The sequence below is a fragment of the Dryobates pubescens genome, chromosome 4 (genome assembly GCF_014839835.1).
Source record: "Dryobates pubescens isolate bDryPub1 chromosome 4, bDryPub1.pri, whole genome shotgun sequence".
NCBI lineage: Eukaryota > Metazoa > Chordata > Aves > Piciformes > Picidae > Dryobates > Dryobates pubescens.
In genome coordinates, this window is record NC_071615.1 from 37,481,894 (window position 1) to 37,626,072 (window position 144,179).

General features: G+C 42.3%; 2 protein-coding genes across 2 annotated transcripts; both read left to right on the top strand.

Annotated features, from left to right (window-relative positions):
- The first annotated feature begins 24,211 nt into the window (after positions 1-24,211).
- On the top strand, positions 24,212-76,176 carry SCIN (scinderin). Its single transcript, XM_009898919.2, has 16 exons — positions 24,212-24,410; positions 28,576-28,730; positions 29,126-29,287; positions 42,571-42,720; positions 59,055-59,147; positions 62,544-62,676; positions 64,399-64,487; positions 64,684-64,899; positions 66,822-66,943; positions 67,127-67,217; positions 70,153-70,323; positions 70,856-71,033; positions 71,477-71,598; positions 73,308-73,385; positions 74,725-74,785; positions 75,828-76,176. Exons 1-16 carry the CDS (start codon positions 24,212-24,214, stop codon positions 75,959-75,961), a joined length of 2,154 nt encoding a protein of 717 aa, XP_009897221.2. The 3' UTR covers positions 75,962-76,176.
- An 18,657-nt stretch (positions 76,177-94,833) lies between these two features.
- Positions 94,834-96,077, top strand: ARL4A (ADP ribosylation factor like GTPase 4A). Its single transcript, XM_054161130.1, has 2 exons — positions 94,834-94,968; positions 95,217-96,077. The coding sequence occupies exon 2, from the start codon at positions 95,301-95,303 to the stop codon at positions 95,901-95,903; it is 603 nt and encodes a 200-aa protein (XP_054017105.1). The 5' UTR covers positions 94,834-94,968; positions 95,217-95,300; the 3' UTR covers positions 95,904-96,077.
- Positions 96,078-144,179: the final 48,102 nt, after the last annotated feature.

Here is a 144,179-nt window from a genome sequence, read left to right on the forward strand (position 1 = left end):
ATAACCAGACTAAGAGGAGGAATTTATAAGGATTTGGATATGACAAGTGTGGGAGCTAATTTTCAGATCTTGGGTTGTTTTGTTTTTCTAGGTATCTGTGATTTACATTCAGGAGAGGATTCCTACAGTATTTCAAATAATTTTCTTACCTGTTGTGTTTTTAAGAAATAGAAATTCCCTGTACCTAGCCTTTGAGACTGTTCTCTTTTTCCTACATTTCTATGGAAGGAGTGATGGCAAGGAATTATCCTCACAATTCTTTATGTAGTCCAGAGAACCCTAAAATATCTCTGAGCTGCCTTGCATTTAACTCCATCACTTGAATGCATTAGAGTTATGTTTGCATCATGCTGAACACAAAGGCAAATTAGCAGAGATGAATGTGTTACCTTGACCTGGACTTGTAGACATTGATTCTGGAGGCACTGGACATGCCTCTAATTCTGGGCTTGATGAACAATTGCTCAGAATAAGATGAATGAAATGGTTATTGTAGTGTAAACTAGGATTTATTCTACTCAGTCTCTAATAAGATTTCAGAAGTGAGAAGTGGATTTATGAAATCTGTAGGCTTGTTCCTTCCTTACATGAGTTAGAGCAAGCCACCACTTAAGCCACCATTTAAGCCACCATTTGCCCTCAAGCGCCAGTCTATATCCTAGTTGAGGGAAAATGACATACCACCCTGTAATCACAAACTGATTTTACACAGTAATGCAAACCTCTGTAATGTAATCTCTTTCCATTGCTCCAGCAGTGGTTTCAAATAGTTAATCCAGATTCACACTGCTTATACACTGACTTCAGTGGACATACTCAGCTACTGCATAAATGCAAAAACTACATCAGAATTACAAACACCTAGTGACATCTTCCTGGTTTTCTTGACTTATCAGTGGAGCATTGCTATGGCATTACCCATACAATGCCCCTGAGTGTATTTGGCTTAGCTGCCATAGAAATTCAGGAAAAGAGCAGGTCACTATCCCTGAAAGCTGAGATCCCAAGGAAAGGATAGAGTCTATTTCTAAGATAGGCTGGAATCTGGTCATAAGAATTATTTGGCTGTTTTCAAAATCTGGAGTAAATTCATTTTTTTAAAAAAATACTCTTTGGAGTCAATGCAGCATAGAACAATTAAAGCTAAAAGCCACTGAAGAACACACAACCTGCTCAAGTCATGGTAATGGTCCTGCCAAGTGCTGTGTTCTGCTTACAGTCTGGGTTTTGACTCAGAATGCTTCCAAATGATATGATGATTGAATAAAATAATGTTTTCATCCCATTTTCTTTTACAGTTTATAGATAGTGAATGGGTAGGGTTTCTTTTTCTTCTTCTTTTTTTTTTTTTTTCTTTCCTGATATCTCCTCTCTTGAGGTAGAAAGTGTAGATACTGTTGGTTACGGTTTTCAAGGTTAAATCTGGGTATAATATTCCATCTGTGCTTGCTTTTCCCTAAGAAGATTCTGCAGCTCAGACTAAGATCCTGACTAGCTTTACTGCTTTTTCCAGCTTGTACTCTTAAGGTCTCCTTAATCTTATTTAAGTCTTCAAAGAGCTTATATTTAGCTGAATACATGAGGTGGGTTTGTGTAGGAAAATTTCAAGCCCCCTTGCTATGCTGTGGTAGAGCAGAAAGATTTACTCCTTAGCTTTCCTGGGTTTTAAAACTCCTTTACATGTAAAATCAGTTACAGGCTGCCATCTACTGGCAATGCCTCGTGGTTTTATGTCTTCAAGGGATTCTAAGGAAGTTTGGTGGCTGTTTTCTCTTCAGTATAACTGTAGGTATCTCAGCAGCATAAATTTGCAGAAGCTCATCCAATTATCCCTTTCTATTTACTTTAGGATTGCTGTGAGATCTTCCTATATTCGAACTAATACAAGGTCTTATCACAAATCTCAGCTACAGTCTCCAACTTTTCAGCTGAAAGCCTGAAAAATGTTAATTTGCTTAAAAATATATTGAATCTCTGTATAGGAACCTGTGCCAAAGGCTTCTGAATGTCATTCAAAACAAAAAAAAAAAAAAAGCAAAAGTCTTTTCCCACTTACCCTTTTGGCCTTGGCTGAGGAATTCCAGCAATATAAATATTGAAGGAACTGCATGGATGTGGTAGTTTTAGGCTATGCTTTTGAAATGTAGCTGCAGATTTTGAGCAGAAAAGGAGAAAAATATAAATCAATCACTATTGGGTGTAAAAAGGAAAACAAAAGATTATTCTAAACAAATTCATTGGATAAGAGAAGCTGTATTGTAACAATTCTTCACATTTCATTTCCATTCCCATTCCTTTCTTCTTCTCTTCCGATCTTGGCTGTTATTGCTTCGCCTTGGGAGATAACAGTGCTTCTGGCTGACCCTGAGATAAGCCTAACCCACTGCTTTCTCTCTCAAATCTTCTTTCTCTCTGGTACAGAGGGGCCTGGGAGGTTTAGTGGGGGTAGGGGTGGGGGGGAGCAGTGGAAGAGCTTCCCTGGTTTTTTTGACCAGGGGGGTTTCATGTTGTTTGCTAATTGTAAATATCCATATAATATTGTAAATACTGTACATTTTGTACATATTCATTGCATGCCATAGTAGAGTGTAGATTTTGCTTGTAAATACAGCTTCATTTGCTTCTAACTGAGTTAGTCTGGCTAAAAGTTAATGCTGGGGGAAACTTCAACCCACCACAATGGAAGTGCTGCAAACTTAGAAACATTTAAGAAAGACAAGTTTGGGATTCTGGGTTGTTTGGGGTTGGTTTGTTTGTTTGTTTGTTTGCTTGGTTTGGTTTTGGTTTTTTTTGTTTCTTTGGCTGGGATTTTTGTTCTGTTTCACTTTGGGTTTTAATTATAATATACTTACAGGAAAGAAATCAAGGAAAAACAAGTGTGAAAACTGTTCATGTGGGTCTTGGTGATTTGTCATCCATGAATTCTGCTTCCTCCTTTCCCTCCAGTTAACTTCACTTTGTACACAGTCATATCACATAGCTGAAAAATAGCCTTTTATGATTTTATGATGAAACATCAGGGATAAAAAACCCAACCAACAAACAAACTGAGCCCTGTTTAATTCAGCAGAGAACTTTAACTCAGTTCAAGTTTGTCCTGGTCTGCTGGAGTGCTGGCCAAAGTTTCAGCTGTGTAGTAAAAGTCTTTTCACTGAAAGGTTTACCAAACACTGGAACAGGCTCTTAGGCAGGTGGTCGAATCTCCATCCCTGGAGATACATAGAATACATAGAATAAACCAGGTTGGAAGAGACCTTCAAGATCATCGCGTCCAACCCATCAACCAATCCACCACCGCCCAAACAACTAACCCACAGCACCAAGCACCCCGTCAAGTCTTCTCCTAAAAACCTCCAGTGATGGCGACTCCACCACCTCCCCAGGCAGCCCATTCCAATGGGCAATCACTCTTTCTGTTTCAAAGAGGCAGAGATGTGGTGCTGAGGGACAGGGTTTAGCACCAGACTTGGTAGAGTTAGAGAATGGTTGGACTCAATGATCTTAAAGATCTTTTCCAACCATAACAATTCTACGATTCTATGAAGTTCTACAACCAGAGAAAACAGATTTTACAATGAAATAGCTGATTGAACTAGTGAAATTTGCAACAGCACATAACAACCGCTCCTTAAAAGGTAGAAGAGTGCAACAATGTATTCCTAATTTTGTCTGTGTGCTCTATTCTTATTTATGTTTGCATGTAAGCTAATACAGAAAGCAGTCTGTGTGGATGCAGTTAAGACATGCTCCCAGTTATACAATCCATGCCATTTTAAGAGTGAACATTTCAAGGTGTGTTTAGCAACTCTTAAATTCTTGTGTTGGCAGAGTAAACCAAAAACTGAAATACAAACTGGAAATTAATTCTGCTACCCTTGGCTTTGTGTTGTCACAGGGTAGACTGTACAGAGCTGAATATTCAGGAAATACTGGTGTAAATACTGATGCTGCTTTGTGTTCACTCCTTATGGTAAATAAGAACCTGCTCAACGCACAGGATAGCAAAGCATAAGACCTCACAGGTCATAAAAGTATGTTTAGTAAAAGATAGCTCCATCCCTTAGGATAATTGGTGGTACATCAGCCCTGGTTTGTTTTCAAATTAATGTTTTCTTTTCCTCAGTCATATTTTCCTTTTAATACCATTGTTTTCTAACATGTAAGAGAATCACATTGAACTTGTGGCCTTGTTGCTAGGTTTCAAGCTGCATTTATGCAGTCTGCTGAGACACTATTTTCGTTTTTGAATTCTGAATCAAGTCCCAAGGCAACAGCGCCCTGTTTCTTAGCAACACAGATGGGTAGACTGTATTTCCCAGCTCTTTTGTACAATGGAAGAATAAACAATCCCCTGAATAGGGGTGTGCTGCAAGTTCATCCCTTTACTTATATTCCCCTAGAAGAGAGGAAAGAGGAGCCTTCTGTGATGCAGCATATAGAGTTTGTCAGGAAGGCACTGTTCTTGCAGACAGGTGAGTGTTATCTCTGTGTTTTCGCTGTGTTTTCTTATATATCACTGTGCATATGGATCTGTAGGTACCTTGGATCAGTGAGTTTCAGTTTCTAGGATACTAACTTATGCATGGAAAAACAGTAGGAATAAAGCTGGTAAAGGTGAGATGTGTAAAAATACACAGTTTTTTCCTTTGGTGGAATTAAAGGATAATCATAGAACTGCATCTCTTTAGAATTTTCCTCTAGCTGCAAAGCCTTGCTTTTAGGGGAAAAAAACACACAACAAAACCTAGGCTGAAGAAAATAAGTGGAGGACTGAGAGGTAAAGAGGAAGTAGGGATTGATGTGAGTGGTAAATTAGTGGTGTGCCCCACAGTAACATGAATGGAGCAGAGTTTCTCTTTCAACAAACTCTCTGCTTGCACAGCTTTGAGACTTCTTGGCAAAATAGGCAAATTCTGAATTCTGCTGCCCTCAGATTGTGGGACTGACATTGCCATGAAGAGGGAGTGGTGCTAGGAAGGGGCGGGGGGGGAGGAGGGGGGTGGCAGGGGGACGGGCAGAAAACGACATGCAACTCTTTAAGGTTGAACATTTCTGCTCCGGACACCTGTGGAGGCACAAGTGCATACAAACTGTTTTAATATTGGCAGCAGCAGCAATGCAAAGACTAAATTATTACAGCCGTGGCAAGGAGCACAAGAGCAGACATGCCTTTGCTGTTCATTCTGCTAACCATGGCATCTCTGTATTTTACCTATACCTGAATCTGGCCTGATGAGTCTGCCAGTATCTCTGTTTAGTGGCACAAGAAGAAGAGGCTGCTTCACATGTATCAATTATCAGCTGGTTTTTTTTCCTCCAGATAAAGACAACAGCTGGGTGCAGTGGGACACCAGGTTGCCTGTAGACTGGCCCACGCACACTTCATGGGAAGTCTAGGACACCTTAGAGGACAAAAGCAGAATGCCCACCCATACCTTCTCACCTCTTCCCAGGTAGGAGCTAGGCCAAGCTGTGCTTCAGTATTTGGATAGTCTGACAATAATTTGAAAAGTAGGGACTGTGAGTTTTGGCCTCTTCCTGGAGCTTGTCCTCAATAGGGCCCTGCTGCAGAGGGGAGTGCTCCAGCCAGTGAGGTCCTGGATTGAAAGGAGGCCTGACTTGACAGCACAGAGCATATCTTCTGAAAAGCACAGAAATGTGACCTTTCAAAAGCAGTTTGTGGAAACTCACTTTATCTCCAGTAAGCTGCCTACCCAAATCCTTTTGAGAAGCACAATTTTATTGGAAAGGACACATTTCCATTTGCCTTTGTCCTTCAACACACTACCATCTTCACTTACACAAAAAAAGATTCATTCTGTCCTCTGAATGAATAAGCACAAAGAAGTTGTGCTTCTCTTCAGATTTCCTAAGCATTGAATATTAAAGGAAGTAGAAAAAACTGGTTTGTGTTTCTTCTAGATTTTACAGGTGCCTTTTAATGCTGCTGGTGCAGATAGAGTGTAAGAAAGGTAACACACTCTGGGTGTGTCTTTAAGATAGTGAGTTACAGAACAGTAATATCTAGTTTGTACACAGAAGTAAACGCTTTACTGCCTATTACGGTCTCAATGCTGTTCCAGTGGTCTTTCACCCTGCCCAGAGGCACTGTAGGGTATATGAAAGGGTGTCCCTCTCTCTCTGGGCAAAAACATGAAGCTGGAGCTGCACTGGTGATGAGACAGCCCAGGGCAGCACATAACACCTGGGCACATACTAGGATAGTAATCGGGCAGCTATAATTTGTGCTGTGGCCTGGGTGGGCCCAGGAATGTGGAGAAACATGAAAATGCATCAAGGACAGAAACTGGGGTTTCAGCATAGCCCTGATCTCACTCCTACTTGTGCAAAGCAAGGCAAAGGTGCATCCAATACTGCCAGCTAACACAAAATCCCCACTGCGCTGCACTTGCACAGGTTTAGTCTTCCCTCAAGGATGGGCTGTTTAATGATGTGAAAAAGATGTATTTGTGTTCCTACCTAGTATTTCAGGCTAAATAAAAACCAAAGTCCTGTTCCTACAGGCTGGTATGAACATGTAGAATCATGAACATCCATGCTTTTGGCTTCAGATGGCCTTTCTCTGGAGTTAGGAATTTGCTTCTTCAGGATACTTTGAAGAACTGAGAGAGAGAGGAATCAAGAAGCAATAATTCTTCATCAAAGTGTAGGTACAAAATAATACTGAAGTACAAGTGCATATTTATCTTCAGTAAATGCACCAAGTTATAGAGTTAGGGCCAGCCACACTGCAAGTAACAAGCAATAAAAAAAGTTCTGTGTTTATGTGACTGTTTTTTTTCCCCCTCTTTGTTTTTGCCAGGGATTGCAGTATATGAGAAGGCAAAATCCATCATCAGGCCCTTGTGTTCACATTCCACCAAGATCAGAGACAATTTTTGTTTGATAGTCAAACATAATTTTCTGCAAGCCTCGACTGGCCTTTTTCCCAGCAACACGCTGCAGTGCAGCAACCCAAAGCCCATACAGATGTATAGCTAATCTAACCTCCTGATTTCAGTTACCAGCTTTAGAGATCATTCATAGAATCATAGAATGGTCTAGGTTGGAGGGGACCTCCAAAGGTCACCTAGTCCAACTCCCTCTACAGTAAGCAGGGGCATCCTCGACTAGATCAGGCTGCCCAGAGCCATGTTGAGCCTCACCCTAGAGAGGTCCAGGTTTAGGTCCAGGCTCCTGCCCCTTTCAGAAAAGGGACTTGCCTCAGCTTGTTGCTTGCTTTCCACAGGTCAGCTCTGATGAGCCCAAAATACTGTCTGTGGAGAATGGCAAATATAAAACTGGTGTGTGTGTGAAGACCCCAAACCATAGGATTATAGGTGGGTAAATAGTCTGGCTCCCACACTTTCATAAACCAAAGAGGCTGCAAGAGAGGATGCTTGGGCATCAGTAGCGACACCACTAGAAGTCAGCCTCACTAGCCAGGAAAAAAAAAAAGAGGGGAAAAAAATGAAACCCCAGCACTTAGCACTGCAGTTGGGATCCAAGTTTGATAGATAACACTGCTGTAGTCAGGAATTATATGCCAAAAGACTTCCATAAGGAAACCTGGTTAATCCAGGCTTGGAGCTCTATGTGCTAATTTGCTTTTTAGCTGACAAGACAGTTTTCATTTTGGCAGAGCAGACTGAAATACAGACGTCAGGGCTAATCAGTTCATCTTGCTCTCAGTGACAAGTCTGCCCATACTCCCTTGCCTTCCCCAGATTAATAGGTAGCAGATGAATTGCTTGACATGCTGGAAGGAAATATTTTATAATAATGTTTCCATTCAGCAGCCCTAACTGTGACCAGTGGTTCTAGCTGTAGTTCATAAGTTATGAACAACAGAAGTTCATAAGAAAAAACACCCATTTTATCTACAGAAGTTGAAGATCAAATTATGCACAAAAAAAGTTGTAAGGAAAAATAAAAAGCCAAGATAAAATGATAGCATAAGGGAATGTCTTTAAGCTGGATAAGTCTGGATTTAGACTGCATTTTAGGAAAATACTCTTTGCGGTGAGGGTGGTGAGACACTGGAACAGGTTGCTCTGGGAAGTTGTGAGTGCCACCTCCCTAGAAGTGTTCAAGGCCAGGTTGGATGACGCCTTGAGCAATCTGCTCTAGTTGAAGGTGTCCCTGCCATGAGGTTGAACCTAGGTGATCTTTAAGGTCCCTTCCAACCCAAATGATTCTATGATTCTGTGGAAACTTGGATCAAAACAACACACAGATATTCTTCAGGGGTTTGTGGTTTTGGTGAGGTGTTTTTGGGGATGTGTGGTTCTGTGTATGTAGTTTTTTAATTTGTTTGTTGTTGTTTTTCAGTTGGTGTTTTGGGGTTTTTGCAATATATTTTACAATCAGATGCTATAAAAACAGACAAGAAGAATATTTCATTAAGATTCAGCATTATAACCATATGTAATTTACTTTCATTCACAACTCTTCCTATAGGATATTCCCCAAAGAACAATGCAGCAATCTTACTGTTTCTAAAATAAGAAACAAAACTGAGACAGTAAGTAAGTCCCCTTCTGTTCTCCAAGGCAAGTATTTATACCTGGACATGGAGTTTGTTGAAGAATCACATAAATAGCATATAGCCAATGCTACTTTTCTACAAGAAACAGTATGATTTTCCTTTCTGCCTTCGTGAGAGTACAAAGCATGTGTTTGTTTATTTGCCAAGCTTCTATAGCAGTAGTTTAACTTCTCTGCTTCTGAGTTTGCCTAAGGTAATTAAAAATAAACTTCTAGTTAGCTATTATAGCCAAAGGAAATTTGGCCAGTAATATTCTGTCTCAAGGAAATTTGCTTTATTTCAAGATGATCATGTTTCCATTGTGATGATTAGAGGCTGATTTCTCTTAAAACCTGCTAAACAAACCTTCATCTTTAGATGTGTGTCTCATTTGTAATAAGTGTTTTCTTATTTTTAATTCTGATTTTTCTTCCTATTAAGGTTTTTGTGTGTGTGTTTATATTTTTAATGTATGTGTTTAATAAATATGTCTTTTCTTTTTTTTTTTTTTTCTCTCAAGACTTTAACAGTAACAAAACAAGTGGAATGGGGGAGAAAAAAAAAGGTTAGTGTCACAACATTCATGTTGTGCTTTAACTTTTTAGCCAACTGAAACTTCAGGCTGCTTAGTTCTTCCAGGTTGTAGCCTACAGACTGTGAAGTGACTCAAATTCAGTAGAACTAAGGACTTGCCTCTACAAGAATTTCTACTGGTTTTTTTTCTCCACTAAAATGTTCCCTGGGAAGAACCCTTAATGATATGTTGTCAGGAGTTTAAAAGGAAATGAGCAAGCTCAGTGCAAGGTCTGTAAGTAAAACTGTACCTAAAATTGTACCTAAGGACTAGCTGCACTGGTCCGAAATTTTATTAGTATAGACTTGATTTTACACACACACAAAAGGGCAATTTCTGTGTTCATATAGATGTGGAGTCCCTTTTTCACCATGAAGACCAATGAGAAATACTTCCTTAAATGGAAATAAGAACTCAGCCAGGAAAAAAATCAGAAAAGTGGGCCTGTTAAGAGAAAGAAAACAAGTTACATGAATTGTTAACACAGAGTGTTTTCTTTCTCCTATGAACTTCTGGTGTGTATCACACCCAGCAATCCACAGTTAAACATTGATTACCATCAAGTTTCCAGTATGTAACTTCACATGCTATTTGTGTTCCCTCCCTGGTTTCACAGGGTTCTCATGCTGCTGCTTTACCCCACCATTTTGATATTATCATGTTCAGTTAATCTATGAAACATATCTTGCTATTCATGCAGATGCTACTGATACCACCAGAACACCATAGTTATTGATTTTCTATCTTGTAACTCAGAAATCAACTGGCTTATGAAATCCATTTCAACCTGTGAAGTACCAGAACAAGAGGACACAGTCTCAGGCTGCGCCAGGGGAGGTTTAGGCTGGAGGTTAGGAGGAAGTTTTACACAGAGAGAGTGATTGCCCATTGGAATGGGCTGCCCGAGGAGGTGGTGGAGTCACCATCATCGGAGGTGTTCAGGAGGAGACTTGACAGGGTGCTTGGTTGCATGGTTTAGTTGGTTGGGTGATGTTGGATGATAGGTTGGATACGATGATCTTGAAGGTCTCTTCCAACCTGGTTTATTCTATTCTATTCTGTGAAGACCAGGGAAAATTATCAGTCAAATGTATGTACCTAGCAGTGTAGTCTGCTGTAAGTGATCTACATAACGATGTGAACTGCTTGTCAAAAATGGGCTGATGGAGCAACCTCACCCTTCTAAGGCTGTCTCAGAAAGGTTTTAAGACCAAAGTGCTGATATCATATCTTGTCCTACACTTATCTGACTCTTCAAAATGTGGTTTGGTGACCAGCAGCCAAACTCATAATTCCTCTTGCAGCTGTCAGAAAACATTGCCCACTTTTAAAACTGTATCCACTTTGAATGCACGGATCATTTTTGCTTCCAAGCAACCAGAATGCATTACTAAAATTTATATGTCATTAAGTTTAAATGACCCCTTTGTTTCAGTCTTCCTTTTAGCCCTCTCCTAAGTTCTCCAGCAACAGAAAGCTCTTGTGTAGGGCGGACAGCCGTGGGGTATGTTAATGATTAAGTAAATTCACTGGAAAGGTTTGAAAAAGAATGCAAATAACTAACTCTATGGAAATAGCTCCAATGCATGCAATATATTTATTCCAAGAAACTATATCCCCTGTGTTTTTAGTATCACAGCTGCTATCTCCAGAAGGGTGCTCTCTTTCTGTTCATCTTCCTCATCTGTATTGCAAAAGGAAGCCACTGGACTCATTTTGAGACCAGGAGATAGGAATTGTGTAATTAAAGAACTTCAGGGTAATGGAAAAGCTCAATTCCTGTCAACTCAAAAGCTTGACATGTTAACAAGTTAATTAACAGTTAATTAGATCTCCTAAATCTTGCATTTTTTAAACAGAAATTTTACCAGTGTATTTTTTACCTTGCCCAAGCCCAACATGTGAGGTTTACTCTGCAGTTCACTTCAGTGTTCTTGGTTCTAGGCATGATGGCTTATCTGATGTTCCAATAATATATTCTGGTTCAAGTACATTATGAAGCTCATTTACCAAATCTTATAACAAGTTACTCCAGAGATCCTTTAAATCCAAAGTTAAAATCACAGCATCTAAACATAGGTAAGTCTTTGACAACAGGAACGCTCATCGAGTTAAAGCAATTGAGAGTCAGTATGTGAACAGCAGGAGGAAGAGGTAAAACCCCTCTACTGCCTGAAGTATCCTTGGATGAAGCTTAAAGCCTGAACAGCAGTGTTTTTCCCAAGTTTCAATATCAGACAAAGTGTGGATCCTAGTTCTAAATAACAGACGCAGATCAGGGAAGATACACCAGTTCACTCATCCAATGACTCATTAGCTCAGAGACCTGCTTGGCAGTGTAGGTTTGTTGATAAGACTGCAGTTTCAAACTTGTAATCCTGGTTTACTCCCAGGCAACGGAATCAAGTCCAATATCTGCTCTCTTCATTGTACATGCTGTGCAACACAGTTCATATCTGCATGCCTGCTATGGTGGATACTCCATAAAGGGATGCCTGCCCATTAGTGTAGTTTCTGTAGCTTCACCTTTTCATAAGGATAGGTTATTTGGAAATAATTAACTACGCATTAGTTAAAGCACACACATAAACCACTGCTTTCTTTGTACATTCACGACAAGATGGGGGCAGGGGGGAGAATACTTTTTTGGCATGTCATCTTTATCATAAATGTCTGGGTGCCCCCTTTTTTTGTTGTTGAATCCTATCTGATTAACGAAAAACATAGCTTAACAAATCCTAGAGTCTAGACAGTTTGTCCTCATAAATGCTGTTTGCTTAACATTTTCAGATCCTGGACTTGAAGCACTGAAAAGAAAGAAAGAAGGACTCTGGTAGCAGATTTCTTACACACAAGCCTTCTGAAAGCTAATGGAATCCACAGCTGCTACTACCAAAGAATCCTTAGCTGCCTAAACCTGCTTCATTTACGGTTAGTCACATTAAAAGACAACTTACTGCTTTTCTCTGCATCAAAAGATTTACAAAATTATTTTGTATCATTGTTACTGTGATAAGTATTATTACTTCTGATTTACATTGGGTTTAGAGTGTTTTGGATCACTCAGTAGCTGAACCTGAGGGTACAAGTGGCATGTCCCAGGGGAATTCTCACTTTCCTTTAGATTTTAGAATAGAATAGAATAGAATAGAATAGAATAGAATAGAATAGAATAGAATAGAATTGAATAGAATAGAATTAACCAGGCTGAAAGAGACCTTTGAGATCATTGAGTCCAACTATCATCCAACACCATCTAATCAACTAAACCATGGCACCAAGAACCCCATCCAGTCTCTTCCTAAACACCTCCAGTGATGGTGACTCCACTACCTCCCTGGGCAGCCCATTCCAATGGCCAATCTCTCTTTCCATGAAGAACTTCTTCCTAACATCCAGCTTAAACCTCCCCTGGCACAGCTTGAGACTGTGTCCTCTTGTTCTGTTGGTGGTTGCCTGGGAGAAGACACCAGCCCCCACCTGGCTACCACCTCCCTTCAGGTAGTTGTAGACAGCAAGAAGGTCTGCCCTGAGCCTCCTCTTCTCCAGACTAAGCAACCCCAGCTCCCTCAGCCTCTCCTCACAGGGCTTGTGCTCCAAACCCCTCCCCAGCTTTGTTGCCCTTCTCTGGACAGAGTATAATTCTGTTTCTACCTCCTGTTGACTTTGATGGAGTCTGGAAGGATAATTTCTTGAGGAACATGTCATTATTTCAGCCTTTAGAAGAAAATTATACAGCACTGCCCAAGGCAATTCATCGGTATGTCCACATTAGAATGTTCACATTTTGGAAACTCCCTGCCCTCTCCATGCAAAAGCTGATGATCAGCAGTGTGTGCCAAACCAAATCCTTTCCACACTTCCTCCTCACAGGATAGGAACAGTTGCTTTGCTCTTGACTCAAATTACTACAGGAGTGATTGCTGAAAGGTAGTTTCAATTCCTTTTGCAAACACCATGTAGGGATGCTGAATGTGGAAGGGGGAAGCACTTTTCAATCATGGTCTGCGTTATTGAGAGATTTGGAGGCATATCCAAAGCTAGAGTTGGCCTCAGATCTCTAGATCTGCACAGTAAATGCACCCAAGATAGTGATTTAGCATAGGAAAACTGCATCTGAAGGGGGCTACAAGAAAGCTGGGGAGGGACTTCTCAGGATATCAGGTAGTGATAGGACTGGGGGGAATGGAATGAAGCTGGAGGTAGGGAGATTTGGGCTGGATGTGAGGAGGAAGTTCTTCACCATGAGAGTGGTGAAGCCCTGGAGTGGGCTGTCCAGGGAAGTGCTTGAGGCCTCATCCCTGGAGGTGTTTAAGACCAGGCTGGATGAGGCTCTGGCCAGCCTGATCTAGTGTGGGATGTCCCTGCCCATGGCAGGGGGGTTGGAACTAGATGATCCTTGTGGTCCCTTCCAGCCCTGACTGATACTATGATACTATGAAATTGAATTGTTTTGTCATTTCCAAAAGCCAGTGAGCTGCACACCAGTGTGGAAGGCTTACTACACTTGTAAAAAACAATGATCTCATAGCACTCTGTACACTGTTGTAGAGTTGAGCACTTCTCCAGAATTTCCCTGTTGCAACCCTTAATGGGAAAAGAAAAATGTGTAAGTTTTTCACTTTAAAAAAGGGCTTATTTTTTTGTTAGAGAGAGCTTCCTTCTAGCCAGGGAGAAATTGCATTGCATCTACAGACACTTGTTTGAAATTTGGAGTTCCCCAAATTTGGGTTTGGAAATAATAAAGTCTTCAGTCTGCCTGGAAAATCCCTGTTTTCTGAATGCCAGGCTCTGAATTTCCAGTGTTCCTGAGGAAAAGAGGAACAAGCTTGTGTTTCACCTCTGTGCCCAACACCTCATCTTCAAAAATGTTGATAGCAGAGGTATATCTTTGTTTTGACTCCAGAATGGGGGTAGCCCCTTGCACTTGCTTACAGTGAGGAGTGAGACACAGAGGCATGTTACAGACACTCATTTCCTGGCTTAGGCAACTTCACTTTTTCATCAGAGGAGCCAGGAAAAAGCCACAATGCAAGTTGCTGGAGCCTCTGGGGTACAAAGGTCTTAAGGAAATGAAGGTGCCACATATATAATAAGAGATATCTTAAGAATCTAAACTGAGACTTGTGAACCTAAGAGTTCCTTGAAAATACTGACCCAGTTTGTTCACCTGCTTTGATGTAATTATGACATATACTATACGACATATGCTATATGACATATACTGCATACAGCTCAGAAAGCATTATTTCTACTGAGAGGACAGATATCTTGGTTCCAAACTCCCACACCCCGGGCATGTCATTGCCCATTGCAATGGTTCATAGTTGCACAGGTTAGAAGCACAGCACCTGAGCAGAGTGCTGTGGCAGCTATCCATGCTGGCCCCACCTTAATATCCTCTTGTCCCTCTGTTGCACATCCAAATTCTTCCAGAGCCCCAAAGGGGCCTGGGATTCTCCCTCAGATCTATTTGCCATTCACATTGGTCTCCATCTCCCTTGACATGCTTCACAAAGCTCTTAAGCCTCAGAGAAAGTGGAGTGTAATCTTTGTTTCAAGGAGTGTCTGAAGTGGTGTTCTTATGCCTCAGCAGTTGGAGACACATGAAAAATCTCTTCATCCTTTCTACTTCTGTGTTCTCATTGTGGGTGCGTGACTGCAGTGTGGCTGATTTTGCTGATGATGATGTCAGTCATTGGGCATACAGTCAGCTGCAGAGTGGACATCTATTAGGTCAGCATATGAGAAGTTTCTACTTCCATTACCAAAAATGTTGCTGATCTAGAATCTATTCCAGTCAGTTGGTATTTTTCCATTGACTGTGATGTACTTTGGCACAGGCTTATGGAAGCAAGTTATTCTGTTTTAGGCAGCACAATTGGATTGGTCCTCTCAAATTGCTTTATCAAAATGTCTAAGTTTATATTAATGCAGAGACTCCATGTGGATACTTTCTGAAATACTAAAAGGAGGAAGCAGGGTTAGAGGTTAACTATAAATACGCTGATCTCATCAATGACCAGAAGCAGCAAGCGGTACACACAAGCATGTTCAGAGCTACCACCCATACATACTGATTTGATAAAGACAAATCAGTAGCCTTGCTAAGTATTATCCTGTAATATTTTGTATATGTATAGAACTTATCCTACATAAATTCTGTATGAAACAGAAATATCTCCAAGTCTCTGTTCAGGACAACCTCACTCACGTACTTCAAATTCAGTGTTTCTCTAAAGCTGTTGCACTTTAGGCTAGAGTTAGCCATGTGTCCCGTGATTTCTTGAACTGAGATCCTGATGATTGCCATGCAGATTAAAATCTGTATCCGAATTATACACAGGACTCCTAATTCTGATCTAATATCTGCCAGCATTTCTATAACCTTCTTTACATTTCATTTGCCACAAATTAATGCCCAAATTAGAACCATAGAACCATAAAATTATTTAGGTTGGAAAAGACTCTTCAAGATCATCAAGTCCAACTTAGTTCAGCTAAGTCACTTCTGTATATCCACCCTGCACCACAAACCCATACATTTGAAAAATTAGGCACATACACACAGAATACTCAGATGGTCAGCAAATTGTAGGTACTGAAATGGTCCCAGGATCATACTGGTTGGGCTGAAAGTGTTAATATCTTTGTCACACTAAGCCTTTGAAATAACAGATTTTTGTGCCTTTCCTGTGGAACAGAATCATAAAAAGACACAAAACAGTCAATCTGACTAACAATAGACTGGCAGGCTGAAGCTTAAAGAATTATTAGTAATTTATTAAGATCTTTCTGAGCCCTGATTTAAAAAAAAATGGTTAAGGTAGCAGGTTTGTTTGCAATAAAATCTCTCATCTTGACCACAATTAAAATTAACAGACTGGGGAAAAAAAATGTAAGGAATAATTTTGTGCCAGATAATTCTCTGCTCCATTAAACATTGCTTTTGATGCTAGCAGTATGGTAATTTTGTTACCTTAATAACACCACTGCAGTTTGCTTTAACGCTGTGCTGCTTGGTTCAAATAAGGAAGAAAAATATTCATTTGTTGTAAAAGAGCCTGTTTTTAAAAGGCACTAATTGCATCTCAAAAGGCACATAGGAGAGCTGTGTAATGCTGAATAAAGGAGTGGAGCCTAAATGAGAACTGTTGCGGGATGCCTCTTCTCAATTAGATAAGACTAGTATCTTCTTTCACTGTGCCACGAACTACTGGAACAGCTCAGGAAGTGCTGGGAATATTCTGGCTGAATTTTGTGCACACCATATTGAAGGCACAAGTTCAACTGTGACAAGAAGCAAAGAGGAGACTGGAGAGGAGGAGGGTGGCTAGCTGTGGAGAGAGGGGCTTGGAGAAGGCAGTGGGAGGCATGGAGCTGGAAAGGCTGCTGTTGCTTCAGGATGCCTGCACATGGTTCCTTTCATAAAGGGCCACGTTAGTTTTAGTACCATGGGATTTCCTCAAGTTACAAACCAACAGGCAGCGTGTGAAACACACAAGGTCTACTCTGTAACTGTTTAAAACATAAAGCTTTATAAACATTGAAGTGCACTTTTCCTCCACAGAGGCCTTTTCTTAGTTGGAAAAATAAAACAAGGAAGTGCCTGTGATGTAGGTTGTACTAAAATTATACTTAGCAGAATAAACTAATGTGTAATAGTGTGCTCCTCAGATGATGCTTTACCTATCATCTTCTGCTTTGTAAAGAGGAACAGTTTATTTTCACTTGCTTCCTACATGGCTGAAGAAGGTATTAACTAAGTATGGTGGTACTCCTTCAATGTTCATCTCAAGAGATGGACAGGAAAAGAGCAATCACCTGGCAGCCAGTGGAAAGTCAAAACATGGAGCCATAAACAGTTGCATTCCTGTACGTGTTTTCCTGAGAGGATAATTGTCCTTGATTATAGTTATGTACCTTTGAAAGTAAATAACAAACAGCATTACTAGGGAAAATAACTAGAAACAGAGACATTCCAAGGACACCAAAGAGATTTTTCTTTTCCCAGCAGAGGAAACTTTCTGGCCTTGTGGAAAGGGCAAAGAAGGAAAGGGAATATAATGGCCTGGTGTACTTCAAAATAATGTGTACATATGCTCCTCTCCTTCTTATCGTGTCTGAAAGCTGGCTGGCATGCCCTGTGTGAAACATGAGCCCAAATACACAGAGTCTGTGTAATCACATGATGTTTGCAACCTTACATTGAATGAGGAAAAAGTTTCTCTTGAATCTAGGAAGAGTTGGACTATCCAATGCAATGTCAAGCACACAGTCCATGTTCGTAGCATTATTGATAGAGGGGAAGTAAGGGGATGATAAATGCTGGAGACATAACTCCATTTTTTTCCAGTTAGAGGATTTACTCTGGGAATCAATCCTAATCCTAACTAGAATTGAGTCTGTAAATGAGATATGCGTTTCACTGTCTCATATCAATTATGCATTTTATCTCACAGTATTTTATCAGCTATCTGCCCTTTTTCAGTGGACTAACAAATTGGAATAGGACTCAGGAGAACAGGCTCTGCAGTGGTGATACACTTGTGTCCCTGAGGATACGTCTTCTCTAGAATAACAGGCTCCCTAAAACAAGAAAATGTATTGATTCTCACAAGATTATATTTTTCCCTTGGAGTCTGGGGCTGAGGTAGTTGCAGGATTTGCTAATCAGACCTGAGCTGATAGGAAATGTGGGTTCTTCAGACTTTATCATGACAAAAATTTGTTCCTAATTAGTGGCAAAAAACCTAACATACTAACCTAAAATACTGCTCCGTGCTTTCCCTTGTCAGTTAGATTTATGAAATCAACATTGAAATGAATGTTGTGTTGACAGTACACATTTAATGTCAAGGCACCTTCATGCTTTCTATGCACACAGCTAACCAGAAAAGGGAGAGGTCAACGTCTTTTCCCGTAGCTACATCTCAGACTCTTGAAAGAGGAATCAGTCCCATGCTTTGATTTAAAATAGATCTTTCAACAGACCTCTTGAGCAACATCAAGACCTCATCTTGAGCATACATTACCAAAAGGTAACTATTATAGAAGCTGCCTCCAGCAGATTTGCAGATCTCAGCTGCTTTTTTGTGAATGAGTATACTTTCTATATTGGCGAGAAAAGGAAGAAGTTAATTTCATAAATCTGGTGACTCTGATGGAGAAACAAAGTTATGGATGCCTTTGATCTCCTTCAGAAAGTGTTGAGATCTGCTAAACCCCTCACTTAATCTGGAAGGGCTGATCAAGGAAGACCCAATCAATCAATCAGGGTTTAACTCCCTACTTCTTTCCATCCTCTGTAAGATAAAGTGATGTCACTTCATCTTTCATAATGGAAAACCATCATGATCTGATACACTCACTGCCCCTTGAGCAAAGCAAAAGGTTGATCTGGAGCAATCAGCTGATACTGACTTTTGTGTTATGACAGGGTATAACATTCAGAGTACCACGTGCATGACATGAATGGAACCAACCATTTTTCATGAGGCATTTTGTTTCACAAAGCAGGGTGCAGCTGAAACCCAGCAGTACTGGGGAAACTCACAAAAAGACAGTGAAAGAAGTTTTGTAGCAATAACCAAAGTTTCAACTGATGTGAAGTGTCTTTGTGTTAATGTGACTTTCTGAGTAATAATTGTGGCCAATACCTCTGAATCTTTCTTAATCAAGAAAGGCCTTTCCATTTATTTTTTTTTCCAACCAAGATTCAATGATTCATTGGAAACTTGGACTCTGCAAAGAGCTGGAGATTTTCCTCACCAAACCATATCTAAATATAAGGAAGCAAACTTAAGGATCAGTGGGATGATTTTGGTGAGACTTACTGAGTCGTGTATCTATAGGGAACAGCAGGATTTGTTCCCATAGCAGACAGGTTCTGGCTTTGCTAAGGCTTCTGCTGTTGAAGCTGGGCTACTGAGCAGAAGGGTTTCAGAGATGTTGAGAGAATGGAGAAAATTAGCAAGAGGTAACATCATTTTATACTCTGGGCCTGATAATTTGGCTTTTAAATCTGTATTGCCTAATTCTCCTCCTGTTCAGCATTCAGTGATTTAAAAATATTTTTTAATTTCTTTTTTTGTTAGAAATACATTAGAGATAAAAAATTAGCTTAGCTCTGTGAACTGACTTGCTGCACGTGAGGTAAATCTGAAATAACTATTGATTTGTAATTCAGCAACAGAACAGATGAGAACAGGGGCTGCCCACTCCACCTGTTTGGACAAGGCAGTTCTTTTGACACATGTACTGTGTACAGAAAACTGCAATATGAAACTGGAGGAAAAACCAAACATCTGTAATCCCATTGTTGAAGCAGGGTCATAGAGTTGAAGAGGGTGTTTGGCTTGTGTGGTGAAGAAAAAATAAGCTTTGTAGAAGGAGACACTTGTGACACATGAAAATATTCTCTCCTCACATTTCTTTTTCATGACTTCCATTGTTAGTTCCTGGAACTGTAATGCAGCACACAGCATCAGCCTTGTAGAAGGACTTAAACCTTGCATGATCCACACTTGTTTTGGTTTGAGGCTGGATGCCTTTAAGAACAACAGAGTTCCTTCAGATCCTCCAGAAGGGACTAGATGGACCCAGGAAATTGTAACTTTGTTATCAGATCCCATAATTCTGCAATGTCTATATAAACTGGCTGCAGAGTCAGTTTCTCCCCCTTTCCCCTCTCTCTCTGCTCCTGGGAACATGCGGTGGGTTATTGCCTTGCGGAAGAGGTTTGAGGCCTGGCAAAGCTGCCAATTCTGGCCTAGCTTGGGGGGGCAGTGGGGCATGGGGAAGGGGGGCATTTGTGGTGTTGGGTTTTGGCCTGGTTTGATGGAGGTTTGGAGAAAGCTTTGGCCTATGGAGATTTTTGGATAACCATGGCCGAGGTGGACTATGGATTTTGTGTATTTTACATGCTATGTAAGGTTGTATTTAGTTACAAATAGTATTTGCATTTAGTAGTTCTCTCTAATCCGGTGTGGAGTATTTTTCTTTAACTCCTTTGATAAGGGTTAAAGAGCACCTGTCTTGCTCCTTAAATGTAGACAATACTGAAAGTTATTCCTGCTGGGAGAGATGCTGGAGCTCAGCTTCTGAGCTCCTTGTGTGCATCACCTGGAAACATCACCTTGTTTTCACAGAATCACAGAATCACCAAGGTTGGAAGAGACCTCAAAGATCATCAAGTCCAACCTGTCACCACAGACCTCATGACTAAACCATGGTACCAAGTACCATGTCCAATCCCCTCTTGAACACCTCCAGGGATGGTGACTCCACCACCTCCCTGGGCGGCATATTCCAATGGCTAACAACTCTCTCAGTGAAGAACTTCCTCCTCACCTCAAGCCTAAACTTCCCCTGGCACGGCTTGAGATTGTGTCCTCTTGGTCTGGTGCTGGTTGCCTGGGAGAAGAGACCAACCCCCTCCTGGCTACAACCTCCCTTCAGGTAGTTGTAGAGAGCAGTAAGGTCTCCCCTGAGCCTCCTCTTCTCCAGGCTAAACAATCCCAACTCCCTCAGCCTCTCCTCATAGGGCTTGTGCTTGAGGCCTCTCACCAGCCTCGTGTAAAATCAGAACTCAGTACATTGCATTCTGTTTTTTCACATGCACATACCCATACCCTGCACATACACAGTGTAAGACAGCAATATTTTAAGTGAAAAAGATCTCTTCATCAATATAAGAAAAAGGCTTTGGAAGTAATTTAGTAAAATTAAATGGCAAAGGTTTTCAAAAGTCTTTGAATTCTCATACCAAAGCTTTAAACTCAATGCAAGTTTGAATCTCTGCTGGTTTTAATGACTTAGTGAGGAGCAGAAACATCTTCTGATATTCCTGTGTAACTTGTTAGATAATTGCACTCAGGACTTGGAAAAATGCAGGCATTTAAAGATGGCCATATCTCAAAAGGTACAGTCAGGCAGGTAGGATTCCATGGATTTTCACTCTGCGACTGTCCTCCTGGTCTGAAGCAGCACCCCATTGCCATATCCCCTTTCTCACTGGGGAAAAGGAGTGAGGCAAAATTATTTCCCTTTGTTACCCCAAGCTAAAACAGCACCATGGCCTTTGCTATACTTCTGAGAAGGCCATAGTTCATCAGCAAAATACGATCATGGGACAATAGAACAGAATTCTTTGAAATGTTAAGGTACTCTGAAATTCCATTACAGCACAATATCTAATGAGTGCAGTAATTACAGTTTGACCCAGGACATCCAAGTAACAAAAATTATGTTGCTTTGTAGTACCCTCCACTTCAATTACTACTCCAAACAACATGCAAAAGCACATTAAAACAATAATATTATTTATGAATGTACAATTCCTAGGATACTTCCCTCTCTCTTTTTTTTCCCCCTCTCCAAAATTTCACTTTCAAATAACTGCATCTTAGAAACCTCTTGATTATTTAAAATGTTCTGGGAGGCTGTATAATGTTACAAATGTCAGTGCCTATTTTTACTACAAAATATATATATATATATATATATATATATATATATATGGAAATGGATTAAGGCAAAAGACAGGACAGATTTCAAAAGTGAGATTTCAAAAGCAAGATTTGTCAACAGATAAATGTAATGTTGAAGAGTACTAACAAATATCTTGGCACATTGGATACAAACTTCAACCCATGGGGTTTTTTGCTAGCAGCCAGTAAGTCATCACATAAGTATGTCATCCTAGGAAGACAAACCTGAGCATGAGAAAACTTTGCTGTCAGTGCTAACATTGTTGTGTCTGAGTAGTATCACAGACCCCAAGACAAAAACAGTTGAACTTGTGCCTTGAACCATTGTCTGTAGGTGTGTGATACTGGGCACAGACAATGCTGGACAAACAGCATTAGTGTGCATCTTATGACAAGCAAGGAGGACAATGAGAATTGTATTTGGTCTGTTGGTTGAAAATGTAAAGGTGGAACAAAGAGATATCAGTTTGACTCAGCTGCCTCCCTGCAGTGTGTGCACAAGCACTCTTAGCTTGGCACGAGGGGCAGAACAGGTAGTAAACACGACGCTGCATAATGCCAGGCTGGTTTGGCTCAAGTATGGGCAAAACCTGGCACACTTCCAAAGTGAGTGCCACTTGCCAACTTCAGCAAAACTTGGGAGTGTGTGTGGTAAGTTCTATCTGCACTGTCTAAAGCTAACTAACACAAAGAATGTAAAAACTCATAGAAAGAGAAAAACTGTTTGGCGTAATTAAGTGAGTAAAAGTGAAAAGAACAACTGGCATAAATGGAAGGATAAATCTGAGAAACCACATATGAACATTTCAACTCATCTGGTACCAACCATATTGAAACTGGAACTACTGGAATTTTTTGGCTGTTCTTCCTATTTATTTTTTTTCCCTTCTTCACGTGGTGAACAGTCTGGAGAAAAGCATGGTATTGTGGAGGTGTAGTGCTTTATCAAGTAGGCTCAGCCTCACCAAGCCCTCAGGCCTGGCAGAATGAGGGATAACATGTGTGGCTTTGAACTGGTGGTGGTGAACTGTAACATGCCCAGCTGGACCTTGGACAAAGCAGAACACCCACAGGTTCCTTTTTTAAACAGTGGTGACACTTGCCTCTGTCTGGCAAGCTGGTGACAGGATGCTCACCAAAACAGGAGGTAGTAGTGGCATTGTGTAATGGCATCATTTCCCTCAATAGCTAATCTCTACACCAGACAGTATGAAAGGAAGGCAGGGATGATTTCTTAGATGTGCTTTTTAATCTTTTTGCCAGGGCAGATGCTCGCCAGCTGCTCTGTTACATTCAGCAGTGCCTGTCCCTCTGCACTGAGGTAGCCTTGATTTGCCCATGGATGGATAACGGCACCCTGCTTGTACTAACGTGCTAAACCAAACTGTCAGGGAAATCACAAGCCTCAAAATTAATCCAGGTGGATTAATTAAGGTAATGGACCTAAACATAACCTTTTCTGAAATGTATCCTTTGATATATCAACAGCTTGAGGTGTACCTATCTCTATCCCATCCAGACTAATCTGCCTCCTACGCATCTCAGATAAAAGCAGTGATTTGGCCTAATTTTTGTGTTGCAATGACCTGCCAGGATGACATACCATCCATTCATAAAGGACAGGTAGAAAGTGGGTTTAATCCTTTTGGATTGTTGTTGTTTGGATTTGGCAAAACACCAGCACAATACTTTCCATGTTCTGAGGAAGGGAAATGTTCACAAATTCTGGGCTTCATCTAGAGTCTTAAAAACAAAGAACTCAACCACTCAACCAACCAAAACCCAACCCCAAACGAAACAAAAAATCCCAACAACCTCACAAGAATTTCCCCCCAAGTAAACAAGATTCCTGGCAATATTGGACAAACAGAACAAAATCACTGGATGGAGGATGAGAGTTGTGCTCTGCCATTCCGATCTGGGGTAGAAAAGGAACCCAAGAGTGAGGGCAAGCTAGGAAAATGTGTTCTGATACAAGCAGCTTGCAAACCCAAGGCAGATGTTATAATTGTATGAGCAACAGGCACAGCAGGGTAACACCAGTATGTATTGGGATAGTACACGCTATCAGGCATTGGAATAGGTTGACCAGGGAGGGGGTGCAGTCACCATCCCTGGAGTTGTTCAAGAAGTGTGTGGACATGGCACGTTGGGACATGGCTTAATGGGCATGGTGGTGTTAGGCTGATGGTTGGACTCGATGATCTTAAAAATCTTTTTCAACTGAAACAGTTCTGCGATTCTGTAGGCCATCTGTGCGTTGCTTTCTTCTGATTTTTCTTTCTCGCTTTAGAAACGTGAGAAATGGCCCATTTGCAGGCAAGGAGGCTGATTTTTGTAGCCCCCTCTACAAGAGCTTTTGTGGCACAGCAAGACAAGGCGTGCCGGTGAGCTTTGTAGACGTGTTCGAACCCAGCCGACAAACGGAGGCTCACCCAGCCCGCCCCGGGCCCGCCCACAGCAGCCGAGGAGCGGCGGCGCATCCTCTCCCGGGGCTCCCCACCCGGGGCGGCTGCCGGGCAGGGCCAGCCCCGCTCCGCCCGAGGGGCCGGACCGAGCGCTATAAAGGCGGTGCTGAGGGACCTACCGGCGCTGGCGCTTTTCGCCTCTCTCTTTAGCATGGCTCCCGACCGGCTCTCGTCGGTGTTTGCCGATGCCGGGCGGCAGAGCGGGCTGCAGGTGTGGCGGGTCGAGCAGCTGGAGCTGGTGCCGGTGCCGCCCAGCCGCCACGGAGACTTCTTCGTGGGGGACGCGTACCTGGTGCTGCGCACCGTCCGCCGCGGCGCCGACGCCGCTTACCGCCTGCACTACTGGCTCGGTAGGCAGCGGAGCGATGCGGGTACTGCGCTGGCTGAAGTTTCTCGGGGCTGCGCTGGCCCCGAGAAAGGTGGACATGGGCTTGCTTTGCGATACTAGTTTGGAAGAGTGGTGAAGGGTTGAAGTCGAATCTTGGCTGCATTCAATCGAGGCTACCAAGTGAAATCCTGCTTTCCTTCAGATGAGTTTTCTTTCTTTTCTTTCCGCTAGCACCAAAACTTCATCTCTGCCATCTCCCTGTGGCATTGTTGCGCTGCTTTGTGTCCCGATGTTGCCCTTTTTCCAGCTGTATTAATTTGCCTTCTGATGATACAGAGACTGGAGGCAAAATTGCTAGGTTCCTGTAAAAGCTCTTCAGTCGTACAGCTGTGTAAAAGCAACTGGGAACAGTGGAATTGGGCTGATGTCTCTTGCTTTCAACCTCAACTAGCACAGTGTTTGCAGTAAACTACAAGTCTGGCATAAGGATGCACTTTAGGTGGCTTCCTCATCTTTTGGAAGTTTCTTGAGACTTCCTGTCTGGTCACCAAATCATCTGACCATAGTGGTTGCTGCATAGCTGCCTGAAGTTCCACCACCAAAAATGTTGTGTTTGTAGACAATTATATCAGTGAATGGACATAAAGACAGGTCAATGTGTGTTAACATTAATGTGTTTGAGTTGCTGTGGTTCTTGTGCTTTTGGATGCATTGGAAAAGGACAGCAGGTAAAGCTGGGATTGTTTCTGCGTATATATTTGAAGCTTGTGTAGTTCTGCATGTGTTATGAGTTATCCAGCTGGCATGTGGGACAATTTCTGTCTCTGACAAGAGAATAATCATAGATTTAATTTCTAGCAGATGTTTTCTTGTCAACAGTACTGCTAAATAATAGCAGAGTTTGACTCTTTAGACCTTGGATAAGAAGTTTATGTAGTAGTTCAGGTAGAGTAAATGCTTCCCAGGGAAAGATGTGAGGGCTCTTGGCAACTGGAAATGAAATCCAAACAGTGACTGATGTTTGCACTAATTAAAACCTCCTTGTTGTTGGATAAAGAGCTTTAGTTGTACATGCTAATGCACATCCCATGCTGATGTGATGTCCATATATTGTAAATGGCTGCAGGTAATTGCACGTGTTGCTCTTGCACAGCTGGCAGGGTGGCAGCAGGGTGGCTAACTGCTGGGGAATCCCTTCCTGCTTGCAAGGGACTCCAGCAGTGGGGAAGAGATTCTCAAATACTGCTGCAAGCTTAATAGCAACAGGAGACCAGAACTTCATACAAAGTGTATGCAGAAGGGCAGAAATGCAGTCACACCTGGGGCAAGACTGACTAATTTTGGAGGTTTTGCTGACTGATTTGCACCACTGTCAGGTACATCAGACTTTACTCTCATAAACAAAGGTTGTATAACCTGTGGGCCAGAAAAGCTTCAGCAGGGTCTTTCTGAAGACTTCCCATAAGCTTTCTCTAAACAGTTAGTAGTTATCAGTCAGACTCTGGGATGGAAAGAATTCTTGTGAAAAGTCCTGCTGACTTTGGCCTTTGATACTTAAAATGGCCTTGCCATTTGTTGACACAGTCCTGCTTGTCATCTGTGGCATGCCATATTGTGTGGGCCTCATTTGATGGGCTCTGGGTCTGAGCACATTTCATCAAAAATGACCCCAAATTCAGAATAAAAGCAGAGCATTGAGTTTTCATATTATAGAGTGGCAGACGTCCTCCTAATAATCAAGAGATTAGAAGGAGGTCTAGACCATGGGAGGATACTTTGGGACCTTCATGTGCTGCCAGTCTTGTGCTGTGACTAGCATTCTAGGGTTAAATCAGTTATTCCATTGGTCCAAAGTTTCTTATGTGAAAGCCAATGTTATACCAAGTATCTCACATGTGGTGATTTGCTGCCCAGGTCAGATAATTTCTGAATGAGCAACTCCGATGTGGTAGCTGTATCCATTTTTAATTTTGAGAGACCTTGGCTTGGGTGTCTGCACTGGCACTTGAGGGAGGTCTCAGTAGCTAACCTACTAATGCAGAAGGAGTTGTCTCAACTCGAAACTTACTAGTGGAAACAGCAGGCACCATGCCATTATGAGGCTACTTGTGGGAGTAAGGTTGGCTATACCTCACTTAGAATCTTTAATAAAACTATGCATGGTGTTTTTAAAGTAGAGATTAAGTGATATGATCTAGTGTGTGAACCAAGACCTAGACTGGTAATTAATTTGTTTCCCCTTTTCTTATATTTCTGGCTTATTTATAGCTTTTTGTGCCTTAGATTATGAGGTACATCTGTTTTTGCCACAAACCTGAATAACCTATACTTGGATTGATGCTTGATTTTTTCATTTAACAATGTTCCACTGAGTGTTTTATTGCATAGCAGCTATAAGACTGAGACCAGTAGTGGTTCTTATCTTTAATGCTGTTCCAAAACCATTTTTCTTTGACTCTGAACCCTGTTGTGTAATTGCAAGCAATAAATCTGAGGGATCAGGTCCTAATTGACATAAATAACCCTTTTTATAAAACAACCCTCCAAACAAACAATAAAACCTCCAACAACAAAACAAACAAATCCCACAAACAAACCCCCAGAAAACTTTACTACCAATTTTAAGGGTGGTGTCCTGGTCTGAGAGAGCATATTGCCATGTAGCAAGTTCTGCTGTCACTGAGTGATGGGGGCATTATGATCTCTTCTGGAAATGCATTACATTAATCAGTTGTTATGGAACCTTAGTAATGAATGCTTGCCATATGTCACAAAACCCTGACGTTCTCAGAAGCTCTTGTGTTGTATCCTTCTTTTAGTAGTTTTGCATAGGCCTTGTGCTATTCTCTTCCCCATACCTCCGCTGTTCTTTAGATCCTTTCCCTGTGTTATCCTTGCTGCTTTCTGTAGGCTTCCCTTGCACCAGTGCAAAAGCCATGATGGTGGCAGTGGTGACACTGCTGTGGAGAGAAGCACAGTTGTTGGTGGGCAGAGGGGGGTAATCTTGTGGTATTTGCACAGTTGGGCCATGAGTAGAAGACTCATTCTCCCTAAGAGAGGAGCTAGGTTAGTAATACCCTTAGGCATCCCTATTCTCCTTCTCCTATGCTTTATTCTTTCCTGTTACCTTACCAACAAGCTTCTAGTGACACCAGTGACTCACTACACTGTGAGGTGACATTAACACCTCTCTACATACTCTCCCTTCTCCCACAGCCTGAGAGAGGTACCCCTGCCCAGACTGCCTGCAGCTCTATACTGTTTTTCCACTCAATCACCTAGAAGCAAAGAAATGGTGAGAAGCTGCCCTTGAGAGCTGTTGCTTGTGTACCAGCAAATTTCTCCTCTTCAGAAAGAGAAAATAAAAACTAACTGAAAAAAACTCATTTTTGCTTACTATTCAGGAGTTCTTGAGAAACCTCTGTTTTGAGACTCAATCTTAATTGTGCTCTTCCTGAAACAATCACACTGCTGAAAATGATCATTAAAAATGTATGGGTCCATGCTAAATGTTTGGTTTCAGCATGCAGCCTACTTTGCAGTGCGGTTAGGCTATTAAAACACTACGTAAGGGAGCCCATTTTGCCACAGTCCTGGGAAGAGGCTAATCTCTGGAAGGTACAAAACAAAGTATGACCTCATGAAGCAAATACCTGAGCCCAAAAGCTGCTTTTCTTTCTCCCGGCTGTACCAGGCAATCTAATAAAAGATACCTAAGCAAAATACCCTTGCTTGCATTATGTCAAGAGGACTGCTTTTGAATTATTTTAACTTGACAGCTGGGTGAGCTGATTTTAGCATAAATACATGCTTTACCATCTAATTAGTCCTCTCACATGACCTTCCTTTGTCTTTGCACTTCAACTCAAAGTCCAAAAATCATTACTGCAGACTGCCGTGCTGATTCCTCTTAATTAAAATAGTCTCTTGCTCAAAGAGGCTGAGAGGAGACCAACTTGGCTACTTTTCACTCTTTTTGCTTATGAAGGCAGTTCTACGAGTAGCTAAGAAATGGTCTGGGTAGGCATGCATTTGGTGATGAACAAGATTATGATCTTTGCTTTGCTGCAACACACAGGCTGTACAACCTGCTGACGGCATTGCCTGGTTGTCACAAAAACAACTTCTCCAACAGAATTCAAGGTTGTGTCAGTACTTTATAGGCATAATATTTCATCTTATTTCAGGGAAAGAATGTACCCAGGATGAAAGCACAGCTGCAGCTATCTTTGCTGTTCAAATGGATGACTACTTAGGAGGAAAGCCTGTCCAGAGTAGAGAAATTCAAGGATATGAGTCTACTGAATTTGTGGGCTACTTCAAAGGAGGAATCAAATACAAGGTAAAGAGCCAGCTGTCAAAATGTATTCTAAAAAGATATGTGTCATTGTCCCCCCTGTAAAACCAAACTGTCCAAACTGCAGTTCAGTATTACCTCATCTTCTGCATGATGACAAAGTGTGCTGTATATGATGTCTTCCATTTCCCCATTCATCTGAAAATCTTTTGAGGCAAAGTGATATCTGCTCCCTCAAATAAAAGGTCACACCTGAGAGTTCAGCAGCAGCAGTGTTCCCCAGTGCTGCTTTTAGTATGTTACTTTGTCTCACCTCTCCATGTGTAAAGTGTTGGGTTTGTTTTTTATTTAGTCTTACTAGCTCCTCATCTGTATCAAAATGGTAAGTGTGCACCAATCAAGCAGAAATAAACCCTGCTGCTTTGTTTTGTTTTATTCAGGCAGGTGGTGTTGCCTCTGGATTTAATCATGTTGTTACTAATGATCTGAGTGCCCAGAGGCTTCTGCATATCAAGGGACGGAGAGTTGTAAGAGCCACAGAAGTCCCCCTGGCTTGGACCAGCTTCAACAAAGGAGATTGTTTCATTATTGACCTGGGAACTGTAAGTCTTTTGTAGAGCAAAGCACTCTGAAAAATAAGAGACATAGCACCCTTTATAAGGTTTGCATCATCCTCTAGAATACACAACTAACTTTGTCATTCACTCAAACCAACAGAAATAATCTGCTTTGGAAAAGTTTTAGTGTCACAATACTCTGAAGGTTCAAAGCTACCCTAAGTGTTTTCTGAAGCATGCACAGATTATCCTTCAGAAAACAGTTTTCTTTCCCACCCAAGGCACTGGGATTTTATTTTTTTACTACTGATGTTTGAACCTTAAGCTATTCACAGTAAACCCTGACACTGTACTGACTGAATGGGATTAGTGCTAGGCTTCAGAGCAGAACACAGATTGGACCTTTCTCCTAAGAGCATTTCTGCATATTCATAAAACTTTGATTGTGGCAATTCACCCTAAGGAAACAGCTGCAAAAGAAGTCATCATAACAAACTTGTTATACAATGTGTTATGAAACTACTTGAGTATTTCAATATATTACTTAAGAAGCAATCCCATAGTTTCTGATGAAAGCAAGTAGATTTGGCACAGAAGCACATGGACAGGTAAGAGGATAATTTTGCTTGCTTCAGATGACTTAGAGTACTGTCATCTTAGTGTCAAAAAAGTCTTACAATGAATTCTGAAAGTAGTATCTGGAATGTAGATCATGCTAGCAAGATTCTAGTTACCAGTTTGAAATGATTCTTATGCCTGGCATGATGGCACATGGAAAATTAGGATCATGTGAAAGAAAATAGTTTATCTGCAAGGCACCTGCAGTTGGTCTCAACCACAGCTTCACAAGGAAGTGGTCAGTTACTTCAAGATTTCAGAGAAGAGTTCTGACCTATAGATAAAGGAGCTCTTCAGAACTCATGTTAAAAATGTGACTGTTCCTTCTGAAAAGCATGCTCTGGCATGATAATTGAATCTTATTGGTATCAAGTAGCTGTAGTGATGGTCTGTTAGAGTTTTATGATATTTAGCAGCCTCAGATAGAACGACAAGCAGTGTTTTCCTTAACATCCTATTGCTTGTATGGCACTGTAGGCTAATCAGCTGAAGTAGCCAAGTGATCAGTATGCAAACATGTCTCAATGCCACTTTGTATTAAGGATGCATAGAAGACTCAAGTCATCCATTTCACAGTTAACCTGTGAGAGATGAGAAAGTTGGAATTGAACATTGATAGAAAATGCTGAGTTTGCAGTCAAGCTGCCACACAGCTTCAATTTTCTGATTTGGAGTTAACCTCCCATATGGAGGGGTTCTACCCTGTGGAACTGGGTGTACTCCATGAATTTGACTTGTTCTGAAACTTACTGTGCCACAATGACTCAGTTCAACTAAAGTAATCACTTGGCTCACACTGCAGACGTGACAGTGATGAAACCAACTATGGGTATCCAGTGATGTTATATGTATAGCTTGGGATTCATTCCTTTTGTGAGACTTCCTTAGAGGAGAGCACTAGCATTAGGCAGTTTCAATGTGGTACAGCTTTAGAGTTGTGATTTCTAACACTGAACATACATCGTGAAGCTTTTTTTTAGTATAATATCAGTCTGGTTTCAGGTTTCCTGTTTGACAGGAGAGAGGTCAAGCAGCAATGCAACCCTGTGCCTTTGTAGGAAGAAAGATTAGATGTGAGCAACATCTAGATCTCTTCTTCACCATGCTATGGGAAGTGTCAAACTGCATGACTAAGAACAGTTCTTGATCTTGCTGTGTTAGTGGTATTTGAGGGATGGGTTTTCTTCAATGCATTAACAAGCTAAGCACTCAAATTTATAGTAATTTCATCATAGATTATTCTGTAAAGCAGGCCTTTTTTCAGGAGATGAAAAAGCCATGTCTGAAAAAAAGAAGGATTTAGTAAGGCCAGTGAAGTGCCTACAGACAAATAGGTGTGGTAGAAAATGCACTGCCACGCTGGAAATCTTGAGCAAGTTCTATAGGAACTCTATCTCAAGCTGAAATAACTGCATTTCAGATGGATATTTTCTGTTAGTGGTCCATTGTAAATAGGTGAGCCTTTACAGGAGCTCTTAATTGAATTTAGGCAATTTGGCTCAAGTAATTAATTTTATTTAATTGAAATAAAATGAACCTTAAATAAAGTTGCTCGTGAGTCATGGGATGCATTGCAAGGCAATTCTGAATCATTGTCTGAGAATAATGGCTTGTAATTGCATAAAATAATGAGCTTATGGTCAGTGCTTTTTCAATAGCAAATTATTGTAGCATGTCAAGTAAGATGAATTTCCAAGGCTTACTTTCCCCACTCTCTTAACTAATGAGAATGATGGTCTCCATGGCACTGCAAAACCACTTGTGCAGTCCATTTCCAGTTACATTTTATCAGGCCACTCATCTAATAGAATGAAAAAATATTTTCAGTTTTCCCATTAACCTTAATTACTGCAGTATTGTAAACCTATGGTTTGAGCCAAAAAAAGGAAAATTAAGAGGGGTAATAATGATCAAGAAAATTCATTATTGATCACTAAGGTTCCCCTCCTGGTGATAATGCCTCAAGTAGAAAGCTCTTGTGTGCATTTCTGGCTAGCTTCATGTGGTCTTTTCCAGCCTGGTTAATTCTGTATTCTGTATTTGCTCTTCAGGTTCTGATGGTAACTTTATATCTAGATACAAAGCCACATTTGCAACACTTCAAATACTCTGCTTAGGTCTTATGTTGCTTCTTTTGAACTATCTAGGCAGAGCAAACAGTGTCTTTAATAGGAGAGAAGTCATTAGCCGTGGTTAATGCACTGAGACCTTTCAGTTCCCTCTTCTGCAAGACCATGACCTAAGCATTGTGATCACCACATTGATGTTCCAGTGGAATGAGTGATCCAGGAAGGTGTCTGGGGTGCCAGACCCTCATTTTTGCTTACTTTCTACAAGGGATTTCCATGCCACCTGTAAGATGAACCTGAGAATTCAGGGAGCCTTTAGGGCAGGGCAGGTGAGACAAGTGCAGGGCAGTTGCTGAGAAGGCTTTGTATAGGCCTGGAGTAAAATGAGCTTTACCTTACAAGGTGCTGCTTTAGGGCATCCTGTCCTGGCATAGCTGTGCTTAAGCCCTCCTGGAAGCCATGGTTTCACACACTTCCCACCCTTTTGTTTTGGCTGGAAGGTGTTGAGGTCTTCATGGTGTCTGACCTGAGAGGCACAAGGACAGGTTTGGCAGTTCTTGGTGGCCATAAACTGTCTGGTGGTCTTCTGTTCCCTTTACCTCCAGATGCATCACCCTATCCTGCAGACATCTCCCCCTAGCCACATCCTTCTTTCTTTCTCTATCACCAAGACAAATTCTCAAAACAGAGCATGAGAGGATGTGGAAAATGACCATGAAAGGGAAGGAAAAAGATTAATCATTGTGGCATTCTGTGAACAGCAGACATACTGGTTTCCAGGCTATTTTAGTATTAGCCAAGTACATATGTTAATATAGATTCATAGAATGGTTTAGGTTGGAAGGGACCTCAAAGGTCATCTAGGTCCAGCTTTCCTGCCATGAGCAGGGACACTTTCCACTAGACTAGATTGCTTAAGGCCTCATCCAGCCCGACCTTTTGAATTCTTTCATGGAGGTTGCATCTACAACCTTCCTGGGCAACCTATTCCAGTGTGTCACCACCCTCATTGGAAAGAATTTCTTCTTAATATCCAGTCTAAACCTGTCTTTCTTAAGCTTCAATCCATTCCCTTTCATTCTATCACAACAAGTCCTTGTAAAAAGTCCCTTCACCTGCTTTCTTGTTGGTTTCCTTCAGGTGCTTTAAAGTCTTTCCATATCCTTCTTTTGTCCAGGCTGAACAGCCCCAACTCTCTTAGCCTGTCCCCTTAGGGGAAGTTCTTCAACCCTCTGATCATCTTTGTGGCCCTCCTCTGAACCCATTCTAGCAGCTCCATGTCCTCCTTATGCTGTGGACACCAGAACTGGATGCAGTGCTCCAGATGGAGTCTCATGAGAGCAGAGCAGAGGGGCAGAATCACTTTTCTTTTGATGCAGCCCAGGATATGGTTATACATGTAGCTTATACATATGAATTTCCAAGACAATGTGCTGAAGCCTTTCGTCTTTCTTGTCTGTTTTCTGAGTGATTGGCTTAAAGTGGAAAGGAAACTTACCAGTATTGTAAAGCTTAACCTACTTACACTGGTGTACAGTGGTGATATACACAATGTGAATGTTGTGATTTGCTCATAATTTGACTAGTTATCAAAACATGGAGCAGAAGTAATGGGGAGTGGCAATACAATAAAAGAACATGAAGTGATCAGCTTTTATTGTAAGCTGCTCAGCTCAGTTTGAGAAGCTGTGCTGTATGGACCCCATCTGATGTTGTATCCTTAGTGAGCAGCAAAAATATTCTCTACACATTTGTTCAGACAGAGCTTTGTAAAAATGTAAGACATTATTCCCTCTGGCTGACTTCTCTCTTCATAGGAGGCATCAACAGTTTTGTCATTCCATCGAAGGTCTGCTCGTGAAATTCTACCCTTCTACCCAAGGGAAGAATGCAGATGGTGAGGTGGTAACTATCTCAAGCTAAATGAAGACTGAAGGTAGACTGCACTCAGTTGTCCATACTTCCCATTCCTATAGTGGTGCTTATAAACTGATTTATAATCAGCCAAGAGGCTGCTGGCTTGACATTTAAGAGCCTGCTGTGTGCTTAAACACAGTATCTTGTGCCATTCAGCAATGTCTGTGCTTCTCAAGGGCTCCATGAATCACAAGTGCAAATTATGATATTAGAACTCAAAAGTATGGGAATGAATAAAGCTGCTGTGATCATGTAGCTGTCAGTATGCTCCTACTTGAGCTCCTAGCTTGTCAAAAGGAAAAAGATTGCTGTCTTGCACTAAAACACTAGAAAAAACACATCAAGCAAAACAGGTGTTTTATGACAGCTGCCTTTCATATAAACTGTTAATTTGCTGTAAATTAAATTATGTTTACTGTTAAAAAGCAGAAGTTAATTTTCTTTTTGTAAAAGACCAAGAGAGACTAGCTTTATGACTGTGGGGTATGATTCAGCATCACACTGCAGCCCTAGGCACCACAGTAGTTTTTCTCACTTCTGTAATCTCCCTGCTTTCTTGCCTGCACTATCTTGTCTAGGTGGCTTTCCTTCAGAGAAACCAGTTCACAAGCAGCATATTAATCACTTTGTTAAAGTCACTGTTTGGGTATAAACAGCACTAGAAGAGTAGCTAATTGCATATTGTTCATCACTCTAAGCTCCTCTTTCTAGCTGCTATCCCTGGCACTAAAAACTGACTAGTCTTGTCCTTTTTCCATGCTTTTCATTCACACGTTTCTCCTATAGCTAAGCTCTTCCGGTTTCCCCCAGCTGAGAATTAAATTATCACTCATGCTGTAGTAGGAAGTTGCTAAACAAGTAGTAGATCTTGAAGAACTGAGCTGCTTTTGTTCTTTATTAACTTAATGAACTTGCTTATAGCTTCAAACCATGGCTATATGTATGGACAGTGTATCTTAGTAAGCCAGCATCTCAGTTTCCCATAAATCTATAAACCAACTATTTTTACAGCTGCAGAAGTGCAAACTCCAGCATTCTGGAGTCGTCAGCTTGAGGGGAGGGCAGGGAGGACGCTAAGTTTGTTTTTTGTTGTGTTGGGTTTTCTCTTTGTGTGTGTGTGGTGTTGTTTGTTTTGTTTCTTTGTTGTTTGGGGGGGGGGGGTATTGTCTTTTGTTTGCTTGTGTTGGTATTTTTGTTGTTTGGGGTAGGTTTTTCTTCTCTCTCAGTGGCTGAAATAGAGACCATCATGAAAGCTTCGGGCAGATAGGACATAGATGTATGCACAAGGATTCAGTTAGTTTTCCCCCATAGTGTAGGAAATCCAGATGTTTTGCTGCTTGAACTGCTGCTGTTTAGAATGAATATCCTCCTGGTACTCAACCTTTAATACACTCTGGTATAGCAACAGCTATTCCTAAAATACACCAGCAAAACAGGAGTGAGAGGGAAAATGAATGCAGTAAGCGTGTGACTGTGGTACATCTGACTTATTTTTGTTCTGACAATTTGTTCCACTTGAATCAAGTGGAAGACATCAAGACTGGTTACAAAGACACCATTGTAATGACACCAGGACCAGGCTCAGCAGCATTCTGGCTGAAGGAACTCAGAGTTTGTTTTGGATTATCAAAACTCCACAGCTTTCAATGGTTCACTGTATTGCAGTTTCAACAAGTGTAAAAGGCAGATTTGATGAATATAGGAAATTATTTTTTATCTTCCCTGCCTCTATGAAAAATTCAACAGTCAAGACAGGAAAAAACACTGAATAATTTAAGCAGAAAAATATTTCCAGAAGCCTATATGAACATGGTTCCATCCAAATGTTGTTCTTAACATATATGTCAGTTCCTAAAAAAAAAACCCTCTGAATATCAGTGAAGTGACAAAATGTGCTGTAGTCTAATCACTTTTCAGTTTTATTGCTTAGTTACCTTTCCTACCTTTTGAACTTTTTCTTGATTTAGCACTCTTTTAAAAAACACACAAAAAAACCCCCACCAAACTTAACAAAACCCAAAGACTCCACACTCTTGCTTTAGGGCTTCTGTTTTATTTCCCAAAACTTGATGCTTCAATTACAAACACCAACCTAATGCCTTTTTGCTTTACAAATACTGTTGTGGAGAACTGAAGCCATGGAAGCATTTCTCTTGTTTGCAGTTAGCATAAGACCTCTTTTTTTTTTCCACATCTGTTTGTATTTTGTATTGGTATTTTTTCTTTATTTTAAGAGGCTAGACTTCAACAAGGAACTGTTTCAGCCAAAAATTAACTTCTGCCTTATCAGAGCAGCTCTTTATTAAAGGTCATGAAGAGAATGGAGTCTCAGCTGAGTGCATGCCAATTATTTTGATAGCAGCATGATAAGCTATGTATAAAAGCTTTGCCAGTATTCATGCCTGTTCAATCTGCCCCTGGCTTTGCTATTTTTTTTCCCTACTTCCCAAGTACAAAAGATACCAAGTTACCCAGAAGTGGTATCCTTAGGTTGCTCATGTGAGCATTTGGAATGCAGGCTTCTTTGGGCACTCCTCAAGCACACCTCCTCTCCTCCTGACCCTCCTTTCTGCACTGACCTCATGAGCCTTTCTTCTACCTACCCACTGAAAGGCCACTACACTGGCTGTCTGTGATGTGGTTGTTTGCCCAGGCTGTGATCTGCTTCTATGTAATAAACAGGTAGCAGATAAACCTAAAACAGTAAATAAGGAGGTAATAACTCTACAAGACTTCTCTTGCTTTTTAGCCCTTCTCTATGAGTTGGGGGGGTTAAGGAGAACACAACAGTGTTTCACATGACTGAGGAGATTAATGTGAAGGGGTTTTGGTGTTGTGTGTGTTTTAGTTTTGGGGTGGTTTTTTTAATGTGCTAAACCCCTCTGCTTCATAACCATGCCTCTCTACCCAGTGTTGTGGTTTAGAGGAACGGAAGACAGATCCTGACTGACACACATTAAATCAGAGCAAGTTACATCATGTTGACCTGACAGGATCCGCATTATAGATTTAGCTGACTCTCAATTAAGAGTGGTAATTACTTATTTTTTTAATTGAGGTGCAATTACATTCTAGGAGCATGTTCTGGTGTAGATGTGGGCAAAGGTGGATAGGTTTAGAGTGCCTCAGGGCATGCTATCACAGAACAGAGGTACACCAGCTTGTGGTACTTGGCTTAAACACTTTCATTAATGAAAGCTTAAATTTTTATTTTAATATTTTAAAATGAGTGAGATTTAATCTCTTAAACATTTCACTCTTATTTTCTAATAAAAGTATCACAACAAATATGCTTCAACTATGAGGAGTCTTGAAACCTTTTAAATGCTTATTCAGTGCAAATCAGCAATTACAGCACATGCCTAGAAATAACTAGGTATTGCAGCAAAGATATGGATTTAAAACACTTGTATGTTCTGGACATGTTTGAAACTAGAACAAAACTGTGGGTTTTTCACAGATTTAAACTTGGCTTTTGCTTTCATTGTCCTGGCTAAGAGTTACAGAAAAAACCAAGATGCAGAATGTGTTTTTATTTGTCTCTGAGCTGAGCAGGCTGCCAGTTGAACACAGAGGTGGCTATGAGTAAGAGAGGAAAAGTTGTTCTGAAATAAACAATTTTTTTTGTTTGCTTTTGCTTCTCTCACTTTACATGTACTTTCACAATCTCCCTCCATAAAGGGGAAAAGTGCCAAGATGCTCTTACTCAGAGTTACAAAAGCCATGCATAATCATCCTGCCACACATTTCTGTACACAAGCTGAATGTTGGGTCATTTTTCCCGAGCTGTAGTCATCTCATGTGACTTACCCAAGGTCACTCTTCAGGCCAGAAGCCATCAGGAATAAAAGCAGTGAATCCTGCTATGCTATTACTAGGAGACTAGGCTTGTGTTCCCAGAACATGCAGATGAGGAGAGACCTTGCTATGATCATAGAGCACATAGAACAGACTTGTTTTGCCTTCCTGATCCCTCAGGAGTTCTGGGGTGCTCATTGTGTCATTGGAATGGGCTGCCTGAGGAGGTGGTAGCATCACCATCATTGGAGGTGTTCAGGAGGAGACTTGATGGGGTGCTTGGTGCCATGGTTTAATTGATTAGGGGGGTTGAATTGGTTGATAGGTTGGATGCTATGATCTTGAAGGTCTCTTCCAACCTGGTTTATTCTATTCTATTTTTGACAGCAGCTGAGCATAAGAAAATGTTAATTGTCCCACTGTATCCCAACAGGTATACTGACATCAACAGCTATTAAAATCAGGTAGCAGAATAGCTCTCTCCCATAGCATCTCTCTCAAACTCTGTTAAAGAGATTTAAAAAAAAACCCAAACAAACAAAAAAGACCCAAAAACCCAACCACCAACCAAAGAATCTAACCCTCCACATAAATACTATTAGTACAAACTTCTGAAAATAAACTGGGCTTGGGCATAGGAATTACTAATGAATGGAGTTTTTTGGTTTGGTTTTCTTTGGTGGTGTGTTGGGTTTTTTTCTGAGAGGAGTGAACACTTGAAGTCTGTTTTCTATTTAATGGGGAAAAAATTGTCAGCCTGCCAATTCAAAATAAAGCTAGCAAAACAAGCCTAAAAATAGTGAAGGTGTAGCACAGCTAAGAAATTGTGAAAGCCCTGAGTGAGCTAAAGCTAAAAACCATATTATGGCCCTAGTTAAGCACTATATATATATATTTACCTCTAAAAATAAACACATGAATAATAAGGTACATGCCAAAAGCTCAGTGGTCTGCTGGATGTGGTTAGATAACTAGCTGACTATGTCAGGTAGATGCAGTTTTAAATGTTAGCTTTGTCAAAAAGAGGCTTTAATTTTTAAAAGTCTCTTTTCTTGCTTTAAATTGTTAAAAAAACCCCAGTCTACCTAGAGACTGAAATGGGTAAGTTGTATCAGGAAGGTGAACTTGTAGATGTCTGGCTGAACTTCTACCATGAGGCCTCAAAATCAGGCATATTTAAAAACAGAGGAGAGGATTTTACTTCAGAAGAGAACATTAATTACATCTAAGCCCCTGAAAGCTTGCAGCACTGAATGTTGAAGATATTTGTGTAGTGCTCAGAATATAGTAAAATATTATGGACTTTGGGACACTTTTATAACTTGTGGCTGCTCACTTCTGTTATGCAACATGTGCAGTTTAGTTTTCAAGGTTTTAATAAAGAATACTGTCTTTATTCTGTAGTGCTGAAAAGAATCAGATACTTGTTTTTCTAGCTTTTAAAAATCAAGTTTTCCTTTTTAATACCTAGGGGAGCTGGAGCTTGTAGGGATAGTATGGCTCATCTATGCGAACTCCAGAGCAAAGATGTTTTCAGACACTGATTGTTGATTCAAGGTTTGGGGTTTTTTTCACGTGGCAGGAGCAAATCTTACCACACAAGATTTTTCAAGGCTACAGCTAACAGCATTTCATATTTATTTACTTCAAAGGACGAAAATATTTAGGCCGCATTATTTTGCGTGACTATTTCTGCAGTTGAAGAATGTGGACTCCATAAAGAAAATAATGAAGTCTGCAAATTAAAACCAAACCAAACAAATTCTGAAATCCATTACTGTAGATTTTAAATGGGTTTTCTTGTTCTTCAGGCTGCTTGGAAGCCTAGAGGTGGTGGATTGAAGGAGAGCTCAGTTTAGTCACTGAGAATGTGGGATAGCCAGGGTAAACTGCTCAGTGGGACCTTTGGGAGATGCTAAGAAAAGAGAGTGTGAATTTATTGTCTGAGACGTAAAGGTCTTTGTAAATTGCAGTGTCATTTTAAGTCTCACAGTATCCTTTGTGGTCAGTACAGTAAATACTGTTCATTTTGTAGATGAGAATAGTTGTTTGAGGTTCCATGGCCAGCTACCAAAAGACCCAGAGAAGGCTAACACATAGAACTGACACTGAACTTTTAACCTTTCCAGACAAGTAGTCTCCATGAATTGCAGCATACATAGAGAGATAAGGCAATAGCTGCCTAACCCCTTCAACTAACTCTCTGTATTTCTCTTCTTCCTCTTCCTTATTGCTTCTACAGGCTATGGGAAATAAAGAATTCCTACTGCTGCTATATCTCTAGTGACTTCTGCTCTCTCACAAAATTGTAAATAAGATCAATTAATAGGAGGCAGGCCAAGAGAATGAGTAACTTCAAATGCTGAGAGTCTCAGAAACTAAAGCAGTGATTTGAGGTAGTCTCCCAAACTTTGGGAGAAGATGGCTGAAGCAGTGCATTGCTATAATAACTATGTTTTTTTGGAAAATCTACCCAAATTTAAGCTTTTGACTTTATGCACACTCAAGGCAGTCTTTCTTTAATTCTTTAGCCATTTCTGTTTCCTCTAGCATGCATGGGTGTTTTCCTGAGGAAATATCAAAAGTCACATTTAAGATAAGCTTCAGACCTGAAGCCAAGTATGTGTCCAGATTCTGGATGCTTGGTAAGCCACCAGTATTTAAACCAGAACTTGGAAGCAGACTTCCTGCCCCCCTTGTCTGAAGCCTCCAGTCAAGCTGGTAAAGGCAAGCTGAAAACCTCACAGCTTTCATTCCAGTTCTGGGAATCTGTGTGATCCTGATGTAAGATTAAAACTTTGCTTTTGAAGGGAAGGGAACTTGGCTGTGTGATCACTGGATCTGGTTTTGGGTGGGGTTTTTGTATGTGTATTGAAGCAGATGAAAAGTAAATATCAGAAGTCACTACCCGTGTTTGTGTGCATCAGTGTTAGCTGTCTTCTAAAAGTGTGCATTTGCTAGTGCTGAGAAGCTGCACTTCATGTGTAAAAAAATATATAGACATGGCACTTCAGGACGTGCACAGTGGACATGGTGGTATTGGGTTGATGGTTGGACTTGATGATCTTGAAGGTCTTTTCAAGCCAAAATGATCCTATGATTCTCTTGCATGTCTCAAGCCACCATTTCAAGTACTATTAAATAATGATAGTGACCACCAGAAATAGCTTATAGTTTTGGTGTTTTGTTTTGGTTTTTATGTGGGTTTTTTTTGTTGTTGTTTTGTTGTTTGCTTTTTTAATGAAGCAGGTTTTCATCCAAAATCTAAGTTTTATACATCTGTATGCACGTCATAAAGCTAAAAGCACTCAGTGAGAGCTGATTAAATCCTTATTTGCATTGTAGATGAACACAAACCAGTTCAGCAGTTTTTAAAGTTAAAAATTACTGTGTACCCTTATTGCTGTACTGTTTGGGCTATTTGGTAGAATTGTGAAGAATAATCAAATTTCTTTCTTCCAGAAAGGAGGGGGGAGAGAAAGCACTCAGCCAAGCTGATTAATTTCTGTTGACTAGCTCCTTCCCACTCAGCCTCTAGCACTCTGCAGCTTATGTTGTGCCTCCTCTTAGCTATTTCCATCAAGACTGAAATCTAAAATCTCTATTCTGAAATGTGTTGCATTTGGGGTGAATAATGGGACTTGCCAGAACTGGAGGTCCTTGGTCTGTGATGTGACTGGATTAGGTTACCTATCTTAAGATGATTCTGGTGGTGCTCCCTCCTGAGAGGTGCCTTGGGAATGTGCTCCATTTTGGTTGAGTTGTGCTTTCCCTGTCATGTGCAGGGCACAGCCATTCACTACCTATTCAGCCAGATGAGAGGAAGCCATGCTGCTTCAGTGTCTGAAGAGCTTCTTGTAAAGGTGGCAATCATGACAGGGTGGATTGCCCCTGCGACAGCAGTTTACTCTTTTCCTGTATACAAGTATTTTTTGCAGATGTGTCTGCTGTCTTTATTTGCTGAGGAAGGGAGGGGACCAGTTATATGGCAGTTTTCTGCTGGAGAGGAACTTGGTGATTTAACCAAACAGAAACCTGCATTTGTGATCTGTGAATCTTTAGAAAAAATTTGTAAAGATGTTTGTGATGGCACCATTTGGGAGGGCTTGCATTAATCTGAGGGTAATAAAATTTCATGACCAATAGATCTGCTGTACACTGAAGAACCTTCCAGTGCGGAAGACTTTCTGTTGAAAACATGTCATCTGCTTGTGGTGTGATGCAGCAGAGTGTGATAAATATTCTACAGAAAAAAAAGGCACCAAAATAAAAAGTGGATTGGAAGATCTATGAGGGCAGTGGAGCACTAGTATGGGTTGCCCAGGGAAGTGATGGAGGCCCCATGGATACATTCAAGGTCAGGCTTGATGGGGCTCTGAGCAATCTGGTCTAGTTGGGGATATCCCTGTTTACCACAGAGGGGATTGGATTAGGTGACCTTTAAAGGTCTTTTCCAACCCAATGCATCCTGTGATTCTATTATCTAACTTTACTTTTGAGTAGCACATGCAATCAAGATTTCCCTTGAGGTTTTGATATTACTTTGTTTCTTGCCACAGATGAGCCCCAGCACTGCTGAAGCAGCACAGAAGAGGAACTGCCAGATATAAAATAAAACTAATGTGCAGAAATACATTTAGGAACTTCAGGTTCTTTAGATCGCTGAAGATACCTCTGTATGTGGGATAAAACTCAGACAAATCAAAACTAACCATTCTGAAATCAAATATCTTGCATATTACAAATATCTGAAGTGACTTAGTGAATGTCTTCTGGAAAGTATTTCTGAAAGGTGTCATTTCACTGATATTCTGATGGCTTAGATCCAGCAAGATAATTGTATTAATAAAACATTCATTTCAGAATTTTGCTTAGTGTTGTATCATGTTGCTAATGTGTGTGTCTGTGTGCTTTGAATTATTTTAGGAGATCTATCAGTGGTGTGGCTCATCGTGCAACAAATACGAGAGGCTGAAGGCTACTCAGGTTGCCATTGGCATTCGGGACAACGAGCGAAATGGAAGGTCTAAATTAATTACTGTGGAAGAAGGGAGTGAACCAGACCAGCTCATAGAGGTACTGTAAATGTGTACCAGTTACTGACATAGCTGTGAATAAAGTGTTTTTACATTTCAGGAAGTAAACGGAATTGGGCTCGAACCTTATCTTCTCCAAGGATGCCAGGAAGTCAGATTTAGGTTATGGGTAGGCCAGTTTGTACTTCTTTTCTGTCTTTATCCATAGATTCATGGAATGGTTTGAGTTGGAGGGGACCTTAATGACTTGCTGGAGCGTGTCCAGAAAAGGGCAACAAGGTTGGTGAGGGGCTTGGAGCACAAGCCCTGTGAGGAAAGATTGAGGGAGCTGGGGTTGCATAGTCTGGAGAAGAGGAGACTCAGGGGTGACCTTATTGCTCTCTACAACTACCTTAAGGGAGGTTGCAGACAGGCAGAAGTTGGTCACATCTCCCAGGCAACCAGTACCAGAACAAGAGGACACAGTCTCAGGCTGCGTCAGGGGAGGTTTAGGCTGGAGGTTAGGAAGAAGTTCTTCACAGAAAGAGTGCTTGCCCACTGGAATGGGCTGCCTGAGGAGGTGGTGGGGTCGCCGTCGCTGGGGGTGTTCAGGGCGAGGCTTGACAGGATGCTTGGTTGTATGGTTTAGTTGATTAGGTGGTGTCGGATGATAGGTTGGACATGATGATCTCGAAGGTCTCTTCCAACCTGGTTAATTCTATTCTATTCTATTCTATCTAGTTCCAGCCTTCCTGCCATGGGCAGGGACATTTTCCACTAGACCAGGTTGCTCAAGGCATCATCCAACCTGGCCTTGAACACCTCCAGGGAAGGGGCATCCACAACCTCCCTGGGCAACCTGCTCCAGTCTCACCACTCTCACTGCACAGAATTTCTTCCAGTCTAAATCTAACCTCCTCAAGCTTCAATCCATTCCCTCTCATCCTATCACTACAAGCCCTTGTAAAAAGTCCCTTCCTGGCTTTTTTTGTAGGTTTCCTTCAGGTACTGGAAGGCTGCTCTAAGGTCTCCCCATAGCCTTCTTTTCTGCACACTGATCAGCCCCAACTGTTGTAGCCTGGCCCTCCTCTGGACCTGTGGCAGCAGCTCCATGTCACTCTTATGCCAGGTGCACCAGAACTGGACACAGTACTCCAGATGGGGTCTCATGAGAGCAGAGTAGAGGGGCAGAATCACCTCTGTTGTCTTCCTGTTACATTTCTTTTGATACAGCCCAGGACATGGTTGCCTTCTGGGCTTCAAGCACACATTGCTGGCTCATGTTGAGGTTTTCATCAACTAACACCCCCAAGTCCCTTTCCTCAAGAGTGCTCTCCAGCCACTCCTTGCCCAGCCCATGTTTGTGCTTGGGATTGCCACAACCCAAGCACAGGACCTCGCACTTGCACTTATCCAAGCAGTGTTAAATTTAGTGGGCAGTAGAGTCTGAGTTCATCATCTGAGAATACTTTTTCAATAACTAAATGCTTGGGGTTTTTTAATTATCTGTAGGGTGACTGAATTAACAACAGAGCTGTCTATCTCCTGCTCTGTATGGGGAAGGAGCAGCGTCAAGGTGGAACAAACGTGTAATTATCATGTCTAGGATGTCAACAAAAGTAGCAAAGTTCATGGAGGTGCATGGATCTGAGCATACTGCTTGTGCATCACCACTTCTTCTACAACTCTAGTTGAAGACCCTTCCTCATGTTTAGAAAGTTTAACAATTTATTCAAAAAACATAATTTACTTTTCAGAACTGAGCTGCAAAGAAAGAAATATTTCCAATGTATGGAGTTTCCAGGTCTTGAAGAAAATATTGAGCACTGAGTTGTTGGAGAATATCTACTAATGTTCTCCTGTGGCACGTTTGCTAAATAAAGCTTTTTCCATTCACCTCCTAAAAGAGGGAAGAGGGAGGCAGGGTTATAAAGCAGTGCTTCAATAAAACTGAAAAAGTGCAACTCAAATATTAATTTGTACTTCAGGTTAACTTCAGGAAGTAATGCTAATGGTGCATGAAGGTATGCCACTGTTTTTCACAGTGCTTACGTTTGGTTTTGTCACATGGAGTGTAGCTAATTATTGGCTAATCAGCAAAACGTGCCAGCTGCTGAGCCATCAGCCCTTGGCTGTGCTAGCTGTGGTGACACCTTGGCATGATCTGCTCATCTGCTTGCAAAAACTTTTTGTCTGTGAGTGTGAGCATTGATGAGACTGTGCTTATAAGTAGGTCAAGTGGCACCCAGTGCACCTGAGAGTTTTGAAAGGAAAAAAAACTCAGTCGTCTTGTCTGGCTTTTTAGTTCCTTGCACAGACTTTGCACACCAGCTCTGGCATGGCATGTGTTTTACACCTAACTTTTATGGAAAGATCACAAACTGACAATTAGAGCCCAACCTACTGCTCTTTATTTCAATCACGGTGTTGGGTTGCAGTCCGCTGCAGGCCATGGCTGGGTGGTACCGAGGGAACCTCCTGGCATGGTTCCCTGGCAGCAGCCTCCTACTACCAAACCCATCCTGGTATCACTTCTCGAGGCGCTGCATGTGGTTTATGATAACTCACACGTGAGCTGGGAGTACTGATCAGAACAGCTGCACTTTGCACCTCTTATCTCACTAAGGTGCAGATGCAATATTGGACTTCTGTGCCACTGCAGCAAGGACATATGCCCCTGGCAGGTTGTGAATGGCAGGGATGTGCTGGCCTTGCTCCTGTTTCTGCTGGCCAGATTTTTTCAGCTGTGTGCAACTGTTGTTTTGTAGCAACCTTGGCAGGAAGAGCAGGAAGAACGCCAAGGTTGCATTTTGATTCTGTAGTGCACTGTTACTGTATCAGGGAACAAATCTTTTGTCACTTGTTGAGCAGCGCATGAAGAAGTTTCTGCTTTTCTTTTTGGATTGTGAATATGAGGGGGGAGAAATATGGGTGGTTTGATGCAAGTAGGTTCATGGCTTTTATCATCACTGCTATAATGAGCCTGATTAGAGTGAGTTTGTCAGCAGCCAGGATTTACCTTCTAGCCTTCATCATGCTAGATGGCATTGCTTTTGGAAGTGCTGCTCACACAACAGGGTTTGCAGCTCAGCTGTGGCCCAAGCTCTAAAATGTGCTTCTAATAAGCCAGGAGTGTAGTTAATCTCACAAACATAGAGAACTATTACTCCATATTCCTACTCAAATTTTATTCAGTTCCTGGTGCTCTTTTTTATTTCTCCTTACTTCCACTAAGCTGTCTCTTAACTTTCTGCAGCATTTTCATAGGCTGACTGCTCTGAAACTTGTGTTCCTTTCTTCTCTGCATACCAGGAAGGACAGATTTTTGCCATCTCTCCCTTTCAGACAGAAAGGTGGATTTCTTTCAGGGGAAAAGAATTGTGTACTTTAAATATTAGTTTTGTCATCCAGTAGGCCACTGAAATCAGACTTCCAAAAATTATCTCCTCTGATAAATCTTAGGAATGATTCCCTCTGCTGCGTGCTGGAAATCTGCTCTGTATCAGTTGCTGAATGGGCTTGTGCAGGGCTGCTAAAAATGTGTTCACCAGCCATAGGCTGACAAACCCACATGAGTGCCAACCTAAAGAGCCCATAGTAATCTTATCCCTGCTCCCTAAAAGACTGAACTGTCATGACTACGTGGACTTTACTACGTTTTAAGTATTTTGGGCAGCTGTGACTGTCTGCAGGATATAAAAGCCAATGAAAAAGTAGGCTGAGTTTTAACTAAAGTATTAAGCCTACATCTGTCCTACCTAATCATGAAGTGTTCAGATAAACACTTCTCAGGATGGTTCTGTTTTCCCTGCAGTCCAAACTGTCTGATTCTTAGAACTGATTTGTCATTCCCCTGAAACTGCAGCTCGAGGTAGCATGTGATTGCTGCAGTTTTTACTGCTGAGGCTTTTGGCTTTTGTTTCATTTCTGTAAAGGTTTTTGATGTTCATGGATGAAATAATGAAACCTGAGAGATGTGACTGCTGAGGTTTAAAACCATAACAAAATGTTAGCATACATCTTTGAAATGGCTCTTCTGCCTTGAAACAAAAAATGCCAGGGCTTCTGTTTGCTCAGCATTTGCAGTCGTCGTGCGCCTGGTTTTATTAGAGTTCTAGTGGCCTTAGAACAGGTGAGTGCAAACTCACATCATAAAATATTTGTGTAAATATTCACCTAGCTTACACATTGAGCAACAGAGGGAACCTCTTCCTCCTTTCTGATAACACAGCCTTTCTCTTCCCTCCTTTTTCTTTAAAGCTCCTAAGCAGTGCTTAATCCTGAGAATTCCTGAATGCCACTGTGTTCAGTGATCATTGGTTTTGCTGATGGGGTAAATAAATATTATGTGCAGAGTTATGGGAATGGTTTGATCATATTACAGCCAGCCACACCCTCCCACCTCTTTCTAGAAAGGGACTAATAGCACTGAACAGTGCTGACTTGATCATGTGGATAAAATCTGAAGAGCATAGAAAAGAAGATCCCATCCCAACTTACAGAGTTTGCTTCTCTAGAGACCCAAGTAGTGCAAACCTGACCACAACATCAAGCTCCAGTAACTCTTAAATTAGCTGGGTAGGTGTCTGTGCATATGAACAGATGAGCAGGACCACCTCCTCCCTCCTTCCTGATTGAATTCAGGCCCCTAAAAATTATTTGCAGAACAAAGCTAATTTCCAAGGGCAGCATAGAGCACAGTGAAGTAGCTGGGGAAAAAAACTAAGGCTTGCTGTGACTTGTGACTAGCATAAGCATCTTTGACAGTGCAAGTTCTGAAGGAGCTAGACAGGTTCCTGCAGTCTCTGGTCCTGTCAGAGAGATCATTGCATAAGGCTGAATGAGTGGTGTGCATCCTGCTAGTTTGGTGCATACTCCTTTGCCAGAGCCAGCAAGGGTAGGATCTTCCATCACAATTCTGCAGAAGCAGCAATTGCTGTTCTCAGAACATTGACATTCTTTCTTGTTCCTTTGCTTTTCATTGTATTATGAGGTCAAGTCTTGCTAGGGAGGGGTTTGTTTGCTTTGTATACAGAGGAGTGAAGGAGCAGTGGGAGTGAGGGTGACACAAGAGGAAGAGGAGGCAGAAGAAGGGTAACTTCTTTTGTGAGATACAAACTCCAGGCATTTTTAAAGGATTAAACAATTAATTGTGTAGGTTGTACACAGTTTTACTCAAATGCTGTAAGTTCATAAGCAGTGAAGCCTGGCCAGTTCACTAGCAAGAAAATACCCAGTTTGAAAAAAACCTTAATGAAGTCATATCAGGCCAAATTATCCATGGCCTTGGGAACTTGTAAGCCAAAGCAGTATCTTTTTTTATTAGCTAAATTGAGACAGTTGGAAAAATAGACAAGCTTCCAGGGAATTTTGTGAAATAAATACTGGAAGTGAATTTCAGTCCCAGGGCAGAGGCAGTACTGAGCAGTCATGTAGAAAGGAATATGAATGCATTGAGGAATGAGGGCAACACCAAAGAAAGATAAATGAGCAGAAAATATCAGAGCTACCTAGCTATAGTTACTATATGTAGTTGCACTGGCTGCTCAAATGAGCAGACAGTTTTCTCAGGCCAACTTGAACCTATGGGCCAAGTTGAGCCATCATGAAGACCAAAATGCTTTTTCACTGGAATGGTTTTGGATATGTGCAGGTGTCAGGAAGAATGCAATTTGGGTCTTGCTGTTTTGAACAGTAAGAGTTTGTAAGCGGCAAACTGGTGGTTTGAGCCTTAACTGGCATTTAAGAGCTCAGATGGGGGACAAAGCTGAGAATCCCTCCCCTGCTCCTCCCTCCTCTTTCCCAATCAAGAGAAAAAAGAAAGGGAAAGAGCAAATCTACTGAGAAATAATTTGGAGTTGGTTTGGAAGCAGAGAGGTAAAAAATTTTCTTTAAACTATATATATATATATATATAAAAAAACAATAACAGGAAGGGTTCACAAGGGTAAGGAACAAGGATGGATGGGGAAAATATGTATACAAAACCAGTCCTTTGAAGAAGCATGGATGTAGCAGGGAGGAGGAGGACCATGCCTGACCACATGGAACCAGGAAGCCAGCAGCAACTCTCTTTCGTCCCCATGAGGCAGAAGTAAAAGAGAGCAAATGGCTGCAGTGTCTTCCTTTTTATAGGCTTGCTGGACAGGGAGGGGGAGTGGAACAGATTCAGTTCCCCAGGGGGAAAATGCCCTCCAGGGAGAGTAAGGCTCTCACAAGCCTTCCCCCCCTCCTTTCAGGATGGGTGTAACCCATCACACCAACTCAAAATAGTCCAGGGGAAGAAAAATACTGCACATGCCCATGCACCTTTCAGAGCAACGCCTGCTGTGTCTGAGGAGTGGCAGTTTATTAATCATTACACTGTTTAATTAAAGGTTATGATGGACTATGAATGCGAATATGAAGTACAAATCCATTGCCTTGCAGGGAGCCAGTTTCAAGCTGTCAAAATCAGACCTCCTGTTTTCTTTCTAATTACTGAGTGTATCTCCTTCATTAAGGACAGTACTCTTCCTAGATGAAAATTTCCATTTAAAGGACTTAATTATCCAACCTGTACTCACAAAACACATGTATGGCTTGGATTTCAGCGTAGATAGCTTCCTTCCACCAGCTGAGCTTTTGGCCTGGCATTTTCTCCAGGCCCAGGCAGAAAATTAACAGGGGTTTTCCCAAGCATGGCAGAGGCTTCAGCAATGTAGTGAGTTGTCCACAACGTCCTTCATGCTGCAGCTTTCAGCCTTGGCTGCCTGAAGCCAGGTACTTAAATGACAGGGAACTGAATAGGAGCTACAGGCAGCAAGTACATCTAAAAGTCAGGCTTTTAATTAAGTCTCTAAATACGAATTTCAGTGTCTGCCTTAGAAATTTTGCTTCAGAAAATGTTCAGGCATCATTTGTGAACAGCTCTAAAAGATGTTTGGAAACGTAATTTCTTGAGCTAGGAAAGATGCTTCTATGCTAGGTGAATTTTAGTGAATTTCCAAAATCATCATGAATTTCTGGAAGTGCTTGCAAATGAATTATAATGTGGCTCGTTTGCGTTCTTCTGGGTGAAAAAGCCACTCATCTTTGTTATGTTTTCTTCTCCATCAGCTGTAGCACTTGCAGGGTTACCACATTACTCAATTATAATCTTATAATTACATGTTAGGCTATTAATGGAGTTTGTAATGGCTTTTTTTCCTTTCTGTGTTAGACTATCAAGAAATCTATTGATGAAAAACCACTATCATTTTCAGTTATTAAATGAACATAATTAAGAAGACAAAGAGTTCTTAGCAGTTATCTCCCCGTGGAGTAGTTCACAGTTATTTCTATGTACATTGCAGTAACAAGGGCATTTCATGGAGAAGAATCACAGGATGTTAGGGGTTGGAAGGGACCTCCAGAGATCGAGTCCAACCTCCCTGCCAAAGCAGGATCACCTAGGGCAGGCTGCACAGGAATGTATCCAGATGGGTTCTGAAAGTCTCTAGAGCATGGTGGGTTGAGATTTCCCCCCAACATTAACTCCACAGGGAGACTCCACAAGCTCTCTGAAAAAACTGGAAGGGCAGAGTTTCCTTGCTGTATAGAAAGCTCAGAGATATGCTGTCCTGCATCTCTGCAAGACAAATGCACCGTGAAAGGACTTCTGTTTGCTTTTTCTGCAGGTGTGCCTCACCCCAGCCCCTGGGCAAGGCAACTCTCAAGGGATCTCTGCTCAAGGTTGCCTTTGAATTTCCTGTATTGAAAGTTCTGCAGTGCAGGAAGGGCTCAGGGTGGAAAATTTTGTAGGTTTTTTTCTTCAGAGGAGCCTGCACGTGCACAGATTGCTGTTCTCTATCCAGACCATGTAATGCTGGAGTAAAAGTCCTCACATCTGAGCAAGGGAGAGCAGCAGGTGTAGAGAAGATAAGTGTCCTGTCTGCCATGGGATCAGTATTGCTACCACCACCAGTGGGGGTGTAATGCTGAAGACATATGTAAATGTAATAATTGTATTTACTGCAAAGCAGGTTATTAGAGCCAAGTCTTTTTCTTACATAACTGCCTATGACTTGGATACTACCTGACTTTGCCTGGAAAAATAAGATGTAGATTAAATTGCATAAAGGGGATTTAAATATCAGAGTAATCAGTTCTGCAGCTACCAAGAACATCTTCCTCACTCAAAATGGGAAAGTCAAATTGGGAGATTTTGGATCTGCATGCCTTCTGGCACATACAGCACCCTATGCTTGCACGTATGTTGGAACTCCTTATTACGTGCCTCCAGAGATATGGGAAAGCATGCCATACAACAACAAAAGTGATATATGGTCTCTGAGATGTATTCTGTATGACCTGTGCACTCTTAAACATTAGAGCTGCCAAACAGAAAGAGACCTGGGAGTGCTGATTGACAGCCAAGTAAACATGAGCCAGCAGTGTGCCCAGGTGGCCAAGAAGGCCAATGGCATCCTGGCCTCCATCAAGAATAGTGTGGCCAGCAGGAGCAGGGAAGTCATTCTGCCCCTGTACTCTGCACTGGTTAGGCCACACCTTGAGTACTGTGTCCAGTTCTGGGCACCTCAGTCTAGGAAGGACATCGAGACACTTGAACGTGTCCAGAGAAGGGCAGTGAGGCTGGTGAGAGGCCTTGAGCACAAGCTCTATGAGGAGAGGCTGAGGGAGTTGGGATTGTTTAACCTGGAGAAGAGGAGGCTCAGGGGAGATGTTATTGCTGTCTACAGCTACCTGAAGGGTGGCTGTAGCCAGGAAGGGGTTGGTCTGTTCTCTCAAGCAACCAGCACCAGAACAAGAGAATAGAATAGAATAGAATTAACCAGGTTGGAAGAGACCTTCGAGATCATCGTGTCCAACCTATCATCCAACACCACCTAATCAACTAAACCATACAACCAAGCATCCTGTCAAGCCTCGCCCTGAACACCCCCAGCGACGGCGACCCCACCACCTCCTCAGGCAGCCCATTCCAGTGGGCACACTGGAATGTGGCACACTGTGTGAGGACACAGTCTCAAGCTGCACCAGGGGAAGTTTAGGCTCAAGGTGAGGAGAAAGTTCTTAACTGAGAGAGTCGTTCGTCATTGGAATGTGCTGCCCAGGAGGTGGTGGAGTCACCATCCCTGGAGGTATTTAAGAGAGGATTGGACGTGGCACTTGGTGCCGCGGTCTAGTCATGGGGTCTGTGGTGACAGGTTGGACTTGATGATCTTTGAGGTCTCTTCCAACCTTGGTGATTCTGCAATTCTAATTTTTAAGAGATCTAACTCTGCCCTTGGAACATATTGCCTCCTTTAAACAAATGTTGAGGAGCTATAGGGACTTAAAACCAAAAATCAGGTAGTGGAGGGCACTAGAACTATCTGGAGAAACAATTTTCTGAGAGCTAAGCAGGATGTATCTCCTATAGAGCCAGCTGAAAGAAACATTCTTGCTCTTTCTCTTTTTCTATCCTAATAAATATTTAACTTATTTCAAGCTTCCTGAGAAAGCACTAGAGAAAGATCTATCAAAATACTCTGTTTTACTTTCTTAAACATTAGGATCCAAATCTGTGCTCTGTCTTGCATGCAAGAGTTTGAATGTCATAGCAGAGAGGATTCTCTGGTCTGTTGGGCTGTACAGGACTGAAAATGCTCAGCTTCTGAATGCAGACAGTGGTGCACTAGGAAAGTATTTCAGTGCTTTGAGTGGCTTTTTCACCTTGTCATCTAAAGGACTGAGCAGAAACACCTTGCTACATCTTCCTCTGCTCACCCTGTATGTTGTAACTAGCTGCTTCTCTCTCCAGCACATCCCCTGGGAACACGCGCTTCCTAGCAGGGCCACTGTCTGCCAGTCACCTGCAGCTGCTCCCTGCCTCCTTCAGGCTTCACAGGCTGTTTGCCGTACTCCTCTTTTTACTCCAATATTAATATGGTCCAGCCTCTCACAGCTGTGGGGTCAGCCTGAATGGTGGCACTGCAAATGCCCTGCTTGAAAATTAGGGGCACTTAGAGTACAAAACACCTGAGCATTTTGTGGATTTTAGCAATGTCTGAGGCTGCCTGTTGACATCAGTTACTGATTTATTCCCATCATTTTCCAGTGCTTAAGGATGCACTGTCATACAGCACTTCATTTTGCATTTATTTATTTACTTATTTTAATCCACAGGACTTTAAAACCAAGTTCTGCAAAGCTACAATACTTTCAGTGTGTGTCTCATTGTCCCAGAAAAAAAACCAGGCATCTCAAGCACCTTTACCATGGGAGTAGTGGAACACTGGAACTGATTGCCCAGGGATATAGTTAAGGCCCCATCCCTGGAGATATTCAAGGTCAGGCTCTGGGCAGCCTGATCTAGTTGAGGATGTCCCTGCTTACTGCAGAGGGGGGTGGTCTTGATGACCTGTGGCGGTCCCTTCCAGCCCAGACCGTTCTCTGATTCTATGATTTTTAATTATGCTGTGGGTAGTCAGGTCACTTGAACAGCTCAACTCTCAATGTTTGGCAGCAGTCATGGTTACAAAAAGTGTTAAATGCTCCCCATTTCTTTACTGTGGCATCACTGTTCATCTTGGAGGCATCTCAAAAGCCAGGCAGTTGAAGATAACACAGGCTGGGGATTCTCTCAACTCATTTCATGCACATCTGGTCTCAGTGTAAATAGCTACCTTAGACACTGCCAGCTGTGCACTCCCAGCAGGACAGAAGAGAGCTTGTTTTACCTTGGGGGCAAACTACTGAAAAAACATTGAATTTGTGCTCCCAAGACTTATCTAAACAGTTTCTTTGCAAACATGTTATCTGTGGCCTGTCCACAGAGTGGAAAATGAATGTTAGAATATCCTTATCATACTGGTAAAGGCTTTGTATTCAAATTAGCCCAGACAGATATGCAAAGTTGCAAGTATTGCATGAAAAGCTGCCAAAGCCTAATGCCCCAGTTTTAGGAAGTTAAGCATAGAGCTATGAATAAAATTATCATTTGAAATTCCTGAGACAACAGAAACTGGCTAAAAATGTAGGCCATAAGCATGGCCAAAAGCCATGAAGACAGTAAGTCAAAAGGAGACAGTTCCCATTTAGACCTTACCACCAGAAGGTCATTTTGAGAGATTGCCTGCTCAGTCCCCCAAAATAACATTAGCATAAAGCATCCATGAGCCAGCAATGTGCCCTTGTGGCAAAGAAGGCCAATGGCATCCTGGAGTGTATTAGAAGGGTTGTGCCCCTGGTGAGGCTGCATCTGGAATATTGTGGCCAGTTCTGGGCCCCTCAGTTCAAGGAGGACTTCAGGGAGCTGCTTGAAAGTGTCCAGCACAGAGCCTCAAAGATGATGGAGTGGAACATGTCCATTATGAGGAAAGGCTGAAGGAGTCAGGTCTCTTTATCCTGGGGATGAGGAGACTGAGGGGTGACCTTATTTGCATTTATAAGTATGTGAAGGCTGAGTGCCAGGGGGGTGGTGTCAGGTTCTGCTCAGTGATGTCCAGCAATAGGACAGGGGGCAATGGGTGCAAGCTGGAGCAGAGGAGGTTTCACTTGAACATAAGGAAAAACTTTTTCCCTGTGAGGGTGACAGAAGACTGGAACAGGCTGCCCAGAGAGGTTGTGGAGTCTCCTTCACTGGAGTCATTCAAGACCTGCCTGGATGTGTTCCTGTGTGACCTACTCTGGGTGATCCTGCTCGGGCAGGGGGGTTGGACTAGATAATCTTTTGCAGTCCCTTCCAACCCCTAACATCCTGTGACTCTGTGATCCATGTGTCTGTTCTTCAATACATTATGGCTGTTTCCATCTTATTTTCAGTCTCTTTTTAGGTTCAATTTGAGTGTGCATTGACATCTGTTGTTGGAGGAATTGGTAGTGGGGGGCAGTTTCAGCAGAAATCCTCCTAGCTACCTAGGGGCAGTTTAGAGGAGGAACTTTTTTTTCCTGATGTAATTTTTTTTAAGACTATGAAAGTTTGCTTAGATTGCTGGAAAGAGCTCCAAATTGCAGTAACCCAAGACATAAGCATATTTGGCTGTTCATAATCTGACCAATGTTAAAAGTCTTTTTTTGTTTGGACCAGAGTATCTTCTGCAGTGGCTGTGATCATGCAGAAGAGCTAGTAAGTCAAAACTATTCAAAATGGAACTATGCCCAATTACTTAAGTGGTGAAACCCTGAAACCTCCTTTGCTGGGTGAGTCTCAAGGTGCATGTCTGTACTGGTGCCCAGGGTCAGCATGCTGGTTACTAGCCTACATGATAGAGTCTATGGTAGTGGAACACTGGAACAGGCTGCCCAGGGAGGTGGTTGAGGCCTCATCCCTGGAGATATTCTAAGTGAGGCTTGACAGGGCTCTGGGCAGCCTGCTCTAGTTGAGGGTGCTCTAGTTGAGTGGCCCTGCTCACTGAGGAGGGGGTTGGACTAAATGACCTTTGGAGGTCCCTTCCAACCCAGACCATTCTATGGTCATACAATGGTTTCAGTTGGAAAGACCTCTAAGATCTTTGAGTCTAATGGTTGATCTAAGACCACCATGGCCATTAAACTGTGTCTTGAAGCACCATGCCTACACATTTTTTGAACCATCCTTTCCTCTCTCTGCTTGATTTTTTTTTTCTGTTATAGGCTACTAGAGTAGATATTTAAGGCAATACTTATTTCAGGGAGATACTCCTTGTAACATTCTTCTCTGGTTTGAAGGTTAGTAAAAATCTAAGCCTTTATCTTCCAGTGAGTTCATGCTGTGCCTGTAGTTCAGACCTATTTTCCTGCACAGAGGATTCATTCTCTGTCCCAGACAACATAGGTACCTTGAGTTTTTGGGAGCAGGTTATACTTGCTTATGTCAGATCACGTAAGAAAGTAAATGATGAGCTACTATTCCTGATTGTTTGGCAAATATATTAAGTAAAAAACTGTCAAGTCCACGAGACATCTTGAAGCTATGTAAATATCTAGCTTTTTTCTTTCTGTTGCTCTCAGCATATAAAGAGAGGAATTCGGGTGGTGTTTGTTTTGTTTTGTTTTGTTTTGAGATCTGGCACTTGGGATCACAGCCACAACAAACAGTTCAGTTTCAGACCCATAAACCTGACCCAAACTGTGTATAGTAAGAAGAAACACAAACACAGTCCTGGTGTACACAGGCTATACTGTACTAAACTGGTTTTCTGCCTTAATTAACCTTTACCTGATATGGTCTTTAAGTATTGTTTTTCTAGCTGGATTTTCAGCCTCACTGAACTTCTTACTCCTATTAAGTCAATATCAAGTGTTTATACAGAGCTGGCTTCTTCTGTTATGAAGACAATATTTGCCACTTTTCTTCTTTTGATGTGTTTATTTTAAATTGTTTACCTTGTCACATTCCTACCAATTAGAAACCTTTTGTCTGTGATTTCTTCTGCTCTTTTTCAAGGGCAACAGAGTGGAATGTATTGTTAGTAAAAGCTTTGGCTCTGTATTTTGCACTTGTTGGGGTCAGGGGGGTGCAGCTATTTAGACAGAAGAGCTCATGCATGTGAGAATATGAAAGGGGATTATAGTTTTGCAGGCAGCTGCAAGAGTGAACTTGGGCAGTTGTAGAGGAGCTGATGTTCTGTTGGTTTCCACTATGACATTCTTGCAGGAAACAAAGAGCATCAACATAAAGATTTAACAGAACTTAACCCCCCAAAACTTCTAAAAACAATGCATATTGACTTCCTGTTATACCTTCTGTAGTCAGGATCTGAAGGTGTGGAGTTAATGAATCCCTTTGGTAAGACAGTAGTAACTCTGCACTCTGATGCTCTCTTTGGGAAGCAAGCTGGCATTAGACTATAGCCATGTAAAGCAAGGTAGGCTCTGCCATAGCCAGCTGTGGGCAAGTCTTATTCTGAAGGAGCTGTGAAGCAGGTTAAGCCTTGAGTGGTTAAACAACCTCATGTACTCTGTGAGGTCAGAGTGTGCACACTGGTGGCCACTGTGGAATAGCAGCACCACCCCTGTGTGCACCATTGCTGAGGCCAGAGTTGCTCATGCTTTTTCTTAGGACTGTTTTCTTGCACACAACAAGCAATAGTGGGGAAAGGATAAGCATCATTCTGTGGCAGAGCAACAGAGAGTGAAGGAAGGGTGGTTTGACACCTTAATCTGTCCATGATGAAGTGATATGGAAGAGTCTCTGTGGTTTGACAATCATCAGCTGCAAAGAAAGATGCTAAGCCCAAAGAACAAGGAAGCCAGGGCTTGGTTATGCTTTCGGGATTCCTAATTATTCTTTAGATGATTTCTGTTGCAGTAGTTGTTAATAATGATGATGATGTGGTTACAAAACCTGTGTGTGCACATGTGTATTTGTGAGTGACATGGTTTGGAACTGTCAGTGTGGTTGGACATCCAGGGTAAAATGTGACTCTCTTCTTCTTTGTCCCTGAGAGGGTATTGCTATTTTCAGATGTGTAGGGTGGATCTGTTGGTCTGAATTCTTGGCAGGCTTGTGAGTCAGGGTTACAAACTGCTCAGGAGAGCCAGCCAAGGGTACACTGTGTCATAAGACATGAAGGCCCAGTGAAGCAGCTGGAGTGTCTGCACTGGGAGAATTATACAAATAAGAGGATGGCACTGCCCTTGTACTTGATGTTAATATTGAGTATTCAGATGTATCAATTCCTGCTCCATAAAATTCTGTATGTAACAGTTAGATCTGGTCATATATGAGTCGATAAGGAAAGATGATTAACAACAAGTAATGAGGGTTTAATAATGACTGCCTGGCCACAACATATTCTTGATGAAGCTTTGCAAATTTCTTGTAGTGGTAGTTGTTATAAGGTTACCTATGGTGTAAAATCACTCTGCTGTAAAACTGCCATGGTGGCAAAACTGACACAGAGCAAGAAAATGTTTTTCTCGCTCCATTTTTTTCCCCAAGGCTTTAAATAGTTTTTCCTTCTTAAAATGGGATTAAGAATCTGTCATTTTTAAGATTTCTTGCACTCACAGTCTGATGGTTTGTATTGGCACCTGAAGCAGTTTTGAAGGTAATTTCAGCTCATTTATTTCACTTTGCATGCTTTCATGTTTATGATTGTCAAACTTTATAAAAATATCACAGAATCACCAAGGTTGGAAGAGACCTCAAAGATAATCAAGTCCAACCTGTCACCACAGACCTCATGACTAGACCATGGCACCAAGTGCCACATCCAAACCCCTCTTGAACACCTCCAGGGATGGTGACTCCACCACCTCCCTGGGCAGCACATTCCAATGACGAACGACTCTCAGTGAAGAACTTTTTCCTCACCTCGAGCCTAAACTTCCCCTGGCACAGCTTGAGACTGTGTCCTCTTGTTCTGGTGCTGGTTGCTTGAGAGAACAGACCAACCCCTTCCTGGCTACAGCCACCCTTCAGGTAGCTGTAGACAGCAATAAGGTCTTCCCTGAGCCTCCTCTTCTCCAGGCTAAACAATCCCAGCTCCCTCAGCCTCTCCTCATAGGGCTTCTGCTCAAATCCTCTCCCCAGCCTTGTTGCCCTTCTCTGGACACGTTCAAGTGTCTCGATGTCCTTCCTAGACTGAGGTGCCCAGAACTGGACACAGTACTCAAGGTGTGGCCTAACCAATGCAGAGTACAGGGGCACGATGACTTCCCTGCTCCTGCTGGCCACACTATTCTTGATGGAGGCCAGGATGCCATTGGCCTTCTTGGCCACCTGGGCACACTGCTGGCTCATGTTTAGGTGGCTGTCAATCAGCACTCCCAGGTCCCTTTCTGTTTGGCAGCTCTCCAGCCACTCTGACCCCAGCCTGTAACTCTGCATGGGGTTGTTGTGGCCAAAGTGCAGCACCCGGCACTTGGACTTGTTGAATGCCATCCTGCTGAACTCTGCCCATCTGTCCAGTTGGTCGAGGTCCCTCTACAGAGCCCTTCTGCCCTCTACCAGATCAACATCTGCTCTCCACTTGGTGTCATCTGCAACCTTGCTGATGACTGACTCGATCTCCTCATCCAGATCATCATTCCAAAAATTGTAAGACTTGTTTTCCAACAGTTTAGAATTTTTCTGGGAGGAGAAGGGGAAGACAGGTATATAAACACATACACAGAGCAGGAGCATGCAATCCTCCCTACACTCTGTGTGCCTATGTATCCTTTAGAAGCTTTGTTGTTTGTTCTCTCTATATGATTTCCTGTCCTAGTTTAGAGATGAAGTTTGCAGGAAAGGGAGCATGTAGATCTAAAGCTAGTGGAGATTTCACACAGTTCTTTAAAGTTACCCATCAGTTTGTGAGCAAGTCACCCACGAGTTTGGATTTAGATTGGATTATATGTAAAGATGATGCCAATGAGTTGATTACTGGGACAACGCATTACAGTGTAGGTACCACAGAACCTACTCTTTCTTTGCACTGAATTTCTTATTCTCTTGTCATACAGGTTTTAGGGAGCAAGCCAGAGCTTCCTGAGTGTGATGACAATGATGATGAACTGGCTGATGTTACAAACAGGAGAAGTGCTAAACTATATATGGTAAGTCAACGGTATTCATGCAAGTAGTGCCCTCAAAAGTGGAGTTCTGGCTTCAGCTGATCGACAAATAGTCGATTTGCAGCCAACAGGCAAGTTTCTGAAAGGATGTCAATCAAGGCAGCTCAGGTAAGATGAGGAAAAAGTATTGATTACAGCCCTGTTGAGCAAGGAAACAAATTAAACGTGGCTTGTGAACCACTCGGTGCAGGTCCAAGAAGAATTAGGTGGTCTTAAATTAAACTGTTGGACAGGAAATATTTCCTATCCTCTTGATTATAGCAGAGTTTTAGTATTCATACATAATTTTGTTAGCAGAGTTTGAGACGTGCACAGTTATCTTTTATTTTATATATAGAAACCCAAGGAATTCGAATGCAAGACTCCTTTCCTTTGCCACGCCCTTTTCCTTCTTCTCCACCTGCAGTAGCTTAACACTGACCAGGACACAGCCAGAAAAACTACCTGTAAACAAAATGTAATAAAAACATTCTCTGTTTAAATCAGTAGGAGTTTTATGATCACATTCAGTGAAGTTGTTGTTTTTCCTCATGTGATGCTCTTTCCCAGACTAGGCATGGAATTTATCCCTCTCATTATCTTACAAGGCCACATCAACTGTTTCTTTTCCTGCGAAAAAAAGCCCACAATTTCCAAGCCTGTTTTTTCCCTTTTCCCACCCCCATGCTACCCCAGCTCCACTTTCTTTCTTATTGTCCCAGTTGAGAAAAGAAGACAGACAGTATTTGGAAAAGGGTGATGTTTGCAGTGAAATCTGTAAAATTATTAGTATTAGTATTAGTAGTATTAGTAGTATTATTAATAATAATAATAGTATTAGTAGTTAATAATAACAATAATAACAATAACAACAACAACAACAATAATAATAATAATAATTTTTTTTAACATATTTTCTCCTGAAGAGTGCAAGAAGGGTTTTTGTGGATTTTATTCACAAGCTCTCCTGAGCATTGAGGTCTGGACCTTTCTTTTAAGTGCCCTGTGCTCTGGCAATGAGGTTGCTTCTCATGAGGGAAATACCATGTACTGTCTTCCCTTCACCATAGTCACTTAACAAGAAAGGTCTGGTCAACAAGTGGCAACACTCTGACAACACTAAGTGCTACTGGATCCCCATGAGTGCACCCTTCTGCGTGTCACCTACAGTAGATTTGAAGCTGCAGTGTAGTGTGAGAGAACATGAGTCCCTGCCTTTGCAGCCCCTGCATAGAATCATAGAACCATTAGGCTTGGAAAAGACCTCTAAGATCATTGGCCTAACACCACCATGACCATTAAGCAGCGTCATGAAGTGCCATGTCTACACATTTTTTTAACACTTCTAGGGATGATGACTCCACCACCCCCCAGGCAACCTATTCCAATGCCTGACCACTATTTTAATAAAGAGAATTTCCTAACATCCAATCTAAACCTCCCCTGACCACAATTTTAGGCTATTTGCTCTCATTCTATCACTTGATAGTAGGGAGAAGAGACTGACCTCCATTTCACTCCCACCTCCTTTTGGGTAGTTGTAGAGATCAATGAGGTCTCCCCTTAGTCTTCTCTCCAGAGCAAACAAACCAGCTACCCTAGCTGCTCCTCACAAGATCTGCTCTCCAGGCCATTCATTGCCTTTACTGTCCTTCTCTGGACACTCTCCAGCACCTCAATCTCCTTCTTATAGTGAGAGATTCAACACTGAACACAGTATTTGAGGTGTGGCCTCACCAGTGCTGAGTACGGGGGCTCGATCACTTCACTTCTCCTGCTGGCCACACTGTTCCTGATTAAGGCTGTTGCTGTAAGACAATACTAGAGACAAGGGCTTGCAGTGAATTTTGGAGTCCTAAGGACACTCAGAAAATTATGTGGCTACCTAATAAATAGTTCTAAGTACACAGGTCGTGCTAACTGAGCTCTGATAGCTAAATGTAAATGTGCTGCAACATAGCAGTAAGTGCTGGGGGACAGCTGTAGCCTGAACCCTCACAGTAGGAAAAATAGTTGATTTTTATTTGTTGTATGCAGTGGTAATTTCCACCTTGTGCTTCCATAATATACAAGATATAATGGTGTATTTAAAATTAATATCTAGTTATGAAAGGAAAGAAAGACTGCTAGAAAATTAGAAGCCACAATAGTAATAACTTCTTTTCAGTGGTAATAATTGGTCTTTTCAGACATGCAGAAGGGAATTTTAAATGGTTAGAAAGATATACATGGAATTACAGTGGTGGTGGAGGTTACAAAGCAGATTCTGCAACAGGTCTTGTATGACACTTTCCAGTTAAAGAATTGTAAGTTATAAATGTAGATATTTCACTGTTAATATCAGTGTAGAACTATCTAATTATACTGTTAAATGCTCTGTTCAGCATGCAAATCATCCAATGGCTTAGATTGGAAGGGACCTTGTAGATCATCTACTCCAACCTCCCTGCAATGGGCAGGGACACCTCTCAACTAGATTCAGCTGCTCAAGGCCTCATCCAGATTGGCTTTGAACACCCCCAGGGAGGAGGCATCCACAACCTCCCTGGCTAGCCTGTTCCAGAGTCCCACCACTGTTGTACTGAAGAATGTCTTCCTAAGATCCAGTCTAAACCTATTCTGTGTCAGCTTAAAACCATTCCCCCTTGTTCTGTATCTAAACATGCTTACGAAAGGTCCCTTTCCAGCCTTCCTGTAGGATCCCTTCAGGTATTGGAAGGCAGCTCTAAGGTCCCCCAGAGTCTAGGCTCTAGGCTGAACAGCTCCAGCTCCCTTAGTCTGTCCTCCAGCCCTTGGATCACCTTTGTAGCCCTCCTCTAGACTCGCTCCATTTGTTGTGGGTTTTCTGCTTTTCAGCAGCTGAGTTGGCAGAATTTCTCCAAGGTCTTCCTTATTGTATCCCACTAGTTGTGGTGTCCTTGCCCCTCCAAAAGCACTGGTTTACTCACAGAAGAGGAAAGGTCTACACTCATTGGGTGGATGTAAGCATCCCTTTGGCTTCAGCAATAGTCATCTGGTAGCAGAAGATGAAACCTAAGGACTGCACCAGCTCAGCTGCATGGAAAGGGTGGCCTGAAGAAGATACAGATCTTTAATTGTGAGGTGTTCAGCAAATGAGCAGTTGAATTGAAAGCCAGAGAAATGGATTTATTTTAAGAAGCAGTGAGACAGCGACCCGGCAAGCTCACAAAATTAACACTGTGTCTCCCTCTGTTGGTTGTAAAATGGAATGAAACAAAACGAAAAACCATGAGCCTACCTTCTTCTCCAGCAGCACACACTTCTCATATAGCTATTTATACAGCAATGGCAACTGATTTTGAGAGTCATTGTGGGAGAAGACATTCATTTGCTTATAAAGCCAGAGTCAATCTAACTTTGAAATGATTGCTTTCTTAGGTGTCAGATGCCAGTGGATCCATGAAGGTGTCCATGGTAGCAGAGGAAAACCCCTTCTCCATGGCTATGCTTCTGTCTGAGGAGTGCTTCATTTTGGACAATGGTGCTGCAAGGAAGATCTTTGTTTGGAAAGGTAAGAGATCACTCCTGTTGCAAATGTAGAAGCTACAGACATAGCTAAGGATTCATCACAACATAGCTGGGACACTAGCAAGAATTTAATCCCGGCTGGGCACAGAACCCTGCACACAGTTCTTGGTGCAGACAACAGGCAAGGATTGCTCATATTGAGTAAAGGCCTCAAGACTAATTCCCTTCCTTGAATCCTGGCTGTTTTGAGGTATCTGTAAGCTTAGATGTTTATCTAATTGCAATTATAGAGCAAACATAAAGAATCCTACAAGTTTTGTATGTTGCCATCAAATCCCTAACTTGTGGGACAAAATTTGGACGCTGATTCTGGGTAGATATTATACTTCCATACATTGCTCCATGGGGATGTGAAATTGAAAGGTGAGTGTCCCAGGCATCAACTGAAAGCATAAATTTGCACTGACGCTTCTTTTTTTCTTGTGAGTGTTTTTCTGTGGTGCCATCATGTATCTGCAATTACTTTGAACATTTCCCAGGCGGGTATTACTACTGGGAATTAGGTCTGGATACCTTGTAGCTGGATTGTTGTGGTGTTGCCATGGCATCCAGTGCTGAGTATCTCCCCTTTTTTGTCTGAGGCAGTGTATTAGTGACTATGTGGTGCTTGCGTTTCTTTTCAACATGTGCAATAGCAATTAATCAATGCTGTTGTCAAATTGCTGAGGTCAGCCCAGGAAGCATTGTAAGCATTTCGTTTGGAAGCCTCATTTGCAGGTAGGGAAACGTCCTTTCAAAGGAGCATTTTGGGAGCACTGTGCTCAGGTAGTGTATAGGATCAGGTATAAAACAAATAAAATACAATTTAGGCCCTCTGCCTCTGGCCCTGTGTGCTCCTCTGTGTGCCCTCACTTTGCTGCTGTTGGTAACAATAATGTGTGGAAGAACCTCATTAGTATGAGAGCCTCACCTTTGCACTGGCAGGCTGCAGTTATCACTCTGCTGGAAATCTTCAGCCCACTAAGCTGAGGAGTGTGAATTATCTTGCTAATAGTCTCATTCAAAATGGAATACAATGAATAGCTTATTGAAGCATCTTATTAGCCTGGGAGTATAGTTACTGACAACCAGCTGGGACACAGACCTGATACACAATATCATCCTACAGAGACTGCTGGAGATGTCTAAGGCCTAACAAGGAGGAATGGACAGGGAAGAGTGGTGGTAAATTCCCTTTACTGGCATAGTGGTGCTTCCTGAAGAAGTGAAGGCAGTTCTGGGTGGCAACTTTATTTAACACATGGCAGTCCAGCAGGGGAGGATTCAGAGAAAAGGGGCAGGATGTTCTTGTACCTTGAAGGAAGGAGACATTATGGACGGTATTTTTTAATAGAAATGCACATGCTAAACAACAAACCAAACAAAAAACAACCACCCACCCACCCCCCCAAACAACAAAACACCACAACCAACAAACAAACAAACAAAACCCCAACCAAACCAAAAACCATGAACAAACCCCACAACCTTGCCCTTCTGGCCCCTCTGTTTTTGTCTCTATTTTCACTGGTTTCAGAGCTGCTGGAGTACTGCCTTGGCCATTCAGTTTTGTATGAGTCTTCTGACTCCCTTTATAACCAGCATTTGTTCAAGTCTGAGGCAAGAGCAATGTCGAAGAGAACCTGGCTCAAGGACATGTAGTTTTTGCAGGATCTGTGAGCTCATTGCCCTTTCCCATGCATTGTTTTCCTTCTCTCTTAACCAGGCAAAGACGCTAACCCACAAGAGAGAAAGGCTGCCATGAAGAATGCTGAACAATTCATACAGCAGATGAATTACCCTGCCAACACACAGGTGTGATCTAGCTATGAGATGATACCAGGAGAGCATGAGCTCTGTAAAAGACTGGTTTTAAATCATCAAGACCTATGTTAAAGTGCTCAGAAGACAAGAGAAATACTTCACTAACAGATAATTCACAAAAGTTTCTGTTTGAGTAACTGTGTCAGTTTTGTTTCCCTTCCACTTGATGTTACTTGCTTCATTTCAGATTCAAGTCCTTCCTGAAGGAGGCGAAACACCCATTTTCAAACAATTTTTCAAGGACTGGAAGGATAAAGATCAAAGTGATGGCTTTGGCAAGGTGTACGTCACTGAGAGAGTGGCTAAAATTGAGCAGATTGAATTCGATGCTACCAAGTTACACGAGTCTCCACAAATGGCTGCCCAGCATAACATGGTAGATGATGGTTCAGGGAAAGTAGAGGTAATTTTTGTGTTGTATTAAATTGTATTCCACTCACCTAATGCACTGTGTTACTTGCCATGGGATAAGCTGCTGCTCTGTTTAGGGCTCCCCTCAGTTTAGGAAAGATGTTGAGTTGCTGGAATGTGTCCAGAGAAGGGCAGCAAAGCTGGGGAGGGGTTTGGACCACAAGCCCTATGAGGAGAGGCTGAGGGAGCTGGGGTTGCTTAGCGTGGAGGAGGTTCAGGGGAGACCTTATTGCTGTCTACAACTCCCTGAAGGGAGGTTGTAGCCAGGTGGGGCTTGGTCTCTTCTCCCAGGCAACCAGCACCAGAACAAGAGAACACAGTCTCAAGCTGCAGCAGTCGAGGTTTAGGCTGGATGTTAGGAAGAAGTTCTTCATAGAAAGAGTGATTGGCCATTGGAATGGGCTGCCTGGGGAGGTGGTGGAGTCACCATCACTGGATGTGTTTAGGAAGAGACTGGATAGGGTGCTTGGTGCCATGGTTTAGTTGATTAGATAGTGTTGGGTGATAAGTTGGACTCAATGATCTCAAAGGTCTTTTCCAACCTGGTCTGGTCTGGTCTGGTCTGGTCTATTCCATTCCATTCCATTCCATTCCATTCCATTCCATTCCATTCCATTCCATTCCATTCCATTCCATTCCATTCCATTCCATTCCATTCCATTCCATTCCAATGTTTTACCATTTAAACTGTTGAGTACCACTACATCAGTGTCACTGTTAATTCTACCATCAGAAAAGGTACTTCAAAGTAGAAGCTGACTCTCTTCATCAGCTGTATGATGAGTCATGCTTTTTGGTGCTTCTGAAAGATGTTGTACCAGTCATCAGTAGAAATCAAACAACAGAAATATCTGCCCTTCTTCACAATGCCTTTTAAAGAGATACTTTAAATGTGATCCTTAGCCTAAAGAAACATTTCTAGCTCACATCAGCTGGAAATCTGAAATGAAAAAACTTACCCTTGGAGTCAAAAAACATTCTGTCTCTATGTATGTATCCAATCCTCTTTCTAGAGAAACCTTCTTTCACAGATTGCATTGGGTTGGAAGGGATCCTCAAAAGTAATCTTGTCCAACACCCCTGCAGTAAGCAGAGACACCTCCAACTAGATCAGGCTGCCCAGGGCCGCATAGGTCTGATTTGAATGCCTCCATTCTCCCCAGTGTCTCTAGTCCCTCAAGTAGCCTAGATGTGGGAGAAAAATAGGACTGTGCAGTCTTTCTAGATCTATCCATATCACTCTGCAGGAGTATCTTCAGACAACACAGGGCAGGTTTGGAATTGTACCAACACAGCCTGTTGAATATAGGTTTGTATGTTAGGATTCTGGAAGAAAAAGAAGGGATAAATACCTGCAGTCTCATTGATTCATTCTCTAGGTTTCTAATTTCATGCTTGGAATGGTTTGTAGGCTTGAGCCAAAACAGCTTAGAGCTGAAACATTTTGTACTTTATACTTTTATCACCATGGTATTGGAGAGCAGCAGTTAACTGAACTGAACTCTAGTGAATCAACCTGGAGGAAATCTGCCTGCCTGTTACCTGACTACAGTGTGCTCCTCTCAAAGGAAATGATAGTTCTGTGATGAATCAAAAAGTTGTGCCATTCATGTCATATTATCATCTTAAGATGTTAAGAAAATAAGTTCATCATAGCATGATGAGGTGAGCATGTGGGATTAGGCCATCAAGACAAAGAAAAATGTTCAGAGATGGCCTGTTGGTGATCATTATTCAGTCAGTCAGCGGGTGCAGAGTCTATGTGTCTACTTCATGAAGAATCCTTCCTGGGTTTATTCCACTACATTTGGGAGCAGAAGCAAAGGCCCCTCAAGGGGTGACACAATATATTGCTTCTTGGATGACTCTCGAGATGAAGTTCATCATTTCCCAGCGATTTCTCTGTTTCCCCAGATCTGGCGTGTAGAAAGCAGTGGCAGAGTTCCTGTGGGACCTGAGACATATGGACAGTTCTATGGTGGAGACTGCTACATTATCCTCTACACTTACCCTAAGGGGAAGATCATTTACACATGGTATGTTTGGTCAGCTTTGCACAGACCTCCAGTGTGTGGATACTATTTTCTGCTAACTTTATGTCCTTTTGAAAAGAACCACATGTAAATGCAGGGTTGTTTAGGGGGCATTTGTCATGCAGCGTAAGATCTGGATTGTTCTGAAACTGGACTTAGCTATTCTCTTTCTCCTTGTTTCCTCAGGCAAGGAGCTCATACTACAAAAGATGAACTCACTGCGTCTGCATTTCTGACTGTTCAGCTGGATCGGCTATTGAACGGTCAGGCTGTGCAGGTTGGTGTCCTTTGGATCCCATTCAGCAGAGCGTGCAATATCTGCACATTTCAGTGAGAAATGCAAGGAGGAGGTAGTGTGTGAAGCCTTGGAATAACAACTGGCCGTGTTCTTGTGGAGCCAAACACCAGGGCTCCTTTTAAAGTGGCCAGAGATTTCCCATTGGAGTCATCCTTTCTGAATGCAGATGGCCTAAAGAACACAGATGTAACACAGCCTAAACCTGCCTCTTCTTTCCATTGTCTTTTACTGTCTAAAAAGTAGGGTTTGGTCCTTCCTAGCCTTATAAACTTTGTACATGGTCAGTGGAGACTGAATGATAAGATCCTCCCAGAGCAACTCCCTCTGGAGGAGGTGTCTGGCAGGGTGATCACTGCCCTCTCTTTTTTGTTATGCAGGGTGATAGCTGCCCTCTCTTTTTTGTTATGCAGGAAGCTGTGATGTTGAGCCCAGACAAGACAACTGACTTTTAGACGGCCAAACCTGGGAGATATGAAAACCACATGATAGCTAGAACAGGCAAACCTGCCAGAACTGTGCCATAAGGTCTGGCTTGTCCTTGTCTTAGTGAGGAATGTAGCTTGGGTTTTCCCATCCCACAGTGCTTGCATCTCTGTGAAAGCAGGATACACATCCTGCCTTGCAGAAATGGTATGTGCACAGCCAGGTGCAGGACACTGGTAGCTAAAAGGTGTGATGAGATAAACTAGTCCCGGCATGGCTAGGGTGTGCGCTCTCCTTTCGTCACCAGTGAGGAGCACTGGGTGGGTGGAGAGGTGTTAGGTCTTCCCTTCACAGAAATGCTAGAGCTGGAAGATGACTAGGGACAGGCAGAGATTTTCTAGGCAGCAGGAGGTACACCTAATTCAGATGGCAGGCTATACTTTTTAGCTATTAATCAGTTATGATTGAAATTCTATTAAGGAAATATTAGAACACTTCTAGGTAATCATTCTTTGAAATACATGCTCTACATGTGGGCAGAGTTCAGCACAGTATGGCCCTGCCTCGTACCTAAGGCAAATACTAGCACTAAATAATCATAATATCACCATTAACAGCTGCAGTAATAATGTGCTTCAAAATCCTTTTTGTTAAAGCTGAAGGAGATCCATCTCACTGCAGTGGACATGATACTTGCAAGTACTTTCAAGCTGCAGTGAATTTAGGAGTACATATACATATACACGCATGTATAGACACACACCTGTATAAAGGCATGTAAGTATCTCTACATGGCAATCTAGAGCACATGACCCGCGCTGAACGTCTGCATTACCATGATTTGAAAGGTCTGAAAGTTCTGGGTTTGGTCACCAGATGGCACCACAGTACAGATGATGCTTAAAAAGGGCTTCCCCAGTTTGTTTCGCAGGAACGTAGAATCATAGAAACACCGGGGCTGGAAAGGACCTCTAAAGGTCATCAAGTCCAACTCCCCTGCAATGCTCAGATGCATCCTCATTAGATCAGGTCGCCCAGAGGTCGAACCTTACCTTGAACATCTCCAGGGATGAAGCCTCAACCACCTTTCTGGGCAACCTGTTCCAGTGCTCAACCACCCTCATTGGAAAGAACTCCTTCCTTACATCCAATCTAAATCTACTGTTCCCTAATTTGAAACCATTGCCCCTTGTCCTACCATTGCAGGCCTTTATAAACAGTCCCTCTGCAGCCTTCTTGCAGGTCCCCTTCAGGTACTGGAAGGTCTCCCCAGAGCCTTCTTTACTCCAGGCTGAACAGCCCCAGTTCCCTCAGCCTGTTTTCACAGCAGATGTGTTCCAGCCCTCTGATCACTTTCATGGCCCTCCTCTGGACCCGCTCCATCAGGTCCATGTCCTTCCTGTGTTGAGGGCTCCAGAGGTGGACACAGTAGTCCAGGCGTGGTCTTACCAGCTATGTTTCCCTCAGTAGTTAGGTGGTTTTGGTGTTTGGGTTTTTCTTCTGGTTTGTGGGTTTGTTTTTGTTGGGGTTTTTTTTGGTGTGTGGTGGTTGAGTCTGGGTTTAGTTTGTTGGTTGTTTTTTTGTTTTGTTTTGGTTTTTTTGCACTTGTAAAATCCTGCTGTAGCTTGGCACCTACAAGCATACATGTCCTAGGCAACTGTTCTGGTCTCTCCAGTGGTGAGATATGCAAAAGCACCTACTCCATGACCACTACCAGCCTGGCTGCAGCTGCAGCCACTCCTCTCTGCACCCTGCTGCCCCAGGACTCACCAGACAGGTCTAAAGGGCTGAGGTTCTCCACTTCTCCTCTGCTGGCTATGCAGCATGCCCCATGCCCTGTATTTCCCTTTCTTTCCAGGAGTGAAAGGCAGGGAGTAGCAGCCCTCCACCTTGGCAGGAAGAACAAATGGTTGTGCACAAATAACTCTAATCATATGTTAACCTGAACCCAGTTGTTCTTCATAGCTGAATGAGGGTTTTGAGATTGCAACAGTACCTACCTTTTGCATCTGCAGTGGAAGTTCATTTTTGCTCTCCACGCCATCCTCTGCAAGATACATTTATGCCCATCTTTTCCATTCTCTTCCAGGTAAAATTCCACATAGAAGTAATTAACAGGATGGGCAACTATTCTCTTTTGCTTAAATACAGGGCACCTGTAGTTCCAAGATAGTTTTTCAGAGGAATGAAGTCACTGTATAAAACTCTGTGAAATGACAGTTCCTTTGGCAATTTTCTGAGTACAGTAGATAGCAGCCATTTTAATCAGCTAAACATTATGTTAGAAATTTGAATCTTGTCTTTGTGTTAGCATGATTGACAAAAAATCTCAGGAATGCTCCAGCTTTAATGTGTCTGAAACTGTATTCATAATCTTCTCAGCTTGCCACTTCTCATTCTGGCTAACACGCGTAGCACGATTGGCTAAGGACCCAAAATAACTGCCTGTGTCCTTTGGTTTCTTTTACTGCCTTTCTATACATATGTATAGATCCGAGTCAGCCAAGGCAAAGAGCCTGCACATTTGCTGAGCCTGTTCAAAAACAAACCACTGATTATCTACAAGGATGGGACGTCCAAGAAAGAAGGTCAGAAACCTGCTCAACCCACACGACTCTTCCAGATCCGCAGGAACCTGGCAGCCATTACTAGGATTGCAGAGGTAAGGTCACCTGCTAAGTAAACCATGGGAAATACTACAGCTGCCACCAGCCTCTCTGACTAATCTTGTTGGATAGCCACACCTGGTAGGAACACACAAGTCCAGATCAAATCCACTGCTCCATGAGACCAACCCATTTAATAAATTAAAGAGAATACGCTGTAACTGGCTGCAACCAATCTACATCTCTCAGAAGAATCTGTAAGAAAATGTGTAGCCAACAGTCAGCTGACAAAGAATGGACCAAAAATCAGCAATATTTATGAGGCAGTCTTTTCTAATCCATGAAACAGTCTTTCCTGCTTCATGAGATAGGCTTTCCTACTACCAAACACCTAAGTTTTGCCCTTCAAGTCAGTTCCTTCTCTCAAATTAGGTTCTTCTCTAATTTGTATCAGTATAAATCTTGAGAAAAAATGGAGAAAAAAGCATAGCTGATTAGCATCTATCTACACATTTTATATAAACATGCAAAATAGTGATCATGTCATTTGAAAACACAAAGAATAGAACAATTTCTCTTTTGATCTAGGTTGATGTTGACTCAACATCTCTGAACTCCAATGATGTCTTTGTTCTGAAACTGCCAAACAACTCTGGCTACACCTGGGTAGGAAAAGGAGCAAACAAAGAAGAGGAACAAGGGGCTCAGTACATTGCCAGTGTTCTTAAATGCCAGACTGCTAAGATTAATGAGGGCCAGGAACCAGGTTAGTATGAAGCCATGTGGTTGCTAATAGGCAACTGACAATTCACAGCACTGCATGGAAACACAGCCAAAGTGGGTTTTGAGATCGTGTATTTTATAGGAGGAAACATATACTGACCCTATCCCTATGAAAATCCAACCAGACCATGGAGATCTATCCAGGATTGCTGCCATGCCCTGGAAGTCTGTAGAAGGAGACAGTAGAAGGAGCTGCAGAGGAATGTGGTCCTTTCTTTACCCTGAGTGAAGGGAGGGTAGAAGGACATAGTGCATTGCTCCTTCTAGGTCTGCATGTGGTACCTTGTTAACTGCAGGAAGAGTTGTAAGAAAATGCACCCATCTCTGAGACAGAAAAGAAGAGACTGGGGATTCTAGAAACACTAACAAGCTAAAACATCAAATGTTAAATCCACTGCTGAATAAATTATGTATGGTGTGTTTCAGAGGAATTCTGGAAAGCACTTGGAGGTAAAAAAAGATACCAGACTTCATCACAACTCTTGACAAAGGCTGAAGACCACCCCCCTCGCCTGTATGGTTGTTCTAATAAGACTGGCAGATTTGTTGTGAGTATGAGGGATTCTTTCCTCTCTGTTTCAATCACACATTTTCTCATATATTTTGTCTTGGGAATCAGCAGGCATTAAGTTAATTTGGGGACCTGGCTTAGTTAGCCGTGCTTGGCAAGAACTAGAGAGTTGAGGTTTGCTGCTTTAAATGAATCCAAATGCAATGGATGGACAGAAGAGTTAATACTGCAGATGTTTGCACGCGGCAGCCTGGGACTAGAGGCTGGAAGATAAAAAGATAAGGTATTTGCCTAGTCAAAAGCAATTGTGTTCTTGCAGAACATTGCCAGACTGCTATCATTCCACTGAGAAAGTGCAGGTCAGTGCCTTGCCCCTTACATGTTAGATAGCGGTGGTGAGGGAAAGACATGTCCCCTTGCCAAAAATCCCTAGCAGCCTGAAATTTTCCATGGAGATTTAAGACATGTAATTATGCCTCTAAGGTATTGGCCTGTGCCCAGGGAGGCAGGAAGAATTATTTCCTTAGCAGAAATACCCAGAGCTGTGCACTGGGTATCAGGCCTGTGATTCAGGCTTAATTACTTACCATATTCTGGGAGGGCAACTGTGTGTCAATGCTTGGCAAGAATGCAGTATTTTTTTAGGCAGGGGACTTAGTTGGCTACTATCTCTGCAGTTTCCTTAAGGCACAGCCCATTCATTTGGAGAGGGATAAAACAAACAGGATCCTTTAATAAGGGCTTTAAAATCTTATGAGAGTAGTAAAATGTATTCTAGCAAACTTCTAAAACACTCACGTCAAATACAGTAACAGGAACCAACCCCTAATAGTCTACTGGGACCTATGCACTCATTTGGCTTTTGTTTTAAATACCCTCCAAATTCTGAGAAATCCCCTCTTTCTCTAGCATTTCTCTAGTAACAGAGTCAGCATCATTATTGCTCACCAGAAGAGGTAGGTCAGATCACTCCTGACATTCTGGCCACCATAAAGGGAAAGGAAAGTTTTTTGCACCAGTTAGCATGACCAAGCATAGCCAGACACTTGTTAGTCCTTTAAAAGTAGAGGAGCTAGGCTCTTGTCAGTCATTTAAAAGTAGAGGGCTGACCACTACTTGCATTATTACCTCTTCTTCCTGTACGTGACATTAAACTGCTTTCCCATCTGTCTGCACAGCCATGGGAGAAGCAAGCAGCCTGCCTTTAGGGACTAATCCTTGGTAGTTTAGTCAACTGTAATGCCCCATTCTCAAGTGACTGGAAACCTTGCTTGGGTGTGTATTTCACCACTGAGCTCACCAGTACAAATCAAAGCAGTTTCTTTTCCTTATTAATGAATGTAAGCTGCAGGAATATAGCAGCTGATGTCAGCTGATTGATTTGGTTTGCCTCACATAAAGGACTATGGAAAATCCCCTGTCCACTTCTTCTGGCAGACCTCAGTTCCAACTTAACAATAATCACAACTAAAACATAAACCTCTGCCTCTCCTGGGGATATCCTATCAATTCTGACAACCTGAGAGCTGGTTTTATAGGACATGTGATTTGTTTTCTTTCAGTGAAATACCTTTGACACATTCATCAAATCGGTTTAGGGCCTGTCTCTTTAGGAAGAAAAAGAATTGCACACCAGCTTCTGGGCTTAGCCTGTTAAAAAGTATCTTTGGTCTGTGCAACATCAGAATATCTACGTAAATAGTCAAATACAAACAAACAAAATCCAAACCATAATATCTATTTTAGATTGAGGAGGTCCCAGGAGAATTCACTCAAGATGATCTGGCTGAGGATGATGTCATGTTGCTGGATGCTTGGGATCAGGTAAGCTGTGTACTTGATCACTGCTTTCTGTGGTAAAAAGGATAATTAATTGTTAACCACTTAGATCATAAGATGGGAGGGAAAATCATCTTTGTGAGAAGGGAAGAAGTTTTATTTTCCTTAAATTATACCAGGGGGAGCAATATTTTTGAGCTATGTGATGTGCTGGTGTGAATATTCATGGATGAATTTCCAAGCATAATGTGAGATCATGGTAAGCACTTCCCTTTAAAACTAAGGGAGGCTACAAGAGTATAAACTCTGGCAGTGTCCTGAAAGGCTGTCAGTAATGTTCTTAACTTTATCATTAACATTTATTAATTAAAAAAATAATAAGTTATTGCATAGACTGTCTTCCACAGCACCAAATTCATGTAGTAGCAGCAACTAGGGAAAAAACCTCACTAAAGAATGGGGTAAACACCAGCACCTTACACAGTTTGCTTCAGAACTGGGTGGAGGATGACAGAAAGAGTCTCTATCAGTTTCCTGGGTTCACTGAAAGCTGGAAATGTTGAGAGCTTTATGGATGACACACTCATAGCTTACTGTGAGTGTAAAGGACACATCTGTTTCTCAACAGTATTTTCTCTCTACCCTTGCTGTCCTTGGGAGGGCAAGAGGGAGGAGGCCACAGATCCCATGCTTCATTTGTCCTCTTCAGTCTAACCCTTAATGAAAAAAAGGCTGAGGTTTTTGGAAATGAGAAGGAAGGTGCAGGGCCCATGTGGGAAGGAGTGATATTGGAAGGTGGGTGGAAGAGCTGGACTGAGAGTAGTTGGGACATACTGGCTCAGGTAAGAAGGAAAGAAGTCTGGGACACGTAGCTGGTTTCCAAAAGGATCCTTGACAGGAAAAAAAGACAAATGTGGGGACTGCAGATTGAGGCTCTGGTAGCTGGGTCATTCACTGGGTTATAACTAGCAGTTACCTGGGGCAACACTGAGCACAGGGCACACACAAGGATTGATGCACACACGGGAACTCAAACCAGAGACAGCTCCTGTTCAGTGTTTTCATGTGCACCTAAAGACTGATTTCCATGGCAAATTGTAGAAGATATCTATGGAAAAGGTAATCAGAGTTCTTTTCATCAGACCTTGCATAAAGGTCTGGTCTTCTGGTGTCAACAGAGCAATGAGATTTCAGAGGACAGAACTGTAGTTACTCATAAGGGAACAAAAAGTCATCAGTTGTGGTTTGTGAGAGCACTGGATCTCTGAGGTCTTCTCACAGTGTATATTATTTCTTCTAGTGGAATCAACTAGTTTGTGTTTTACCTGCTGTACACAACTTCCTTATAACAATGTGGGAGCTGTATCTTTTCTCTCCTCTGCAGGTTTTTGTCTGGATTGGGAAGGATGCTAATGAAACTGAGCGAGAGGAATCCATTAAATCTGGTAAATCAAATCAATTTGGCAGAACTTTGAGTGAAGTAGCATCTGTATTACTTAAAGAAGTGGGGAAAAAAAGATGATGTGGAAGAAATCTAATTATGTTTGCAGTGTTTAAATGGGTTACTAATATTATTAGGTAGGAGGAGATTATTTTCTCCTTTAAATGTGCTTTAAAATTCATTTTTCTCTTACCTGTAAATTTATGAAGGATAGAATTAATCAAGGTAGTGTTATGAGACTGCAGTACTTTTTAAAGAACATATGGGAGAGCTTCATGGAAAGAAACTGCACTGTAAAGAGGAATAATTTTACAGGAGATACCTAGTGAGCTGCATGCCACACTAGTGTATATAGTCACAGGAAGGATGCTGACAATCCTCAAGTCCCTACATTGTAAAGAGGAATAATTTTAAAGGAGATACCTAGTGAGCTGCACCCCACACCAGTGAGCTGCATGCCACACTAGTGTATATAGTCACAGGAATGATGCTGACAATCCTCAAGTCTCTACACTGTCCTTCACTTAGTTAAAGCTGGAGGAGGAAGTTCCAACTGCAGAACAAATGAAGTCAGCTCATGTGGCGTACAGTCTCCTCTCTGGTGTAGTTTCACACAGATGAGCTGTTCTGACAGAGTTTGAGCTAGCAATGCTTGCAGATATTTCCCTGGAGCAGCTGGGGTTACCTGGCTGTGTTTCTGATAAGGACTGATGTCACGTTGTGATATCAAGGGAAACTATCAGCTGGGAAAATGGGACTGAATCTTATGCCATCTGCACAGCACCAGCAAATTCATTCTTCTGTTCAAGAGCCCAAACCCATCTGTTTGGCAACAAACTGATCAGAGCAATCCCTCTGTTTAAACCTTGTGCAAAGTTCCTTCACTGGCAGCTGGGAGAAACCTGATCATTTTGTGCCACTGAAATAATTTATTTGAACCCTGTATTATAGCAGCCCTGGGTTCTTTCAGTATGCCTTTGAATGTATTTTTTATTCCAGAGGAATGAACTAATGTGTTTCATATTTTATTCCCTCTCTGTCTTTAGCCAAACGCTATATTGAAACAGATCCTTCTGGCAGAGACAAGGGGACCCCCATTGTAATCGTGAAGCAGGGGCATGAACCCCCCACATTCACAGGCTGGTTCCTGGCTTGGGACTCCAACAAATGGAAGAACTGATCTCTCCAAAGAAGCTGCAGCTTCAGGCCAAAGATTGATCAGAGCCAAACTACTTCCTAGTATTTTTAAGCATAAGCTTCTGCAACAATGATGCACCCATTGTTACACCTTCCTGAGCTTTGATATATTTCTGTGAATAACTTACAAATTCTTAGCCCTGGAAAGGATAAATAACAATTGTAAATTGGTCAAAGGGGGGGAATAGGGGTTTTTTTTGTGTAGTAAATATGGAAAGTGCTACCAATACTTTGTTTAAACTATTGGTTCTTCACAGAGAAGCTGTGGATCAGTTTATTTTAATGTGCTAAAATGGACCAAATTTTGCCTTCACTTAAAAATCCAAACTAATGCCACAGAAATTCCTTTAGATTAAGGTTAGCATAATCTTGTGCAGAATTTGGCCTGGTAAAGGGCTAATTCTACATCTATTGCAAGGGTAGGACTGAACATGATAATCTCTGATGCAGAATGTGAGCTGTATCTAGCAGGGGGCAAATAAGGGATGGATGTTTTGATAAAGCTGTGCTTATATGTTTGTTTTTCTTCTTAGGACCTACATTTGCAGCTTCAGACCAAATGGCTGTGAGAATATGAAGCTGTTAAAGAGTTTTTTATGGGACTGTCTAGCTCATTGCCATAAACTTCTTCAGACTTACCTCTGTGAGCCTCCTCCAGCTCCATCAGATCTTTTTAACCAAAGCTTGAAAGCACACCGTAGTGCACTAGTGTTATTAAGTGGAAGCAGAGGAAGCAACAGCTTCAAAAATATACTCTGCCTTAACCAGACTGCACATAAGCCATACTTTGCCTCATTTGCCTTAGTCAGCAGTCCTTAGCTCTTTTCCAGCATGCAGACCTCTCATCTTGTCAGGTGCAGGATGTATTTCTACTCATTTTCTATGCAGATCTCACTCAAATAGCAAGTAACCAAGCATAGGGAACCCCCTTCTTTCAGTAGCATTCCACATCCTGGGAATTTGCAGTGAGTATGCACCCTAAAACATGGCCTTCTCTTTCCTCTCAGACACAGTCAGTAGAGCTTTTTTATTATTATTATTATTATTCTGGTGAATTTATGGGTACATTTTCCAAGTGTTTTTTATTGTAATTTAGCCAGAAAAGTCTAGTAAAGGCAGTAGGAAAAACAGTCTGCTTCAAAACCATAGCGCTGCTTTGATCACTTATCCTGTAATAAGTGTTTTAAACAACAGTTTGTACAGCTGTAAATCATGTCAATGTGGCTTTTTAATGAAAGCATGGCAGTGGTGTTAATTGCTCTTAGAAGTTAGGTTGGAAAATGCCATTTTAGACTTTTTTGTGTTTTGGTGGGGGTTTTTTAACGTGATTGCAGTTTTGGATCTAGGGAATGCAAAAGCGTGAGTCTAATCTCAGCTCATAATTGATACCCATGACAAAAGGATTGTGAAAGTAGGAGATTCATTAAAGGAGTTTGTTACCTTTAAATGTTTCTTTAAACCTCTGCTAATAGAACTGGGATGTACCAGAATGCAAATTTGTTTAAAATAAAATCACAAAAACCAGTGTTCTGTTTGCTGAGCTGATCTCCCTCTCTCTGACCAATTGTTGCTTGGTGCTTCCTCTGATACCTAGCAAAACTTTCTAGGAAACCCAGTAGGTACCTTCCTTTTTCACATGGAAGTTGTTTGGGTTTATTTTGATGCCATTTTAAAAGGAGAAGTTGTTTGGTTTGATGCCATTTTACAACGAGAAGTTGGGTTTACTTTGGTGCCATTTTACCCACTGGAGGGTTAACTCTTCCCAACAACTTGGAAGTGGCAAAGCAAAGGGAAAATGAAAGACCTGGGTGCTCATTAGCTTGTGATTTCATCTTTAGGAAAGATTGCCATTATGTTGTTATGAGACTCTTTGGGTTGGTTTGGTCTGCTTGCAAAAATGACTGCCTGCAGAAATGACTCTTAATAAAACAGGAGGAAAGAGCTGCATGCTGTTTTTAAAGCACAGGTCTTGCTTTTTGTTTGTGAGAGCAGATAAGATGTCTTTCTCCAGCTGGAAGGTGCAAAAAGACCTTTTCCATTCCTCAGACTATGCACTGCATGCAGCCACTGAGCAGCCTGTAATTACCTGGTAGCTGCCTTCAGCACGGACATAAGATTCTTCTCATTTTGATAAAATAACAGCTACAGTAGTTTCTGAAGCAAGCATTAGACAAGAATTGCCCTTCTTGCACATAACCATCTTCCACAACACTGAGGCCTGTGAACTGGCACGGCCTGCCAGCATATTCTGCAGCACTGTGAAGCCTATTTTCAGTTCCCTCACACAACACAGAGGAGCTTTTGTGGTCTCCTGGCCTGGCCATTTGGGTTTACAGTACATTGTCCTGGCACACTGATTACTGATTGAGCATTGAGAGCTCATAACAGAGCAGTGTTCTCAACTGGGCTTGAAGCACAACAGCTGCTAGCAACATTGTTCTTGGGTTTACTTGCTAGGGAGGAAGTTTATTTTTCATAGATGTATGTGCAGTACACACAAAGATGTCTTTCTTCCTTGCCCTCTCTAAAAGAGAGAGGGAAGGAGGACAAACAGGATGGACTATGAGTGAGCTTGAGCTTGGAAATATTAAAGGTGAGGGAACTGGGGTTGTTCAGCCTAGAGAAAAGAAGGCTCTGGGGAGACCTATTACTGGCCTTCCAGTACCTGAAGGGAGCCTATAAGAAGGCTGGAGAGGGACTGTTTCCAAAGGCCTGCAGTGATAGGATGAGGGACAATGGTTTCAAATTAGGGAAGAGTAGATTTAGATTGGATGCTAGGAACAAATTTTTTACCATGAGGGTGGTGGAACACTGGAACAGGTTGCTCAGGGGGGTAGTTGAGGCCCCATCCCTGGTGATATTCAAGGCCAGGCTCATGAAGGCTCTGAGCAACCTAATCTAGTTGGGGATGTCCCTGCTTACTGTAGAAGGGGTTGGACTAGATGACCTTTGGAGGTCATTTCCAACCTAAACCATTCTATGGTTAAGCTGTTTTCAATAAAATATTGATACATACAACTTTATGAATGCACATAACCTGTCAGTCTTGTTTCCAGAACAAATAGGTGCATACAGTACAGTCAAGCTCAGTCAAGAATAAACTGTATCACTGTATCACTGTGTCACACAGTAATAGCATGTTTCCACTATTCGTAATGGCAAAATCAGACCCTGAGTTAATAGTTTCATTGTGCTACTAAAGAGCAATCATCATCTTTTCATCTCTGTTTTATAGAGCTTAATCATAATTGAAAGATGTGAGGAATCCTTACAGCCAACAGGACATCATAACATGAGATAGCATTGGCAGTTTGCATAAAAAAGCATATTAGACTGGAACTACAGACTGTTCACAGAAGAGAAGCCAGCCACTGGAATCACTGCTCGAGATGCCCATTTTGACCACAGCATGTGGTGCTCTATAGCATCAGACCTGCTGTAAATAATGATGGTAAATATCAGTGAATTCAGTTGATGGTTTTATCTCTTGCCAATGCAGACTCACCCAGGCTTCACCTACAACAAGAAGGAAATGATGAAGATGGTAGACAGTGGGATTGTGGCACTGTCCCTCCCAGGAGAGCTAAGGAACAGTACAGAAAATAGTTTGCTCACTAGACTATAGAAGGAGTCTGTGGAAACACTTCTGGTTATAAACTTTGTGATCTGCTTCTTGTCATCTTCATTTTTACTGCATCTAAAGAGGCTAAAAGGAAAAAAAAAAACACCACCAAATGAAACAGGGCTACTATTTTTCATGGACTGAAGCTGCTCTTCAGAGTCCACTTCTCTACAGGAAAGCCTGAAAAATACTTCTAACTTTGCTTTAGGAATTGCTTCCTCAGCATTCCACCCCAAAGTTGTGCCTTTGTGGCTTAAATGAGCCACTTTGGCCATGGCAACCCCATGCAGAGCTACAGGCTGGGGTCGGAGTGGCTGGAGAGCTCCCAAACAGAGAGGGACCTGGGGGTGCTGATTGACAGCCACCTAAACATGAGCCAGCAGTGTGCCCAGGTGGCCAAGAAGGCCAAGGGCATCCTGGCCTGCATTAGGAATAGTGTGGCCAGCAGGAGCAGGGAAGTCATTGTACCCCTGTACTCTGCATTGGTTAGGCCACACCTTGAGTACTGTGTCCAGTTCTGGGCCCCTCAATTTAGGAAGGACATCGAGACACTTGAACGTGTCCAGAGAAGGGCAACAAGGCTGGGGAGAGGCCTCAAGCACAAGCCCTTGGAGGAGAGCCTGAGGGAGCTGGGATTGTTTAGCCTGGAGAGGAGGAGGCTCAGGGGTGACCTTATTGCTGAAGGGTGGTTGTAGCCAGGAAGGGGTTGGTCTCTTCTCTCAAGCAACCAGCACTAGAACAAGAGGACACAGTATCAAGCTGCACCAGGGGAAGTTTAGGCTGGAGGTGAGAAGAAAGTTCTTCACTGAGCGAGTCGTTCGTCATTGGAATGGGCTGCCCAGGGAGGTGGTGGAGGCACCATCCCTGGAGGTGTTCAAGAGGGGATTGGACGTGGCACTTGGTGCCATGGTCTAGTCATGAGGTCTGTGGTGACAGGTTGGACTCGATGATCTTTGAGGTCTCTTCCAACCTTAGTAATACTGTGATACTGTGAAATCTAAGTATATATGACCTAAATAAATAAATCAATAAATAATCTCATAAAACTAGAGGTAGCTAACACTTCAATGTGCTGACTTTTTGAATTCATGCTTCATTATTTATATATTTATTCACTCATTTATAAAAACAATAATTTCCCTTTTACTTAAAGAAATATTACACTTTTGCCTTCTATGGCTGGAAGTTTTACTGCTAAAATCAAAGGAATTCTGAGTCCATTGAAAATACAATCAGACCTTTAATCCACAACACATCCTTAATGTCTCATTATATCTTCTCTTGACTGGCCTGAGGTTACTTTGACCTCTTCTGACTATTAACACATTACCTTATGCTAAAAATTAATTAGCTATGCTGACTGCAATTAAAGCTTCCAAGGTGCAAGAGTGAGAAGGGCAGACCAATGGGAACTGGGAGGTCCACCATGCCATAAAATTAGTTAATGACTGTTCTGGCCCTTCTCCCCCTGCATGCCACTTTCCTTTTGACATTGCAACATATTTGCATTACAGGAAAAATAAATTAATCTGTCCCTAAAGAACAGGCTATGTATGAGCTGATTTTGTTTATTCTTCTAAGTACAAGTGAACTGAGGTATTCAGGGGAGCAGATAGAAGGGGAATCAGCCTGTACCAAGATTCTTCCTAAACCATAGAATTGTTTCAGTTGGAAAAGACCTCTAAGATTAAGTCCAATTGTCAGCCCAACACCACTGTAGCTATTAAACCATGTCCCAGAGTGCCATGTCCACACATGCATCCACACTTCCATCCTGCAAGTGCTCACTCCTCAATGAGATGCTGAGTGTACTCGGATCCACAACACTGTACCATTTACCACCACATTTAGTCAGTCATCAGTGAAATGTGAGCCTCCATGCACATGACCCGAAAGCATCAAGTGAAAACATCCATTTTTATTGTTTGATAGTCTACAGGTCATTTGCTTAGAAAAATACCTGGATGGGGGGCAAGTAGGGCCAGTGAAGGTACATGCAATGCTTCTTCAGGAATGCATCAGGAAACCAAGCAGTGAGGCTGGCACAATCTGAAAGGCATCCTACTGCAAGGCCCATTATTGCTTTAGCAGCAATAATGCTTTGATTATTCTAACAAGGCCTCCTGAACAGTGCTAGAAGATCTCCCTGATGCTCTTTAACAGATTTCACAGAGGTGTCTCAAGGTGATTTCACAGCAGTTGGTAATATTAACCTCAAGGCTGGATGCAATCAGGTGATTTTAACATCATTTACCTGACAGTTTACCATGCATTGTGTTGTCTGATGCCCTTCTGGCAAGAGAATCAGCTACAGCAACAATCCTGATTAGTAGGAACCTAAAACTAATTTACCTCTGGGCTTAGATTTTTTTATAGGGGTGGCTCAGAAAGGTTACAGGTTTCCTGTCACAGGCATAAGGGCACAACTGAGACCCTGATAACCAGCTGAGTGGGCCTGTAGGTGTCTGTTGGTGCCCCAGATTGCTGTCTTTCCTACCACTAATGAGCCAGTCTCCTGCTGGACTTGGGTGAGAAGTTAGTGGGTGTAGCAGAGAGAAGAGATGGGAGTGGCAGTGAGTGTCTCATCAGCAAGGACAAAAGGCAAGAAGCCCACTCTATCAATTCCCTACTTTCCTGTTAGATAATCCCAATCAACAGCAGATACCTTGCACATCTGTTGCTGCCAGACTCTGTCCCATCCTAGTATTTGCAGATGCACTTCAACATCCATTAAATATCCCACGTGTGAATTCCCAAAGCTCAAAGCTTTCAAGCCTGTGTGAGGAAAGGTGATGGACATTTATCCTGTATTTAAAGCAGCAAACAAGAACTCTGGGAACCAACATTTCCTGTGGCATGTACATCCTTGAGTAACCTGAAGTAAATCACTGAATTTTGGCACTTAAATTCTGCACCTATTAAATGAGAAATTCTTCCATCCTTTTGCTTTGATTTAAGCTACACTATCTTGTACTGTGTGTTTGCACAGTGGTTGACCTAGTGAAGTCACGTCTCAACACTGTCATTTTGCAGGTACTGCTCATAATCCAGACAGATGCCACCTTAATTGTGCCAGGAAGCCCAGGCTTCCTGAGAGAAAGATGAGACAAGACAAGTGGATGCTTGCTGAAGCACAGGTGCAGCTTCATCAAGCTGCATTGGAGCAGCAAAGGAAGGGCAGGTGCCAGCTCAGCTCAGAAGTAAAGCTTCCACCTCTCAGTGCCTGAAGAGGGCCTGCAAGAAGGCTGGAGAAGAAAGCCTGCAGTGATAGGACAATAGGCAATAGTTCAAAATCAGAGAAGAGTAGATTTGGATTGGATGTTACGAATAAGTTCTTTACAATGAGGGTGGTTGAGCACTGGAACAGGTTGCCCAGAGAGGTGGTTGAGGTCCCATCCCTGGAGTTATTCAAGATGAGGCTCAATGGGCCTCTGGAAGACCTGATCTGGTTGTGGATGTCCCAGCTCACTGCAGGGGGAGTTGGACTAGATGACCTTTGGAGGTTCCTTCCAACCCAGGTGTTTCTATGATTCTAGAATATAAAACAGTATGAGAAAAAAAAAAGCAGTCCAGTTCAGGGTTGCTTTGTTTGAACAACCTCTAAAAAGCTGTAACTCTAGGTGCACCTGCAGTAGGTCCACATAATTCCTCTCTAGATGAGAAGCAGCTGCACGAGGGAATAAGAAGTGTGAAGGGAAGAGAAGGCTCTGCTGTGTTTACAGAGGAAGAGCAAAATGCTTGGGTGCCTTTTTGACCTGGAGAGTGAGACCCACTGCTTTTAAAAGGTATGTCAAGTCCTTAAGTTTTTCTGCTGCTGTTAATGACGCAAGGCCTCTCTGCAGTCTTGCACGCTTTGATTCTTGTAAGTGGTGTTTTCTGGGTGACTGAAGGACTGTGGCTGTTGGTAACTTATTGGACCTTTCTTCTGTCATTACTCAATTATACTGGGTAACAGACATCTGCTGACATAGCTTAGGTCCAGAGGCTGGGTGTGAGGCATCCTGTCTGTGGTAAAGTATATGAACTGAGAGGACTAAAGAGTGCCTCCTGACTACAGGTGGAAGAGTCAAGAGAACTGCCAAGTACCTTGCTCATTTTGAGGCTTTGGTTTGCATTTTAATGGTGTCTCCTCTCTTGAAAGCCTGCTGGCTGCTGCTACTGGTGTTGTATAAAAGGAAGTATTTCATAGTTCTGTAACAGTGTCAGCTTGAAGTTGGGGACTCCATGGTGGCTGCTAATGGCTATCATTTCTTCTCAACTCTGAATTATCACAGGTCTGAAAATCACAGAAAGATGTAGATGCTGTGTGTGCTAGACTGCTGGGCCTTCGTTCAGTTCTCAGCCAGGACTCAAAGATTGGTGATTTGAAAGGAGTGCCATGGTGCTCACCTCAAAAACCTTCTATCTGGAGTTGTGCTGAGAGGAAAGACATTGCTGATGTCCATGTCCCTAAACACAGGGACTGGGCTCAGAAGTAAGACTCAGCAGGCAGGAGCTCTAAGGCTTACTAACAGGCTTTTGCTGAGTGATCTATGGATTTAGAGGCCTTCCATCATTAAAACAGCAGGAAGGAATGCCACTTTTTGTCTTCTGTAAAGCTTTCTGATGCTTCCTTTGAAGGTTCAGATCGAAGCTGCATGTACTCATGAGCTGTATGCATCATGTATTTATCGTGTTACTTGGCATCTGAAATCCAAAGACTTCACATCATGAAGGATCCCCTGAACGGTCCTTTTCTGCTTACAGGATGTCCAGGCTTATTTTTTCCTTACATAAAGAGGCATTATTTGTTTTGTTTTCCTTTTATGTCCCAGCAGTAGAGAGGCCTTGAAGACAGTAAGTAAATTGGGAAAAAAAAATAATATTATATTTACAATATCCTGCTGCTGCTTTTCCTTCCCAGATTCTTGCTTGGACTGTCCCTTAAGAGTCTTCTTTCTGTGCTCTGTCCTGGTAGAGGCATAGAGGAAGATTTTCAAAGAGAAGAAAACTTCAGGGATTACCCTTGCAGAAGTTGGAACTAGTGGCTCTTGCAGCATTGTCTCCATTCACTGGAGCTAAGTGATTAAATCTCAGCTGAACAATCTGTTCCTCCCGATGTTTGTTTATCTGCCTTCCTTACTTTGTTTAAAGCCTGTTAAGTGGTGTGGTGTGACCATGAGAGCCAGCACAGGGGAAGCCTATATTCTGATCAAAAGCTGTGATGTTAACATAAGGCTTTAAAAATGTATGTATTTAAAAATCAGCGTTTTGGCAGGTTTTTTTATATTAAGTGTTTACAACTCGAGTGACAAGAACTCTCAGGTACCAGATTCTTTGAAAGGCTTCTACTCTTTCCTCAATGTTATGAAACTGGAATGTACAATGTGGTTTGTTTGAATCCTATTCTCTGTGAGATGAAAGCAAAAATGATTTTGCAAAGACAGCTTTTATGAGGCCTTCAAAGTGAGTTTACTGTTGTTTCTGTCCAAGAGCTGCAACTGAGGAGTGTGCCTAGCACACTTGTGATCAGCTTTCAAATCAATTTTCAATTGAGTTAGCTTTTAAACTTTAGCAAAGAGTAGGCCCAGTCTTGCATTCACTGAAGCAATTTTGAGATTTACTGTTAAAAAGACATGGTGAGCTGGCAAGACTTACAAATTTGAGACTGCAGCTGAGCAATGGACTACAGTTGCTGTTCCCTGCCCACACAATGTTTGTCTTCCCTGAAACCTTGCTTTCATCCTCCTCTTTTCTTTGTTTTCTTCCTCCTCTCTCTCTCTTATTTTTTTTTTTTACCTGACCATAATGCAAGCTTGTGAGCTCTTCAGGGTAAGGGTTGGGTTTCCTTTTGGTATGCTCAAACGGCATCCGAGAACAGGCTGGGATTTTTCACTGAAACTCTTGAGTGTAGTGACTGAAAAGGATAACGACTCTTTTTTTCCCCTGAAGTTTCTAAAGCTGCAACAAATGCCCAGTACTTACACAAGTATCAGATGCACATTGCATCTCCATGAAGGAGACTGAAACTGTCATGGCCCCGGGGGAAGAACTCCTCTGGCTGCACTGAAACTAGTTATCACCTGCAGCCAAACAACTCTGTTCAGGAGAAAAATCCAACCTAGATGCTGAGCTCCGGTTCATGCTCTGCTGACTGAATTCCAATTCCAATGCTAGAAATCAAAGCAAGGGAGTATTTGCTCTCTCCACTCCTTCCTGTAAAGCTGATTTTTAACACCCTTCTGTTCTAAAATACAATTCAACATATTGGTCAATACCTAAACGTGCTCAGGGACTGGATGCAACTGCCACACACCTGGAAAAGCTACAGACCTGTAGCTACTACCCAGCTACTACTGCATCAGTTTGTGTGTGCTACACTGAACTCCTGGTCCACAGTAAATCAGCAAATGAAAAGCCATTCAGAAGTCTGTCCTCCCTGGCAAGCAGTGGATTGGGCCATGTATCATGCTGAATGCAGGTTTGGTTTATTTTCCTGGGCCAGATTAAGTACTTTCTGCTGTGCACCTCAGATGCCAGCTGACCTAAAGACAGACTAAAAGATCTGTCCAGTGACACAGGTTTGGGAAACTCCTCAGAAATGCTCAATACCACAGGGAAAGACTTCTGGTAGGAAGTGAAGAAAGCAATATGGAGGATGAGACTAGTGGACTGCACTGATACCCAATGGACTTTATCAGTTTTCTATGATTTACAGAACACCAAGGTAATGTAGCTGTTAAAGCAAATATTGTGTTGTTTCTCTTCAGGAATGTTGTTAATCTATTAATTACCTTCTTAAAGAAATAACTACAGTTGAGCTCAGTTACCTGACTAAAAAACATAATAAATTGTTGTTTTCTTAAAGGGAAAACAACAACAACAACAACAACAAACACCACAAACAAAACTGCAGCAAGAACAAAACAAAACCAACCACCACCAAAACTCAAAAAAACCCCTCCCTCTGTATCTAGGGAGCCAGCAACTCTTTGGTTTTACTCATCCAAGAAAGACATGCTTTCAGAAAGCCAGTCAATAGGTGACCCGGTGTTATAAGGAGCACTTGCAAGCTCCTGTTATTAGGAGCATGAATAAATCACAGAACATCAAAGTGTTTGTGCTCTACCTCATTCTCTCAGCAGGGACTTGTATTACTGGTTGCCTCACCAGTCCCTGCAAACCAGCGGAGCCGCAGCACTTCTCTTTTGTGAGCATCTCTGACATTCTTTCACAGCAGGTTTCAGTGCACTGTACTTGTCCTTTAAGGATTTCATAAGCAAAACGCTAAGTCCTACGATGTGATCTAAGTGCTGCTTGTTGTCCTTTTGGATATATGCATTCCCTGAAAGACAAAACACAGCTTTTAAATAAATAACAGTTGCAAATGGATGGATTATTATGAAATAACTGGCTTAAATGAATGTTTCATCACACAAACAGTCAGAAGTTTCAGTCAGAACTTGTCTCTCTTTTTCCACTACAATCAGCCAAGATGTAATTCATCAAAATATAGGTCTTCTGAATTCAGATATTTAAGGTCTGTTTGTTTTCTGTCAACTCTCAGCACCCTTATAAATGTTAAACACTTATATTATTTAGAAAGTTCTTTAGAAAAGCAGAAGTATTAACTGCATTTTTATCTTTTACTTTGTGCTAACAATATCACAGAACAAAAAACCTTGCAATCTGCTTCCCTTGTCTCAAAGTGATGTATTTCCAAATTGTGTAACCCTCTTCAAAAGAAGCCTTGTGAGCACACCGCAGCTGATACTGCAACCTCAGCTTGTTTGAACATGAAAATATTTGGAATGACTCTAGCATGAAAACAAACAACAACAAAAAATTCACCCCAAATCAAAAAACCTCTGAAGTGCCCATGGCCTTGGAACCACTGGCATGATTTTTGATTGGTAGCATTGAGTAGCCCAGGATTTGCAGCAAAAGAGAATGTTTGACCCATGTTAGTAGCTCTAGAAAACCAAAAATGGTGTTGCAAACTTGGGGCAGAGGGTGGGGAATCTGTTGAATACAGTGAATATAGGTATTAAGTGCTCAGGTGGCCAAGAAAGCCAGTGGCATCCTGGCTTGTACTAGAAACAGTGGCCAGCAGGAACAGGGAGGTGGTCATCCCCCTCAGAACTGATGAGACCACAGTTTGAGTATTGTGTTCACTTCTGGGCCCCTCACTATAAGGGGGACATTGGGGTGCTGGAGTGTGTTAAGAGCAACAAGGCTGGTGAAGGGCCTGCAGCACATGGCCTATGAAGAGCATTTGAGGGAGCTGGGGCTCTTCAGACTAGAGAGGAGGAGGAGGCTGAGGGGAGACCTCATCACTCTCTACAACTATCTGAAGGGAGGTTGGAGTGAGGAGGGGACAATCTCTTTTTCTTGGTGTCAAGCAACAGAGCTAGAGGAAATGCTTACAAGCTGCACCAGGGGAGGTTCAGGATGGATATTTGGAAGTATTTCTTCACAGAGGGTTCTCAAACATCGTAATGCTCTCCCCTGGCAGTGCTGGAGTCACCACCCCTGGAGGTGTTTCAGCAATGTGTGGACCTGGCGCTTAGGGATATAGCTTAGTGTTGATCCTTATGTGCTGGGTCAAGGGTTGGACTGCATGATCCTCTGAGGCCTGTTCCAACCAGATGTGTTCTGTGATCAGTATAAAACCATTGAAGAATCTATGCAATCCCGGGCAGTACAGCTCATGCATAGTATCACACATTGAACAACTCAGTTTCTCATGGTGGAGAAGTTACACTTTGCAAACTGAAGGATGGAGGTAGGAGACATTATTTTTTTTTCCATTTCTTAAAGAAACCTATTGGTTGGGTTTTTTTTTTAGCACTAGCTGCTTAGTTAAGTAGGACTGAGGAGACTAGAAACCAGGGGTACCCGAAACAATAACACTTTTTGCTACTCTTTAAAACTCCCCCGTAACTACTTGTGTGCCTGGGTTTGGATTTTGTGACTATGACCTTTGTGTCATATGAAGATAGCATCTAGGCTTAACCTGCATTAATTACATGCTCCTATGAAATGAACCAACAGTACAGTAGAGAGTTTTGTGATACAAGTTCACATGAGCACAGATAGAGTGGTCAGGCCATTCCTTCTGCCCTGCAAACTTGTGCTCTGGAGTCACTGCCCTCAATGCCATCCTATCATGGATGAAGCAACCAAAATCCACAGAACTTGGAAGGAAGAGGTTATAATTTTGTCAGCCTGAGACACCACTTGCTCAGTATGACTACAAACATCTATGAATTAGAAACACACTTTTTTTCAGCTAACACACCTAAGCAGCATTGAAGATGCAACTCAGTGTGACTGTAAGCACCACAGAAGGCAGCTTTTTGCTTGTCAGCTTGCTGCATGGCATAATGTGTGTTTATGAAAATGAAAGCAGTAAAATGTAAATGTTAGACTTCATGTGAAGGTATGTATGAAGTGAGGATAGGTTTAATTACCTGGTCTAATCAGAGTGCTAACTTAAACTGTAACACACAGTGACTCCATCTCCTACTGCTCTGAGCTTTGTTACTGATTGTGAGGCAATAAATTAGATTTTCTACCACCAACTACTTTTTAATAATCAAAGCAAAATAATTCATGCAGTGTGTAAGTTATGATAAAAGAATTCAGCAGATGTAGCCAAGATGATAAAAGGCTTCTTTGTGCAAAATACTTTGTATGTCAGTTTAAGAGACATGTCTTAAAAGCAGAACTTCATGGGCTGCAATTTGTCAGAGATTTCATGGCTGCTGCGTTTTCAAGGGCGCTCTCCAAATCCACGGAGAAACTGCTGTAGGAACTTGATGTTCTTTTAGAACCACACAGTGTCATCTCAAAGCAATGTTTTTAGCTTTAATCTTAGATTAGGGTATAGTGGAAGAGGAATAGCTTCCATTTTTGAATGTACAACCAAGCTACAGTTGGTTACTGTAATAAAAGCAAATGTTGTTCTTGTTATGACGCATACAGTCATGCTTATTGCCCTAACCTTGGTCAGCCATGCCATGGTGCTGAAATGCAACTGATTTTCATACACACTGAAAAATCTACTCACTTTGCACATGGAACAGCAAGAATTGGTGGTGTGAGGTTGCCAACGTATCGTCTTCATGGAGACAAGAGGTGTTGGGATCCCCTCACTACATACTGGCCACTTGTAGCTGGCAGTGCACTGTCCATGCAGTAATTCCATTCTCCTCATGACATCACTGCACCGCATTCTACAACTAATTCAGCTCCATGCTGATTCAGATCCATGTTGCAGCTGGTTTCTACTCCCTCCTTCTGCCTTCTCTCCTTTCACTGTTCCATGGTTCTGGCCATAGCCCTCTACATCTCCAGTATATGGGACTTGGATTATTTTTTGTGTTTCACTTCTCATTTGATTTGCACGCTACTTACAACACCTGTTGTTAAAAATAACTGCTAAGGTGATTAGCTGTTGAACTGAATGTCACTAGCCTGTTCTACAGAATGATGGTATTTAGCCCAAACAAAAAGTATATTGTGCTCATCTGGCCAAGGAGATCCAAGCCCACTGACTTAGCTTTGGAAATAGTTTCTCACTTGCTGTGTCACTAGATGTGGTTGTGAACAACGGTCATATCTACTCAAAAGGAATTTACCTTTAAAATGACCAGCACTAAGTGAAAGCTCTGATTTACTCTTTTGCTACAAAGAATCTCTCAAAATTACTAGCTTTTAATTTCTTTCAATTGCTATTTCTGTAGGAGACAGTTTCTTGTGAATACAAGCCTTACAAGATACAGCCTTGCAAGCAGATGTTTGATGATCCTTTGCGGCTTTATCCTTCGTTTTTCTGGACACTGTGAGAGAGCTCCTGCAGTCCATGAGGAGATGTGTATTAAAAGGTAACTTGAGTCTCTGCTGAGTAATAGTATTAAAATTTCCAGGAGTCTTCTCTTTCCAGTCTATGCCAATTCTTTCTTGGTAATGTTTCAACCAGTTTCATGGTCCATACCCCTAACAAGGACTGTCGAAGTTTCATAGAGGGAATTAATAGCTGCAGAACTGGAGGCCTGGCCCTCTCCAACCTGCTCTGAACCAAAACTATCCCTGGATCATTGAGGAATTTTAAAAACATTCCTATTTCACCATAGTGAAGAAATGACACATTACACAGGTAATGTGTCTTTTCCTTGAAACAGAATGGTTTATCCCTTTGCTACCTTTTCTGTGTGGAAAATATGTATGTATAAAACCTATGTAGAAAATACCGTATTTACCAGTTACCCTGGCAAATTTGTATCAGCCCAGAGAAGATGAAGTTGCAGTTGGCTTCATGAGCTAAGGGATGCAGAGCCAGAAAGAACTGAGAGCTGTAGACAAGTTGGATAGGAAGTGAGGGGACACAGTCTCAAGTTGTGCCAGGGGAGGTTTAGACTCGAGGTGAGGAAAAAGTTCTTCACTGAGCGAGTCATTCGTCATTGGAATGGGCTGCCCAGGGAGGTGGTGGAGTCGCCGTCCCTGGAGGTGTTCAAGGGGAGATTGGACGTGGCACTTGGTGCCATGATCTAGTTGTGAGGTCTGTTGGAACAGGTTGGACTTGATGATCCTTGGGGTCTCTTCCAACCTTAGTTACTGTGATACTGAGCAGGGTATCAGTGTGTGCAATAACCCCAACACAGAAAGCAGGGACCTCCTTATTTCGCATTACAACACCTGCACACGTATGTGTCCTCATACATGTATCTTGAAGCTATCTTCATCTCTCACTCCCCCACACTTAGACACATATTTCAAAAGGAAGTAAGTATACTTCTTGCTATATATCTCCATCATTAAAGACTCCTACAGGATAATCAAAACCTCAGTTCACCCTTGCCTTCAATTATCAGAGGTTGAATGTGTCAGCTTTCTTACACTCACTAATTTAGATCCTATTACTCCCTTCCTAACACCTGGAACACCTGCCCAGTCTGTATGTTTGACTTCTGAAGCAGGATGAAGTGCCTGGGAGGAGTTGATCAACTTGGATTGTTATTTAATAGCTGTTTTGCAGAAATGCCTGCAGGCATTAATTAAGATCAAGGTGCTAAACACGAAGAAGACTTGCACTGCAAAATAGTCCCTGCCCCAAAGAGCTCATAATTCAGTTTTCATCAAGTTACAACAGGTGGACCAGATAAATTAACTCAAGGGAGGGAAAGAGAGCAAGCTACTTCTCCAAGCATTTTGTGGACAGTGTTGGGCACTCACAGCTATGTATTTACAAATACAGATATGCTTACTTTGCTCTCTGATTTTAAAATGATCTCTGTAATGTCCTATAACTGGTCTTCCAAACACACTCCTCCTCCACTGAGCAACAATTATCAGTTCTGAATCCCTCCTTTTTCAAGGGCACTGGAATGATGTACTTATTTAAGGATTATAGATGAAAACTTTTCCAGTATGCTCTGCTCAGAAGTCAGCATATCTGATCCTTTTGTGCACTACGGGTATTTCACACTGAGCTGCTGTACACCCAACACAGGCAGATGTAACTGCCTACATTGCCACAGCTGTATAAAAACTACAGTGGCAAACACAGTAAGTGAAAAGAGCTGTGGGAAGGCACAGAATGATGGAGAGACAGCCAGAATGTCAGAGAAAATACTCCTCCAGGCCTCTTTAAAATCCTGTATGCTCTGGAAACAGCAACACATAAAAATGTCTTACTAGGCACTAGTAATTAGTTCTGGCTTTGAAAAGTTTCACTGCTCACATCAGGCCTAGATGTTAGAATGCAGAATTACTTCACACAGCCCTGTGCTGTGGGGAACCTTCCTTGTAACTAAGCTAGGCGACATTTAAGTTCACTCAGACTCGAGCACTGCTACGCATATCTATATATTCCAGGCACTTAACAGGGCAATTTCATCCCCTCACACTTATTCTCAGCTCCTCCTGGACTGTTTGTCTGCTGTTTATAGGGACAAGCAAAAGGCAAGAAGAGTAAGGACTTGGGCTGCTCGCTCTCATTTATGCAACAATGGCAAGAAACCTTGCTGACAGCACTTCCCTTCCTGTTGCCCCCAAAATGCATTCTCCATCCAGTGTGCAAAGTCCAATCCACACAGCGAGGCACGATATCAAGTTTATTACAATCCTCCGCAGGATCAGGTGCTAGTAGGGTGATGTAAAGAAGCTATCACACCTTCTAAGACTGGGTCTTACAAACTAACAAAGGAGTCATTTGGTCTCTCCCATCTTTACATATGAAGGTAGAAATTTAACAATCCCTTATCTAGATGCCTCTGCTATCTTTTGGGACTTCCAGGTGATTACCCAGGTGTGTTACTGCCTCCCACTCCCCATCACCAGTTGTGAAATCTGGAGCCTTTGTTAACCCTTTTCTTTTTGACACTACCTTGGGTCTGTCCAAAGGGTGGAGTATTCATGAAGTGATTAGCAAATGAACAGGGTACCATTTTAGCAATCCAAGTGTTATTTCTTCCTTTTACAAGACTTTGTCTCCTTTTAAGCTTAATGTCCCATTATTCCCCCTTAAGGCTTCATCTGGTGAAGCATATCTTAGTCAATCTTCCAACATCCTTGCTAACTTTACCCACAGCAGCCAATCAGCCAAGGGTTTTCCCACAGCCACTTAGATACAATAGCAGCCTAGAGCCTGGGATATTTAGAATCACAGAATTGTTGTGGTTGGAAAAGACCTTTTAAGATCAGAGTCCAACCATTATCTAACTCTACCAAGTCTGGTGTTAAACCTGGTCTGTCAGCAACATAGCTATACCTCTTTGAAACACCTCCCTCTAGGGGAGGATTTAACCACCTCCCTGGGGAGCCTATACCAGTGATTAAGAACCCTTTCAGTGAAGACATTTCTTCTGATATCCAACCTAAACCTCCTGGTGCAACTTGAGGCCATTTCCTCTTATCCTATCACTTGTTACTAAGTTTTCCCTAGTGAGATTGTCACCCACCTCACTACAACCTCTATTCACAGATTTCACCGATTGCGTTTGGTTGGAAGGGACCCTGACCCAACCTCCTTGCTGTGAGCAGGGACAGCTCCCAACTAGGTCAGGCTGCCCAGGACCACATCAACTTTTTCAAGCAGTTGTAGAGAGAGAAGGGAGTCTTCTCTCAGTCTCCGTTCTTTCAGACTACACAGACCCAGTTCCTAGGCTGCTCCTCATGAGATCAGTTCTCCAGGTCCTGTGCTCCAGGTCTTACTGAGAATCACAAGATCATTCAAGTTGGAAAAGACTCTTGAGATCATCAGGTCCAACCATTAACCCTATCCTACCAAGTTCACTACTAAACCGTATCATTAAGCGCCACATCCAAACCACCTTTAAACATACCTAGGCATGGTGACACAACCACCACCCTGGGCAGCCTGTTTCAATGCTTGACTACTCCTTCAGTAATGTTTTTGCTCCTAATGCCTAGCCTGAACCTGCTCTGGCGCAGCTTGGGCTCCGGGAGGGTAGGCCGCGACGGGTCACGTGGGCAGGCCCGCGAGCTGCCGCTTTGAATCCCGTTGCTAGGCGACGAGAGGGCGCGCGGGGCCTGCAGGAGCGGTCAGCGCCGGGTGGGGTGAGGCGACTGCCGCGCGAACGGAGCAGCCTCAGCGGCAACCTTACTGTCGCCCCAGGCGGGCGGCGTCTTCCCCGCGCCGGGATTGCTTTACCAGGAGGCTTTTAGCGGGAAAGGGCGACCGGGAAGGCGCGCTGCCGCCGGCTGCGCAATCCCAGCAGCAGCCTAGGCGCTTTGCAAGGAGCCGCCGAGCGGCCTCGGCCCCGGTTAGGGGCCGGGAATAAAACGACAGCGCCCACATCCAATGAGCGCACCCGCCTCTGGCGATGGGGCGGTGCCGCTCAGGCCGGCGGGGCGCTGCGGCCGTGGGTGGAGGGTGCGGCAGCGGCGGCTTTCCCCGAGGAGGCCGCGTTAAGCAGTGGCTCCGCCCCACGGAGGGTGGAGTGGGGTGGCACAGGCAGGGCGTGAGTAGAGAACAGCGCGCCCTCGCCACTGCGGAGGCCGCGATCCCCTCCCGGCCTCAGCATTCGGCTGAGGACGGTAAAACCCAGGTTCTCCCATGAGTGGCCGCTGCAGCCAGCCAATAGGCGAGGGGTAGTTAACCCTCCTCCCCGCCCCCGCCGCACGGCGGAGCCAATGAAGGGTGTGGGGCGGAGCGCGCGGGGCTAGGCGCGGGCTGGGAGGCGCCTACGCCGCCAGATGCGGTGGAGCCGCGGCGGCAGAAGAAGTGGTCGTAGCAGCAGCGGCATTGGCATTAACAGCGGTGGCGTGTGCGGTGGAGGCGACGTGCGGACATGGGGATGTGGGGTGCTCTCGCTTCCCCGCGGTGAGGGACGTGCCCGCGGAGGAGCCAAGCGGTGGACGAGGTACGGTGGTGGTGGTGAGGGGTGCAGGTGCCCGGTGAGCTGCAGTGGCGGTAGCGGCCGCCGCCGTGTCGCGGGGCGGCAGAGCCTGCTGGGCCGGGCGGAGGACGTGTGGCGTTCCGCGTCGCGCTGCTTGCGGCCGCCTCTGCAGTTGGGGCGGCGGCGCTGGCCGGTGCGTTGTGGCCCCCGTGAGAGGCTGGCGGAGGCGGAGAGGGGTGAGCGGTGGGCTAATGGCGCTGTGTCCTTGGCAGGATCCGAGCCTAGCGCGGCGGCGAGCGTAGCCGCGGGAGCCGGCCTCTGCGTGTGGCAGCCTGCTGTCACCTTCCCCTCTGGCAATGGGGAATGGACTGTCGGACCAGACGCCGATCCTCTCCAGCCTGCCTTCGTTCCAGAGTTTCCACATTGTCATCTTGGGTCTGGACTCTGCTGGAAAGACGACCGTGCTGTACAGATTGCAGTTCAATGAGTTCGTCAACACTGTTCCCACGAAAGGATTTAATACGGAGAAAATCAAAGTGACGCTGGGCAACTCGAAAACGGTCACTTTCCACTTCTGGGATGTAGGCGGCCAGGAGAAACTGAGGCCGTTGTGGAAGTCGTACACGAGGTGCACCGATGGCATTGTGTTTGTGGTGGACTCAGTCGACGTTGAGAGAATGGAGGAGGCCAAAACAGAACTTCATAAGATTACTAGGATATCTGAAAATCAAGGAGTGCCTGTGCTTATCATTGCTAACAAGCAGGACTTGAGGAACTCTCTCTCCCTTTCTGAAATTGAGAAGATGTTAGCGATGAGTGAGCTGAGTTCTTCGACTCCCTGGCATTTGCAGCCTACCTGTGCAATCATTGGAGATGGACTCAAAGAGGGACTGGAGAAGCTACATGATATGATAATTAAGCGAAGAAAAATGTTGAGGCAGCAGAAAAAGAAGAGATGAGTTTTATTTTGACCTTTCTATTTTAGAGTAGTTACGTGGTCAAAATTTGACATAAGACAGCTTCCAAACCCAGGCCTGCTTGTTTGGATGCCGTTAAGCTTAGTTCTGTTAAACAATCAGTTGCACAACCTTGCTCTGTGGAAGGCTGTGCACCTATGGTTTGTTTTTTTTTTTTAATTATTTTTTTTTAACTAGTCTCTTATGAGTTTTATGGCTCTGCATTATTTCAGAAGCCCTAATAGATGATGTAATACTATCAGGAAATGGATGGGTGGGTATATGTGACATGGATGTCTAAATAGCCAAATAAAATGAGGGTTTTTCTGCTTAGTGTTGTATTCATATGTTTGAGGGTGCCCTCTGCAAGCAATTTGCATTAAGGTGTTCTGTGTTTTTAAACTTCTAATGCTCGTATGTGGAGTGTTTTAGGTGAACATTATGCAGCTTTAAAAACATGTATGAAGCTAGTAATCCATTATTTTGAGAGGCTGTTTTTTACCTTGTTTGGGGATTTCTATGAAAGCTTGGCTACATGTGTGGTATTCTTTAATTTGGCATTTCTTGAAATTGAATCATTGAGTTCAAATACTAAAAATTTAAGTGCTGTGGATACTTCAACTGATAAAAGAGAGACTTTTTGACAAGTAAAAAAAAAATGTAAACAACACGCTGGAGCATGAAAAAGTGGTTTCCCAACCTATAGCATGTTTTTGGTATGTAAGGTTTTTACGTTTTAGAAGTAGCCATTCATCATTATTCAGTGCTAATCAGGTTTAAACTGTTACTCGAAATTAAAATTAGCAGTTTATTTCTGAGTGAGAATTGTGTCCTCCTGCTAGCAAGTTAAAAGTAAGTGCAGTGAAGGAGCAATAAAGAACACACTCTGGCTGCTGTGGTTCTAACCAGTGCAGCCTCCTTTGCTCTACTGACGACTTTTCTGGCAATAAAGTAAAATTACAATGAAGTAAAGAGGAAGCTAAAATTAGCAGAGCACATCTTGTATCTGCCCAAAATACCCCGTTTTATTAAAGTGGTGTTGCTATGTCACTTTCAATGTATGCTTTTTAAATTTTCTTTTCCATTTTTTTTCCCTTTTTTAATTCTGATTCTTGGAAGTATTTTGTGGTTAGGGAATGTAATAATGCTTTATACACTCAAACATTTGACACTACCAGGGGTGGGTGGGGGAAGATTTTCAAGATGGGCCTGTGTTCTGCTTTAATTATGCTTTAAGCTGTTCTTGTTTACAGAGTGTGCAAACAGTGTTAGCTGGGCAGGATAGTGCTTGACGGAAAAGGGAGGGTAGTTTTTCTTACTGGTACAGAGCTTCAAGTGACTCTTTTAAGATACTTGGCTAGCCATTTGAAAGGGCTAAACCAGAGCCTGGATTTTTAAGACTAACTTTAGTGGTGCTGTAAAAATTCATCTGAATGTTAGATTCTCTTCAAACTTTTGTTGGAAATACTGGATTAAACAAAGGAAAGCAAACTAAAAAAAGCAAAGCAGTAAAGAAAAGAGAGCATAATCTATTTCCTCCTCTTACTCAACCAGCAAATTAGTACATTTTTCTTACCTGCTGCCATGTATCAGGAGGATGACAGCTACAAACCTGAATGTCAATAAATGTAACTTAGATACGTTAAAAACAAAAAATCAAGCTTTTTAATCAGCAGCTGTTTGTCCAGGAGGTAACCCAAAATGCACTTTAGTGTCTTCAATAACTGAAAGTGACAGCTGGTTGGTTTCTTTTTTTTTGTGTGTGGGGTTTTTTTGGGTTTGTTTTGTTTTTTTTTAATGACATCTTGGTCCTTTTTTGAATAAACTGAAGTAGCTTCCAGTGGAGCTTTTGTATGTTGGTTATCTATGTACCTGCACTGGTGACATTGTAAGTCACTTACTCAAGTAATGTCTATATTTATAGAAATGTGGATGACTTCTTAAACCTCAATAAACAATTCAAAACAAGCCTGCAGAGAGAAGGTGTCTGACTTGTACTGCAGTGGTATGGTCTCATCAACCCCTGTGCATGTATCAGTTCTAATAACAGCAGAGAGATTTCTGTTGAGACCCAACATAGTGAGGCTCATAAATGTTGTCTGTGTAATAAATTCCAGGTATCTTGTTCAAAACTTCAAATCAATGGCATCTCTGTCTATTCATGGAAGAAATTTTAACTGCAGGGACTTGTCCCTGAAGTGTTGAATCTTCCATAATTTGAAAACCCTTTTACATAGCAGAACAGGAGTCGCCGTCCCTGGAGGTGTTCAAGGGGAGATTGGACGTGGCACTTGGTGCCATGGTCTAGTTGTGGGGTCTGTTGGGACAGGTTGGACTTGATGATCCTTGGGGTCTCTTCCAACCTTGGTTATACTGTGATACTGTGATAACTTACTTTGTTTAATAATGCAATGTTTAATGAGTCATGTTGGGCTTTTATCAAATGTACTTGGAGGTGTTACTTGATTTTGTATCTTCAGCCTCAAGTATCTGAAGCCGAGGGATTCATGAGTACTTAAGTCATGGGTGAATTTCTCAGGTTTTGTGTCACTGAGTAGAATGTGGCAAGAGATATGGAAGCTTCTAATAAGTTTCAGGACCTGAATGTAGACAGGACAAACTTCATTTAGTCTGCAAATCTAAAGCTGCTAAACTTGAATAAGAATATCCAAACCTGTTTCTCACAAACTTGGTATTTTCATTTCTGTTTATGTAACTGGTGGCATGTCAAAATGTATGTCACCAGCAGCCAGTCTTGTGGTCTTGAGTTCTATCAGTGATGCTGAGCCCTTGGAATTCAGGGTGGCATAGCTAACATTTTCCTATCAGGTTTATAGTACTGCTAGACTGAGATGACAGGCTGGCTCTTTCTGCCCAGTAAACATGCTGCACAACAATACCAAATAGGAATACTCAAAGCAATTATTTAGACTTTCTATAGGGAATAGTTGAAAAAGCATCCTGCTTGAAAAAGTCAGTTGTATTTTGTTCTGCGTATTAAGCATGCTAGTGCTTATGTGGTGACAGAGCTCCCTAAGCTCTTAAACATCTATCTCTTCAGCGAATGACTCTAAGTACAAAGACATGACTGCTCTGTACTCTAACCTCTGGAGGAAGAAGTGAGAGATGATGAGTAGTGTTTCATAAAATGTCCTGGTTGTTATCATATGGCATTTAATAATGGCTTGGGAGTAGAAAACTTTTGAGTAGGATATGAATTTCATTTTCGAGTTATACCTTTATCTGTACTGCAACTGTTTTGCTGGAATATCATGGTAACTATTCTGAGTAAAACACACAAATGTAGCTCTACCTCTGATACTGTGTTTCGTGTTACATGGTGATTGCAGTAGAGCACTTGGTATTTCAGCCAACTGACTTTTCTGCTTGCGTAGTCTGTCAGCCTGGGATTACTCTTCCAGTATGATAAATTGACAATTCTGGCCTAAATATGTAAGAAGGTCTTTAGAGCTGAACAAGCAGGTGTAATTTTGTTGCAACGCTGGAGTTACACAACTCAAGTTTTGAAATACTTTTTGCTAGAATGGGCTACAAATGACACGGTGTTTCAAGGCACTAAGTAACTTGAATAGCTTAAATTGCTTTAAGGAGGTGTGGGATCACGTTGAAATCGGTGCAGCACCCTTTAAAAGCGAACAAGCAACAAGGTAATGTAACCTTATCACTGTTGTCTTAGCTTACAAAAGCTGTGTGGCATTGCCTCAGCTGTTCATGTGCATGCGGTCGTTTAAGGTTAACCAGCCATCAGGATCTGGGCTGATTTCTAGCTGTGTGGCTGTGTATTAGCTTCTGACCCTTTCAGCTAGGAAAGAACCTGAAGGAGTCTCACCATGCTAGTTCTTGACACTGCTTTGAAGTTGTATTGCACTGAATGTGCATTTACACAAGAAAAAATCTTGGGTTTCAGCCAAGTGGTTGGTAGAATTGTGCTTTGAATTTCCCTGGTTTTTTGAGATCTGATTGATCATATGTTTGGAAAGCAGGACCCACAGCCAGGCCAAGGTTCCCAGCCTGACTTACAGAGGTGCTTCTGTACCACCTTAAAGGGCACTTTGGTCCTGCAGGAGTTGATTACCGAGGACGTGAGGAGCTGCAAGTAGGCTGGTCCCGTGGGGCCTGGCAAGTCCTTTTGGAGTCCAGCAGGCTTGTGTGAAGGCAGCTCTGCCTTCTTCAGGGGGGTTATCTGTAGCTTGGATCAATTGTTTACTATCAATAGCAAGGTGTTAATTAGTGTCTGGCCAACACTTGTGTTGAGAGGTGAGCGTCATTCTTGGCGTAGGAGGAGGATTTAGATACTGCATTGGTGCTGCAGAGATGGACTTAGTAAGGCAGAGTGTGGAAAACATGGACAGCTTGCATATGTGATATACAGGGCACCAGCCCTGACGTGCACTCTTGGTTCAGCTGTGTGGATTGCAACACATGAAGACTACAAATGTGTACTTATAGTGCTGTCTAACTTCATCTGAGAGAGAAATCTAGGCATGAATCAGTGCTTTTTGGATCTGTTTTCATTTCACTGGTGGGTGACTCATCTTTTGAGAGGGTGACAGTTTACAACCCTGCTCTGACAGCTGATAGCTTCGTGTCCCTGAGCCAAAACAACTCTTGTTGCTGCTGGAAGGGATGTGTGTGGAGCTGTGAATGGGCATCATCTCTGGTTTGTTTAGGCATTTTATTATTGAGTTTTTAAATCCTGACTGACATAAGTATGTGAAGGCCTGCCCCTCTCCTGCTGCTCTGCAGGCTGTGATTATTTTTAAGAGCAGCACAATGCTGCAGAGCTCTGTGGACAAAATCCTGCCTGTGTTTTGAAACTGAAGGGAAGTAGGCAGCCTGACTTCACGGCAGGGTGATGCTGTGGCTCTCATGTGGGAGCAGCCATCCTACCTGTCTGCGAACATAAAGGGCTGATAGAGCTGGTACTTCACCCTTCTTTAGAATAATAGAATCATTTCTGTTGGAGAAGACCTTTAAGGTCTTTAACTCTCTCAAGTAACTAGTGACAGGACAAGAGGAAATGGTCTTCAGTTGAGTCAGTGGAGGTTTAGATTAGATATTAGGAAATTTTTCTCCATTAAAAAGGGTGGTCAAGCATTGAAACAAGCTCCCCAGGCTAGTTTTGTGTTGATGGTTGGACTTTATGGTCTTTTCTAAGCTTAATGGTTCTATGATTATCTAACTCTGGCAAGTCTGGTGCTGTATCATGTCTCTTAGCACCACATTTGCACCGCTTTTAAGCGTTAATACTCTCAAAGCAGCTGTAAAGCAAACTGCATTTTGAAAGACCTAGTTGAAGAGGGGAAAACCAAAACCAAAAAAAAACCCCAACCAAGCAGCAAGAGTTTCCTCCCTGCCAGTGTCCTGTTGTGCTGGTGCTGGCTGCAAGGTGCCTGAGACACTTGTGCAGTTGCTGAGTGATGCTACCTGGCAAGTGACACAGTCAACAGTGCATATATTGATTTTATTCAAAGGCAAACCCACAATCTAAGGAGAAAAAAGCAGGCAGAGAGGCCAGACAGTGCTTCCAGACCTGGCTGCAAACAGCTCAGGAAGGTAAGAGGTGATAATCCCTGTGAAGATTATGGTTTCTTAGATCCAGCTATATTTACACAGCTGCTCCACCAGAATTAAGAGCTAAAGATGACAGAGTAGTTAGAAAGGAGAAGGTCAAGTACAGTTCTGGGATGCGTGGAGGGAAAGAGGATTTGAAGCCATTGGGTTTTGCTAGTTTTTCAAGACACATTGAGCCCTAAGGGAAATAGATATGCTTTTAGGCTGTTTAATTGGTTTAAAATCTTTATTGTTTTATGCAGTGTAGTTTTCCTATTGCTGAAATTAAACAATGCCTCATTTAGGAAAACCACCTAATCACTGCATTAATCTGAGTCCACTGACAAAGGAAAAGGTTAGCAGGGGTGTTGAGCCTTGTTAAACATGCTGAGGGCTCCTGGCTGACTCACAAGCTGCTGCATTTCAAGGTATTTTCTAAAAATAGCAGAATGGTAGAATTTAGGTCAGACGAGGTAAAGATGTGAAGCCTGATACCTCAGACACTACCCATAGTCCAGAGGTTCCACCAACTTTAGAACTGCTTATCTTTATGAATGACAGGAATAATATCCTTAGGAGCATTACACTTTCATCCCTTTCTAATTCCAACGTCATTTGCCCTGAAAGCTCTAATGGGTTTTGATATTGGAACATCATTGAGCTGGATGTCACAAGGATGAGCTCATGAGTGAAGAGGGTCAGGAAAGAGTGTTCACCTTTCCTGAGGTCACTTGGTTAGCTAAAAACAGTCTTTTTGTAAAATTGGCTGGATAGAGACAGGGATGACCTAAAAGAGAGGGAAATATCTAAAAATATCTTCCTGTTTCTAATATTAACTGAACTCTGCTGGTCTACTTATTGGATGCTGTTAGAGGCATTGGATGCTGCTGGGTTTTTTGGCACTAGTTGCATGATCTCAAAGATGCTTTCAACCATTTGCAGACCATGAGTGTAAAGTCTCCACAGTTATACTGAATTTGTATATCCATGATGTATCTTTCCACCTTCTGTTTGAGGTGTTTCTATGGGTCAGTTTAGTTTTTCATAGCAACTTGATGGCCTGTGACAGATTGATATATCAAAGTCTCTGCAAACACAGTTTACTTCTATTTGGCTCCCATTATAAGCGATAAAGTAAAATGGCACTCTACAGATTATTAGTAGCCCTATTCCCCTTGAATTTGAGTTTCTATTTGAACTGGAGATACATATTCATTTTTTTCTTGATTATGCTGAATTTTGTAGAGGAGCTGGATTGTGCTAACCTTAGAAATAGCCTTCTTGATTTTAGTTAGCTGAGAAAATTGACCTGTATGTTTGAAGTCACTGTAATTCAGCTGTAATCAGTCAGGTTATACTGGGGACAAATGGAATCCAGAGACTGAGCCCACACTGATGCTTTCTGACAGATCTGCTATTGCCACATCAATACACATCCCTCACTGTGCTCTATGGCAGTGCTGGTACCAGCAAACTATATCACCATATGGTTTAGCATTTCTACCACACTGACATATAACTTGCTTATATACAATACTTGTTTATGTCCTGCTGTTCCTGTAAGCATGATGGAGGACTGTTTGAAAACAATTTTGTACCAAGACTCATCTGTACATTACAACTTTAAAACAAATGCATCAAACTGCATAATGTACAGTACAGTTAATGCTAAAAGCTGGAAGTTTAAGATCAAAAGTTGGTATGTCCAACCCAGCCACTAAGTGTTCGTCATTTTATCCCTGAAATCCATTTGTAAAGCAAATATCTCACTGCTTTTTTTCATTTAAATTTATGTTTAAAAGTATTGTGAGATATTAAGATATCAGAGAAATACAGTGTGATAGGAAGTAATAGAAAGGCTGGAGCAGTAATTTGCATTTTTTTATTGACTTGTAACATTTCATTCAATAGGCATTAGGTAATCAAATTAGAAAATACAAGTTTAACATACTGTGTTATCTCTGACCACATAAGTATCAGCTTCACAGAAAGAATTACCATTGTTGAAAATAATAATGTATTTCATATTCATCAGTGAATAAATATTCATAAAGTGTACAATCTGTACCCGAGTTTTGTTCGCATTTGACAAAAGCTATTAAGCAAAAATAGTCAAAATTAATCGGGTTTATGTTTGCATTAAATTGGGGTGAGTATGTGGTCTTCCAGCAGACTTATGAAAAAGGGATTTGCAAAGGTCTTGAGTTAAAATAACACATGATCTTAAAATAAGCTTTTAGTTGGAGCAGTAACAAGTATGGCTGGGAATTCGTTTGAAAAGATAGCTTTATTTTATAGAATACAGCCAAAGAAGTATGCTAGAGTGATTTCAGACCTCAGGATTCAGAGGGTCTCCTGTTCTGGCTGCCTTTCTTGGCTGTAATGAATCGGTCTGCACAGGATGTGGCTGCTAACAGATGATAATGCAAAGTGAAGGGCTGGGCCATGAAAAGCCCCAGGGTGGCTCAGCGTGGTGCTGAGTTCTCACGAAGAGCTGATTGCTTTCCAAAAATAAGAACAGGAACTAGGGCAGATAATCCATGTAAAATGCACTTTCCACCCTTACACATTGACAACAATTTATGATTTTCAGCATTATGAAGCTTTACATGTTGATTACATACATAATCCATCTAGGCACACATGCACACCTACCTACACACGCTTCTGTTGTGTTCCTGCAAACCTTGTTTGTGAGTTTCTCTGGGATGCTGTTTTGTGGGTGTAACTTGACAATGTATAAATAGATACATGTTTTCCCAACCTTTAAACCCAAATGTGACTGCAAACATGACAGTACTAGAAATAGGATTCTTTGCAATAATTTCCTCTGTTCTAAATCTTTCATGTTGTTAGGCTAAGGTAATCTGGGCTGTTCACACTGCATGTGAACTGTGCTGTTGTCCTGGCATTTCCACTGCTCAGAGTCCAGGTTGTGTCAGCCTTTCTTTTTTAAATATAAATCCTTGTTTCAGAAACTTAATAACCTAATAAGCCTTGAAACTTCATGCTTGTCTGAAACTTGGCACAGAGTTTTAATTTTGCCTTTTACCACATTAAATAAAAATATATTAGAGTGGAATGTAAATAAACAAAAAATAAGCTTATTGCATTTTGCTGCCTTTTTTGTCTCAAAGTTAATTTTGTTTATTGAAATGAAATGGCATGAACTCACTGTTCCAAATGGAAACCTTTGAACATTTTGTCTTATGTAACAAGTTGCAATCGTTAGGGTTTGCAAATCAGACCTCTGTGCATCACACAAACTTGCAGCGCTCACTCACAGTGAGTGAAATTCCCTCATCAATCTCAGCAGAACTATTCTTATGCACTAAGAGTTGTAGGATTGGACATATACAGAGAGCAGAAACATGAAGATGTCTTTCCTTAATTTCATTAATATGTAATTTAAGGTATTCTCATTTGCTAAGTACATATTCTTAGCAGCGGAGACATTTTAAAGTAAGTCAAATACAATTTTTTTTTCCTGACTTGTGGAAAAGTCTGTGCTTGTAAAATTTCCAGGATATTTGTAAGCTATCAAAAAAACCCAACCCAAAAAACCCCACCCCAAAACCAGCCAACCGAAAAAAAACCACCCCAAGACAAACAAACAAACACACAAGAAAAAAGGAGAAGGCTCTAGGCTCAATAGAAGTGTTGAATCTTCTGATATTTGCTCACACCGTCTAGATAACCTTGAGATTATCCTGTGGGTTACTAAGGGCACAGCTTGCCTGACATAGTATATTCTTGCATAGAAGATGATTTTTTTTCCTGAAAGGTAGACCTAATGCTAGGATCCTGTATTAATGATGACTTCAGTCTGACTGAAGTAACCTCTGACTTTTTCCTTATGGATTCCCTTAAGCCTCTGCACAGGGGGTGTAGAATCCAGCTGCTTGAACCTGCAAGATTTTATCCTCTCTTTGTATTCGTTTCAGCTGCATGTACATGCCTGCACAAAGCAGCTCTTGCACTTCCCTACCAAGGAGGCTTGTTTTGCACAGAGGAGTAGACGTGCTCTTCATTCTTATATTGCCCAGCCAATTTTATTGACAGCACAAACCACATGGAGTCAGAAATAAAATTCACTGGTTTGGGATTTTTTTTCCCCGCTCCTTCCTTCCTTTCAAAGAGCAAGTCCTACTTTTATTGGGATGGCCATAAGTGTCTATTTTGTGTGGAAAATCCTTACTCTCTTCAAGTACTTTGGGTAAGATTTGGAGTACCCTTCCACTCAGCCTAATTAGCTTTTTAAAATTTACCTCCCTCATATAAACTAACCACATCTACAATGCCCTCCCAGGAGTGCTATTGTGGGTTTTCAGTATAATACAAGCAAAACAGCCAGGATTCACTTTACCAAGTATTTATCCTCTAAAAAGCATGTATTACTGTCCGATTTAGGAGTCTCTAGATCCTTCTACAGTTCATGGAAAGATGTGTGTTTGTTCAGTGTATGATTCATCTTAGTTCAGGAGTGGTTGTCTAAGGCAGGTCAGATAAAGTGCCCTGTGGTGTGGCTCACTTCTCTCTCAGATCTACAGAAAGCATAAGCTGATTAACTCAAATATAGACACCTGCCTTGCATCCCAAGTGTCTGCATTTGTATCCTAAGTGATAGTTTCAGATCCATGCCAGATACTCTGATGGAAAATGCAGGTGTCTGCCATTTGAAATCTGTACCAATCTACAGGAGCTGAGAGGAACTTGCAATGTTTTTCCTTACCAAAGTCATGCTGGTGCTTCTGGGTGTTGGTCAAGAACCACACTGCTCCTAGAGGGAAAATGCAGCAACTGGAATATTGAATCATATATACGAAAGAAAAGTGAAGGGAATGCATTTATTTACAGCAAACACTACATTTCACAGCCCAGATATTCTTGCTAGAGAAATCAGTAAACCAAATTACTTCCTCCTACAGTGTTTTATGGCTCACTCAAACTACTTGTGTATGCAAAAGTAGCTTTACCAGTGGAAGTGAGATAAGGCTGTGGAATTGTGCAACAAACCTCCCACCTATTCAAGCTTCCAGGTAACAAACTTTGTGTTTCTTTTTGGGAAATGTAAGCGAATCCCCACCTACTACTCGGTACCCTAATTGAGCCTAGTAACACCTGTTCCTGTTGCTGCATGTGTTTGGAGTTGCAATCACTCTGGTGTGACCTCAGAAAGGCTACAGCAATCAGGCTGAAATTGTTATAAGATGAGAGGGAGCTGTTAAAAGGAAGTTTGCTAGCTGGGGAGGGGGTGTTTGATTTGAGCAGAGAAATGAGATGTGAGTGAGGAGCTCTGGAAAGAGGGGAAATCATGAACTCTTCTGGTATCTCCAGGTCTCCTTCTAACAAGGTATGAATAGCTTTTCTGAGGAGAAGACCCTAGCCTAGGAGGGTACATGAAAAATGTCTTTTACAACAGGGGTGTTGTGAAAATTGTGGTAACTTGACTATAATAGATGCTTAAGGAAATATTATTTTGTTGTTGTTGTTGGTGGTGGTTAAAGGGTTCAAAAGCCATTTCTGTCAGTGTTCTGAAATTACATACTGCTCATTTCTTTAGGAAGCCAACCTGAAGTGTTTGGGAGGTCCAGTAAAGGAAAGAAGAAACCTAGAATGTAGATATCTTAGGGTACGGTGCTGTGAGCTTTGATGTTTAGTGAATGTCTAACCTGAGTGTATTCTGCATTTCTGTAGTCTTGGGGGAAAGTGTGAGACTTTTTTTGTTGAGGTGCTTGCTTGATCTTGAAAAGGAAGTTCTTGTGCAGACTTACTACGAGATCTGCATCCCTTAAATCACCATATCACCATGTGAAAGCACAGTATGGGTGTACCTCCTGAAGGCTCCTTATCTCTGATGTGAGACCAGGTGCTGTGACGTCCTATCAGTTATCTCTAGTGAGAAAATAACTGTATTTAGACTCCAAACCAGATATTATCTGCTTCCATAAACATCCTGTTGGCTCTGTGTGTTGTGTGGATTAAACTGGGTTGTGAAGACTTCTAAGCTGGAACTGAGACTGCTGCTGAAAAGCTGCCTGCTAGCTTGCTTTCTCTCTTCCAGCACATTACCTTGGGCCTGTGGCAATGAATTAATAATGCATAACATAGTGCAAGCACTTACTAGTGCTGCTTTTGCTGGGATTCAGGGCTTTCAGGCCCAAAAAAGTAGAAAGTGGTGCAGGGATATGACGCTGCAGAGGACCAACAGGGCTACATTTGGATATTTGTGGCAGAGGGGTTGTGAGTTTTCATGTTCCTGGGATGAGAACCTGGCAAGCATTCATCTCCTTTTTAATAAGTGTAGATTTAAGCTTGAGGAGGGTCGATTTAGGCTAGATATTTGGAAAAAAACCCCAAATCTTTAAGAGTGGTGAGACACTGAAACAGGTTGCCTGATGGAGATGCTCAAGGCCAGAGTGGATGAGGCCTTGAGCAATCTGGTCTAATGGAAGGTGTCCCTGCTCATGGTAGGGACTGTGGAAGTAGATGATGTTTAAGGTCCCTTCCAACACATTCTATGATTTTTTTTGGGGGGTTGTGATTATTATTATTTATTTTAGCCCTGCTGTGATTACTTTTATGTATTGCAATGTAAGGATGTATGAACAAAGACTTAAAATGACCAAGTAAGAAGCCCCCAAAATGCATCCTGCAATAAAATGCAATGATGTTAGAAGGTATCAGAAAAACTCAAAACTACTCAGCATGCTTGTAAATGCTAGTTGGTAGGTGACATGTTAAACTCAGTTATAGAAACCTTTCTCTCATCTGTTTACTTGGCCCTAATAAGAACCTTCAAATAAATGAACTTCACCAGACAAGTGACTCCAGGACTTTATAGGGGGTTGTATGCATGAGTTTTGGTGTTTGAGGTGTTTGTTTGAGGTTCTTTAGGTGCAAAGTGAATTATAGTGGTACTCCTTCTGTCAAGCTGTACAGTTTGGTGGTCCTTAGCAGTAAAGCCCTGTGGATGCCCTTTGGCACAGGCTGGTGAAGTAGAGAGCAAATATTGGAGAACTGCTTGTATTTAGCATGCTAATCTGATGGCAGGTACTAGGTCACTTGTGTTTCAAAGGCAGAGTTTGTGTCATAATAGACGAGAACCTTCCTTTCAACAAGCTCTAATGGTTCTGGGCTTGCTTGGGCTCTGGTAGGCTGCCTTTCCCAGCTCAGGGGTGGAAATACCCAAAACAGCGTGTTTGCTATGCACTAAAAAGTATTACAGTGCCAACAGCAGCCCAATGCAAATGGGAATCCATTTTTCTCCTGTACACCATGGACTTCTGTCCCTGCAGTGATGGTATTGGATGTTAGTGTGCTTCCACATGTGTCCCTCTGAAAAGCTTGCTTTAAACCTTGATATGGATCAAATGATCCTGTATCCAAGCAGACTTCTGAATTTCCTTCCTCTCGTCCTCAAAACAGCTCGAAGAGAACACTAAGGGTATACCAATAACCTTGCTACTTTCCCATAAGGAGTGTGAAAAAAGGGTAAGATCTCTTGAGAAATATTTTTATATGGAGACTAATGACTAATTTGGTGTTGCTATGTTTCAAGAGCCATTTGCTGCATATGTTTGGTCTGTTACCTGTGGTATCTAAAGCTATAGGCTATCAGAGTTGATGTCTTCAGGCCTGCAGAGCAGTGCCATCCACATTGCCCTCCTCTAAAGTTGCACCAAGGGAGGTTTATATTGGGTATTAGAAGAAACTTCTTCACTGAAGTGGCTCTCAAACACTGGAACAGGCTCCCCAAGGAGGTGGTTGAATCCTTATCCTTGGAGGCATTTAGAAGAGATGTGGTGCTAAGGGACGTGGTTTAACACCAGACTTGGCAGAGTTAGGTAATGGGTTAGACTCAATGATCTTAAAGGTCTTTTCCAACTGAAGCAATCCAGTTACTGGCCAGAGGCTTTGTCTGACCTCTGTTGGGCTCTGAAATGTGTGCACTGCTCATAAAAATCTCTTCTGGAGAAAGTGATTTAAGCGACTTAGACATAGGCTATTGTATAATGCTAAGAGTTGAGCAGTGTAATGTTTGTGTCTCTGGGGAGGACTTGCGGTGGGGTGGTTATGGCCACAGTAGGTGCTGACCCTTTCTGTGCACCCTGGTGCTCTGTTTCAGTTTGTGCAGATTTGAGAAGTGAAGGTCTCTTATGTCTCCTGTTTGGATACTTTCACTGGTGACTTCTGGGCTGCTGAGTGTTTGGAGAGGCTCATTGTTACAGATGGGCATGTCCACCTCCAGGGAAAAGTAGTGCAAAGCAGAGGGAGGAGGTACCCTCAGGAAGCCCTTGCCTCTGTGTGACTGAGTGGGCGACTGGACTGTCCCAGGGTGCATCCCAGTGATGCCAGTGTCAACACACTCTCCTGACATTACTCCTGTCCTCAGCAACTCCTCAGGTCTTTTGGCAGTCCCACACCAGTGTACCTGGAGTGCAGCCTCTGTATGTAATCACATGCAGCTTGCAGCTTCAGGACATGACCTTTGTGGTTCAAAGCCCTCTGCTTCTGCTGTGCCTTGGAAGGGGTGGGAGAAGCCAGACTGCATAGTCAGCCATGGACATTCTTGTCTTAAGAGCCTGAAGAGTGTGAGAGGCTGCAACAAGTTGGGGATAGGGTGGATGTCACGTGTAATGCCTCTGCCCAGCCTTGTAGATGCAGCTAGAGACCAGCTCTGTGCACGTCTCACTGTGAAGGTGCAGACTGGAATAAACTGTTCTCATTTTGGGAAGTGTTCAGATGGAGACATCAGGCAGGACCCAGCCTTTTTAATGTGCTTTTCGTTTGGTGTGTGTGGTTTTGGTTTTTTGTGGCTTTTTCCTTCTAATAATCATGAGAGTCTGCATCACTTCCTCTCATGGAAATGCAGAGATTGGCCAAGCCTGAGCTTTGCAGCAAGCAGTGGATCCTGTAGCAGCTCATGGCTGCATAATGCTTCCACAGGGCAACCCCACGGGGCATTACTGCCTTCTCTTCTGCAACCCTGAATACTATAGCTGGTGTGATGTTGCATCAGAAACCTCAGAAGAGGAGTAGAGATGGGTCTTCTGTTCCTCACCACCGGTGCAGGACAACCAACAGTGCTTTAACATAACATGGTGCTCTTGGTGTGGCTTGTACTGTTGTTGCATCAAGCAAGGGTAAATTTAGTAAGAGATGAATCCCCTTGCATTCTATCTGAAGACTTCAGAGATTAGAGGAGCTAGGGGCAGCTGGACTTTCCTATTTTGATCCCATCACCAAACACAGGCAGCTGGGCCCTCACCCAGTCAGTTACTTGTTCAGACCTGGATGCTTAATTAGCAGTTACGGTTTCCTATTTCCAGTATTTGTGCTTCCAACAACTGTCTGGTCCTGTTAATATAAGCTACTTCAGTGTCTCCTCCTAAACTTTTCTGTGGCTCCCACATGTGAGCAACTTCTGAATTTCCTCATTGATTAAACAGGTGGAGTGTTGCTGCTTCTAGGGGAAGATTGTCTGGATAAAGGCTTTCCTACACTGTGCTTATGGCCTATTTATCAAGATCTCTCCTAATATTAAGGCTGGAATTTTAGATGTTTTATTAAAGTGTATGCCTCTGACCCTTACATTCATAGGATAAGACAGAAGATGAGGAAACAAAAAAAGAAAAAGACAAACCTGCTATATTGTTTGGCTCTATCATTATAGTATGAAGTATTGGGCAACCTCTTCCAATGTCTCACCACCCTCATGAGAAACATCCAATCTGAATCTACCCATTTCTACACTTCCCCCCCCACCCCAATTCTCCCATGTCCTATCACTACCTGACACCCTGAAAAGTCCCTCACCAGCTTTCTTGTAGGCCCGCTTCAGATACTGGAAGGCCACAATAGGATCCCCTCGGAGCCTTCTCTTCTCCAGACTGAACAGCCCCAACTCCCTCAGTCTGTCCTCATAGGAGAGGTGCTTCAGCCTTCTAATCATCCCTGTGACCCTCTTCTGGACATGTTCCAGCACCTCCAGATCCTTCCTTCCAGCCCTCACAATTCTACGATTCACTATAAAATATTGCCTGGCATCCTGTAACTGTGTTGGCACAGCTGTCTGTGCATTATGACCCTTGCAGTGAGCTGTCCTGGCTTCAGTAACACTTCTGTGTTCTCTGCCAGTTTATGAGTTCAGACTGCAGCTGGCTGGGCCTTTATGCCAGCACAACCAGAGTGGGCCAAAGATGGACCAGAGAGTCAAAAGATGGAACTGAGTGGTAGACACCTTTAAACAAGTTTTGTTACTGCTGAAGAATTCTGGATAGTGAAACCAGAGTCTTGCTGTTTGCACAACACATAATTCAATAAAATGGTGCTTATTTGATTTGAAAAGCCACCAAGAAAAAAAATTATTACAAGCTCTGATGGATTCCTAGGTAGGTGTCATTGGTCTCAGAGGCTGCCAGCACCACATTAAAGAGCTGAAATAGGTGCAAGCCGAAGGAAGAGGTGAACCTCAGGTCTTAACAGAGCCTGCCATAATCTACAATGATTTCTTATGACTGCTCTTTTGATACTTCCTAACACTTGTTCAGCTCTGTGATACCACTGTAGAGTGTACTGATGGCATTTTTTTCAGTCTTAAAGCAAGAATTTGAAGTTTCTGGAAATTTTGTGTGCAACTGCTGTAGTTACTTGCAATGATTCATCTTCCAGTTTGTTGATCAAAATACACGCTTGTTTCCACATAATGTGCTAATTACATGGGCTACAATGTTATAAGCCTACTTTAAGCTATATGGAAAGCAAAAGGAGTGAACTCAGAGGGTGAAAACTCAGATGGTTCTTGAGAATTTCTGGGGCACTAGGAAGTATCTGAGGGCAGTGACAAGATGTTTTGACTCTGGCTGTCAAAGAGTTGGAAAATGGTTTTTGTGGTGTCTGTGTTTTGGGAAGGTTTGTTTTGTGTTGGGTTTGATTTGTTTGTGATTTTTGTTTGTTTGTTTTTGGTTGTGTGTGGTATTTTGTTTAGGAGGGTGGTGGTGGTGTTCTTCATGAAGGGTGACAAATAAAACCTGGAAATCTTGTGATGGTTCAAGACACAGAACTGCCTCTTTTGAGGCTCTTACTACAGTACTTCTGCCTGCTTGACTCTTTCTTGTTGTGTTAAGAAAATCAGACCTTGATGTTAGCGGTACCTGTTCTTATTTCTCTCTTCTTGTTCCCCCTACCAGTGCTGTAGGGGGGAAAATGTGATACATTAGAAATGTCATGCTTGCTTTACTTATTTCTAGGTGCCTTACCTTTAACCATTTCTTCTTTAATTAGTGTAGAGTTGTTCAACATGTGCAATACCTGACTTGAGTATTAAGCAATATTGCATCCTACATTCTGATGTGAATATGTCTTCAAATGTCACAGTCAAATAATTTTGGTCAACCCAGTTCTTAGCTAGAGAATTTTAGCATGTATGAGTATTTATGATGACAATGAAACAAATGTCACTTTTACTTCCAGTTTCATTATGTTTTTGAATTGAGTGTTTGAAGTGAGACATTTGGTTGGCTGAGATGTTATTTTCCTTTTGGAACAAGGTGAGCTGTAGCTTCTTTTGAGATGGGTATAAATAAATTTTTAGAAGACAGAGTAATGGCAGACTTGGCTTCTGTCAGATGCTTAGATTAGTAATTAGATTGCATTCTCCTCCTCAGTGTTATTAGGTAATTGATCTCCCCTGGCACAACAGCTTTGCCATTCCCTCATTTCCCCTGCCAGCTGGGCAGCCCACAAGGCAAGGGACAGCAGCTGCAGCTCCTGTGTCCTGGAAGGCTACTTCATCTGGGCTTCTGCACCTGTCCAATAGCTGCCTGTGAGGTGCTGCTTTCTGCAAGACCCCTTGAATGGTTTGAAGCATGAGGTGGTGCTCTAGAAGACAGCATCTGTCTGTCTTGCTGGCTACCTCTGACCTATTGGAACTGATGACTCGCTGCTGAGGCATTTCCAGCTCTGGTGACTATGTAAGCTGGAACTTGCACAGATGAGCTTCCTCTTTTGTAGTAAATCGCTGTCTAGCTTCCTGCAGGTGGATTTATTAGGGTTTAAAGGGGTGGGTGTGTGTTTAAGGAAGTTTCAGCCTCTTCACTCCCTTCTATATTAACACCTTGTTGTGTCAGCACTAGAAGTTTGAACCGTTCCAGTCAGATGTGGTAGGTTCCCCAGTCTCTCTGGCAGTGCTGCCAGTCAGGGGAGCTGCCTGCAGCCCACAGCATCCCTTTCCCCTGCCCAGCCCGACCATGACTTGGGGTTCACCACTTTGCTTCCTGTAGTGGTGCTTGTATTGCTCCAAAAACCTGGGTTTGCATGTGGAAAATAATAATAATGCATTCATTGTTTAATATATGCAAACAATTATCTTTGGTGCCTCACAGCCCTCTGTCCATTTTTTTGCTAAATTATGATGTTCTGCTTCATTATCTAAAGTGAAAACAGTCTTAGCTGAGGGATGTGACTTGCCATTAAATCTGGCCAACTCTATTGTGATCTCTGTCTCTCTTTGGGTACTGAAATGACAAAACATCTTGAAATGACAGAAAACATGCCTGCTGAGACTTAAAATATAATAATATAAACTGGTGCGAGTCTCTTTATTATCCTAATTGCCTGTCTTGTGATGTACAGGCAAATATCTTACAGGTCAGTTGAGGTCTGTTCCACTTAGTCTGCTGTTGTATTAGGTAATTGTTTTTTCTGTCACACTTTATAAATAAGGAATTTATCCTCACCAGAGCAGCTTAAGCAATACCATGATCATGCTACACGTGTGAGTAGCGTGTCTTAAGTGCATCAACAGAAGGCTTCTCTTCCTTTATGTACATCACTATTGAGAATTGAACTTATGCTAGTAAAACACCATCTGTTAATTGTTGGTAACTCCTTAGTTTAAAGAGATGTTCATATAGACTTTGTGAAGCATGATCACATCTTTAAAGCACTCAACTTTCTAAAGCAAAACTTACTAAACAGTTCCTATGAACATTCCAATTGCCAACATTTCGATTCAGGTTTACCATGATGAAGTACTTTCTTGGTGCCTGCTCAGACCACAGCTGAACATTAAAAAAGGTGCAGTACCTGCTTTAGAGTTTACAGACTACTTTGCTAGATTTGAAATTAGTGGGATGGCATTGAGGGAAAATGAAGATTGCTGGAGGAAAGAACAAAGGTTATGCTTGCGTGGTTGTGTGGCTTACGTCACTTTAAGTAAACAGGGTGGTTCTGCAGAGCTTTCTGACTTTGTAGTTTTAAGGGTACGTGCCTCTGTGCCATGCCAAACCATCTCATTGATAGAGAATTTACTTGTTCTCCATCTACCTGTCATCTTGCCAAAAAATGTGTAGATTATGATATGGGGATAAGATCTACTGTAAGGGATCAGTACTGCCTTTGGGAATATTTCTCTCACTACTTCTCGTGGGAGACTTGCCTGCTTGCTGTCCCCAGCTCTTAGTCTTACTGCTGCACTCTTAGTATTTCATACATCTTTTTTTTTTCCATTAGTCTTTTCTGCAACAATCAGTCTTTGAGGGGTAGGAGATATTAAAAGGTCAGATCCAACTAGGCTGTAGTTAGATCTCAGTATCTATTTCTTCCCTTCTGCAGGGCTTCATGCTTCTGTCTTTGAAACTGCCTGGTGAAACATTGATGCAGGATGACGCCTTGGTAGTGTTGTTGTAGACTTGATCCTGACAGAATAAATGCTTGTGCTGGTAAAATTATGCTGGTGAGGTAATAGAAGTTAAAGCGTGCTACCACGACAAATGCTTTTGCTCATAATGTAAAGCTGCAAATAACAAAGGACCTTCCAGTTTCACATGTCTGTGATTTTAGTGGGTCTTTCTCATCCTACCTAATCTGATCATATAAATTAATGGTGATAAACAGAAAAATAAACATAATTTCAAAGGAAAAATTGTCACTTTTGCTTGAAATAAATTACTTATCTGGGCATCTCTTTCCTTCTGCAGTTTGTGAAGGTGTATGGGACCAATGCTTGTGCATATGTTAGCACAGCTATGGCTACCTGCATGTATAGAATAGCCTTTGCCACTGCCCAAGCAGTTATCTCTTTCCTTTCCAGCATCTTGTCATTCAGCACATTGACTACAAAGATTTATTTCCTTGAACTGTCACTGTCTTGATGGTTTTTACTCCACCATGACTTCCTGCCTCTCCCACAAGCACAGTGGACTTGGAACTCATCTCGAAGCCTGATTTATTGATCCATTATATTATCACCCTCTGGAATGCTCTTGGGGTGGCTCTGACACACCTGAGAGGAAAAAGTGGCCAGCTGTCCCCATACCATGTATTTTATGGCACATGCAAGGGCACTGTAGAGGCAAAGTCCTTTCAGTCATATCACAGGACTGGCTCAGGCAGCTGTAATAGCCCAGGATTTCTCCACAAGGGCCAAGCTCTGCCTAATTCAAAGGCAAATGGTCCAATAAGGCACCTGAATGAAACTAAGTAATGCAGGTGGATTTTAGGGAAACAGTGGGCTTCACACTCTCCTTTGATCAGTGAACATAAAGTAGTTTTGATTGCTGTCTCCTTCAGAGGGACAGGTAAAAGTATATTGTGTCTTTGCTGCTAAGCTCAAACTGACTTATGGGGAAAACTGTCTTTTCTGTACATAGAATTACAGAATAGTTTGGGTTGGAAGGGACCTCCAAAGGTCATTTAGTCCACCCCCCTGCAGTGAGCAGGGATATCCTCCACTACACCAGGTTGCTCAGAGCCTGACCTTGAATATCTCCAGGTATGGGACCTCAACTACCTCCCTGGGCAACCTCTTCCAGTGTTCCACCATTCTCATGGTAAAGAACTTGTTCCTAGCATCCAATTTAAACCTGCTCTTCTCTCGTTTCAAAACATTTCCCCTCATGCAGGAGACTCTTGGACTCCTACTTGCTCTGCCTTATGCAAGTGATTACAATGGTGTCCAGCACTATGCATGGGCAGTTTTGGGCTGAGAAAATCATTCTGCAGCAGCTTAGCTGGCTAAACCTGGCAGCTGTATTATATGAATCATCATTCCTTGCTTCATGAAAACTAAAGTGAGTTACAAAGATAACAGTCACACCACCTGATACCACCTCAGCTGATGTGACCACTTCTTTTTGGATGTGATCCAAGCACTTTGCTCCATCAGCTGCCTGACAGCCAGACTCTACTTACACTTTTTTCTTAGCTGTGATGAGGTACAAGTATCTATTATTGTTACTACAGCAACGCCGCAATTGAATGTTCTAGTAAGAATGTGTTTATCTTAAAAACTATATTTATCTCTTTGAACAGTCTAAATTTAGCTGAGACCCTTTAAAATGAAAGTTTAAGTTTTATTTAAATCAAAACTTCCTGGAGGATGCTTTCTTGCAACAAGCTTGGCAATATGTTATGAACAAATTGTGTGTGTACGTAGGGAGAGTGTTGTTTGAAGAATGGCTTTTAGAAGTTAGCTAGGTGCCTGGAATCTGCACCACAGCAAGCAGTAAAAGCTATTAAAGTGATTGTCATCTTGCTTTGGTTGGGAAAACAAAGAACTAAGATGAATGAGCCAAGACTGAATTTCTGGGTCTTATTCAATGTATGAAGCCAAAAATAAACCATATCTTTTACTTACTTGCATATGCTTGGATCAAGACTTGAATTTGAAATGGTGGGGAAGGAGAAGTGGGTAGAAAAGGATGGGAGTCTTTCCAATGATTTCACTGGGTGTTGACTCAGATTCCTGTTCTGTTCCCTCTTAGCAGAAAGGCTCATGTGGGCTAAGAAGGACTAGATCCTATTTCCTCCTTCTCCATCAATACACTGTGTCTGGGGCCTGCTACAGCATGAGCAGCAATAAGCAATACCACTGAAGCCTGTGGGCTATCTCCTTGTTAAGTAAATGCTGCCTATCACAGATGGAGCTTCAGGCTATTAACCAAACATGTTGAGCACTGGGAATACTAATGAGCAACCTTGGTTGACACTGATGGAGGCAGTTAAACAGAAGAACTCTCAGGTTATTGAAGGCTGAGACTAGCTTTCCTTGGAAAGGATCTTTTGCTCTGAAATCTCTTGTCCTTGATTGGCTGCTGATTAAATTGCTTAGTTTTTTTTTCCAAGCTACCTGTTTACCTGGCTTTTTTTGAGAGAGGAGTTCAGTTCTAGAATGTGGGACTATCACTTTATTGCAAATTTCTCTTATATTGCTGCTCATTTTGTTCTTGAAATTGGGACAACAGCTATACAGTAAATTGGAGTGAGTAAAGCACTGAAGAGAAGTAAGCTGGAACTTGTAATAGGAGAAGTGCTGTCCCAGTTAGTAGATCTAACTGGTTTAATTTGTATGACCTACTTATGGAGCTACACATCACTGTGCAAAGGGATATGCAAACACAGAACAAAATGTCAATACTCAGCCTTGTAATTTAAATGAGATGAGTAGAAGGGAGAGGAACCTAAAAGAGAAGCTGGTGTGCTGTGTGGCCTCATGTAAGACCAGCATATGGCTGGGATGCAACTATAGCTGTGGTAATGAAACAAGACATGGAGATAATTCTGGCTTCTGAGGCTTGCTGGTGCTATCATCTAAGTTAGACCCATTCCAATAGTAATACTGTGCTTTGAATGTTGTAGTGGTTTTTTAATTTAACCTGTTGTAGTCTTGGTGATTTATTTTTATTATTTTTTTTTTTTATTTTACTTTTTGAAGCCTTAGAATAGTGCCCTGGAGCCCCTGTCTCTCTCCATAGTTTTTTGGCCCTTGGAGACTGGAATATGTAAGACAGATCCAGAGGACATACTGGAAGGAACTAAGGGATTATTCTCACTTCTGTTAGCTGAATGCTAATGATGCTAACTTTGAAAAGAGGTATTGGTAGTATGTGAGAATTCATGCAGGTGTGATGGCTCCACTTTCTCCCCTGGGAAATGATTTATGGCCAGCTTAAAGCAATCACTGACTAAAACAGCCACCTGTCTTATGCCACAGATGTTGGTAATGATGTTACTGTGCGAAGATTGCCATAGATGAAGAGAGGCCATGGTTTCTTTCTGTCTTAAGCAGGAAAAAAACATTCTGAAAACAGAAAATCTCTTCCCTGCTCTTTGAAACTTAAGGATTTGGTTTACTGTCTGGCTTGCACGTAAATGCTGCTGAGACCATCTGGAGGTGATTCGATTGAAGTGATAGGGTAGAAGGGTTCTTCCCTCCCCTGCTACTAGGTGTGTAGGTATTTCCTGTGAAGCTATTTCAACAAAGCAACTGGAGCTTGACCACGCAGACATCTGTGGTGCAGGAAAACTTAAAGTTCAAGCTGTTCTGCAGTTTGCATAGTATGCTCTTAAACTTGGCATTTTATAATCTCTTCTGCCTGTTTGTGGATTCTGTTCAGAATCTCCAAAAGACTGGAATTTTCCACCTTGAAGTAGTATTTTTCAGAGGCACTCAATAGCCCTTACTTTCTATTAATTTCTTCCCTCTCAAGTAAAAGGCATTTCATGTGAGGTTGTACTTAACTATCTTGTTCCCTGGATAAGAACAGCTTGGCTGCTGTCACTCAAGATTGTTGAATCCAAACTCTTGCAACATGCCTGGTCCAACTCCCCTCCTAAAGTAGTGCTAGCTCTAAAGTTGAGTAGAGCCTGCTCAAAGCCTTTCCCAGTCAAATTGTGAATATCTCAAAGGATTCTGCAATCTCTGTGGGCAGCCTGGTCTAGTATTTGGCCATCTTCAGGTTTTAATCTCTGTCATCCAAAGGAGAGGTGCTTTTGACGGGTGAATCTTTCAAGCTAATGGTCTAGACAACTCTCTGCCATCCCTCACCCATCCAGCCCATATCTGTGACTTGGCTGATCTGGATACTGAGGGGGGCTGTTGAAAACTTTGATAGCATCGAGGTAATTGATATAGACTGCTCTTCCTTTGTTCAAAGTTACCCTTTCCTTCGTAGGACATCAGGTCAATTGAGCCCTATTGACTTTTGGTAACTCCTTGTTGCCAGTTCCCCATGACCTTCTCAGCCTTACTATGCTTAGAAATGGCTTTGAAGACTTGCTTCATGCTCTGTCCAGGGACTGTAATTGAGTCTGTGGTTTCCCAGGATCATTCCTTTTAAAAGAGCCATGTGCCTTTTTGCCTTCCTATTGGGGCCCTCCCGAAATTGGCTTGACCTTTTAAAGGTGATTGAGAGTGGCATCACAATGGTGCTGACCAGCAGTATCATTGACCTCATTTGTCACAGGAGCCCATAGGACCAGGCAAATATTCAATCTACTGTCCTAGACTCTTTCATTAGGCAGAAGAACCTAAAAGGCCTGAGAGAACCTTACTGGTAAAGGTCCTTTTTTTCCCCTTCTGTTACCACCAAGTCCCCCAAGCCATTCAGCAACAGGACCAAGTGTTCTTTAAAAGTGCTGTTGCTGACTCTGTACCAGAAGTCTTGGTGGTTACTTACTGCACTTTTCACTGATTTTTTTTTTTTTCTTGTTTTCTCCAGATGAGCTCCAGGCTCCCTAGCACCCTCCCTATATACCCAGGCAATGCTCCGGTGTCCCTTCCCATTTCTGCTTTCTACATGCTTCTGTGAGATCACATCATTGAGGGCTGTCATATGAATTGATTGTTGTTTGGGTATTTGGGTTTTTTTAACTAACAAAGTAAAATATCTGCCTTAGAATTGGACTTTGGTAAAGATAATATTTTTTAAAATGAAGGAAAACAACCCCAAACCCCCAAACTAGCATATATGCGTGCCCATGGAGGAGACAACTTACAGAGCTTGAGATGGAAGTCATGTGGGCTGATAAAGTACTTGCAGATGCATAAAGGGACTGCTAAAAGTTATCTTTGTTTTGATGAGAACTTATGAATATTAATTCACTCCCTTCTGAGTTTTTATTAGCTCCTTCCTATTGCAGCCTGTTGTGTATTGAATTCTTGGGGTTGCATCCTACACCCACTCTTCAGGTCTTGCCAACTATCACAAGACCTCTTGTTCTGATTAAAGGAATTGCCTGGCTATGTTGCTTGAATTCTTTTGGCTTTACTCATATTAGCCTGAAGGTGGGGAGAGGGGCAGGGTGGGGAAGGAGAAAAAAAAACCAGTGCATAAATTTTAATGTTTCAAGTCAAAAGCCACAGCACAGGCAGCTCATACCAATGTGGTATGGGACAGCACCAGGGTAGGTGTTATAACTAAGTTTCTGATGAGTAGTTATGAGACCAGGCACTTCCTACGCTGTTGATACTTCCCCCAGCACTCAAGAGGAGGGATTTAGCCTGTGCACTCCTTAACCCACTGACTTAATTTTGGTCTCTGTACAGCTTGATGAAACACTTCTAAGGGTAGAATCTCCTTTGAGTAGAACATGACAGAAATGTGAACTTTGTCTGAGCTAGAATGAACATCAAACTAAGCTGCATGTTACTTGACAGATAGCTCTGTTGGAGCTGAATGGGAGTTTGAAGCTGTAATGTGGCTCTAAATGTCTGGACATGTTTCACTGGCACTGATGATTTTTGATTTATCTAGTTTGGGAAAACAGACTACTCTGTGACACCCATTTTATAAAGCTATTACTAAAACTGATTATTTTTTTTCAGCTGCTACTGCCTTCAAGGCTGCTAGAAATCCATAGAATATAATCTGTTGAGTGCTGAAGCAGATTTGCAAACACCAAAAGTGAAGAAAATATTCTGCTTATAAAACCTAAATCAATACAATCTCTGAAATAACCTACTATGATAAAATGGCAATGAATCTTTCATGAAGAACAGGAATAGCACCAGATGGCTACTGGGCCTGTGGGAGAATCTCCCCATTTCATATTAATTCTGAAAAACATTCAACTATAAAAGGCATGCAGTAACGAACAGGTCACCCAAAATACAGTGACCACTGGCCCTAAAATAAATATACAGAGTCAAACTTGCTCTAACTGGCATATTTTTGAAGCCTGGCTCCCCAAGTTCTTGTCTACATAGGTCTCTCTGCTATGTGTAGGTGGATGGATGGTGTTTGGCTTTAAATTGCTTTATGCTCACACAGTTGTCTTCTATCCTTTTGCTCATCTTGTCACATCCTGCTATAATTAACCTGCCTTCAAAGTGATCTGGCTCCGACATGGAATGGATGAGACCGCTGCAAAACTTCATGTGGAGTTTATCTGTGCCGTAAGAGCTAGAAGGGCAGACTCCACAGTGAGTGGCTTTGCTCATTGCTAGGAAACTGTGTTAGTTTAGCTTTGTGCTTTCCTACTGTTGAAGCAACACTTTTATTAAATGTTGGCATGTGCCCAGCTGTGTTTGTCTGTTACTTCAATTTATGGTAAGTTCTAGCCAGAAGTGCGTTATGTCTAGCATCTTCTGCCCTGCTTTTAGCCACAGATGGTAACCTGGTTTGTCATCTTTGGTAGGGATGACAAAATAGAAACACTGGAGCAAGAACAAAGATTTCTGGTGCTACAATACATGGGGAAAAAAGAAGGCTCAGTGAATGATTCCCCAAACAGAACTTTTGAATTTTTTCTTTCATTGTCAAATGTAGATCACCTTTTGCCTATAGATACCACCAACCCTGGGTTTTGTTGCTGCCTTTTTGCTTTTTCCCTATCTTTTTATATTCATATGGCATCTAAACTAGTTCAATGAAGCCAAAATATTGCTTTATCTATCACTGTCCATCTGACCAGTGCAGTTCTGAGAGGTGGGAAACTGATTTGAATAAGGAGCTTGGGGGAAATGTGTGTATGTATAAAAAATGACTGCCTTAAGGCATTGCAGATTAAGATTTAATGCAGACTAATCCATCTGAGTCCATATGAGGTTAAAGGGTTGTTTTTTTTTCTTAGCTGTGTGCTTTTTGTTTTACGTTTTTTATTAAGTACCCTTCACAATTTGCAAGCTCAGTACAAAAGCTTAATGGATTCGAAAGCCTTTCTGTAATGAATTTGCTACCTGCATGTACTTTGTCCTCCTCAATCTGCAGACAGGAATTCTGCTCAAACATATGGGCGTACCCACCTTTTGGAGTGAAGTTCAGAGTCCTTAGATGGCTTTGAGGTGGCTGATGTGTCCCCATGGCACAGTACAAACCAGGTTAGCTTCAGTGACAAATAGTATAGCTACATTAGCCTGATGCTATTCCTTGCTAATATGCCTTGTCACCCTGTAAAGCTGACCAGGCTGACTCCAATGCAGTTGGCTGATGTAGGTCTCTAACTAGAAGTGCTCTAGCTAGTCAGGGCATATATTCCTGATCATATATTTCACAAACTACACACACCCATATCAAGGCAAGGCATAGCTTATGGCCCTGTTTTTAACAGAGAGACTACCTTAGAAAATAGTAAATGTGTGTGCTTATTTCTTTCCCTCTCTTCTATTTAGGTCTCTTCTCTGTCTTGATGGAACCCTTCTGAATGATATTGTCTAGGATAATGTGGATTGAAGGAATTAATTCTAAACTTTGCAATTTTAAGGCTAAGCATTATATTCATCACATGGCACTGTACTTTGCTGGGTTAGGAAATCAGCACACATTTCTTGGTGGGTGGAAGTGAAGGGGGATAAAGGTCACCTGATCTCTAAGGCTGTATCCATAGAATTGGGCTGGGAAGCAGGAAGCTTGTACAGCCCCTGCCCCACACAGATTTCACTAGTCCCCTCGTGGGGTGTGCAGACATGACGCTGTTTCAATGCCAGCTGATTATGGGAGGAATTATTGAACTGTATTTCATCATGGGCTGCTTCTGGCCACAGACTTTTTGGCTCGGGAGTGGGGCTGTTGGTGGTGTTTTCCATGCCTTCTCCAGAACCTCGTACTGTGACATTACGGCAACCATTCTCCATGGGCCCTTCAACACGCTGCACGCTGCAGAGTTAAGTCGGGCTGAATCTCAAAGCTGAGACTTGGCCAAGAACTGCTGGAGTTGCAGTAAGAGAGCTGCTTCCTTTCAGGAAGGTGGCATAGTTCATGTGGTGACGTGCTACTAGCTGAGCTGTAACTCCTTGTTGTTGACTTCATGAGTACCTCTTCCCTGAAAACAGCTAACCTCTAACTCCTGGGTTTTCTTTTAAATTAAACCACCTCAAAAGTGACCCTGAAACAAAATGAGCAGGAAGGTTTAGGGGTGAACTTGGCAAAGCCACTCCTTGAGAAAGCCAAAATTAAATGGGGAGGAGAACTGAAACTGTGCCAAGCAGTTGTGGCTGGGTGACTGGATAAAAACAAGAGGGCGGTTTGTAGGAGAGGAAGCTCTAGGCATTATGAAGGGGCAGACTTCCGAAGCAACATTCATGTAGAGCAAATATGTCCAATGTGCAGACCTGACCTGGCTCTGCAAGATTTTTGTATGAATACCAGTTTCAGAGTGGTGTGCCCCAGCAAAACAACAAGCAAACAATAATAACAAAAAGCCCTGTCAGCGTTACAGTCACTGTAACTGCATACTTAGGCTGATGACTGCATATAAAACCTTATTTCAGATGTCTTTAAGTCTGTGTTGTGGCTGCATTAAGTGTACAGTTAAGATTTTTATTGTTGTGCTTAGCTCTATAAAAATTAATAACAAATACAACCATTCCATGCCAAAGTCATTCCACCTTAAACAAAACAAACCATTATCTTCTTCTGTCTGCATTCTCTGGGCATAAACACAGGACTGCTTTTGCTGGCCGGAGAACCTCTCTGGCTATTTATAGCATTACAAAAGCCTCTACAGATTCTCTGGGCACCTATTAACAGGCTTGATGTGGAACAAAAAGGAATAATCACAAATATCTAGAATGAGACAGATAGGGAAAGGTTAAGGCCTGTGAGAGATGCAGCATTTCTATTGTCCTTTCTTCTTTTCAGCAATCACTCTAAAGTCACACTACTGATCTACAAGATAGTCATGAACAATCCTCTTGTCTTGTGAAAACCCTCATTGAAAAGCTTCAAGATTCAGAGAAGAGGAAGATAAAACACCTCTAGGGCTCTTTCTGCTCCCTGATATCTTGTTTTAGTGATGAATGCTGATTCCCTGGACCTTAGAAGTGGTGTTCTGCTGAGCAGAACAAATGCAAGCAGAAGGAAATGTGTGGTTTTGTTGCTCTCTTATTTCATGATCCTATTTCGGTAGTGTGTTTTTTGTGTGTTTCATTCCCAGCAAAGTCATGTGTCTGTCTCTGCATGCATAATATATATCAAAAATGCTGTAGTTTTGTGCTGAGAAAACGTAGCTGAACGTCTGAAAATCCATCTAAAAGTGAAATGAGACTTTCTGGAGTAACACAGGAGAAGGTGAAAGTATTTTGACCACATTCTTGAACTCTGGCAGCTGTTTAAAACATAGTGCAGGAATGAGCCTGTGGTACAGGTGGCTCAGAGCTCCTCAAAACCAGTTTTCTAATGACTTGTAATATGCATATGCAAATACACACACATGTGGTATTTGGGGTTTTTGTGCATGCTCTGTGGCTGCCCCTCACACTCCCACCCCACCTTGACCCCGTGTCCTACAGCTGCTGAGAGCACCAAGGAAGAACAATTCTCAGTGCTGACACTGGGGCACTGAGGTCCCCGCTGGGGCTGGAGTGAGGGAGTGTGTGGCTCCATTCACTCCTTCAATTGCACAAGAAAAGTGTCAGCATGAGGTCAAATAAAGAGTCAAGTGCATTGATGCCATATGGTGCGTTTTCTTCCAAGTGACTTTTTTCCCCTTCCTCCTCCCTGATCTTGTGTAAACTTTTTACTTCACACTGGTGGAGTCCTTTCCTCTTTTACTATGACAGCATCGAGGAGGGAGAGTGCGTCTTTGGTGGGGTTTGGAAATGTAAGAGTGCGTTTCCTTTCCCACTGCTTTCCGCTGAGTCAGAGCAGCGGAGGGGTGTTCCTGGCAGCTGCCCTGGTGGCTGGGCTCTGACAGCCTACCCGGGCCCCACCCGCCTGCCAGATAAACAGAACACTCCGTCTGCTTATGAATTCCGTCCCTTGGCCAATTCGAGCGTTTTTCAAAGGAATGCTATTGTTGTTTTCCCTTTTGATGTGCAAAGCTGAGCGGGGAGTATGAGCCCTCTGTTTCTCCAGCCATGAGCCTGGGAGATAACAATATTATCAGAGTGGGAGATGAATATCCATGTAATGGTATTAATATGCAGATAGTGCAAACTTCCAAGAGATAATGGAAGACTTTCAGCCAAGCACTTCTGCTTGTAGCACGTAGGCTGGGCTAACCCTCAGAGAAAAAGGAATGTATAAAGACTTTCTGATCTTTATTTAGAGTAGTTGTTAAAACAAACAAACAACAATAAACCAAACCAACCCAGAAAAGACCAAACCAAAAAAACCTTCCAAACCCAGATGTAATTTTTTAATGTAATTAGGCAGGTAAAAGAAGAAGAGGTTCCACATCAAACAAACCTGTATTACTGCCCACAACTAAGCAAAGCACATGCAAGCAGCAGGAATTTAGCTTAGTGTTGTTCTGTGGAGGTTGACTCCTCCTGAACAGAGAAACTGAGAAAAGCCTTGGAAGACTGAACTGTTGGTTTTGTTACCAATAGGACTGAAGTGGGGTGTGTGGGCATAACCCCAGGCAGGGATAGAACCAGCTCCCTAAGTTTTAGGGTTAACACACAGTCCTGCTTTCCTCAGGTGGATGTAGCCCTTGAAGGGCATGCTTTAAACCAGTGGGAGGTAGGTGGAAAAATCAGATGACATGTTCAGAGCTCTTTGCTAGTATCAAGAATGTGAAGCTCTGCAGCTGTATGCCATCTCTGCTCCTGGGAACCACCCATGGCTTAAGGGGGAGAATTCAGACAGACTTTTGTTGTAGTTGTTTATTTGGTTGGTTGGATTTTTTTGTTTGGGGATTTTGGTTTTTTGGTGCTAAGCTAAGGTATGCCTGATCCACTGAAAGCTACCTTCAGAGTAGTCTCCCTTATAGGCTGTTAATGTTACTCTTCAGTTCCATGCACAATTTGAGAGCTAAGCCAAGACTGCCTTCTAGATGTAGAATAGATATGGTGTCCATATTTTTCACTACAACTATCAGGGACAACTTAAATCAACTGAAACAAAAAGACTTGTACCCAAGATCTCTATTAGATGATATATAAGGCTGCTGGTGGCCTTGTAGTTCCCATATCTTTGAGTTCATAGAGCAAGGGCATGAACAGGGGATCTGAACTACACTTCTGCGCAGACTTTGTCTAATGCTGAAATGCTCAAGTCTCTCACAGGTCTTCAGTGATTCTGGAGAAACCCAATCTAGACCTGCAGAATTTTATTAAGTGCGTATAATAGTCTTGGTTAGATTTCTGAGAGGAAAAAGAGGTGTAAGACTATGCAGCCAGTCTGTAACAGCCATTATCATTAATAATGTATTAAAAAGAAGTTTTATAGCCCTGAGGCTATCATCTCAGTGATGCATAATCTCAGAAATGTCAAGGTGACTAGGATGACATGATGGACCATGGCATGTCTGAAATGTGCTGTTCCAAATGGCACACATCCTGAAATGCACACAGCACTCAGATGCAAAGGTTTTGTTGCCCTCTGAATTATAAACATTTTCCTCAGCAAGGATATGGAGCTGGAGCAGCAGCAGCAGTGGGTATTGTCTTTGCCCTCTAAAAATGTGGGCTTGTTTTTATAGTCTGTAGTTCATTTGGGGTATGAAAGATTCTGTAGATAGTCTAATTCTCCCCCCCACACACACTTATTTGACTAGAAATACTTTTGACTTGTGTTCACAGTGGAGGAAGTAAAGTATGGCTCAAAAAAATACTGTGGATCCAGGAGAGACACATTTGTCACATTGTTACAGTTTGGCTGAAAGTTCTTGCAATTAGCAACATCTGCTGGTGCATGTTAGTTTTGTGCTGTGTCATCATACTTCTGTCCCAGATAACATTATTCTTCTTATGAGTGCAGTCTTTTCTCATATAATGGGTTAGCCAACACCCTGCTCTCATTTGTAAATTGCATTAGAGCAGCTTTGAGATCTTCCCTGGGGTCAGTACAAATCAAAGACAAGTGTTGATGCCAAAATCCTATGCACAGCTACTGTTTGACCAGTTGTTCTTTTTTTAGGCAGATATTTTTGTGATACAGTGCAATGCAACAGCAAATACACTCTCATAATGCGAATGGAGATGTAGGAACAAATCTGATTTCCTCAGATTGTATCGGAATGCCATCAAATAAAGGGCAGTTCATCTGAATGTCTTCTATTGCAGTAGGTAGTTGCAAGTTCTCAGGAAATAGCATTCCTAGTAGGGACCAGGTGGTGTAGCCACTCCTCCAACCCTGTGACCTGATGTTTTCATTTTATTTCTACACAATGCCTTTCAACAATAGGCTTTATTATATTTAGTGGACTCTTTTTTTTTTATAATGGGCTGGGCTTCCTGAGTAGCAGAACATCTAACTCCCTTGATAATTGCCCATGAGTTTGTCTCATAAAGCTCTTCTCTTAGAATACGTTATGTTTATTCAATAAACTTGCTCTGCACTTGGCATTCTGAGTGAGTTTTCTGATCTTTAGCATCAGTTGGCTTTCTAAATTAACATAGCCTCACTGGTCTGACGGTGCAGGATGCAAACTCATTGGGTCAAAACTGAGATGGTCTCTTGCCGCTTCCCACGTTTTATGCTAGAGGACTGACACCGTGCTGTGCTTGAGTTCTGGTGTGGTCTAGGCTGTGCACTGGGAAATTTGCCTGTTTCGTGTTATACTATGGATAGTGCTAATGTGAGTCAGAGCTCTGTGGTAAACTGCTAGCTTGAGCCAAGTTAGTAGCCAACCTCTTGGTAGTTTCTATAGCCAGGCTTGTAAATCCCTCTTTATTTTTTGTTCCAGTTTCTGACAGCAGCACATCTGCCTGTACATTTTGCTTTTAAAGGAGGTGACCATGTTAGGTGAGGTAGTGCCATGCCTGAGGCTACAAAGTCATGCTGAAAGGCTTTCTTTGCTAAGCTGGGCTTGGTTCTGTCCTAACATGCTCACACAGACATTACCTTTTTTTTTTTTTCCCCCTAGCATGGCACATGAACTGAAAGAACTTTCATCTGCTTGGCAGAAGCCCGCAGTATGCAATGCAAACAGATCCCTGTCTGATATCCAAGCGAGTTACACAGAGTGTGTGTTCCTCAGCCCTCTGTGAAGAATGGCAATTCTTTCATAAAGTGATTTGGATGAAAGGTGTTTAATTGATGTAAAGTGATGAGAATGTACCTCATTGCTTCCAGCTGCTCTGCTGCTGACATACAACCCAATATTTTTCCTCTTTGGCACTACTCAAGTGAGAGAAAACAAGTTTTGACTGGTCTTCGTGCAGTGACATCCCAGAGTTTATGGAACTGCTGCTGTTTCACCACCCTAGTAATTCACCTTGATTGTACTAATGATTTTCCTAATCCTGACAAGAAAGAATAACTTTTGCTTCTGTCTGTCAACTCCAAACGTGTGTGATTAACTTCCATTAAAACTGAGTCAGTGTCTTCAGTTAAAGGGTTTTCTTTGCAAGGAGCAGAGCTGTTTGTATCTGATACACTGTCAGATTTTTCTGCCTGGTGGCAGACAGGCTCAGTGAGGTTGGGAGTGGTATCTTCTTGTACAGGCCATCAGTAGGCTGCAACCACAGAGTTGTGTGGGTTGTTTTTTTTTGGTTTGGTTTTTTTAAGCCATGAAAGATTTCAGACAAAAAAAGTGTTCTTGAGGGAGATCAGAAACTGCAAACGCAGTAAGTAAAATCCTATCAGCCAGTATGTTTAGAGGGTATCTTCTGCAGTTCTCAATGTCTATCAGGTTTAATTAGCTGGTTTTAGTCTGTGGCACACATAGCTCCAGGACTCTTTATTTCCTATGCATTCCTTTCTCATAGAGGCATTAATGTTAAAGTCAGAGGTCTTGGGAGTGGTAAGGAGTGAGAGATGTTACCTTCTTCTGGAAAAATAACCGTGACAACCCAGCCAAAAAAAAACCAAACAAAAAAACTACCAAAAAACCCACTTAGAAAACAGTGCTTTCTCCCCTGGCCCTGTGGCTGCAATGCTATTGTAAGAGACCTGCTAGGATTGCAAAGTAGCAATTCACCCTTGGCAGGCCTTCGAAGAGCCTGATCAGAGGACTCATTATCTGGTATCTCCAGCAGCCTCGGGAAGAAAGAAATGGAATTTGGGTTTCCCTGAAGGTGTCTGAATTAAGAGAAATCTAGCCTTCAGGTGCTTATTATATATAATTGTATAACCAAGGGTTAATTAGGAAAGCCCCTGTGGTATTTCAAATGTTTGAGGGAGCTCTTAAAGCTGAGCAAACCAGGCTTTGTGATGGAGACTGAAGTCTTAGCAAGTAATCCTGTGGGACTTTTGCAACCTTCTGTGACTCTTACTTTCACTGGCTCAGCTTGTTATTTTATAAGCTGTGACGCAGATGTTAAGGCAAGAAAAAGGAAATATTAATGCCTGATAAGCACTGCAGCGATTTGCAAAGTCACCACATAATTGAATCTCAAGTGGATTAGCATATTCGTGCTTTGAATGCTAGTAAGGTTTCTAGCACGTACACTATCTTGTATAAATAGTCACAAAATTAGCTAATTTATTGCATATTTGATGTAGGCTGTGTATTGTGTCCTTACCAATGTGAAAGTGCAGGCCAGCTCTAACAGCACAGGGTGTGTTCTAAAGAAATAAAAAAGGCTGGGGCTGTGAAAGTCAGAGAGGTAAAAACTTTAGGATGAGAAGGAGGACATGAGCCAACAGTGTGTGCTTGCAGCCCAGAAGGCCAATGGCATCCTGGGCTCGATCAAAAGAAGTGTGGCCAACAGATTGGGAGAGGTGATTCTGCCACTTTGCTCAGGTAAGACCTCACCTGGAGTACTGCATCCAGGTCTGGTGCCCTCAACATAAGAAGGATGTGGACTTGATGGAGCAGGTCCAGAGAAGGGCAATGAGAATGATTGGGGGCTGGAACATCTCTGCTATGAGGACAGGGATGCTGGAGTTCTGCTATGATCTGTACAGCAGGACAACTCAGAGTAAAGCACAGCCCTATGCTTCCAACAGGCTTTCCAGAGCATGTCTGACTGACAGGCTGAGGGAGATGGAATTGTTCAGCCTGGAGAAGAGAGAACTCCAGGGAGACCTAATAGTGGCCTTCCAGTACCTGAAGAGAGCCTACAAGAAGGCTGCCCAGGGACTGTTTACAAAGGCCTGCAGTGACAGGACGAGGGGTAATGGTTTGAAATTAAAGAAGATTCAGGTTGGGCATTAAGAACAAGTTATCGTAAGAGCGATGGATCACTACAACACGTTGGAGACAGTTGTGGCCCCATCCTTGGAGGTATTCAAGGTCAGGCTCGACAGCGCTCTGGGCAGCCTGATCTTGTGAACAATGTCCCTGCTTACTGCAGGGGACTGGAGTAGATGACATTTGGAAGTTCCTTGCAACCCAAACCATTCTCTGATTCTATGAATAATTCACCAGGAGGATTCTGTATGCAACTAATCTGTATCCTCTGCATCTGTCCTTGAAAGCATCTGTGAAAGATAAAATCTATATTTAAAAAATAAACCAGTCCATATTTTAGGGATATACTTCAGCCATATGTGGAACTACTAGAGAAAGAAACTGCAAGGCTGTGTTGCAGAAAAATTGTTTGGGCTTTTGCTTGTGGTGGTCTTGTTGTGGGTTGGGGTGGGTTTATTTTTTTTTCTTTTTCTCCTTGCCAGATAGTTCTCAGTTCATTTGCCTAATAACACAGAATAATTCAAACAGCACTTTGGTGATTCTTGTCTTGCCTCTAGCTGCTGTTCTGGGAGGGTACAGGCTTCACAATGTCTGACTGAATGTGCAGCCTTAGGCATGTGTCTTGGATACCCTAATGAACAGAGTCCAGAGACTTCCAACAAAAATCTAAAGTAACTGGGAACTGATTTCCTGCATTAATACACTGTAATATTCCTAATACTGTAGAAACTATGTTTATGGTTTCGTATGGTTTCTCTAATCTTTTTTTCTGCTTGAGCAGCTAAAAACTCTCTTTAGTAATAGTATAATGGATCCAAAGTTGGGATATGCTTTATTTTGCTTGGGGACTTCCTTCCAGAAGTGAATTTTGCAAGATAGATTCATAGAATGGTTTGGGTTGGAAGGGACCTCCAAATGTCATTTAGTCCAACCCCCCTGCAGTAAGCAGGGACTTCCACTGCTAGATCAGGTTGCCAAGAGCCCTGCTGAACCTGATCTTGAGTATCTTGAAGGATGGAGCTGCAGCTACATCCCTGGGCAACCTGTTCCACTGTTCACTGCCTTTAGACATTAGGAGGAAGTTCATTACCATAATCTAAATCTGCTCTTCTACAATTTCAAACCATTGCCCCTCACCCTATCACTGCAGGCCTTTGTAAACAGTCCCTGGGCAGCCTTCTTGTAGGCTCTCTTCAGGTACTGGAAGGCTACTATTAGGTCTCCCTGGAGTTTTCTCCAGGCTGAAGAACTCCATCTCCTTCAGCCTGTCAGTCAGACATGCTCTGGAAAGCCTGTTGGAAGCATGGGGCTGTGCTTTGCTCTGAGTTGTACTGCTGTACAGATCATAGCAGGACTCCAGCATCACAGAATTGCAAATCTGGACAGATGTTCTTCTAACAACTGGCTTGATGTGTAGCACTTATGGCAAAACTTGTTTAAACCTGTGTTCAAAGTCAGTTGGACTTAGTTCACACAATTAAACCCTCACTGTACTCTAGTCAGTCTCCTTACTATCTTCAAGTATTTCTTAACTATTTCTCAAATGACTGATATAAGCAAGAGACTTTGTCTCACTTAAAGAGGGGCTGGGGCAATCATTTAGTTATGATCTTTTTAATTTTAAATGCTTTTAGCCAGTGTTAGTGCAGACTCAAGATTATCTTCAGCATTGCATCAGTTATGATCAGCTAATGATTTTATTGCTATTTCTTGAGGCTGAATAAAACTAGGACGTATCCAGTTTGCCACGACAGCAAAATGCATCTGTAGGAGGTGTAGGCACAAATAGTATAAATCCTTCTTTTGGCTGTTTGGTCACAAATATACTCTGCCTTTGAACCCAGCCCTGCCAGCTCTTTGTATGCAGGGGAGTCTTGCAGACAGATAATCAAACCAATCCTCGCTGGGGGGGGGGGGGATGTGGAGGATGAAAGTAGTAGGGAAACACTAGTCCAAACTTAGCAAAACCTTACATCTTTAAAAAGTTAAACTATGGAGGTTTACTCTACAGATTTGTAGCTGTTAGCTTTTAATTTAAAAGACACCAAGCCAAACAGCTATTTGCAGTCAGTTATCTCTGAGCAGGATTCAGTTGTAGAAGGATGATTTCTAGTCAGTGTAACTTTGCTCTCCTGCAGCTGTTATGATGTTATCACTAGCTTGTCCTCACAAATACAAAACTGTGGCAAATTATACTAAATTTCACAGGAGCTTCTTGTTGCTTGGAGCACTGTAAACAGTGTGGTATGCAACAGGAGTGTGATAGCCATCCTTTATATATGTATGACTTAATGAGAAATAATGAGTGAGAAGGATAGGTGTGTCGGTTGTCACAATGTGCTCTTCTCTAGCAGTGGAAAGTAGGTGTCCAGTGGTGTGACATCTGTCCAAAAAGGAGGTTACTGCAAAAGTAGTTTTCTCTAGAGTTACAGATACAATAAAAGTTACTCAGTCACCCTAAATAGTGATCTACCTTTGTAAAGCAGGTAGTGGGTATTTATGAGGAAAGCAATGCATGCTTTCCTCCCAAAGACTGTGCTGTATGATTAGTGTCACCGGCTGAGGACAAGGATCAGGCAAAGCCTTTCCAGATGTGGGTTGTTGCTATTAAATCTATTGGTTTCTTTAATTGTTTGCAAGCAGGGAGGGAGCTCCAGATACCTCCATTAGTAAACAAGTACTTGGTCAGAGTTTGTGTCTATTGGCTTGGGGCAGGACTCATCACTCTTGAGGAGAGCTCATGTTGCTCTGGATTCCTTAAGAAAATGTTGGCTGCTGTTCAATGCTTTTGAATAAGGATCAGGTATTTTCTTCTTTCCTCCTATTTTCTCTTTTCCTTCTCAAGTTGCCTTCTCTGAAAGCTGTGACCTTCAGCCTTTCCACTACACACACCATCTGTTGTTCTCTGTATTTGCTTCCTGCTCCCAAGGTGTCTTTTTGGTGAGGACTTTTTTGGGCATGTCTCCTTGCCTTTCTCCTATGTGTTTTCAGGATGGACAGTAGCTGATGGCAGATAAATAGGGGAATATATAAAGACTAGTAAATACTTTCTGCAGCTCTGGAGGAAAAGTCACTGCTGTTAATGTAAACCTCTGCTCATGGGTTCCTTTTTCACTTTCCTCTGTTGCCCAATTTGTTTTCCCAAGGGCACTGCCTCCCACTTGATGCAGGTGTGAGGCAGGTGTTACTTATGACTGAGGATGGTCTGTTTGGTATACTCATGTGTTAGCTGAAGTCCCCACCTGCTTGTAGAGTGTGTTCTTCAAGGTCAAATTCCAAGGACAACCTGGAGGTTGAAGGGGATTTGTCTTTGTTTGTGTGGGTGGGTTTTGTTTTGTGTGGTGTTTTCTTTTTTCCCCTTTTTACACGTGTACATCCTTGGTACAGTAATTAGAACAGTAAAATTAGGGGAAGTACAGATAGCTGAATTCTTGGCAGTTTATGTATGTGTAGAGAGAGGCAGCTTCATGAAAAACACAAGAATGAGTCTTGCAAAGTGAGATGTGTCGAGACCGTCCTTGAGACCCAGCTGTCTTAGTTAACGTTGGATAGCTTGTGCTGATTTTTGGCTGGGGTAGAGTTAATTTTTGTCATAGGAGCTAGTATGAGGCTGTGTTTTGGATTTGTGCTAGAAACAGTGCTGATAACACAGGGATGTTTTAGTTACTGCTGAACAGTGCTTACGCAGAGAGCCAAGGCCTTTTGGGTTCCTCACACCATTCCACCAGCAAGTAGGCTGGGAGTGCACAACAAATTGGGAGGGGGCACAGCTGGGACAGCTAACCCCAGCTGACCAAAAAGGATATTCCATGTCATATGATGTCATGCCCAGCAGTAAAACCAAGGGAAAGGTTGGTCACAGGTTGACTGCTCAGGGCTTGACAGAGCATCATTTTGTTGGTGATGGTCTAGTCATGAGGTCTCTGGTGACAGGTTGGACTCGATGATCTTTGAGGTCTCTTCCAACCTTAGTGACACTGTGATACTGATTAATTGTTTGCATTTATATCACTTGTCTTTCTTGGGGTTTATTTTTCTCTCTTGGTTATTTTCCTTTTTTTTTCTTTTACCCCCCCCATATGTTATTTTTAATATTACTTTATTTAAATTATTGAACTGCTCTTATCTCAACCAACAAACTTTCTCTTCTCTACCTTTCCAGTTTTCTTCTCCTCATCTCTCTGGGTGGAAGGAGTGAGCAAGTTGTTGTGTGCTACTTGATGACTGTGGTTACACCACAGTGTGTGATTGCACATTCTCTTTTATACTGAATATCTTTTAGTTAAGAGATCTGGAACTTCCTAAACTGTGGTTCTGGGGGTGTTGGGTTTTTTATTTGGTGTTTTGGTGTTGTGGGATTTTTTGCACACAAGACACCCACCTCTTTTATTTATTTGTTTTTTTCTTCCCCCCTCCCCTTCTTTCAGGGGTGGGATTGGTTTTTCTTTCCCCCTAAATTTCTTTTTCTGAGTATCAAAGACAGTCCTTGTAGCCTCTGGAAGATCAGTTTTGGGGATGTTTCAATGAGCAAAACGAACAAGCACTCCAGTGGGTATATAAAATTGTATTGTAGTGAAATTTTATTCCTCATTCTAAGTCTGTCTCAAACTGACTACCCCACAGAAACGGAGATCCACCTATTTCTAGACTTCTTGGTTCCCATTTTTTGCAGGGACTCAGCATGCATTATTTCATATATGCATGCATGCTACTAAGTATATGAATATATAGTACCTCTTAGTTAAGTTTCCATGGAAAGTTTTTGAAGATAACTTATTAACAAAACTGAATGGAATTAAAGGCTGAAACATAACAGTGCTACAACAAGGCTAAATTTATACCAGGGGCAGCTCCAAAATAATTTGCATAGCCTGAGTAGTTTTTTGCTATGTGGAAACCTCAAGAGGCCAAATGTTTTCTTACCTACTTGCAATTTACAAGTGCTATAGGTATCTGTAATCCACAGTTTTTTCTTCATAGAGCTATGTTTTCTATTTTTGAGTCCTGCAATATGTGTGGAGGTAAGTACTTTATAATTACACACCCCACCCTCCCCCCCCAGTGTCTTTGGGTGTGCCTGAAAAATGTTTTCTTTTGATAAAGAAGTAGTTGTGGATTTTGGGGTGTGTGGCTTTTTTTTTTTCTCTTTTTTTTTTTCAGCACTCACTATAGAAACTTGCTTTCAACTTAGTACTGCTAAGAAGCTGTTTATTTTTTGAAAAGAAAAAGAAAAAACTTCAAACCATACAAGTAACATTTTTTGGGTTTGATAACTACATCAAGACCTGTCTGGTAACTGACCACAGGGTCAGGGTGACAGTGCAGAAAGTTTGAAGGTCGCTGTGTTCCCTTTATGTGGCCCCTGCTGATTGTGTCACTCCAGCAGAGTTTTGCTGAAAGCCTTTGCCTATGTTTTAGGCAAACACCCAAGGGATGAATTGGTGGTGCTGTGAAGTGTTGGTGTGACTGAAGTGCTCCATGGATGCGCTTTTTTGGACAGCGGGGTTGTATGAGCAACTTGTGTCTCATCCCCTTTGTCCTGTGCTGAAATTGCCTAATGCCATGCTACCTCTGGCAATCCCTGCACTGAGAGAAGACCTCACTTGCCCTTCTGTTTCCTATGCAGAGAGGGGATAGGGAGTGATAGAAAGATGGAAAATCCTGGTTGGAGGACCTGGGCAGCACTTTTTTTCCACTTCTGTCCGTCATCCCGCTCATCTGCTCCTTAACAATGTTGCTGTGGGTGGTCTAGCCCCAGACAACAATAACCATTGCCTCCAAGAGTGCCTCCAAACAGTAACCATTGCCTCTCATCAGTGTTACTGGTTTTGATCTGCTTCTGGCTACACTGAGCCCAGGCTGCAAGCCTTAAAGTATGGAGATCTTTGTTTGAGATGACTCCCTGAACAGCTTTCCAGAACAAGAGCATCTATTCTCAAAGGTCTTTTCTCAGGCTTCATAGAAAAGGCCTCGGTCTGTTGCTGCTTCGTTAGGAATGAGCTGAAAGCCTTTGGTATTTGAAAGCTGAGCTGTTATGATCAGATGCATAAATCACAGGTAGCCAGTCAGAAGCGTTCAGTGTTAGATAATATTGCTGAAAAATGCTTCTCTTCCTTTCCTTCCTGACATTTTCAGCAGGGCTGTTCATGTCATCTGTGACTTCAGTTTTGGGTTAGGTGACTATACGAAATTCTATAAATATCAGGTTTACTAATATGTTTACTAATGGATTTAGCATAAAAACTTGCTTCCCGTGAGGGATCTTCAGTGTTTATTTTTAATTTATTCCTATTGTCCACCCTGGCAGACTTACTCTGGCAGCTACTTATTTATAAAATATGAATGCAAACAAACAAACCCCTGAGGTTCAAACTGAAAAGCTTTTCCAGACTTCATTGAATTGGGTTTACTTTCTATTTTCCCTGTATTGGTTTATTCCCTTTTATTGAGGTGCTGAGGCAGTAGCTTAGAGCATTTTATTTTATCTGTTAATTTTTCTTTTTTCTTTTCCTCCTTACTGCTCTGCAGCTCAAAAACACAGGAGAGAATATAGAGGAACTGTGACTGAAGAAATCAATTTCCTTTTCCTTTTGTCCAAATTAACTGAGTTATGAATGTCATGAAAATGTGCAGTCTGAGCTGCCCTGTGCCTTCTACAACTCTAAGCGCTGATATCACAAAATAGTGGGGGGCTGGAAGAGGGGGACTGGAAGGGACCTCTGGAGATCATCTAGTAGCATCATCTAGTGCAGGCCTAGGTGATCACACAGAAACACATCCAAATGGGTTTTGAAAGTCTTCAGAGGATACTCCACAGCCCCTCTGGGTAGCCTGTTCCAGTGCTCTATCACCCTCACAATAAAGAAGTTTTTTTTCTTCCTCTTGAGGTGGAACTTCCCATGTTTCAGTTTGTACCCATTGCCCCTCATCCTATCACTGGGTACCACTGAAAAAAGACTGGCCCTGTCTTCTTGATGTCCACCCTTAATGTATCTGTAAATATTTATCAGATCCTCTCTCAGCCTTCCCTTCTCTGGGCTAAACAGTCCCATATCTTTTGGCTTTTCCTCATAAGAGAGATGTTCTGTTCCCTTAATCATCCTCATAGTCCTCCATTAGACTCCAGTAGTTCCTTGTCCTTGAACTGGAAACATGGAACTGGACACAATAATCCAGATAAGGCCTCAATAGGGAAGAGTAGAGGGGGAGGAGAAACTCTTTTGACCTGCTGGTCACACTTCTCTTAATGCACCCCAGGATACTGCTGGCTTTCTTTGGCCCCAAGGACACGTTGCTCTCTCACAGTCAACTCGCTGTCCACCAGGACTCCAAGTTCCTTCTCTGCTCTCCAGCAGGTCAGCCTCTAACTTGTACTGGTGCATGGGATCCATGGACTCTGTACCTGACTGTGCTTTCAGATTGGTGCTGTGTGATACTTGAGTAAGAATTAATGAATTAAGACCTAAGGATCTTTGTTTTATGAAAAGAATATCAAGACAGGTGTAATGAGAAGTCACTTGCAAACAAATAACCTCACTTATTCTCAAAGGTTGAATTGTTCTGTATGCATTAGCAAAATAAATTACAAAGCAAATGTGCTCAGGCACTGCATCCAGAGGGACTTCATTTTGCAGCTAATTTATCAAATGTTTTTGTGTTAGCTGGCCTGTCAGAAGAGCTAGTTATCTCCTTCATGAGGTGTTAACTGTTCTTGCTAGAAGCTGTTGTCTGCTAACACAAATAGTGTTTTTCAAGTTTAAGAATGAGACACTGTAAAGCCAGTGGAAATGAACAGCCTAGCGTTGGGCTGACACCATTTGCCTAGTAAAAAAATGTACCTCCTCATTTTTATGTCATCAGCTTAGGTTAAGCTTTCCCCTGGTGGTTTTTGAGTAGAGCATTCTACCATTGAATGAGAAGGGACAGGAACAATTAAAGCTCGGGGTGGTAATGAAGACCAGCTCTTGCGTTGGGCAGTGCAGCAGTGGACAGGCGGTAGATGCTTGTACCACTTAGTCATGGGTTTCTTGAATTTTGTCCTTAAAGCTCCAGCTTCCCGAGTCAAGTGAACATATAATTAGTGCAAAGCTTGGCTTTTGTCTTGTAATTGTACCACTGGAAACCTGAGGGTTTTGACTTCAGTCCACATCACTCACTCAAATGCTGGGCAGTAAACCTGAAATACAGTGTCAGAGGGTTGGTGGAGTGTTTTTCCCCCACCATGTGTAGTAGCTGGGGCTCAAAGAAAACCACTGTACATTCCTCAGCTTGCTGCAAAATCACTAGAGCTGTTGTGCTGGCTGTAAAAATTCAAGTGCAGCAGGGTGTGCTGAGGGCCAGCTGCCTTGTGCATCCAGCCTTGCAGCAGCATCATGGTGTGGGCTTTGGTCCCAAGCTGTGAAGCTGAGATCTCATATAAGGCCTGTCTGTGAAATGGAGTGTAGTTTGCATAGTGACTTAGGTGAAACCCTGCAGAATAATTAAAAATGTGGTAACAGATAGCAGTTCATGCTCAGAAGACCGTCGGACTTTTGTTCTGGGTTGGGGTTTTTTGGCCTTTGTAATCACTGCTGGCACAGAAAAGGAATGTGGATTCTTGCTTTTATTTTTGCTGTGTAGCCTTGCAAGCTCCTCTACAGTAAACAAGTCTGCTGATTTTAGGTGAAGCAGTGTTTGCTGAAGTTGTAATCTTTTATTTGCTTCCAGAGAGGAGTAGGTGTAAATAAGACGATCCTGAATTGCTGTCTTACTGTTGGCAACACTCTATTCCAGTTCAAACATGCTTCTTGCAGTCATGCCTCCATGCCAAGGACTTCCTGGCTAACACCTATCAACAGAAACCCTTGTCCAGTGCAGGCATTGTGAGATACCAGTTCCTAGACTGGCTCAGATGGAGGGATAATCTTTCACCTCTTTTCCCTATTAATTAAAAGACTGGATACTAAATGATTGAGGACCCTGTAAGGAGAGGTGGCCACTCCCTTAGGAATGGAATGCTGTTTTGCCCATCACTCTGAAAGCATCCTGCACCACCTGAGGCTTATGGTTAAAAATAAAAACTTTTTACATCCTGAGTACTGACAACAGAGATGAGCTAGAGAAAGGTGTACAGAAATAAAGTAATTATAAGTTCTGTGTCCCGTCCCCCCCTCCCCCCGCCCCCCACAGAGCTCCAGAGGTTTTGAAAATGCTTCTGAGAAGTATAAATGCTTCATCCTAAAACTTGTCTTTGTTAAATGAGTCTTAAAAGGTCACACACCCTCCTTGCATGGAAACTGGATATTTTGAGTATATATTCAACATTCTTCATTCCCCTACTGTAAATTTCTTTATCAATTAATTATTCATGACATTTGTCTTAGCACTCTTCCCATCAAATCTTTGAACTCTTCACTTTTTAAGGCTGCAAAAAGTGATGCAATTTGGGTCAGAGAAGAGCTGCTCCTGTCAGAGTGATGACTTCCCTGGTGCTCAAAACAAATACCAGAGTATATCTTCTGCCTATCAGAGCCATGTTTACTTCAGTGTAGAAGCTTGTTTTGGCATAGAAACTGTCTTACCACACAAGCCTATAACCCAAATGCTTCAGTATTGCAGCAAGTTTAGGTGATGTAGCTTGGCTATGGAAAACCTCCAGTGTTAGCAGCTTAAACCACAAAGATTCCAGTCTTGGCAATCCTGGAGGTGGGTGGTTTGGTTGGTTGGTTGGTTTTGTTGGACTTTTTGTGTGTGTGTATGTTTGTGTAGTGGGTTTTTTTTGTCTCTTTGGTTTGTTGGTTTTGTTGGGGGGGGGCGGGGGAGGGCATGTTAGCTGAGAGTGGCAGAGCAGGAGGTCAAAGCAAAAGGGAAGCAGCAGGAAAAGGCACCAAAGCGACAGGCAGCACTTGGCTTGTTATTCAGCAAAGTGCTGGTAACACCACCAACAAAAAATGGAAAGGAAATGTTCTTTGCAATCCTGACGTGAATACCAAGGGGTGTGAAAGTGTTGCTCCATAACCTTAAGTGTGTTTGGTCTTCAGTCCTATTTGAAAAGATACCTTTGAAAGGTTTGGTTTGGGTGAGATTAAAAAATGTTTAGGGAATGCAGTAGTGATTGGAGAAGCAAAGCAAGTACTAACAGAGGTCCACAAGATACTTCTTTGCAAAGGCCAAAGGGTGTGTGCAACCTCAGAATGAAGTGTGCAAGACTGAGAGAGAGGGACTGACTTTGGCACCTCTTTCTGCTCACAAACAATGCCTTTAGAATAAAGTCTGTTTATCATCACTATAGGCCTGAATGTTTCCCTCCCAAAACTAGCTGGTCAGAGTAATATAAACTAGTTCTGTTTCACCTTCCTTACTGTCTGCAAGAGAAATAATTTTCCTGGGGAGGTTGGTTGTTGTGTTTTAGTGGGTTTTGTTTTGTTTGTTTGGGATTTATTTCTTGGGTTTGTTTGTGTGTGTGTGTCTGTGGGTTTGGTGCGGGTTTGGTTTTTTTTGTTTGGTGGTTTCGTTTGGGTTTTTGTTTGTTTGGTTTTAGTTTAGCTTTTAATAGACTAAATAGGTGATTCGCTTCATGAAAGAAACCTAAGAAGACTTCATTTAATTACTCTAATTTTTTGATGTGATGGTACCCCACTTTGTTCCCTGCCCCAGTTTACTTCTCCAGCTTTATCTCCTCAGAGAACACACACCAGTTCTGGGGCAGCTGCAGTTTTTCTTGGGCCTACCCTACTGTATAATGGAATGACACTGAAATTCACTATTGTGTTGGTTTGGGGTTTGTTGTTTATTTTTTTTCCAGAGGTTGTAAACAAGATAGACCTTACTTAAGGTCTTAAGACCTTACTTACTTTTACACAGAGTGATTGCCTATTGGAATGGGCTGCCTGAGGAGGTGGTGGAGTCACCATCACTGGAGGTGTTCAGGAGACTTGATAGGGTGCTTGGTTAAATGGTTTAGTTGATTAGGTGGTGTTGGATGATAGGTTGGACATGATGATCTTGAAGGTCTCTTCCAACCTGATCTGGTCCTATTCTATTATTTTCTATTTTATTCTATGACAACTTATTTGATACCTTCCAATGCTTCTCTGTGATGTTTGTTAAATAATTCAAGTTTACAGTACAAGTGTCCCTGAAGCATTTATTTGTTTACTTCTTTTACTAATGAGTAGGGGTGTCTCAGGAGTTTGTATTCCCTTCTTCAGCAACAATGTTGGAAATAGTCGTGTTCTGCTTTAAGAGATATCTTGTTTGCGGAGCTAGGCATATTGTGTCCCCTTGAAGAAAAAAGAAGAATAGAAACTTGCTTTGTTCTTCAGATAAGACAGTTCCTATTCTCTGTCCTTGTACAAAGTCTAGAACTGTGGGCTGGGAGGAATCCCAGGGACCAGTTAATCTGTGCCTCTGTGCTGATGTGAGGTCAAGTGTACTCAACCCTCCCAAACGCACATTCTGAGAGTGTCTGCTCTTGAAAACCTATAGGGACGGTTTTCCAGTCTCTTTAGCTTGTCTGATGTATTTCTACTCCTTTCTAGCGCAGTCATAATTTCCTCCAGTATGTAAGCTGAACATTATTTACTACAAATTAAGCTGAAGTTCTTGTTTTCCTGTTCCTAGCAGCCATGAAAAACAATTGCTTGCTGTCTTCTTTCAGTTTGAAAACTGATAATATATCTGCCTCTGGCATAATTTTTTTTTTCCCTAATCAAACATGGCAATTGGTCCCTTCTAAATTTCCTATATGACAATTTGTTGTAGTAGCAATTAAGCCTAATAGATCAGTGTGTTGATGAAGTTTTATTATATTTACAGCTTCCATTCTGGATATAGAAATGATACTTCATTTCACTCTGACTTTTCCAGAGCCCTCTTGCACACTCATCACTTGTGTTTTCTGCACCCCTCCTAAAGCTGAATTTTACTGTAGTGTCTGGTTTAACATGAAGAGCTGCTCAGTCAAAAAGGCAGAGAGAGAGGCTGCGAAGTGCTGGAAGTAAAACTAAATTTCTTGGCATCTTTTTGACTCCTGCATAAAGAAACAAACAAAAGTACAGCAGACTGTCCTATGGGATGCAGGAGGGGCTCAGAGGTGTGAACACTAGTCAGACCATGATGGTCATCTAGAAAACATCATCCTGCTCCCTACAGCCATCTCTAGTCTACTGGCTAAGACATGGGAGTGGGTGTCTCTTCCTGAAGATTTCAAATGATTGATGATATCATGTTATCTCTGCGGATTATTTAGTCGAGTACTGATGTGAAAAACAGTGTAAACATTATCTCTAGTATCTGGTCTGTCCCCCTCCCCTGTCTTTTGCTCAGCTACTTTGCACCCTCTTCCAACCCGATGTCCTGTGTTCCTTATGGTCGTTCAGTAGCCAAGTTGTTTGCTTTTTCCCACCACAGGTATTCATTAAATCAGCCAAAAGACCAGGAAATTCCCCACTACATCTGTGGTCAAGGCTTGTCCTAAAGCTTGAACGTTTGTTAATGATACACCTCAGCAGATGCTGAGGGCTGGGTGGTGTAAGTCAAGAAAATTGACCGAAATGGTGTTCAAGTGGCTGCCTTTTAAAACAGCATTTCACGCTAGTCCATCCTTGTGTCACTGTAGCTGTGAACAGCAGCTGCAACGAGAGCAGAATAATTTAAGAATTTTGGTTGCATTTCTAAGTGTTGATCTGAAGAAAATATTTCATTTATGCCGCGAGTGGAATAGCCAGTTTCTTTCCCAAGGAGAATAAGCACAAAGCTCAACTTGAAATTACTCATTGTTTGCTGCATTTGCATTCAGCAGGAGAGCTTGTGCCTTGCTGAATCACTGATTGTGGTTTGCTTTCCTACAATAGAGAGAGGTGATGGGTATGAATAATGCTGAGGTCTAAATGTGTATAGTTCTTATGCTGTCTTTATTCTCATGGATATGCGGGACCTTGCCATGTCGACAGCAATTCCTTCCTTCCCCCCCATCAGTCATTTCTAAAGCTATTTGCATGTGAATCCCTATAGGCACCCCTTGCAACACTGGGGCTGACCTGCTAAAAGTAGGTCTCCTAGGCTTTCAATCATCTTGCCACACATAATAGCTAAATAATCCTGCCCGCCTGCGACAAAATGACCTGCAAAGTGATGGAAAGGGCAGATGAAGGTTCTTACCAGTGTAACTGCTCAGATAGGCACGTTAGTGTGGAGCAACAGATCACAGGAAAGCTATGAAACCTCTGCCAGCTTCCTGACGCACAGATACCACCCAGTAAAGCGCTCAAGGTATCGACTGTACTCACGGTGTTAGGAAGGGGTCCATAGTGTCTGCTCACATAGAGATTTCTCTGTGTTACCCTGCTTCCTAACAAGTGTCTCTGCTGGCCATCACAGCGGGTTAATGAAATTAATTCTTCATGTTAGATAATGCTTTATTATGTCTTGGACACCAGATAACAGAACCTGACAATCTGGAAGCTCAGCACAGCTCACTGT

Excerpts from the sequence above, each read along its gene's own strand:
- SCIN (XM_009898919.2), top strand. The coding sequence starts at position 24,212 with ATGGCTCCCGACCGGCTCTCGTCGGTGTTTGCCGATGCCGGGCGGCAG. Across the intron at positions 64,488-64,683 it reads ATTACCCTGCCAACACACAG|ATTCAAGTCCTTCCTGAAGG; the intron begins GTGTGATCTAGC and ends GCTTCATTTCAG. Across the intron at positions 66,944-67,126 it reads GGGAAGATCATTTACACATG|GCAAGGAGCTCATACTACAA; the intron begins GTATGTTTGGTC and ends TTGTTTCCTCAG.
- ARL4A (XM_054161130.1), top strand. The coding sequence starts at position 95,301 with ATGGGGAATGGACTGTCGGACCAGACGCCGATCCTCTCCAGCCTGCCT.